Below are 144,179 nucleotides of genomic sequence, written 5' to 3' on the forward strand. Positions count from 1 at the left end.
TTTACTGCTTAATTCATTCTCAAGTATTATGTGTATTGTGACATGATTGCAAATGCAATTTTTTAATACTTTATTTTTTAACTTTTTATAGCTAGTATGTAAAATACAATAGGTCTTTTCTCTTTTTAACTCATTTGTATCTTGCATCACTGTCAAATTTAGTTATTGTTTCTCATATTTTTGTATATTCTTTAGATATCCTATATAACCATAACACCCATGAATTAAAGGCAATTTTATTTCTTTCTATCCAATCTTTATATCTTGAAATTTTTATTTCTTGTTTTACTCCAATGACTGACTTTTAAAGAACATTTAATTCAAATGGTGACTGTGGGTATATTTGCCTTGTTTCTAATATTTGGAAGAAAATATTTAATATTTTACCAATGTGTATATTAGTTGCATATTTTTATGTGTCCTTTATTAGATTAAGGAAATTCTCTTCTATTCCTAATCTGCTCTGAATATTTGTCATAAATGGGTGCTGAATTTTCTCTAATGTTTTCTCTGTATTTATTGAAATGGGTTTCTTTCTTTAATTTGTTAATATAGTTAATAAAATAGATTTTAAATGTTTAGATGGACATTTCTAAGATAAACTCTGCTTACACAAGACTTAATGTACCTTTCATGCTAATATTTCATGCTAATATTTTGTTAGTTATTTTTGTCTTTATATTCACAAGGAATATTTGTCTTTAGTTTCCTTTCCCCCCACCCTTGATCAGACTTTTTATTTGTCTCATCATAATTTTGGAGAAATTTGCCCTCTTTTTCATGAAATGTTTAGTGTAATATTGGGTTATTTTTTATTAATATTTCTTAGAATTTATCAGTGAAACTCTGAATTTATGCAGTTTACTCTGTGATAAAATTTTCTAAAATAACTCAATCTACTTAAGAGATCTAAGGCTATTGTTTATATAAGTCACTGAACTGCTGCACATCTATAAATTTGCATCTTTTATAATTTCAGCCACTATTTCTCCCTCCTCCTCCTTGTTATCCTCTGCCTCCTCCTTCTTCCTGCCATATTTTCTCCTTCCTCTTCTTAGGGATACCAATTACACATACATCAGAACTAATAATATTATTCTATGAGCACCAGAGTCTCTTTTATGTTTTTAAAGTATTTTTCTCTATATTCTTTAGATAATTTCCCTTGACCTACTTCAGCCTCACTGATAATTTTCCTTGACATCTCCATTTTATTATTAAGTGACATTTTAATTAAAGGATATAGTTTTCAGTCCAGAGTTTCTGTTTTTTTTTTCTTTTTAATGTTTTTATCTCTATGCTTTTTAAACTTTTTTAGTCACTGTGAGCATATTTCTGTTTACCTTAATTTGCTTCATTAATTCCTAAAATTCCTTCTGTGCTAATTTCAACATAGCATAGATAATTTTTGATTATCTGGGTATCCGCTAGTTGTTCTTTGTCTTGAGAAAGGGTCCTATTTTCCTAATTTTTCACAAGTTCAGTGATTTGGGGTTACATACTAGACATTAGAAATAATATGCTGTGGATTCTATTACATTCCTGACTAATTAATTGATTGGATTAAAAGTAAAAGTTCTTCAATAGCTCAAATCTCAGCTGAGTTATTTTATCTTTAGCTAAGCCCTGCTCCACACATACATGTTTCAGTGGTTAGCCAGATAATTATGTAGTGCTTATACAGAAAACTCAGGACTATCATTCTCTGGCTCTTCATTTCCAGAATTGCCCCTCACTTTCCAACGGTTAAGGTCATCACTCTGTATATTGGTGTTTCAGACTAGAAAGCCTGTGGTTTTCCATCAGGCTTTCAGTCATTGCAGATGGTTCCTTACTGTGGTCTACTCCTCCCTTCCTAGACACAAAATGCCACTGTTCTAGAGACCTCATCTGCATATGACACTGGCTGGCATAAGAAAAAAGGCATCTCTTTACTTATCAATACTATACCACATGCTCACCCTAAAACCAATCAAAGGCAAAACCAATAGTATATTATGTTTGATTCAGTGAGTTATATGGCCCTGAGGAGGAGGGTGGATTTACCAAATAAATTAGCAACTATGTCACAAAGAGACAAGCTGGCAATAGTTCTTAGATAGGCAGCCAGTAAGTGTCTGCTACATAAATCTCAGCATTGCAAATGAATTGCAAAATATCAGGAGACAATTTTCATATAGACTAACAAAGGAATGATGGGGCCCAGACTTGTGCAATGTGGTGCTAGATTAATTACTAGGTAACTTTATGAAAATGGGATTGGGAAATTCATAATGCAAAAACCAGTTTTGTTTCCAGCTAACTGAAGAACCACTTAAATGAGAGTGAGATTAGTGTTAAGAATTCAACATATGAAACCACTAAGCATGTATATAAAAGAAATAAGGAGACCATTTTAAGGGGGAGTTATAGAGAATAGTATATAATCAAATTGAGAAAATCAATGGATAAAGAAAAATCATTAGACTAAGATTTCATAAAAAGTCTTTAAGTTTTCTCAAATTTAAAAAAGCAAAACTAAAGCATCTTAAAAACCACAAAGTAATGATAAAAGCAAACTTCTATGTTTAAAGAAGTATTCTAAAGGAGACAAGACCTAAACACACAAGGTTGAAATCTAGTTAGTTCAAGAGAGAGAGAGATTAAAACTTAAGTCATTTTTCCACAGATGAAAGTGAAGGCCAAGGATTATTTTTTGGAGGTAAATTCCTAGAAATCATCTGATAAAAGATTATATCATTTTTTCTGCTCACTCATTCTTTCACTGATAATTTCTTGTCAATTAGTTTCTGAGAACTAATTAATTTCATTAGTCATTAATTAATGTTATTAATTTATGAGAATTAATGGCTAAGAACTTTCAACTGTAGATAATTTCAGTGTCATTGAGGATTCTAAAATATTAGAATTATAAATAAGTAACCAAACAGAGTTGTCTTATCCCATCAAGGTAACATACAGTTACTCTTGATTTTTTTATCTTTAATCAAGTATCAAGGACTTGATTGCCAACTCCTTCCCATCCTAAGTAGCTAGATTTATGCTAAAGTATTTTTATAGTAACTTGCATGAGATATTTCTAAAAATCTATTTTGTCAGAGTTTCCCTTTATCTATATTTACTCACTATATTCCTCACTCTATTACATACTATCTTTCTAAAAACATCAATTTTACATTCCATTGCTTCAATAGATGGGTATAAAGAAAAGAATATTGGAACGTTGGGGCACACAGCTTCTACAGGTTCTGTCACTAATTAGCTGGATAATCTTGGGCAAGTAATTTTTCCTTTCTAGACCATAGTTGCCTACTGTGCAACTATAGGGTGATAAATGAAAATAGAGTTTGATATTAATTGGGCCTTGAGTTCTACCATTCCATGATTCCACAAATAATTCAAGTGACAAGGACAGGCTTTCAATGTTAAGAGCTATACGTTCCTCCTAGTGCCATAATGAATTACTGGTTAAATACATGCTTCATTATTCCAGGTCCCACTGTAGGGAATTTTAAAGCTGAAGGGCATCTACTTTTTTGCTTAAATATTAGTCCTAGGCCTCAAAATTATCAGTGTCAGAATTAGAAATATATTCTAGGTTTCCTAACTTCCAGGTCTAGTGCCCTTCCCTCTTTTCTTATTCATCTGCAAATGTAATAATTATAGTGATTGCAATTATAAATATAATAATGTACAAAAGCCTGACAAATATTCTAGATTATTCTTTCCCCTTACATGAATGTTGTAGAAGATACTATTAGCCAAGATAATTAAAACACGGGGCTTCCCAGGTGGTGCAGTGGTAAAGAATCTGCCTGCCAGTGAAGAAGACACAAAAGACATGGGTTTGATCTCTGGGTTGGGGAAATCCCTTGGAGAAGGGAATGGCTACCCACTCCAGTATTCTTGCCCAGAAAACTCCATGGACAGAGAAGCCTGGTGGGGTACTGGCCATGGAATTGCAAAGAGTTGGACAGGACTGAGCACACTCATACACAATTAAAAGAGATTAAAAAGCAATTGCCATTCTACATTTAGCTTCCATCTCGACAGACTTGGGCAGCCTCCAGCAACATGGAAGTCTCAAATGCAAAGGCTGAGAAATTGTATATTTTCCTTCAAGAGACAGTTCCAGGAAATACACCTCTGTGAGAAAATAAACCTCAAATAACATTCAACAGCACATAGCATACACAACATCTGCTGAGGCAAAGACTGATTTGAGTTTCCATACATTGCCCAATTTCAGTCACATTATTCTCTCATTCTATATATATTTAAGACTTTTCTAAATGAAAATTCATTCAAAATGGCCTGGTAAAAGATTCTCTCTCTTTTAAATAAAAGCATGTTACTTTTACTAACTCTAGTAATATCTATACAATAATGCTGAAAGCGAAACACTACAAGAGAAAAATGATCGTTATGTAAGGGATGTTAAAGTGGTTCTCCTTGTCGAAAATGTGCACCAAAGGAGCAGCCACTGCCTGCTGTTGAGCTCCTACCTAAGCTTCCAGCCCCCATCCACTGGAACATCACACACTCTTAGACATGAGAACAGTGCATCCTCAACTTCTGGCCACCAAAGAGGAAAGTGCCAAGGTTCAGGCTTTTGGTTTTGTGGTTGCTTTGATGAAAGGCTGGCATCTGGATCACAGCCCCTTCCATTTGCATGCCAGACAGTCAAGTGGCTGAGCTCTCTCCATCCGCCATCACTGGGCCCCAGTGGTTGGACTCTCAACCCCCCATCACTGGGCCCTAGTAGGGAGCAGCCTGTGTGACAAAATACTTCACCTTCCCCTCATCCCTTCTTTACTTCCAGCTTCTGCTCTTTCCTGGTGGAAGGTGAAGTATATAGAGCTCTCTTTTTCCCCATCAACCAACATGTTAGGCATGGATTTCCAACTTTCCCTAGTAGTCACTGGGCAGAATGGCTTTGGAAAATTTACTTGGTAATAAAGATGATTCAAACAGGGGAAAAAAGAAAAAATAAAGATTCCTTCCAAATGACAAAAGCAAATATTTTTAAGACAAAAAATGATGCAAATGAAACTGGCTCCCCAAACTTTATACAACAATTAATTTCTTCCTAAAACATCTATCTGCTGTCATGTGGATATAGCCTTGTATATTTTCAGTAGGCCTTAAAGGGTAGTGTTTATCAATAAAATGTTCCTACATACCAAAACTAATTATACTTTATATTGCTAAATCTGGAAGTTGCTTTATTTAAGAAAAAAATCTGAGGTTTCTATCTTTACCAAATATGTGGCTTCCTTGCTGTCTGTATTTCATTTCCCTTGCTTATTTACCAAAGGATAAACTAGTCACTTTTCCCCACTGGCTTTGCTTATGGGGAAAGTTATGATTTTTTAACATCATAGTCAACTTCCTTTTGGATTTTGATAATGGGAGATCATGTCCTTAGGTTTTCCATGTTTGTTCTAATTTAAATTTCTACTTAATTTAAAAGTACATTAAAAAAAATTCAACTCAAACAACTCAATTCAAACTCAAAATAAGAAAGTGAAGTTGAAAATGGCAGCTGTTTGTTACCTAAATTCTAACTAAGAAGCAATGAGCAAATAGGGACTTTTTTCCCCTAGGTCTCCCTTCATTCTCTGAAAACATGATTTAGTCTCATGCTGGAGAAGGCAATGGCACCCCACTCCAGTACTCTTGCCTAGAAAATCCCATGGATGGAGGAGCCTGGTAGGCTGCAGCCCATGCGGTCGCTAAGAGTTGGACACGACTGAGCGACTTCACTTTCACTTCACTCAGATCTTCAGCGGTCAGATTGGGGCCTTGTGGTAAGAATCCTCATCTTTGGAAGTTTCAGTTGCTCACTAGGAATGTCCTCAAGTAGCTTGAAAGTTTGATTTTCCGCTAATTATGTAAAATCTACGTGCTGTCACCCAGGCTTAAATTTCTAAGCAAAATAAGCAAATTATTTTTCATCTTGGCATAAAGCCAGCTCAAGAGTCAGATCTCTGCCCCCAAGAGAAAAAGGAGAAGGATGACTCGCCACATAAAGCACAGCCCAAAAGTTAGGGGGAAAAGCTCTCTTTACATTTACTGCTACGATGTCAAGAAGGAAGCCAAAGAGGCAGTTGTGCAGAACGAACATCCACATTGAGAAAAGGAATAAACAGGGCTTTCCTGGTGGCTATGTGGTAAAGAATCCACCTGCCAACACAGAAGACACAGATTCAATACCCGATCTGGGAAGATCCCACACGCCACAGAGCAGCTAAGCCCAGATGCCACAACTGTTCAGTCTGTGCTGCAACTACTGAAGCCTGTGTGCCCTGGAGCCTATGCTTGGCAGTGAGAAACCGCTGCAGTTGAGAAGTCCCCACACTGCAACAAAGAGTAGTCGTGTTCACTGCAACTAGAGAAATGTCTGCCAAGCAAGGAAGATCCAGCACAGTCAAAAATAAATAAATAAATTCAAAAAATGAAAAGGCCTAAAGAAGCAGAGGACATGCTTTCATTTGAGCCTACATTCAGAACCCTGAATTTCTGGAAGAAATAATAAAAGCAGGTATCTAAAAGAAAAAAATACAAAAAGACATACTGCAATGCACCAACATCCTTACCTCTCAGATCTTCCTAACAGATACCCTCAAACTTTGCTAACTGGCATTTCTGAGGTTCAAAGCACTCAGTCTGGGGACTCAGTGCTTTTTTCTATTCACAGGATTGGGTGGGAATCCTGTCATTTGGGCAGGTTTCTCCACCCTCCTGGACTTCAACATACACTTCTAAGATTAATATTCCTTTCTACTTCCTCTGCTGTCTTATTCACTGATGACAAAGAACTCAGTTTGTCTACAGTTTTTATTACTGATATGTTTAACTTTCTTTGATAAACCAAATATTCACAGTTTCTTTCCAATTACAACAGACTACTTTCTCTGCTCCACTAAGCAATTTTTAAACTAGTTTTATTTCTGTCAACCTAGAAATTGTTCTCTAATACACAGAATCTAGTACTAATTCATATAAATAATAATGTTATAGGTAAATACTGAACTACTGCAAAAGTTGTTTATGTACTTGGAAGATGGCAGTCAAAAGGCATAAACTTCTAGTTACAAAATAAATGTTATGTGTAAACACATTGTGATGACTATAGCTAACATTGTATAATACGCAGAAAAGTTAAATTTATACAGAGATGCATGTCAGTTATTTCTCAATAAAACTAAAAGAAAAGAGAAATTAATGAAAATGAGTCACTTTAATTCTTGGTCATCTTCCTAACTCATGCTTTGAGGTTAAAAAATATTTTCTAATCAATTTTAAATGACCTGACAGGTTTTATTTTCCAATAATTCAAAACAATACTAGACAGCTAATAAGAAATACTTAGAGGGGTGTGTGTGTGTGTGTGTGTGTGTGTGTATGTGTGTAAAATGACAGGAATGAGGGAATGACTAATGTAATTTTCCAGAATTAAGCTTCTAATGGAAGAAAATATGGGATTAAAATATTTCTCATATATTTCTCCATTTTTGACCATGGCAAATATAGGTAAAATAGTAAAAACAATACCAGATAAATACATAAAACCAGAAAATGTTGCTACCTAATGCTATAAAGTAGGAAGAGCATAGCTTAATCCATGCCCAAATGAGCTTAATTTTCTCTCTGCCCATAAAATTTAAATATATCAAGCCAAAATATTCAAACTTTCAATGATTCATTGCAGTTCAATTGCTCAGTCATGTCCGATTCTTTGTGACACCATCAACCGCAGCATGCCAGGCCTCTCTGTCCATCACCAACTGCCGGAGTCTACCCAAACCCATGTCCATTGAGTCGGTGATGCCATCCAACCATTTCATCCTCTGTTGTCCCCTTCTCCTCCTGCCCTCAATCCTTCCCAGTGTTAGGGTCTTTTCAAATGAGTCAGCTCTTTGCATTAGGTGGCCAAAGTATTGGAGTTTCAGCTTCAACATCAGTCCTTCCAATGAACACCCAGGACTGAACTCCTTTAAGATGGACTGGTTAGATCTCCTTGCAGTCCAAGGGACTCTCAAGAGTCTTCTCCAACACCACAGCTCAAAAGCATCAATTCTTCAGGGCTCAGCTTTCTTTATAGTCCAACTCTCACCTCTATACATGATTACTGGAGAAACCATAGCCTTGACTAGACAGACCTTTCTTGACAAAGTAATGTCTCTGCTTTTTAATATGCTGTCTAGTTTGGTCATCACTTTCCTTCCAAGGAGTTAGGGTCTTTTAATTTCATGGCTGCAACCACCATCTGCAGTGATTTTGGAGCCCCCCCCCCAAAATAAAGTCAGCCACTGTTTCCATTGTTTCCCCATCTATTTGCCATGACGTGATGGGACCGAATGCCATGATCTTCGTTTTCTGAATGTTGAGCTTTAAGCCAACTTTTTCTTCTCACTCTCCTCTTTCACTTTCATCAAGAGCCTCTTTAGTTCTTCTTCACTTTCTGCCATAAGGGTGGTGTCATCTGCATATCTGAGGTTATTGATATTTTTCCCGGCAATCTTAATTCCAGCTTGTGTTTCCTCCAACCCAGCGTTTCTCATGATGTACTCTGCATATACGTTAAATAAGCAGGGTGACAATATACAGCCTTGACGTTTCTTTTCCCTATTTGGAACCAGTCTGTGGTTCTATGTCCAGTTATAACTGTTGCTTCCTGACCTGCATACAGGTTTCTCAAGAGGCAGGTCAGGTGGTCTGGCATTCCCATCTCTTTCAGAATTTTCCACAGTTTATTGTGATCCACACAGTCAAAGGCTTTGCCATAGTCAATAAAGCAGAAATAGATGTTTTTCTGGAACTCTCTTGCTTTTTAGAAGATCCAGCGCCTGTTGGCAATTTGATTTCTGTTTCCTCTGCCTTTTCTAAAACCAGCTTGAACATCTGGAAGTTCACAGTTCACATATTGCTGAAGCTTGTCTTGGAGAATTTTGAGCATAACTTTACTAGAGTGTGAAATGAGTGCAATTGTGTTGTAGTCTGAGCATTCTTTGGCATTGGCTTCCTTTGGGATTGGAATGAAAACTGACCATTTCCAGTCCTGTGGCCACTGCTGAGTTTTCCAGATTTGCTGGCATATTGAGTGCAGCACTTTCACAGCATCATCTTTCAGGATTTGAAATAGCTCCACTGGAATTCCACCACCTCCACTAGCTTTGTTCGTAGTGATGCTTCCTAAGGCCCACTTGACTTCACATTCCAGCATGTCTGGCTCTAGGTGAGTGTGAGTGATCACACCATCATGATTATCTGGGTCATGAAGATCTTTTTTGTACAGTTCTTCTGTGTATTCTTGCCACTTCCTCTTAATATCTTCTGCTTCTGTTAAGTCCATACCATTTTTCAGTTTATTCAGCCCATCTTTGCATGAAATGTTCCCTTCATATCTCTAATTTTCTTGAAGAGATCTCTAGTCTTTCTCATTTTATTGTTTTCCTCTATTACTTTGCACTGATCACTGGGCAAGTCTTTTTTATCTCCTTGCTCTTCTTTGGAACTCTGCATTCAAATGCATATATCTTTCCTTTTCTCTTTTGCTTTTTGCTTCTCTTCTTTTCACAGCTATTTGTAAGGCCTCCTCAGACAGCCATTTTGCTTTTTTGCATTTCTTTTTTTGGGGATTTGTCTCCTGTACAATGTCACAGACCTCTGTCCATAGTTCATCAGGCACTCTATCTATCAGATCTAGGCCTTTAAATCTATTTCTCACTTCCATAATATAGTCATAAGGGATTTGATACAGGTCATACCTGAATGGTCTAGTGGGTTTCCCTTCTTTCTTCAATATCAGTCTGAATTTGGCAATAAGGAGTTTGTGATCTGAGCCACAGACAGCTTCGGTCTTGTTTTTGCTGACTGTGTAGAGCTTCTCCATCTTTGGCTGCAAAGAATATAATCAATCTGATTTCGGTGTTGACCATCTGGTGATGTCCATGTGTAGAGTCTTCTCTTGTGTTGTTGGAAGAGGGTGTTTGCTATGACCAGTGCGTTCTCTTGGCAGAACTCTGTTAGCCTTTGCCCTGCTTCATTCTGCATTCCAAGGCCAAATTCGCCTGTTACTCCAGGTGTTTCTTGACGTCCTACTTTTGCATTCCAGTCTCCTATAATAAAAAGGACATCTTTTGGGGTGTTAGTTCTAAAAGGTCCTGTAAGTCTTCATATAACCATTCAATTTCAGCTTCTTCAGGATTACTGATTGGGGAATAGACTTGGATTACCGTGACATTAAATGGTTTGCCTTGGAAACAAACAGAGCTCATTCTGTCGTTTTTGAGATTGCATCCAAGTACTGCATTTCAGACTCTTTTGTTGACTATGATGGCTATCCATTTCTTCTACGGGGTTCCTCAATGATTAACTCAATAGAAATATAAAAGCCAGAATGACATAGATGAGAATAAGCCTTTATAGATTCTTAGGCAGAAATTAATTTAAAATGACATAATTTGAAATTCATTCCAACTGTTTATCCCTTAGGTAGGATTTATGTAGAAGCTTTCTTAATTTAGAGGTAACCTCATATGTTCTCAACCACAAGGGCATGCTTTTCTAAAGGCACACGTTGGAATAAAATCTGAGAATTCTCCAAAGGACTTGCTAAATGCCCTGGAGATTCTGAAATGTTCCTTTTCTCCTTCGCCGTTCCACAGCCTCAGCAGGGGCCCTTATTCTTCCTGCAAGGGCATTACACCCGTTAAGGCTGTGAATGCTGAAATTCTTGCAATTTGCTACCTTCAATGTATAACTGTGTGTGTGTGTGTGTGCATGCACACATGCATGCACTCAATTGTGCCAAACACTTTGCAAGTGTAGCCCACCAGGCTCTTTTGTCCATGGAATTCCCCAGACAAGAATACTAGAGGGGGTTACCATTTCCTTCTATAAGGATCTTCTCGGCCCAGGGAGCAAACATATGTACTAGCTTATTACTGTCATCTTGGACAGGTTGCTTCATCATCTCAGGCCTTCTTTTTTCTTCATTTTTTTTTAATCTGTAAGGCAAAGACCTAAAGAAGTTAAAGTCTTTTCCAGCTATAAAGTTTCAAAGTTTTATCATTTGCAGGGTGATAAGGTGAGAGGATAAAAGAGAAATCCTTGAGCTGAGCTCCATAAATCTAGGCTATATTGATTTTTTTAAGAAGTTACACTTCTGTGAAATTTGTGGAATTGTGTAAACAGTGATCAACCCACAAAATTATCTGTATATGTATTTTATATTGGAAGTTTTTTTCCCATACCCAGCTTTTATGCCCAACTGTATCTTTCAAGGTTGCCTATCTCTACTCTTAAAGAATTATCGTTATATAAAAACAAAGTAGGCCAAAAAACAATTATACTAATTTCCCGTCTTTCCTTTCTGTAGTAAACCATAAGCAAAGGTCAGTCAGTACAACAAATTTACTCACAAAAATTAATAATTTAAAAGTTGAGTAAAAATCTGTATTAGAAAACATTCAAATTTTCATAGCAAAACTAAAAAGAAGAAAGTTAATTTTATATAGATCTTTTAATACAGCTTTCCACAGATACATATCATTTACATAATTTATACTTTACTGAATTCCTTTTCTAAAGTTATTTATGTGAAAGTTCCAATACTGAAGCTCCAACATTTTGGCCACCTGATGTGAAGAGCCAACTCATTGGAAAAGACCCTGGTGCTGGGAAAGATTGAAGGCAGGAAGAGAAGGGGACAATGCGGGAGAGATGGTTAGATGGCATCACCTACTCAATGGACATGAATTTGAGCAAACTCCAGGAGATGGTAAAGGATAGGGAGGCCTGGAGTGCTACAGTCCATGGGGTTGCAAAGAATGGGACACGACTAAGGGACTGAACAACAACAATTTTATTGCACACTTGGTAACCAAAACATTCTACTCTTTAATTTTGAACTTCAAAATCATTTACCAAATCAAAAAACTTCTGCAATAATCAACCAAAACTCAATACTAGATGCTACCCTTAAAGGCAGATCACATGTCTCATTACTTTTCATACAGCTCAAGAAATATAGCACATCAAGCAAATGCTTCTCAACATACTTTGTATTAAATTACAGTCCCCTATGGATGTTTGCATATATATAAAACCCACAGTATTCTGCACTGGTTACTTACTACAGAAGATTTATACCATAGTCAGTGTCCTGATTAAGACACAAAATTTACCCTGACTGATCCATATGAACAAAATAGCTAGTTACAGAGGTAATGTGGGATTTCCCAGGTGATTCAATAATAAAGAATCCACCTGTCAACACAGGAAATGCGTGTTTGATCCCTGGGTCAGGAAGATCCCCTGAAAGAGGAAATGGTAACCCACTTCAATGGGTTGCCTGGAAAATCCCATGGGCAGAGGACCTGGCCAGCTACAGTCCATGGGGTCACAAAGAGTCAGACCGACTAACACTTTCACACATTCACTTTTTTTTTTTTCATATTTTAATGTGAGGAACACAAGGTAGCAGATAGAATAGGGAACTCTTATTGGGAAGTAACTAAAATGATGCACTAGAAAGCACAAAATATACAACCAGGAGTTTAAGGACAGAAGGAAAGGAAATTGAGTCGGGTTTAGCTAGTGGAAAGGACTCAGCCAAAATCCCAGAGAGCAGGCGACACTGCGAGGGATTGTGCCAGGACCATAAAACAGCCAAAGATGGAGCCTGGCTCTCCCATCAAGTCGAGAATACAGGTTAGGGTTTCCTTTGGCTCTTCTTTTAAGGAGTAAAACAACCAGAAAGCAATTTCAGGGGCTCTTCTTTCTCTTTTCATTCTCTTCATTTGCTGTCTGAGTCCTAAAATAACCCTGTTTTGTCCACCAGTAAAAAAGTGCCTAAAATCATTCGTTCATCCAATCATTCATTCATGTTCTTCACAAGGTAAGCTGCTCTGTCTAATTTATTGGCAAAATCCTGCAACATGTAGGATGTGTGCCATCCGGCCAGCAAACACTAGGTACCAATAAACATCAGTTGAATAAAAACCAATTAGTGAAAGAATGAAGAAATGAAGATACTATAAATGTCTGTTGTTACAAAACACTGCAGCTTTAAAGAAAACACTATGGCCTGCCAATTGATTCCCAAACATAAATGACTGCAATCAGAATGGTTAAGACTTTGATCTAGGATACAGGACTAAGAAACCTAGAGAGCTTGAAGTGGAAAGAGGCATGGCTCGACAAAAGGACAGCTGAGAACACAGAAAACAAACAGAACTTTGCAGAGACTTCACAGCTTTGTCAAAGGAAGGTTCTGTTTACCATCAGCTGGGAGGAGACAGCAGCGTGGTGGAAATATGTTTGTTGTATTTGCTGCCAAGCTGCAGAGTTCAATTTCCAGGAATTTTGGGAGGTTTAGTATATGATTTAAACATCCTTATATAGAATATTTTTTCCTTCTAAAGATCCTTTTTACCATCTTGGCCATTTTTTTTATTCTCAATAAGAGATCATTAAGTCTATTTGAAAGCTGCTGCTGCTGCTGCTGCTAAGTCGCTTCAGTCACTTCCAACTCTGTGCGACCCCATAGGCGGCAGACTGAGCTAGGGAATAGGAAATCTACCTTAGTTTCAAACTGTAAAAAAATTGTTTAACCCAATACCTATGCTTTGAAATATCATACTGCTTTCTGGAAATTTAATATTAGAATACAGAAAGCAAAATCAAATTATAAATCTACTTTTCTAAAAGATGCTGAAATATTTTGGAAGATAACTTATAGATTTAGATTTTATATTTTAAAATATCCTTGAATATTCTAGAAATATATATGTACATTGCTTTCCATTTGTGTTCATTTCACAGACTTAGATAAAATAGCCCCCTGGCCTATATATATATATATATAGCTATATATATATGAATATTTATTTGACTAAACAACAGGTATTCTTTAATTCAATACTAAACTATTTTATTATTTTTCTCTGGCTAATCTATTATAACAAAGAAATACTGGCTTTTCATAAGTAAAGCCTCCTAGTCCTTCTTATCACTTCCTTGCTGGCATCTCAGAAATTAGAGTGATGAGTGGTCAATGATAAGGAGAAGAAGAACAGAGAGGAGGAAAGAGAAAATAGACAAAACAGGTGTTACCAAAAAATTAGGACAAAGCCCATAACCTAGCACCTGGGCTCCAAACTCTGTTCTACCACTAAGTGACTTGGGCATCAATGTTCATTCACCTATAAAATGAATATCAGAGTCAAACATTGCTAAGAGTCCCACTGGTTCTGCAGTACTATATGACTTTCCATGAGGTAAGGCTTCTTTTCCTTTCACCTGAAATTCCTAGTTAAAAACAACATATCACTATTTTATCTGTCCCCAATATCATGACTATTACACCATCTCTAGCTGCAACCTAGGAGATCACAAGCCCCGTAATACCTTAAACTGGCATCTTCTGTATCCAAAAGAAAAAATGGGCTGGAGCACATACTCATAAGGGCTGCACGGCAGACTTTAGAAATGAGGCCTGCACATGTCTACTCTGTAAAACAGCCTTTCTGACTTTTGACCTGCCTTAGTATTATTTGAAGCAGCTTACTGACATTGCCAATAACATCACACATAATAGAACACACATCTTGTAAGTGAACCACAGATAGTGCCAGGCAACATAAAGAATTCAGGAAATACACACTTAAAATGTAAACTGTGTCAACAGAATAGCTACTGAAGGATCTGGAAGCAAACACACAAGCTGCTTCTCTGAGGTTAAGTAACCACATTTTAGGATTCCTCAATGGCTGCTGCCATAGTCTTGCTTTTAAAAGCCTCCATAATTTCTCAAGACATCATGTTTAACAAAAGGCCACATCTATTTCCCCCAATAAAGATTTAGTTTAACATTACTGGATATTTTTAGGGCACAGAAATAAAGCATGCCTTCCAGAGGTTGGAAAAAAGAGAAAAACAGCCTTTTAGAATTAGTTGGTACCACTATTCTGAAGCTTGTACTGTCCTTTTCAATCCTTGCAGAGAAACAATTAATAAAGGAATCCATTAAGACCTGATTATTGATGCTAAAAAAGGAAGGTAGAATTTCAGTCCTTTGAAGTAACTGAGAATGATTCGGGCCTCATTACAGAGATATAATCTACATTCATACATTTATGTTAGTGATTCAAATCTGTTGGGAGAGATTGAATTCCGTTAAATAGTGCATCTTTCCTGTGGAACTTTTCTCAGGCTTTCTCCAGCTAACCTAAGAGGTGACCTAACAATGCAAAGCAGTGGAGTATTTAGGGATTCGACTGTGCTGTAAAAGAAAGGCTGTACAGAAAAGAGAAAGAAGAATGAGATATAATCTAAAAAGCTATGTCAGCTTTTCCTCTGGGCTGTTTCCTAAATGCCCTTCCTGTCATCACGATGTACAGAAGAGCTGCGAAAGGGCTCTAGAACTTTTAAACACTGCACCTGCTGCAACCAGGTTTTAAGACGGAGTTTTCAAGATGTGTTTTTCCCACTTAAGACAGAATAAAAACACTAAGTTCTAGCTTAAAGGTTTGAACAGCCTCTTCTCCTGGATAAGAAAGTTGAAAGATGTCTGTATGTGTGCTGCCTGTGTGAAAGAGACAGAGAGACACAGAGACTATTTTGAGATTGGAGGTGGGGTGGGGAGAGATGTCTATTGTCAGTTTCAAAAAAAAGGCTCTTAAGCTGGCACCAATATTGTTGATGTCCAGTGTAGAGAAACCTCAAAATAATAACTTCCTGTGTTTTGTAACTTTTCATGGCAGGATCTTTATTGTATGGTTTCATCAAACATAACTGTTAAAAAAGTGTAGTTTTAATTAGTTGTGCATTCAAACATTTGGATTCTGCTGAACAACTGAACTGAAACTCTAGTTCCTCAGCAACATTAGGCTTTTTTTTTTCAGGCATTTTTTTCAGCTCAGGTATAAAACTGTGAACTAGAACATTGAAATTAGTACCATGAGCTTTTTTTTTTTTTTTTTTTTAATATCCAAGCTTTAATGAAAGAACCAGACCTGTTTGATACAGGCTGTTTACTTGCTTAACTCTCTAATTAAGAGCTACAGAAATCAGAGCTAATTATATTAAATATGAAAATCTACTGTGTCAACCACATTGTTAAAGTCTTCTAAATAAGCATTGTAGTGTTTTTTTTTTAAATAATGCAATTAAAATCCTGATTCTAGTATTAAAATGTTGTTTCAAAGACCCTGAATGCACAGGAAAATAGAAGAGCATGTGTGTAAAGTCATTTATCAGGTCACCAAACAATGATTTGCAATATACCTAAATCCCATTTCCAAGGCTAGATTTTTTTTTCCTTTGCATTTGCTCCTGTTCAGTGTAGACCGAGACCAAACGCACATTGTAGGGGCTGTGGTTTGTAGTATATACACAAGCTCGCCTGATTAATTCTCTCCAAATTACAGTTTCAGAAGTCAAACCCCCAAGTTCATCTTGAAGTGATTCTCCCTCTTAAAATAACTGCCTAAAAATTAGTTTGAACCATATGAAATTGCCACTTCTGAAGGTCAAAAACCATAAAATATTGGCAATTTCATGTGTCCAACTGCCTCACATAAATACTTTATATGATTTATCTTCAGTGGCTCCTCCCGGTCAAGCTCTCCCCAGTTTAGAGTCGTTCTTGAAGAGAATCTCCAGGAATTCTCACTCAGATTTGAAAGGATTATCACAGTATCTCCTTCTTTGTGCCTCTTAATCCTTGGCAAAGGCTTCCTAGTCTGGGACTTGATTCCGTCTGTACCTGAGACATGAGCAAGTCTGTCAGCGATGAAGGAGTTGCGGTGGTGAGTGAAAAAAAAAAAAAAAAAGAGGGTGACTGGTGGTGCAGTATTATTGTAAAATAGAGCCTTTTAAACATTAAAATTGAAGCCAGAAGGAAAAAAAAAAAAAATACCCCTTCATGGCAAAGTGCAAAGGAAATTGCCTACCAAAACAGAATATTCTGCCAAATCGTAGGGTTAAATCTTCGCAATCTCAATAAAGGCGAATTCGCTTTGAAGTGCACGCGTTCTTCTGTAAATGACCCTTGTGAGCAATTAGAAATCGGTCATTTCGGTTCCTGATTTCATTTGCGCTGAGAGGGGTGACTTTTAAGGGTGGTGATAAATCTCCCTGAGCTTAAAAGGCAGAGAGGGCCAAAGTGTGAACTTTTTACTTCAGCAACGGAAGCGAGAAATCAGAGATTCATTAAAGCAAGAGACCTCCTTGGAAGCTGGCAGAAGAGGAGGAAAGGAAGCGAATTATGTCTTCCTTTTCTCTGCTTGCCCCACCAGTTTATAATCTGCTGCTTTAAAAGGTTTATCCTCAGCATCTTCTGCTTTCTCCCTCACCCCTCCCCTCCTGGGAGCGAGGGGAAAAAAAAAAGTCAGCCAAGCACCAGGCTCCAGGTGGCTCTCAAGTACTTCACTGCCAAAAGAAAAAAAAAAAAAAATCGTACGGTGGAAAACAAGTGAGAAAGGGGCTCCCCAGAGGAGACTGGTTCAGACTGGAAGGCAGCAACATTCGGAAAGCGCGAGGACACAGCTCACACCGGTCGCCCGCGCGCCGAGCACAGGGACGCTTTCGCTGCAATTAGCCCGAGCTGGAGGCGCTGGCGGAGGCTGCAGGCTGCGGCGGCCCCGGGGGCCGGGCAGGGTCCCGCAGCCCCCAAGCTCCGGGCAAAGGCATCACGCTCGCTTCTCCCGGCTCCCCTGCTCTCCCCCGCTCTCCCAGCCCCTTCCCCCTCCCTCTTCTTGGCGTTCCCAGCAGCCGAGGGTTTCAGATGTCCCACCGCCGTTTGACCCCCTCCCTCCTACCCCCCCCCCACCTCCGCTTCTCCACCCCTGCAAATGAGGTTTGACCAGCGGAGGCAGAGCCCACCTCTGGCTTAGAATCACTGACATTTAGACTCCAGGCTTCAACCTGTTTACAAGCGGGCTTTCCAAAGGAAGGGGGGTGCGGGGGGAGGGAAAGAGGGCCAAACAAAACACCAACCGCCATCCCCCCCGCCACCCCAAACAAGAAGTGACTTTCTGGAGGCTTCAAATCAACAGGCACCACCAAAAAGAGAAAGCAACAGGGAGAAGAAAACAACGGCTGGCTACCCCGGCAGCCGCCTCCGGTTCTGACAACTCCGAGGGACACACTTTCAGAGCTGGCTAGCGAACAGGGGCTGGTGCGGAGAGGGGCTAGACACTGCCAGCCGCGCCGGGGCGCAGATAGCTCCCCCAGCCTCCCACCCCAACCCTTTTGGGTTTTGTTCACCGTGCTGTCATCTGTTTTTCAGACTTTTTTTTCCCCCCTGCATTTAACATGGTGAAGAAAGGAGTGAAGAAGAGAACAAAGTAAACTCCTGGGGGAGTGAGGAGGGAGACTGACCCACACCACCACCACCACCACCAGCTCCTGCTACTGCGGCCACCCACGTCCACATTCACCAGGAGACCCAGGGCGCGCGCGGCGGCGGATCCGAGAAAGGAGCGAGGAGAGGCAGCCGGCCCTTCCGCGGAGTTATGGATGTTGGTGCTTTCACTTCTGGCCAGATCCGAGCCCAGAGGGAGCTAACCAGTGGCCGCCACCTCCAGCTGTCTCCTTGCCTCGCACCAGGTCTTACCCTTCCAGTATGTTCCTTCTGATGAGACAATTTCCAGTGCCGAGAGTTTCAGTACAATGTGGAAATGGATTCTGACACATTGTGCCTCAGCCTTTCCCCACCTGTCCGGCTGCTGCTGCTGCTTCTTGTTGCTCTTCTTGGTGTCTTCCGTCCCTGTCACCTGCCAAGCCCTCGATCAGGACATGGTGTCACCAGGGGCCACCAACTCCTCTTCTTCCTCCTCGTCCTCGTCCTCCTCGTCCGTCTCCTTGCCTTCCAGTGCGGGGAGGCATGTGCGGAGCTACAATCACCTCCAAGGAGATGTCCGCTGGAGAAAGCTGTTCTCTTTCACCAAGTACTTTCTCAAGATTGAGAACGGAAAGGTCAGCGGTACCAAGAAGGAGAACTGCCCGTACAGTAAGTAACAAATGCGTGTTCCCCTCCTTCCAATTATCCACCCCCACCCCACAAGGGGGGTAAAATCTGTTCCAGATGTGGCCAGCTAAATATTTACGTCCCCAACTCCTGTAAAATGATTAAGTGGAATACTTTCACACTAAATCACCCCCCGCCCCGTGTATACATTGTGCTTCGCACGCCCTCCCCACGGCGCGCTCCCTCAACACCCCCACTCTCTTTGCCACCGCATCTGCCCTGTCTCCTTGGCTTGCCACTCGCGGGACCACGCAGGGCGCCCAAGAGTTCCCTCAGTGCATAGATGCCTCTCTCTGCTCCATAGTCCTTCCCCACCTCACCCCAAGGTCTCCTTTCCCTCCCTTCTGGAAATGGCTCAAGTAAACCCATTTTGTTCTTTTCGCTGGCAATCATATTAAGAGTTTCAGGACAGTTTCCTCAAGCTGAAAATAATTATCCGCTGTCAATTGTAGGGACTTTATGGGAACTTTATTTAAGAGAGAAAAGTCAAATTCACTGTCTCCCCACCCCCATCTCTTTACCCCACCACCAGTGTAGACAGGAGGAAAACATTTTTCTGGTTTTGATTTTTTGTTGTTGTCGCTGGTCCCTCTTGTTGGTTTGAGTGATTGCAGTCCATGAAGTTAGCTTTGCAGGCACCACCGCTGCTATTTGTCTTCTGCCTGCCTTCTCTCTTGGTAACATGATGCTCATGTCTGCATTGTCAATAGCATATGCGCTGCGTTGTGGTGTCCTGTTGTACTCGTTTCTTCTGAAACCTCTCATATTGCAGAGGCATAGTACTACAGTGCTATAAACATCTGGGACTGGAGTCGCACAGACCTCACACAAATTTCATTGTCATTCTTTCATTTTCAAAGTAAAAGTCATAAGTCTGTTTCCATGGTTATAGTTTATCCCATAGGATGAGGTTTCCTCCTCGGTACAAAGTATGCCCCCATCCTTTGATTTCTTGCCTTTTTCCTTTCTCCTTCCTTCTTTCTTTCTTTCCTTCCTTAGCTGTTTCTCTTCTTTCTTTCTTGCAGGGATGTGGGCTGGGTAGGGGGAGAAAGAATTAGAAGAGGAGGGGTGGACATTGTGTCTCTTCTTGAATCAGTCGAGCAAAGCCAGATTACACTGTTGGCTTCCTTTCCTGCTTACTTTCAAGTGGTGAGACTTATTCATCCTCTATTGATTGCAATTTGAAAGGGTCTGGAGGCTATGTAATGGCACACTGAAGACAGTAGACAATGACTTTAAACATCTTTAATGACCATTTAGCATTATCTCCATGGTGCTTCCAAGTCACCTTTTCAAGGGACTTTTTTGTGTCAATTGTTTGGGAATTCCAAGCATATATTAATATTTGCTAGCTAACTTAAATATGAGAGTCATAGATTTCAGATTCCTTAGCCCAGAAAGTATCTGGTATTAATGGGAAAGACAGTTAACCAGAACTTAGCATTATCTTTTTAAAATAAAGATTTATAAGAGTAAGACTTAGTTTTCTTATTTGTGGGCTCACATTCAAAATTAACTTATGTTCCTCCTCAGCTGCTACTTCCATGTCCTAAAATTAGCAATATGTTTACAAGTAATAAAAATATTTGTATAAGTGTTTTAAAGTATTCCATCTTATGGTTATCACCAGAGATGAACCTGTACTCCACTACCTAGCTATATTTTTCCTGTTTTTATTCATTAGAAATAACTGAAATAAAGTCAGTTATGATGACACTTTTTGCTATAATTTGTTACAGGAATTTATTAGATATGATATATAGATATTAGGTTATTGGTTTGAATTTTTAGTATTTTTATTCACTTCTAAAACAAAATAGTTATGGTACCATCCAGGTAGGATGATGGGGAAGAAGTGGTCCAACACTTACTGAAGAGTAAGCTGGGACAGGGACTGAAATTTTTCTTTGTATTTTTACTTCATGGAAATAACTCAAATATAATAAAATTTCAGAGTGTTATTCTTGAGCAAAACTTTTTTACAAATAGCAATGTTATTGTTGTATTTTAAGTGTCTTTATAATGTGATGTAAGGACCAATTATAGTAGTTTATTTATGTGTCTTAAATTACTATTTTCTAAAATAATGTACACTGTGTGATTAACCATTTAGTAAGATGGTTTCCAGGGTGCACATTAAAATATATTTTTACAGTAAGAATTATCTGCAAAGAGAAAAGTATATGATTTTTATCACATAAAAACAAGTGGAAATTATTCACCTTGTCTAAAGTACACTAATACATCTTCCATGTGACAAATTATAACTGATAGTCCTTGTTAAAATTATAATATCTTATATAGTAATGCAATCCTAATCAATGGTTGAAATGAAAGGAGGTGGAGCCTGCTCTGTTAATGGCAAACCATAAATAATTTAAGCTTTCCAAGAACATCTGTATCAAGACATAACAAGTGAATAGTAGAGGTTGAAAAAGCTTTAATTTCACATGTGGCTGGGTAATCAGAATGCTGCTACAATTTCCAGCTGGACTGATTCAGCTGAACTACATGGTATCATTAAGATATTGTCTAAATGTTGCATAATTACATGAGACCAAACTTTGCCATGCCTACAGGGTAATCAGCCAGCCAGCCCACCAAATGGTAGCCTGTTAAATATTGGGGTATCTAACCTCTGATGTTCCTTGTCCAAAACCACATTTCAGTAACATTTTCCTAAACAAGTTATTAATTATTCTCAATGTACAAAGCTGTTCTTTTAAGGTTTGCTTATTTGAAGCTTATTATTATTTGAAGCTTAATTTTCTTTGTTACTTTTGACCCTAGTATTATTGCTGCTAAAATACAGTAACAGCTTATCTCACAGGCTACATGTTTGTGATGTCCTGAGTAATTAGATGACTGTTTTACTGGCTTTCTGCCAGCAAAATGCTAACAAAAGAGAAGTAAGGAAATCACCCATTAGCACTGCAAAATCATTTTTAGCTTCTACTTCCAAAGTTGGCTCCCAGAAATTGGATGGTTCTAAAAATAATACATATGCTAGAGAAACTCTTCTCCATTTCAAGTGACTATTATAATTTTTTAGTGGTGGGGTAATTTTTGTTTGCTCCTTTGCCATTATGTGAGAGCAGAATAAAGGGAACAGTGATGAATTATGTTTCTCCTGCTAGAAGTCTGAGAAAGCCTGAATAATTTAGAATAGCTGTGGTGTATCTGTCACTAGATATGCTCAGGCTCATTTAGGTTTGTTTTATCATTCTTTACATCTAGAGCTTTGCCCTTGAAACATTACCACTCAGCTCCAGGTCTGGCCTACTAGAAAGGCTGGATACAGCTGTTAGGTGCCCTTGCAACTGGGACTGACGGTCTTATTTCTGGATGTGAGTAAAACAGCTGTGGGTTACTCCCATGATTGTCACTTATAGACAATAGGAGTCTAGTGAAAAGAAAATGCATCCCTAAACTGGAGACAGTCGAAGATAGATATTTTCAAAATGGAAAGCCATACCACTAATTAGTACTTTCAGGAAAGGAGTATGGAAGATATTAGAGAAATCAGTGTGCACTGAGTATGCAGGCTGTGCCCTGTTTCTTAAATATATACCTCATTTGACACTCATAATCATTCTATGATTTAGATAAATCCTCATTTTTCAAATATGAAAACTAACCCTCAAGAAAAGTAAATTGCCCAAAGCCATTCAACTGGAAACTGACAGAGCCAGATTCAAGCCAAAGTTGATTTGGATTTATGGCATTTCTTCTACCTCTCTACTACTGGCAACCTTGATGTCGATATATCAGAAGTAGATGCCACAGGAAACTCTGAAAAACAAATTATCCATATCCTTAATTGCTTCTTGCCATGTATACCAGTTTTTCATTAGAAGGAAATTGAAAGATATGTAAAATTTCAGTGGAGCAGAATGAACTATGTTAAAGTTATCATTGCAGGTGGCAACATAGTATCAGACAATGGTAGTGCATTCTCTGTGTGAAATATCGCTTTTAATATTATGTTTGAGAATATAATTGCTTAGGGCACACAATATACACATACATCCATCTCACAGAAGGCATTAGAAATACATGACTAAGAAAAATCCATGAATATCATAAATATAGTAATAGTTTACAGCTGAGGACCAAATGTTTCATGGTTTCCACATGTAATAAAACAATGTGATTGTAAATACAAGTGTGAAATTGGGCTGTTGAAGAAACTTCTGATGTATGACTCTAATAGGAGCAAATCTTAGAGACCTAAAGTTTTAAAATGACTACAAATCAAAAGGTACTTCACCGCATAGAAATGATAGATTATTGCCCTATACTCAATCAAGGTTTATGTTATGACTTTTTAATCAGGATTAGAGCTTATTTTGTAGGCTTTCCTAATGGCTCAAACAGTTAAGAATCCGCCTGCAATGCGGGAGACCTGGGTTCGATCCCTGGCTTGGAAAGATCCCCTGGAGAAGGGCATGGCACCCCACTCCAGTGTTCTTGCTTATTTTAGGAAGAAGTTAAATAAGGTAAGGATATCAATTTTGAGGAAAATAAGGACTTGAATATTATCTCCTAATAAATATGTAACAGTTTTCTGGGAAGAAAACATACACAGCTTATGATTTCCACTGCTAACTTATTTAAGTTGTAGTTTTTTTCTAAAATTTGGTTGCATAATTTACAACTGGTGGCATTTAATCGTGAGGATTGAGGATTTATGAAGATGGAAGGCACTATTTAATGTTTACATGACACTGTCCTGTTACCTTTACTGCATTCCTACCATATGGACCCTCCACTTTGATGGATTTATCATAAGCCCATTAAAAATACACAATTACAGAGAGTTTCCTCTTTATAAACCTAATTTATAACCATCTACTAGAAGAAACTCAGGAGAACAGTTGGCAGAAATCACATGCTAATAAAGGAGTTTGAGAATTTAGAGACCTCAATCTCTAGGTTTTTGGGTAGTTTAGTAATCTAGTACCAAAAAAGTATGTATCATTCTTTAAAAATAAGTCTTTTCAATGTATTGTTTAAGCACAGAACTTAAAAGAAGAATTGTGTTTTATACAGTGAAAGAAACCCTACTGCACGCATTTTTCCTCTGCACTTTTTACTCAATTTAGAGAGAAAAGCATCAATCCAGGTGATTTCTTCATTTTTAATAAATTTATGGTAGAGCCTGAATGGGCATTTTAAATTCCTATACAATTACCTTAATGTTCAGAGGCAAACCCCATTTATTATTCAAATGTCTGACTTTCCACAAGCCAAAATGTTGGAAAAAAGTTGATGGCTCATTTGAAATGGAGCTAATATTCCTCACGTTCATGAGCTGTGTATGAATATCTCCATCTCTCCTAAGCCTTAAATGTCTGTATGCTTATCCAAAATTGAGTACAAATGATATTTCTTTATTATGCTTCAGAAGGAAGAGTCATACATGTGTATTAGTTCAAAGTGATTTTAATCTATCTTAATATTAATTCTACGAACTTAGCAATGAAGAGTAATTCAGATGACATTTTTAGTACTACTATTCCAACATTTGTCAGGATTCATTGTTGATGTTTGCTTAATGTAAGTAAAATATTAGCATTTCCCTCCCAGAAATTAAAGTTCTCCTTTAATTTTCCAGTAAAATTGGGCATACAATTTATGTTACTGTAATTTTAACACTGTTTTATTACAATCTAGAAAAGTAATGAACCTCATTTTGTCTTAAGTTGTTTTATGCAGAAGTATCTTAATTTTTCATGTATATTGCAAAGTATTAAGATCATTTACATTTGCCATTTGAAAAATGGTGCTTGTTGCTTGGCTTTGCATACCAAAAGCACTTGCTTTTCATAATCGGCACTCTTTTTTGTCAGTGCCTGTTACTTCTACCTGTGCTAGTCAATCAGTTATAACAAATGATAACCTAGAAACGTGCCTTTAAAATCAGTGTAAGAATATATACCAGCATCTTGGGAAGCCACCAGTGACACTCTGATACCCAATTAATAAACAAAAAGTGTTGATGTTTTACAGAACTAGTTTAAAACCAAGTATTGATTTAGTCAGATTTTGCACAAGTAGAATGTTCCCGGATATCTAAATGGGAGCTGGGTCACCCACAAAATAATGGCTTTAAAGGTCCCCTTCCTTTTAAATCAGGTCAGTTGTGTTCTTTTCTTTGAACGCTATGTTCTAATTGGGACAATAAATCAAACACGACACTCAGAGTAGATTCCCATGTAAGGTGGACAACTGGACAGTGAGTTTTTACTGCTGCTAACACGTGCATCCAATTACCATTTGATAGATTCATGGTGCTGGCAGTAAAGCATTGCCTCATTTTATAATTCACCTAATAATTCTTCAACCTAGACCTGTCTACCTTTACCTATATCTAATCTGTCACTACGTGTGTTATCATTAATGAGGAATTTTCAAATGTTTAGCATGCTTCCTACAATGAACGACGACATTAAGATATTAATGAATCATTTAACTAACCATAATAGATGAGGTAAAGTATTGATTAAGTCAATATATCCCCAACTTCAAGTAACTGTCAACTAAATATAACCTAATAATTTCGCTACAACTTAATTATGAATAGTGTGGGCTAACTGGAACTTAATTCTAAATAGCAAAATTTAAGAACTTTAAAAATGAATTCTAATTAAATAATGATAATGGCAAACCTAAGAATTTTTTAACAGGTATTTTTCTATGATCATTATTATTTTCTTTCAAGAACCTTATGTTGACATGTTTTCTAATCAACATGTATTAATATGTTAATAAATGTATGTTAGTTCATCCTTAACTTGTTTTTGAGGCACTGCCCTTGTTTGAAGATAACTTGACATTTTCATAGAGTCTACAATTCAAGGCCCATCAACTGCTTTCTAATGTTTCTATATTGAGGCAGTTATATATCTGAAATATCAGTAGTGTGAATCCTTGATGCATTATCATCCTTTCACTACTTCACTATTTTCTCCTCCTTCTTTAGTTTTCTTTTTTCCCCCTTTTTCCCTGGTTTCTAAACCCCTTATTTTTCACTGAAGCAAGAGAAAGTCATCCATCGTCATTCCCTAGCATCCTGTGTTATGTTTAGAGCCAGTGGCCTAGTCATTTTTGGATGTATAACATCCAAAACATGTAGTTTATATTCTATGCATTAAAGTCTTCAGCAATGCAAACTCCACATACTCTAGCAGGTGCCTCTCCTCACTGAATCTCCAATAAACTCTCCATTATCCCAGCATGCAGGCCAGTTTCTTATAGCTTTGCCATTAGTGAAGTGAGCAAACCACTTCTGAGAATGGATGGTAATTGTCTGGTTACTAAGTCATCAATCTGCATTTTCCCTTCAGGTTAAATATTCTGTTCCAGTAACACTCCCTACATGTTCATTTTACCTATCTTCTGAAAATTGTCTTAGTATATGCAACATTTACTAAATACTTTGTCAATTTTGTGAACTTTTTCCTTTTGTCTGGACTTCTATAAGAGAAAATAAAGATGATTTAGGAAATCAAATATTACTTATATTTTAATCATCATTTACTTCAAAAAGTTGAATGCTGTTTTGGAGGTCTTTATGTGTATACATGCGTACTAAATTGCTTCAGTAGTATCTGACTCTGTGACCCTATTAACTGTAGCCCGCCAGGCTCCTCTTTTCTACGGATTCTCCAGGCCAGAGTACTGTAATGGGTTGCCATGCTTTCCCTCCAGGAGATCTTTCCGACCCAGGGATTGAACTTGCATCTCTGGCATCTCCTGCATTGACAAATCAGTTCGTTATCATTAGCGTCATCTGGAAAGCCCCTTGGGGATGTCTTCAATATTTCCAAATTCCAGAATTTTACTTAAATTATAAAGTGCCTCTGTATAACCCTGCCAATTGTAGCTCTCTAAAATGAAACCCATGTTCTCATTTTAATACTAGTTATCAAAGAAGAAAAATGTAAAATGTATGTGCATTTGTATTTCGGGTTGACCAAATGTAGAAATGCACATAGCTCTATTAGAAAGATACTGAGAAACTGATAGGAGCTAAAATTTAAATTCATAGCATATGTGTACTCAAATACTTCTCTCAAGAAAGAACTTTTGGCACTGATTGCTGAATTAGATTTATTTTTATTATATGCAGAATCTGACTATTTACATATGTTAGATTTATTTGTTACTATGATAATAATTAAAAGCCAAGCTTCTTTCTACAATTAGTTTCAAGTTATATAGATAGGCAGCTGTAGATAGATGGATTCCCAAAGCCCAAATAGATTTGATTTACTGATAGAATTATTAAAAGACAAATTAATATTCTGCAACATGAGGAAACATGACACTAATTTATATACTATTTATGTTTTGAAGTGAGATATATTTACAGTGTGATTAATAACAGTAATTAACAAGGTTGTTGTTCAGTCGCTAAGTCGTGTCCAACTCTTTGGGTCCCCATCAACTGCAGCATGCCAGATTACCAGATTTCTAGGGCACTTTTTGGAATGTCTCTGTAGAAGGATGTGATTCCTCAAATATGAAATATGAAAAGAAAAAGTGCTAGGGATATTAATCCCTAAGATTAAGAAGTTGACGAATGAAACTACATAAGAAGTTGGTGAATGACACTACATAAATGCTTTAAAGCTGAATCAAGAGGGATGGTAAAGAACATAAAATTAGAATGTTAGAAGCCAGAGGAAAAGCAGACAGTCCATAGAGCATTTAGACACAGACTGTGAAAGGAAGAGGAGATGGTTTGCTGGAGTGATGAAGACAAGGGTTTTGAACTCTCAGGAAGGAGATCAAGCTAATGAGTAGCGCTGCAAAAGGGCTGACATGACAAGAAAGGTGTGAGGGAAATATAACCCAATCCCTGGCATTCGACTGGATGTTAAATTAACTGAAATGAGAACCTGCGATCTAAAAGGAATCCCACAGAAGTAATCGCAGCCATGATATCAGAGTAAGGAAGGCTAAATCTGAGTTCCTGTTAAAGAGGCAAAAGAGTAGAGGGGTTAAAAGTGTGGGCTTTGATTAAAAATGATTACAGCTATGGGCCTGGATCAAAAGTAAGCTTTGTAGACACAGAAGTGGGTGCATTTGAGGCTCCAAACTGCCAGACAATAGTGTATCACTTGGGCAAGTTGTTATCAGTAGAACAAGGGTAGTAACAATACCTACCTCTTTTCTGCATAGTAAAGATGAAATGCGATCACTCATTCATTCAACAGAAATGTCTTAAGTGCCTGCATTGTGTCAGATACTATCGGACACTTAAATACATGCTGAACAAAGATAGTTTTGCTCTTGCAGAGCTTCACTTTACAGACAGTATCAAAAAAAAAGAAAAAAAGAAAAAACAGATATATGGTGAAAAATTGGGGTAATTGTATGGAAAGCATGCCACTCTAACAGAAAACAGTTGGTAACTATTCCAGGCTAGAGAAGCCGAAGCCTGTTGAAGGTGAGAGGTAGGAAGATGGGTAAAGCATGGAGAGAGTTTGGTGCCTCCTTCAAGAAGTACAGAAAATGCACACTGAGCCCAGGATTTAGTGAGAAGATTGGAAAAGCTGGTATTTGTAAGAGCTTAATGGTGCCCTCATCAAATGAGTACTATGTAAAGAAAAAGTATGATGAATCCTCTTATTGCAAGGGTAAGTATCAGGAAAGCAACAAGCAGATTATTTGATGAAATGAGAGCTAAATAATAGAATAGAAGAAAGAAGAAGGGATGAGGGATGCACTTGGAATTTTTTAAAAGCAGAAATGTTAGAACATCTGAAGTAATTTAAGATTTGGAATTGTAGTATCCATAATTTTCTGAAGGTTGGGGAAAAGCCTCGAAGTCTGGTTCATTAAGAGACTAGGCACATTAAGAGACCAACAGACATTTGAAAATTGAAGAGGGCTCTAGGAGTCCAGTGGTTAAGAATCCATCTGCCAATGCAAGAACATGGGTTCTATCCCTGGTCCAGGAAGATTTCACTTGCCCCAGGGCTACTAAGTCTGTGAGTCCAAGTTCTAGAGCCTGTGAGCTACAACTACTGAGCCTACTCTCTGCAACTTGAGAAAAAAGGCCCAGTGCAGACAAAAATAAAATAAATAGATAAAATTTAAAAATAAAATTGAAGATAACTTGAGAGGAGAGTGAAGAGCTAAAAATAAAGCGTAAAGAAGGTAACAGTTGTGTTCAAGGACACAACAATAAAAGAGAACAAACAAAAGGAAACCAACAGCAAAGACAGTAGGGACAAAACAGGTAACCATAAAGATTAGAAGAAGACAGATGGCTGCATTAAATGGAAAAGTAAGTGACTCAGTTCTTAAATATTTCACAATAAGTCTTGTATTTTAAGTTATGATGTGGTTTTGAATCAGGATAATCCCAGATGCTCAGCTCTCAGGAAATTCTGTAGTTAGGTTTCTATTTCTTATCCCATGCCTGTGACCTTTTTGACCCATACCCTCAAAGGGTTTGCAATCTAGAGGGGGAAACAGGAGATCTTCGCAGACAGTTAGAAGGTAACACAAGGCAGCTTACACTAAATTCCAAAGAAGCAGGGTGGAACTTAAGTAAACAGTAGCCTGTAACTAGGGAAGGATGAATGGCAAGGGGAGTGTCACACTGAGAAAAAGGAACTCCAGATAGACTAGATAAGAAAACCAGAGTAAGAAATATCCTAAAAGAAGGCATGGAACCATGTGGTCACAGAACCTGACATGAGACTTTTAGAAAATAACAGGCAGGTAGGTCAATGGGGTGGAGCAGAATCTGCAAATCAGTGGGTATCTTATGATATACAAGCAAAATATGCCAGAGTGTACCATCATGGGAGAGGGAAATATGTAGATATCCTTAGATTTGAGAACTAGGTTTTCTGCTGAAATATTACATTTACATAGTTTGCATTTAAACTTGGCCTTCTCTATTTTATATTTGTTTTATTTTTTGAGGTAAAGAAAAAAAACAGAAAGCAGAGATATATGAAAAGAGTATGAATTATAGTACAATTGACACAACCTAAAAATATTAAAACAGTAAGTTAATCTGCCAAAAAAAAAAAAAAAAAAAAAGAAAGCTCTGAACTACTTTCGTACTGCTGCTGCTGCTGCTAAGTCGCTTCAGTCGTGTCCAACTCTATGCGACCCCATAGAGGGCAGCCCACCAGGTTCCCCCATCCCTGGGATTCTCCAGGAAAGAACTTTTGTACTAGGTACAGGAAAAAGTCCCTGGAGGAAGGCATGGCAACCCACTCCAGTAATCTTGCCTGGAGAATCCCATGGACAGAGGAGCCAAGTGGGCTGCAGTCCATGGGTTCGGGAAGAGTTGGACACTGAAGCGACTTAGCATGCACTAACGCACACGAAAAAGCAGTTCTTATCTACACCGAATGGCATCATCTTTAGCATTCCTGATTTGCTAAATGATCGCTACTTAAAAATTCAAAATAGCTTCTCCTGCAGAACTTCTTGACTTATACCCACCCCTGGAAAGAGATTTTTGCAATTTCACAGCAGATTCCCAAAGGGAACCACTGAACCCTCAATTTTGCTCTAAGGTAAGGTAAGGTGAAGTCGTACAGTCGTGTCCGACTCTTTGCGACCACACACACTTAACCAGCCTCCTCTGTCCATGGGATTTTCCAGACGAGTACTGGAGTGGGTTGCCATTTCCTTCTCCAGAGGATCTTCCCCACTCAGGGTTCAAACCCAGGTCTCCTGCATTGTAGGCAGATGCCTTACTGTCTGAGCCACCAGGGAAGTCCTTAGTCCTTAGTCCAAAGGGAACTACTGAACCCTCAATGTTACTTGCTCTACCTGTATATTTTTTCTCGTTGCTGTTCTAAATTGTCTTAGAGTTACTTGGTTTGGGCGTTAGGAAGAAAAATAAAATTGACTACAGCTCTTTTTCTTGCAGAAGAGTAAACTTAAATATTTCTAAAGGAGCAGGATACTGACAGCATATATGCAACTGCACCTACTATTAAGATCATGAGCTTTGCAGACAAACTTATTGATGCAGAATCTGGGTTCTGAAACTGTGAAGCTTCACCCATGGCCTTGACAAAGAACTCCAAGGAGGGACTTGATCTGTGCAACTGTTAAGTGACAATAATCATATCACCTACCTCATCATTGTTGGAAGGATAAGTCTGTAAATTTACATATGAGACTATAAACGTAAACTCGACACAGGATCAGTATATTTTAAGAGCTCAAAAATGTTAGCTCCTATTACTATTTTATGCTATGACTACTGTGCTGCTTTTAATTATCCTATTTTCTGGAAAGATCTCTAAGTCATAGGATAATAAAAAATTAAACAGAAAAGCTGTATCATACCACCTTACTTCAGGTTTCCCAGGTGGCTCAGATGGTAAAGCATCTGCCTGCAGTGAAGGAGACCTGGGTTCTATCCCTGGGTCAGGAAGATCCCCTGGAGAAGGAAATGGCAACCCACTCAAGTATTCTTGCCTGAGTTCCATGGACAGAGGAGCTATAATCCATGGGGTCGAAAAGAGTCAGACATGACTGAGTGACTTCACTTTCACATTCACTTTTCACCACCTTACTTCACTTTATACAGAATTTTAATGTTTTCATTAAAAGATGATTCTCAGAAAAATTCTGTGAAATGGGTCACTGTTACCCCCATACTATCTTTTTTGTTATTGTTTAGTTGCTAAGTTGTGTCTGACTCTTTCATGACCCCATGGACTAGATAGCCCGCCAGGATCCTCTGTCCATGGGATTTCCTAGGCAAGAATACTGGAGTGGGTTGCTCTTTCCTTCTCCAGGAGATCTTCCTGACCCAGGGATCGAACCTGCGACTCCTGTATTGGCAGGAGGATTCTTTACCACTGAACCACCTGGGAAGGTCTTTTTTTTTTTTTCTAATTACAGGACTTTATTAATAAAGTATATCATCATTATAATTTGGGGGAAAAAACTTAAAAATCTTCAACCTTCAAGTTAATGTAGGTTAGGCCACCCAAAGACAAAGCAAAGATAACATAAAAGTCATGGTTCAATAGATAAATAAATATTTATTTATTTTTAGTGTTAGTCACTCAGTCGTGTCTGAATCTTTGTGACCCCATGGACTGTAGCCCACCAGGCTCCTCCATCCATGGAATTCTCCAGGCAAGAATACTGGGGTGGGTTGCCATTTTCTTCTCCAGGGGATCTTCCCAACCCAGAGATCAAACCTGGGTCTTCCTCATTGCGGGCAGACTCTTTACCAACTGAGCCACCTTAGTATCTTTAAATGACAGACTTCAGTCTAAAAGTTATGGTGCCAGACCGAAGTTATATTGTTAGAAGAAGTGAGTCAGGGTTTAAACATAGGACAGTCTTGGAAGTGACCTTCCATCCTGATTGGCCTGGCCCAGTCTCAGTATGTGCCTCTTGTTCTGGCATGTCATTAACAGCACTCTTGTTCGCTCTCAAAGTACTTCATTACAAAGTCACCCTAGTCTTAGCCATTCTGGTTTGTGTAAAGCACAAATCTACACAAGCCATTTCCCTCTCAAATACTTCCACTTGTTCACAGTGTTCTCAGAATCATATCTTAATTTCTTTGCATGGCATTTTAGGCCTTCAAGATTGTTGCCCATGGAGCCCCCCAGCCCCACCTCATTTCTTAATACATGCCCCATTATAGACATACTGAGTTGATTTTAGTTCCAGAACATGCCTTATTCTTCACATGAAGCCTTTGCACACACTCCTAGGTCTGATTGGAGTGGTGTTCCTGCCCTAGTCCCCTTTCTTTCAGGTCCCAGTTAGATGTCAGCTCTAGGAAACCTTTCTGACCACTCTATTGTTTCCGCAAAACCTGCACTCCCAAACACCCTGTATTTAGTATTTTAACACAATCTCATACTTGATTAATTTACCCATCTAGTTTCCTTATACACAGAAAACTTGCTGAGGGTGAGCACTGTAGGCCTCACACTGACCTTTGCATACAAACCCTTAATATACTGTCTAGCATATAATGGGTCTTCCCATTAACATTTATTAGATAAAATTATTTTTCTAACTGCATGTCCTTGAGTCAGTATACTTAAGCCTTTCTTTGGTTTCATCACCTGGTCTGGAAAGCATGATTAACATATTACCTACTTGAAAAATATAGTTGAAGTCAATTATCTTCTAAATTCCATAGGGTTCTAAGTTCTGCGATTCTGAGAACTTAGACACTAAATGAGGCATCATTACTTAACTAAGTGTTAAGTGCATACATTCATACAAACTTCTGAATGCAAGTTTGTGTAATCCTTGAAATTGGTTGCTTCCCATCTTTTTCCAATTTGCCTGTTTACTATTGACTATGTTCAGTGGATATGTATGATAAATTTACGCTCTTAAAACTGATGCTGACTGTGGGATAGTTATTAATGGCTTCAGAGTTGTATTTGTGTTCTGGGGTAATTTGGTGACAAGAAATGAGCAATTCTTGGTAATTCATTTAGAGAAGAAGAATGTACTGCAAAAGAATGGGAGTAAAGGGATATGGTTCATAGTCTTGGCTATGTCAAAACATTTGCTGTGCAATCTTAGGCACATCATTTACTTTATCTTGGCCTCAGAAACTTAATCTGTGAAATGAGGGTATTAAACCAAATACAATTATTAAAATATTTTTGTCTGACCATTTCCTAGATTAAGGACCAGATGCTAAGAGCATATTTATTTTAGGAGAGATAATAAATACAGTATGCTGAATAACAGCCACCCAAAGATATTAGGTCCTAATCCATGGAGTATGTGAATGTTACATTTATATGATAAAATGTTGCGGATGTAATAAAGTTAAGGATCTTGAGACGAGGAAATTATCCTGCATTATCAAAGTTGGTCCTAAATGCTATCACTTGTTATTGTACAAGGAGACAGGGAGATTAGACGCATATAGACAGCAGAAGGCACTTTGATGATGGAAGCACAGAAAGAGATATTTAAAGATACAGTGCTCTGGCTGTGAAGACAGATGAAGGAGCCAAGAGCCAAGGGATGTGGCTATAGAGCTGGAAGAGGAGAAAAACAGATTTCTCCTCTAAAGCGCATGGAAGGAGCTTGACCCCACTAATACTTTGACTTAGCTCCAGTGAAACTAATATTAGGCTTCTAGCCTCCAGAACTATGAAAGAGTAAATTTCTATTAAGACACCAAATTTACAGCAGCTACTTGTTATAGCAGCTTGTTATAGCAGCTACAAGAAATCAACACAAATTTTGATATTGCAGAGTAGGGTGCTGCTGTAACAAAAACCTAAAATTGTGCAAAAGACTTTGAAATTGGGTAATGAGTATGAACTGGAAGAGTTTTGAGTCATGTGATAGAAAAAGCCTTGATTGCTTTAAATATAGCATTGGTAGAAATATAGATATTAAAAGCCCTTTGGTGAGACTCCAAAGCAAGTGAAGAGCACAGTAGAGAAAGCTTGTATCATCTTAGAGAATATATGTATCTTCACAGAATGTTGGTAGAAATATAAATATTAAAACTGCTTCTGGTGAGAGATAGAGGAAATAGGGAGTATGTTATTGGGAACCAGAGGAAAGACAATTCATGTCATATAGTGGCAGATACTTAACATAAACTGTGTCTTAGGGTTGTGTGGAAAGCTGTAAGTGGTGAACTTGGAAATATAAATGAGAAAGTTTCTAACAAAAGTGTTGAAGGTGCCATCTGGTTTCTTCTTGTGGCTTACAGTAAAATGTGAGAGGAGAGAGATAAACTGAAGAAAGAACTATTAAGTGAAATGGAACCAATCAGTCTATCCAGATGGCAAAAGATGCTAAATTAAAGGATTCAGTATTGGTGGCTCAGAGGTTAAAGTGTCTGCCTGGAATGCAGGAGACTAGGGTCCGATCCCTGGGTCAGGAAGATCCCCTGGAGAAGGAAATGGCAACCCACTCCAGTACTCTTGCCTGGAGAATCCCATGGAGGGAGGAGCCTGGTGGGCTACAGTCCATGGGCTCGCAAAGAGTCAGACACGACTGAGCGACTTCACTATTTGAAAAATAGAGGAGGGAGGGGGGTTCAGGATGGGGAACACGTGTATACCTGTGGCGGATTCATGTTGATGTATGGCAAAACCAATACAATATTGTAGAGTAATTAACCTCCAATTAGAATAAATACATTTATATTAAAAAAGAAAGGAAAAGTAGTTTAAGAAAAGGCTAATGGTGTGACTGAACAGCCTTATGCTAGTGCCTGTGACTTGAGTTCCCTTAGCCATCATAACAGAAGCCAGGAATAGAGGATTTCAAAGATCTGGGGAGGACCCTTTTGTTTATTTACATGAATGCCTTGACAAATACACAGGAGACCCACAAAGTTTTTGAGAATGTTATGTCAGCAGAAACACTGCCTGCTTGGACTGAAAAAACTGAAATAAGACCAAATGAAGGGAAGCTGTCAGACTCCTCAGATTCTACAAGCAGGCTGGTAAAACCATTCAGCTACAAACACATACTAGCTTTCAAGAAAGGAGGGATCATGGTGAGGGCAGAGCCTTGGGCTTAGAAGGCAGAATCACAAGTACAGACGCAGAACCTTCAAGCCACAAGGGACTAATCCCAAGTCTTGAAACCTAATGGAATTTGCCCTGCTGAATTTTGAAATTAGCAAAATTCTTGACCCTTTTCTTCATTCCATTTTTACCTTTCCCTTTTTACGTAATCAGAATGACTATAACACTAGTGCTATGCCTGTCCCACTATTGTATTTTGGGCATAGATTTTTTATTTTCTAGATTTCAGGATCATGCCTAGAGTCTCATGGATACTTAATTTAGATTAGTTAGGTAATGAGATGTGGGATTTTTAAGCTCATCATATTTAAATGAGATTTCAGACTAAAATTCATGCTGTGATATGTGGAAGTTGGGGAGGTGTTGGGGTAGAGTGAGTATACTTTGCATGTGAAATGGATGTAAATTTGGACTGTCTAGAAGGTGTTATAGTATGCTGAATAATGACCAATGCAAATATCAGGACCTAATCACTGAAACCTGTGAATTTTGTAAATTTTTAAAAATGTGATTAGATGAAAAATCTTGAGATGAGGAGACTGAAATTATCCTAGGTTATCCAAGTAGGTCCTAAATACCATCACGAATGTCTTTATGAGATAGAATCATAGGGAGATTACATACACACAGAATGTAGAGGGTGATTTGATAATGGAAGCAGAGAGAGATCTGAAGATACTGTACTGTTGCCTTTAAGATAGAGGAAAGGCCGTGAGCCAAGAAATAGGCCTCAAGAAGCTTAAACAGGTAAGGATGGTTTCTGTCTGGAGAGCCTTCAGAGGGAATATGATTCCACTAACATCTTGATTTCAGTCTAGTGAAATTGATAATGGACTTCTGGCTCCCAGAACTGTGAGAGAATAATTTTTGTTGTTTTAAGTCACCAACTTTGTGCTGACTTATTCCAGCAGCCCTGGGAAAATCGTATAGTAAACTCTGACAGATTTATGTGGCCCAAATTAATGGTGATTTGACAAAAAGAGTATTTTATAATAGAAAGCACTAAGAGTAAATAGAAAGCATCTATTTACTCAAGTAGATGTAAAGTACAACATTTCATCCACCACTTACTAGCTGTGTGACTGAAATATGTTTCCAAGAATCTCATGATTCAACTGATCAATGAAGATTAAAATAATTTATGTAAATTATTTATGTAATAATTATGTAAATTATTATATCAAGCAAAGTATTAGGCTTATAATGGAACTCCAAATTTTAGTTGAATTTAAATTGATGACAAGTTTAAATGACTATATATCTATAAAACATTGTTTTAAAAATAGAGTTTATTTGCATCTAGTATTTTGACTGCTGGGAACTACCAAAGGCAAAGAAGAGCTTTGAATGTTTGATGCAGAACTAGGCTATACTAGTGGCCTGTTTTTCCATTGGGTTATAAATTCAATCTGGATTAAAGAATGTTTTCCTCCTCCTCACTGGTCCAAGATGATGCTCCTCACTGTCCTGAAGATGCTTGCTAAACCCATGAGAACCTTCCCAGCTTATGGTTAAGGATAATAGAAGATCTGTTTTATAAATGGATCAGTTCAGTTCAGTTCAGTAGCTCAGTTGTGTCCAACTCTTTGCGACCCCATGGACTGCAGCATTCCAGGCCTCCTTGTCCATCACCAACTCCCGGAGTTTACTCAAACTCCTGTCCATTGAGTCAGTGATGCCATCCAACCATCTCATGTAATTAACATGTAAGCAAGTGGTACTTTATGAAATATTTCAATGTCTCAATATGGTGAACACACTAAACTTGTGTTCTCCTTGAAACTATACCCTGCATCATCTATCCTCTTTCACTGTGGATAGAATTCATATAACAGCCCACGTTTAAGCCTCTCACATCTCAAAATGTTTCCATAATAGTATAACTCTAAATTTATTATCATGATTGTTTCTATATCTTGAAATTTTAAGGCCTGGGAACATATGATGCCAAAATTGACATTTCATCTTCCAGAAAATTAATTTCTGTCACAATAATAGAAGCTATGAAATGATATTTAGTCCACTCAGTTGTGTCCAACTCTTTGGACCCCATGATTATACAGTCCGTGGAATTCTGCAGGCCAGAATACTGGAGTGGGTAGCCTTTCCCTTTCCAGGGGATCTTCCCAACACAGGGATCAAACCCAGATCTCCTGCATTGTGGGTGGATTCTTTACCAGCTGAGCCACAAGGAAGCCCTGTGAAGTGGTAGACAATAGATAAATGTTTTATTGTCAACATTCAAAACACGAAGGTCATGGCATCCGGTCTCATCACTTCGTGGCAAATAGACAGAGAGACAAATGGAAACAGTGACAAGACTTTATTTTCTTGGGCTCCAAAATCACTGCAGATGGCATCTGTAGCCATGAAATTAAAAGATGCTTGCTCCTTGGAAGAAAAGTTATGACCAACCTAGAAAGCATATTAAAAAGCAGAGACATTACTTTGCCAACAAATGTCTGTCTAGTCTAAGCTATGGTTTTCCAGTAGTCATGTATGGAAGTGAGAGATGGACTATAAAGAAAGCTGAGCACTGAAGAATTGATGCTTTTGAGCTGTGGTGTTGGAGAAGACTCTTGAAAGTCCCTTGGATTGCAAGAAGATCCAACCAGTCAATCATAAAGGAAATCAGTCCTGAATATTCATTGCAAGGACTGATGCTGAAGCTCCAATACTTTGGCCACATGATGTGAATAACTGACTCATTTGAAAAGACCCTGATGGTGGGAAAGATTGAAGGCAGGAGGAGAAGGCGATGACAGAGGATGAGATGGTTTGAGGGTAATTCTGACTTAATAGACTGAATTTGAGCAAGCTGTGGGATTTGGTGATGGACAAGGAAACCTGTTGTGCTGCAGTCCATGGGGTCACAAAGAGTCAGACATGACTGAGCGACTGAATCAAATTGATTGATTAGGATAATGGGACTTTTTCCAAGTGGAAGCTGACAGTGGCATCTCCTAATTTAGAGGTTATGGAGCTTACTCCTTTTTATCCTTAGTACTCATTGCTAACTGAATACATGAATAAGTGTTAGTCGCTCAGTCGTGTCTGACTCTTTGTGACTCCATGGACCGTAGTCAGCCAGGCTCCTCTGTCTACAGGATTTCCCAGGCAAGAATATTGGAGTGAGTAGCTATTCCCTGCTCCAGAGGATCTTCCTGATCCAGGGATTGAATGTGGGTCTCCTGCATTGCAGGCAGATTCTTTACCATCTGAGCCACCAGGGAAGCATTGTTAACTGGGGTTACGGTAATTTGAGAAGAGAGGTAATAATGGTGAAATGGAAATGGTGCGTACAGTTAGGAATAGGGCACTAGTGCATGAAAACTGGGGATAAGATCTGACCCAGGACTTTCTTGAGCACAGTGAGAATGCTAAAGGGGAGCATCAATCCCATTAGCCTTGGCAGCAAAGATTTTTACTTGTAGTCTCTGAAACCAAGCAAATAATACAGATCCATATAAATCGACAACAGTCTTCTTAAGCTTTGGTAGCAATAGAATGGGCACAGAGACAGTTGTGAGTTATGATTTGAAATCCATTCTCTACCCAATTCTCTTAATGAAAATAAGATACCTTTTAATAAATCCTTAGAAAAGAGGTTTGAAGCAAAAAGTGAGGCCCAGTTTCAAACAGCTAATAACAATAGACAATGCTACATATTTTTCAAAGCTGGGCCTATGGACCACATGATGAGAATGAACCAGATGTTTGCTCAAAAGACAATTTATGAGTCTTATTCCAGAAATACTGCACAAGAGAAGAGGGGATGGATAAGAGAAGATACCAGGAATTTGAACTTTAATAAACATCCCCGAGCAATTCTTAATGTCAATGAACCTCTAAGAAACAAAAGAATTACGTGTGACATCATGCCTAGTGTAGAGGTGAGGAATGAAAGGTCAAGGTGTTTTGAGTTTTGGATAATCTGAAAATTTTGCCAGAATGAATTTCATGGGCATACTCCATGTCTGCATGTTTCCCATTTTTGCACATCTTCTCAGAAAGAAGAAAGCGATAATGTATTCTGTAAAAAGAAAGTATTTTCAAAGTTAAGACATATGTTAATGTTAAATCCCCCTTGGTTGGTAGATTTTCTGATAGATCTGAAGTTAGTCAGTTTTCAGTTCACTACAGGAAGTGTATGAGCTCTGTGTATGCGACATGTGGGGTGAGGGAAGAGAAGACACCGTACCCACGTAAAGCTGTCTGTGTTCGCACCATGCAGAATGCTCTGCCACTACTATTTATGAGGGAGAGCTGGGGAGGCTATACCAAATGACAGTTGAGTAAACAAACTTTTAGAGATTCAGGGCTCCTTCTCACTTGTTTTTTTTTTTTTTTTTTTAAGCCACAGGAATTTGTTCACAAGCACCTTTAATCCTAAGAGTCTTGGCAGAAAACTAGCCCCCAAAGTAATCATTTGAGTTTGTAGCACAGCTTCCAAAGCTGAAACGTGAAAAGGGAATATTGATGGGATTCTGTGGTTTCCTCAGGAATGATCATTCAAACGTACATAGCTCCTTAAAGTCTTCTGTGTTACTGAGAGGAACTTCTCTCTTTATCGGGAGGAAATTTTTCTTCCAGCTGTGGAAAGCACATTTATATCAGTTCCTGTATATGACCCTCTCTTCGTATATCTAAGACTGGCACTACAGTAAAAGAGACTGTGCCCACTTGGGATGTTCCAGAGTACGCAAACTTTAGGTTTCCTCCAGGCGTCAGTTACACTTCTTTATATCATAAAAGACCCCTTGGACCAGATTTCCAGTCCATATAGAATGTAAATTGAATGTCTTCCGCTAAGTCACAGAGAATATGAATCTGGAATTGTCAATAAAGAGTGAGAATACCAAGCACACCCATCAACACATCTTTTTTTTCCTCCATTATTTTTTCCCTTTTTTGGTATTTTTTCTTTGTACTGGAGGCTTCAAAGTCATTTAATAAGATTAATCAGAATATGTTCAGCCAAGCTTAACAGTGTATAACTACTGACACTGACCACAATTTATTGGTTTGAGATGGCCATTGTTCTGAGCAACCTAAACTAGTGTGGTTGGGCTTTTCACAATCCAAAAAGACTTCCTGGGGTTTGAAATTATTTGTTATATCCTGTTGTGCTATATGAAGCAATTGGCCCAAGGCATTTTTGCCGTAATGTTTTGTGCTCAAAAGAAGGCATCAAATTATTTAAACTATTAAAGAATCTGAAATTGAGCACTGCTGATTTTATTCACCATCAATTGTCATATTATTTTCTTTTATGGTGACAGTGATTATAGAGTAAAGGCACATTTTCTAGAGCTCCTTACCATTTCATGTCTTTATTCAGTGACTAACATTTTAATCAAACTAATGATGTTTTTAACTAGTAACAGTGAATTTTTTTGATGGAGCAGAGCTGAATACTAGAAAGAGAAAAATTAGAACTTAAGTTTCATTAATTTCATTCTTATTTTTCATTAAAAATAAATGAAGCATTCAGTAATATTTTAAAAATCTGACTACATAAAAATCTTTATTTTTCTATTTGATGATGGAAAATGTTGTGAGGCAGTTCAGTTTTGATTAACATATGGTTTCATCGTGCTTTTTTACAAATCATATTGGACATCAGCAGAATCCACTGAAAAAACAGGTAAAGGGTTTTTTTTTTTTTAAATGTAACAGGGATTTTATTAGGCAGCATTGAATGATTGATACAAACTGGGTGAATATCCTCAACTATTGATATCAAGCTCCCTGGTTTTAGATATCATTTCAGCTTTGTTATTAGAATGAGATAAAATCATAATAGCAGGTAATGATACTGAATACCTAGTCTTAAGTACTCCACATCAGTTCAGTTCAGTCGCTGAGTCGTGTCTGACTCTTTGCGACCCCTTGAATCTCAGCACGCCAGGCCTCCCTGTCCATCACCAACTCCCGGAGTTCACTCAGACTCACATCCATTGAGTCAGGGATGCCATCCAGCCATCTCATCTTCCATCGTCCCCTTCTCCTCCTGCCCCCAATCCCTCCCAGCATCAGAGTCTTTTCCAATGAGTCAACTCTTCACATGAAGTGGCCAAAGTACTGGAGTTTCAGCTTTAGCATCATTCCTTCCAAAGAAATCCCAGGGCTGATCTCCTTCAGAATGGATTGGTTGGATCTCCTTGCAGTCCAAGGGACTCTCAAGAGTCTTCTCCAACACCACAGTTCAAAAGCATCAATTCTTCGGCGCTCTGCCTTCTTCACAGTCCAACTCTCACATCCATACATGACCACAAGAAAAACCATAGCCTTGACTAGACAGACTCTAGTTGGCAAAGTAATGTCTCTGCTTTTGAATATGCTATCTAGGTTGGTCATAACTTTCCTTACAAGGAGTAAGTGTCTTTTAATTTCATGGCTGCAGTCACCATCTGCAGTGATTTTGAAGCCCAAAGAAATAAAGTCTGACACTGTTTCCACTGTTTCCCCATCTATTTCCCATGAAGTGATGGGACCGGATGCCATGATCTTCGTTTTCTGAATGTTGAGCTTTAAGCCAACTTTTTCACTCTCCTCTTTCACTTCCATCAAGAGGCTTTTTAGTTCCTCTTCACTTTCTGCCATAAGGTTGTTGTCATCTGCATATCTGAGGTTATTGATATTTCTCCACGTGTACTCATTTAATCTTCAAACAACCATAAGATGTGGATACTAGTGTTATCCCAATTTACAGGTGAAAAAATCTGAAGCTACTAAGAGACTGAGTAACATCACTGAAGTATTATGGTTAATAAGTGGTGGAACTAGGCTTTGAACCCTAGTAGAGTGGCTGTCATGCACATATATTCAATCATTATAACATTGTACTCTTCAATAAGATATAAACTATAACTAGTCCCATTTGAAATCCTTTAATCAAGCAGAGGTGAACAACATTGTGTGACATCAGCAAATCAAATTTTATAGCTGCAAAAGCCTTATATAGTATTTTATGCTCCTTGACAACTTTGTCTGCACTAAGACCAAAAAATATCTCCTCTGGCCAAATTTGTACCTGCAGCTGCAAAAATCTGACCTGTGATCACTTTTGTCTTTACAATGACTAAAATAAGAAATAGATCAAAAAATATATGAACTTTTCTAGGAGTAACATTTTTAAAGAATGATAAACTGGAAATGTTTCAAAAATAAAGTTTTGTACTATGAGTTCATTTTTTTTTCTATCAATTCTCTCAGCTTAAAATTCTTTATATCATTCATTTAATATCAAAGATGATACTTTTGATCTCTCACATATGAAAATAAAATATTTATTCTGTTTTCTTGCAGTTTCAGAAATATTTGTCTCAATGCCAAACTGCCTGAAGACATTCTCTTTCACTGAGAAATCAAAATGTTAAGAGAGGAGAACTTTAAAATGATCCAAATATTGAGTCAAATAAAATATTTATTTTCTCATCTTATAAAATGTCTTTCCTAATGAATTTCAACCAAACCAACCTAGAATCAGCTTTTGACATACTTCATGCTAATGGTAGATTTGCTTTCTGCTTTTGAAGACGAATTGATACTCACAAATCATATGTCACAAGCCACTAAAAGTGTCAGAATCCCACAGCAAGCCCTTGGTAGCTTGTTAATCTCTCCTGTTTAAAGGAAACAGACTAATTCACTTAAATATAATGAAAGCCATGCCTTCCCTAGACCAGTCCCTCAAAGAGTGTCAGTTCATGAAAGTCCTGCCTTCTTTCTTCACCTCCTTCTTTCCTGGCTCTGACAATTAAACATGAAACTAAGAAGCAGTGATTTCCTTAATGTTGCCGTGTCTGAGTCATTTCAGATGTCACAAATGTACAAAATGTAGAATCCTTTTTTTGACATTGAAAATATGTGCAAGGAGGTATTTCTGCCCACCTCTCTCCATTGTTCTCAACAAAGCATAAAAGATAAACCAAGATGTTAATTGAAGGGGGACAGATGTATATATAACCTTTTGCCCTCATTGTCCTGATTGGTTTCCATTATGGGAGGAAGGAAAAACTAAAGCAGGACAAAATAGGAAATAATTGTTACAGAGGTGCCAGAGTGAACTGTTACAGTTAGCAAAATCTGGAAATATTATGGTCAGAGTGATAGAAGAGCAGTTTTCAAAAGGATCAAATCAAAGATGATTGCTATAATAGTAATAGGAGGAAGGGGAAGACTCTACATTGATTCTGCACTTCCAAAAATCCGACTGGGCAATTATGCCCAAGCTATATTACTTTTAACATTTCTCATTTATTTCTGTGATTTTGAGGGAGCATCAAATGTTATCTCTTATTGTCCAGATATATACAGGCCACACAGTTTTGGTTAGTTATATCTGTAGTTAGTTTCCTCCTTCTAATCTTGTGTATTTTCCCCTTTTAATAGCATTATCTGTTTGTGGTTCTCCATGCTGAAACTATCTGCAATATTTAGTAAAGTTAGATATTCCTATCAAGTGCCTTAATGACAAAGGAAGGAACCTAGGAATGGGATGAAAACTTCCTAGGATGAAATGGATTTTTACTTTTAACATATGTCTTAATCAAGGCTTAGAGTCATAAAATAAAAATCTGGAGTTAGGACATTTGGGGGAAAAAACCAATTTTCATTGCAGGCATACTGTACATGTTAGTCATGGCTCAGTGCAGTAGGAATTTTATGGAGCAAGAAGGGGGAGGTGCAAGAAGAAGGTTTTGAGTTTCCTTCCAAATGTATTTTTAAAAGAACATTACTGAATCAGGATTTAGGAAGAAAGTAACAAAAAGAAAGCTTTTTATTTTGGCCAATTATTTGAGAATTAGATTGACCACCAGGAAAGGAGCACAAGAGGCAAAAGAGAGTCAATTGATTGAAGAGCTTCCTGATGTGGCAGTGTCTGGAATCCTACAAGACAATCAGCCAGAGCCTGTTGACAGCTTATCTTGGGTTATAAAGTCTGAGTGGAGGTTGGAGGTATGGAAGAAGCTTTCTGAGGTCATTTATGTCATCTCCAGTCTCACTCTACAAAACACATTCTATGTCATTTTAGACATCTCACTCCTACACTGGTATTTAACAATAATTACCTTAATTAGAGAATCTACAACACTCATTAATAGCCAGTTCTATTGTTTGGATATAATATCTGAACATATATTGACGTTTTATCTTAAAGTTCTGGTTCTTTAGCTCATTTTGTCTCGGTTTCTTATTGATCATGAGAGAGAACTTAGTAACCTACTTAATATCTTTACAATGACCTACTTAAAATCCTTACATTTGTCATTTATTTGTGTCTTCAACTCTTTCATTAATGTTCTATCATTTTCAGTCCTCTCCTTGGTTAAATTTATTCTTAAATGTTTTATTGTTTTTGGTACTATTTTTATTGGAATCATTTTATTTTTCAGATAGTCAGTTGATAGTGTATAGAAATTCATCTAATTTTTTAAAATCTATTTATTTTTAATTGAAGGAAAATTGCTTTGCAGTGTTGTTTTGGTTTCTGCCAAGCATCAATCATAAGTATACATTTGTCCCCTCCTGCAACTGACTTTTTTATGTTGGTTTCATATCCTGCAACTTTACATTTTCAATTTGAAAGCCTTTCACGAAGATTATTTTGCCAGGTTTCTATCTTGATTTCCTTGAATCAAAAGGATTCACTCATATTGTGGCTGAATTCATTCAAATACTTTATTTGTTTTATAGGATATATATGTGTGTGTGTGTATATGTATATATATGATCTTATTTGGTTTTCAGAAGACCTTTTGGAATTAGGCAGGGTAGGTGGTAATCTTTGTTATATATGTGAAAAAACTAACCATATTGTACTTATGCTAGGATTCTCTTCCTGTGGTTACTAATTGATAATATTTCCACTGCATTATTATATTTCTGCTGGAGTAGGGTTTCCTAGCCACAGCACTACTGACATTTTGGGTTGGGTTAAGTCTTTGCTGTGGGAGGCAGCCCAGTGAGATGTAGGATGCTCAGCAGCATCCGTGAGCTCTTCCCACTAGATACCAGTAATACTCCTCTCCCAGTTGTGACAATCAAAAATTGTCATTGTCATAGTCCATGGGCTAGGAGACTGACAGCCTGATCCTATCTTGAGAATGACTGCATTTAATTACTGTTAGGTATCCTGAAATTCCCTAGATGTGTATCTTTCTATTACTGTTGATAGGATTGTTGAGTTGTCATCTTTTGATGATGAGTACCTGTCCATTCTGGAGAAGGAAATGGCAGCCCACCCCAGCGTTCTTGCCTGGAGAATCCCAGGGATGGGGGAGCCTGGTGGGCTGTCGTCTCTGGGGTCACACAGAGGCAGACATGACTGAAGTGACTTAGCCACCACCACCACCACCTATCCATTCACAGAGGATATAATCCTGTACCTTCCTTTAATATTTCTAAAGGCTTTAGCTTCCCATCTGAAAATATTTTTCCATCTTTTACTTTAGAAAGAGTCACAGTAAGCTTCTTTTTTCTTCAAACGGTTTTTCTTAAAAGTTTAAACAACAAAAAAAGAAGATGTAACTCAGATGAACTTAGAAAGTCTCCAAAACCAAGATTTGAGCCAAGATCTGAGCCCTGAAGTGTTCTTTCCATTTTGCAGTACTCTCTGAAACTATTGGTTTCCCGGTGGCACTAGTTGTAAAGAACCTATCAGCCAGTGCGGGAGACACAAGAGACATGGGTTTGATCCCTGGTTCAGGAAGATCTCTGGAGAAAGGCATGGCAACCCACTCCAGTGGGTTGAAGAAGAGAATCCCATGGACAGAGGAGACTGGTGAGATACAGTCCAAATTGTCGCAAAGAGTAAGACGTGACTGAAGTGACTTAGCATGCACAAAGGCACTGAAGCTATCAGTTGCTGACATATTAATATACAGTGAATTCTACAATTCAATTCAAACAAAAGTAAGTTGGGTTTATTCAGTTCAGTTCAGTCGCTCAGTCGTGTCCGACTCTTTGCGACCCCATGAATTGCAGCACACCAGGCCTCCCTGTCCATCACCAACTCCCGGAGTTCACTCAGATTCACGTCCATCGAGTCAGTAATGCCATCCAGCCACCTCATCCTCTGTCGTCCCCTTCTCCTCCTGCCCCTAATCCCTCCCAGCGTCAAAATCTTCTCCAATGGGTCAACTCTTCACATGAGGTGGCCAAAGTACTGGAATTTCAGCTTTAGCATCATTCCTTCCAAAGAAATCCCAGGGCTGATCTCCTTCAGAATGGACTGGTTGGATCTCCTTGCAGTCCAAGGGACTCTCAAGACTCTTCTCCAACACCACAGTTCAAAAGCATCAATTCTTTGGTGCTCAGCCTTCTTCACAGTCCAACTCTCACATCCATACATGACTACTGGGAAAACCATAGCCTTGACTAGATGGACCTTAGTCGGCAAAGTAATGTCTCTGCTTTTTAATATGCTGTCTAGGTTGGTCATAACTTTTCTTCCAAGGAGTAAGTGTCTTTTAATTTCATGGCTGCAGTCACCATCTGCAGTCCAGTTGCTAATTTTTGCCTCATTACTATGTGATCCAGGGCTATCTTACTTGTGTAAGTAGGTATATGAAAGAGCTGAAGAGACAAACTGTGAAGGAAAAATTTATCTAGGGTGACCTAGAAAATAACTAACAAAAGCGCAAAGAATAAAGATTGCCTATAGACTGCAAGTGTAGATACGTTTGAGTGATTTCAAGTAAATATGTAGTCAGTGATGCTCTATCTTTTGAGATAATAATAAATTTTCTAATAACATAGACAAATATTAGATTGCCAAAAATTACTTCCTTCACATGGTAAAGAGGTCTGATGAATCAGTAAAGAAATACAGTGTCAATGACCTCTTTGGAAAATCACATTTAAAGTGGACAAACCTTTTACATTCATTTTTTACTTTTCACCAAACATCTTTTTTGGTGCTCCTTGAGTGTGTAAGATAATTGGTGTGAAATTCCAAACTCTGTGAAACTTGCTTTGCCCCAAGTTCTCACACAAAATTTAGAGCAGTCAAGCTTTATTTGAGATGTCTTTAAAAGCTTCCAATCTATATTTTAAAATTTGCTGTTGATTTAGAGAATGGCTACTGGCTAAATCTTGCTGGTTCACTGAAAGTACTAATTTTATATCCTTGAGACAGCAAAAGACAGGGAAGCCTGGCATGCTGCAGTCCATAGAGGCTCAAAGAGTCAGACATGACGGAGTGACTGAACAACAAGACAGGCTAAATACCCATTTCATCATTTCTACTTATCTAAGTGTCCTGGTGACATTCACAACTAGCTATTAAATATGAATTATGTTTAATTGAGATATACCAGTTATTTAATGAAAGTTTTCACTTGAAGAGCCATTATCTTTTGTATTACAAGTTGAAAACTGTATTAATAGTGCATTAAATGATGGGCATTTAGAGATCTGAGGCAAGTGAAACAAAAATTTTTATAACATTAATTTTTAGGCACATTATATTTATCTATTGATTTTCCCCAAAATGAAGTCCAGAAAAATTGATATTGTCATGGAAAATTGGAAGAGTCACAGAGCATACGTATTCACAGAGCACACTTATTCGGGAATACGTTCATTATTCAACAAATATTTAGTGAGTACCTATTATTCCAAACCCTGTGAAATATTTTGGGGACAACAAAATTAGGCTTTATTCTCTGTCCCACATGGAACTCACAGTCTAGAACCAGAAACAGACACATAAACACATAAACACATAATCATATAATATAGTCAGTGAAAAGAACAGTGCAGTGGAGGCGGAAAAAAAAAAAAAAAAAAAGAGGGAATAGTTAACACGGCCTGAGAGCTTTTTGGGTGGGAACATTTGAAAATGAGTAATGTTAATTCCATTTTCTTGAGGGGGTATCTCTTTAGCAGAGGATGATAGCATTAGTGGTAAAGTACCTGCCGGCCAGTGCAGGAGACATAAGAGACCCAGGTTCGATCCCTGGGTGGGGAAGATCCCCTGAAGGAGGAAATGGCAACCACTCCAGTATTTTTGCCTGGAGAATCCCATGGACAGAGGAGTATGGTGGGCTACAATCCATAAGATTGCAAAGAGTCAAACACGACTCAAGCAACTGAGCACACAAGTACAAAGCTTATATAGAATATCTCCAACATTTTAGAGGCATTATAAATAAAGGGAGAATAGCTCACATAAGGGAAGACAGCATTGAAACAATTTGTCATATCTAGGAAAATTAAAAATGCCTTTGTATTTATCCTCTAGCACATAGTATTCATTGATATGCTGATATCTCTACCTACAATAGAGAATATAACAAAACATTTACAAGATGGGCTGCTAAATAGTATCAGTATTATCAAATATGAGGAAATATAAGAATAGCTACTATGTTGTATTCTGGGTTTACAGGAACTTTATGTATATCTAGGTTAATTCTATCAAAAACATGGAAGAGTTGATATTTTCCCATTTTTCAGAAGAATTAAAGGATCACTGGTGAGATGAGGGCAGTGAGTAGCAGAGCCATGATGTCAAACTTGATCTGTACAAATCTAACCATTATGGAAAATTATCCTTTCTCTATATGTATTACCTGAGATACTAAGGTATTTTAGAGATTGTAGTCTTCTCAAGGGACCTGAAGGGAATGGAAGCAGAAGGCAAAGGCATACAAGCTTGGGATTTGTTTGAACAAAATAAATACAGATCGCCTGTCTAGTAAAGGGGGCAACTGAGAGAGTGATAGGAGGTGGCTTTGTGTGTATATATTATTTATGTATATTTGAGGAACTTTTTGAAAATTCACATGAAGGGAATGAGAAATAGTATCTAGGTGCTTAGGAAGTGGAAATTACAAAAATGCTGAGCAGACAAACCAAAATTAGTAAAATTTCAAGTAAACTTACAGAAAATATCAAATGCAGATTTATTAAGTGCAACATAATAATGAGTTTGTAAGGCACAAAGAATCTGTAGAAGCCCAACATTTCTAAGGCTTGCCAGACTATGTAAGACAGACTTCTCTCTCCTCCCTGGCTCAGCTCCTAAACAGAGCTATTATCTGGAGAGATAATTCCGGATGCTTTGACCCTTTCCAAATTCTTACTTGATGAACAGTCATCTGAAGTGGAACTCTTACTCTCAATCGGATTTTCAGGGTGATGCACCAAGCTTTACTCTCCTAATTAACACTATGGGTCATCTCCATGCACCCAGTAGTTCTTGGAGACTGTCAGATTCTCAGATCTATGACACTGCCCCTGGGGAGGAGAGGGATGGGTGGACCCTTTGAGTGGCCTTCGAATGCCTCAGTATTAAAATAGAAGTCTCTCGTGAGTGTCTGAAAAATCTCAGCTGTTATTGCTCCAACTTAAAAAAAAAAATTGAACTCAGAAAGCAATAAACTACAAGCTAAAAAGGCCCATAGAGCTTCTGTGGGACAGAAGAAGCTGTTTTTAGCTGAACTAGCAAACTCTGATTGTCATCATTCCAGTCAAGATTTCAACACTGAAGAATAATCTTGACACAGAGTTGCCTCTGCAAGGCAGTCCTTTCCATTTAAAATTTTTATTATTGCTTGTAAGTCCATGAAGTACCTTTTAATATAGACATTTCAGGGCATTCTGTATTGGACCAATGAGATAACTAAGAGGTCATTTATTCAGAAAAAGTTGGAAGAAGAATTAGGAATGCACCTATCTTTTCATCAGCAGCAGATCTCTTTAGAAGATCTAAATCATTAAGACAGAATATTTTCTAAAGAAAGTCATAGCTTTAATATTCTTTGACAATCTGTCGATTGGTAATGGAGTTGCTAGAGGTGTCTTGCTACTTTTAGGGGCAGTGATAATAATGATTGAAGGTGTAATGTAAAGAAGCATAATATTCCAGCCCCCATGCTAAAGAGTCTTCCATCTAGTTTAGAAGACAAGGTTTGTAATGCAATCAGTACCTATAAAAATTCCTAATTACTAAGTACAAATGGAATGGTATCTAAAATCAACAGAGAGGCAGGCACGAAGGAGCCAGAGAGGCAGACACTCAAAAGGTGCTCTTTCTTTGAAGGAAATATCCAATCTAGACAAGTGTCTGCGATGGCATGGGCCTTAAGGTATTGGCCGTGGCCTCAAGAAGAAATGTGGCCAGGATGATCAGGGATCAAGGACAGATGTTTATTGGAGAATGAGCAGTTGCCATGGGGAAAGGAGTGTGGGAGGTTGCAGGAAAAGCTGGACGAGCATATCAAGAGGCATCAGGAAAACTCAAATATTAAGCTAAGTAGGAAAGTTCAATCAACACACTAAATGTCTTACCCTTCAAAACCACTTTTCTTGATGGAGTATTTTAAACAATTAAATGGAATCTGTTTTCATTAAAGATGATCTTCATAGGATGAAGATAATGTCATTTTATATAGTGGCAGAAAATGGAGAACTAAAGAATCTCTTGATGAAAGTGAAAGAGGAGAGTGAAAATGTTGGCTTAAAACTCAACATTCAGAAAGCTAAGATCATAGCATCTGGTCCCATCACTTCATGGAGATAGATGGGGAAACAGTGGAAACAGTGACAGACTTTATTTTCTTGGGCTCCAAAATCACTGCAGATAGTGACTGCAGCCATGAAGTTAAAAGACACTTGCTCCTTGGAAGAAAAGTTATGACCAACCTAGACAGCATTACAAGGGTCCGTCTAGTCAAAGCTATGGTGTTTTTAGTAGTCATGTATGGATGTGAGAGTTGGACTATAAAGAAAGCTGAGCACCAAAGAACTGATGCTTTTGAATCGTGGTGTTGGAGAAGACTCTTGAGAGGCCTTTGGACTGCAAGGTGATCCAACTAGTGAATCCTAAAGGAAATCAGTCCTGAATATTCATTGGAAGAACTGATGCTGAAGCTGAAATTCCAGTACTTTGGCCACCTGATGCGAAGAACTGACTCGTTGGAAAAGACCCTGATGCTGGGAAAGATTGAAGACAGGAGGAGAAGGGGATGACAGAGGATGAGATTGGCATCACTGACTCAATGGACATGAGCTTGAGTAAACTCTGAGAGTTGGCGATGGACAGGGAGGCCTGGCGTGCTGCAGTCCATGGGGTCGCAAAGAGTGGGACACAACTGAGTGACTGAACTGAACTGACAGTGGAATAATGAATTGTAACATTTGGACTTCAAAATTCTCCACATGTGTCTTTGAGAAACATCCTCCCATGAAGTCACGATATGTCACTATAATCCAAACAACCAAATGAATGCTAGTCATCGTAAGCCTTTTTATTGTTTTCAGGATTGTGAGGATGGGAATAATTTGAAGAGGGAAACACCTAGGGTTCATAAAAGCATCCAGGTATTCCAAGAAGGGGATTCAGTCCAGGAAGGTGGCACTTTCTAAAAAATCACAGGCTTAAATGTAGATCACAGGTTTTCAAGATGGAATTAGATTTTCCAGTCCAGTCAAATTAGATCACCACTGCTTATCCAACGCAAGATACCTTGGGAAATAAGGGGTAAAGTAACCAACCATTAAAGAGTAACTGTGTCCGTATGCAAATGATTATGTGTGCCGTTGGATAGGTCTCTACATAAAAGTCCAGTGAACAACACTCTCCCTCTGATTCAGTCTGTAGGACTGGCCCAAAAGGGCCTTGTCTTATTAGACTTACATAGACTTCCCATCTCCCAGACAATGTGGAAGATTTTGTGATTTCCTTGGAAAGCTATACAATGCCACATAGAATAATTAAGGATTATTTTCCTTAGGAGATCCAGAATATCATATGTCAGTGTCTTTGAGTATGCATCTAATCTTTGCAATGCTATCTTGCCAGTGTGTTTCAATATAATTTTTCATCACAAGATCCTTTATGTAAAAATGTGCATGTTCCGAGCATACTTGGACTTCACAGGTGGCAAGTATTAAAGAATCTACCTGTCAATGCAGGAGACACAAGAGACACAGGTTTGATCCCTGGATCAGGCAGATCTCCTAGAGAAAGAAATGGCAATCCACTCCAGTATCTTGCCTGAAAAATTCCAAGGACAGAGGAGTCTGGTGGGCTACAGTCCATGGAGTCTCAAAGAGTTGGACATGACTGAGAGACTGAGCAGGAGCAATAGCAGGAAGAAGATCTTAAGATTCTACTAGCACATAAAATATACATAAACACTTTGCAAGTTACTGCGGATGGTTCAAAAGCAGTGTAAGATAGTACCCTGACCTTTACAAGATTTCAAATCTTAGTAGGAGGCTCTCATTGGGGTATAATAAAATTGCACATAATCAACCAGTGGAAGCCTTGAGCCTTTGTGCATACTGAGGTTCGGAGGTTTGGGCTGTATGCGTTGTATCACATGGAAAACAAATGTATGCAAAAGCAGTCTTTCTTGAAGAACATCAGCCTGAAATTTTGTATTTTTTGAGAGCTACTCCTATTAATTATATAACTTCCATTTTTCATGGCTTTAAAAATAGATATATCAATTTAAGATAAAATGTACTAACTTTTAGTGTTGTCATGGGGAGAGCATGCACCATTAAAATTGATGTGTGGAGATAATATACACCACATGGTTTCTTACTGTCTATATGTCTGGCTTTAATCACAAAGTCTTCATGAAATGTTGCAATCCTGGGGTGAGTTAACTGTGAGATTCTTCTGGGGGTACAGACTGGGATGTGGATTATAGGTGAAACTGCCTTATGAGGCTACTGAGGTTAATTACATCTGAAAGTTTCCAGGACAATTTACATCAGTTGACACTCTGTGCTCACTAGATAAACAATCTGGAGGGATCCTTTATTAGCAGAGCAAGAAGGCAGCTAGCTGTCTGTGTTCAATAATGTCCTTTTGTTTTTTAGAGCTTCTGACTCAAATAGCCTTCCTGTTTGCTTAATATATGCTTTATTGAGCCAAATAATGAAGAGCCAAGGGGATCAAAATCTTGAATAGAAAGTCTCCATCTCAAGGAACAGTTCTTAATTTAAGATTATGTGCCCCAGGACACTGCACACAGGGAAAGCATCCCAGTGATTACCAAAACTTGAAAGTTTATAGTATAGTGCTGAGAGCCTTTCTAAATTGCAGAAGTTTTATAAAGAAATTAGCCAACAAGCATAGGTTAAAGATCATCTCCCTTGAGTATGTTCTGCCTTATCTATTGGAACTTCTGCCATATAAAAGCCTCCTAATTCTCAGTGAGTCACAATCCGCTTATCTGTAACACTCTTTGAGGTCTTAAACAAAGGAAGGGTAAGGAAAAAAAAAAACAAAACCCCATCAGTGAGGGCCCAGTAGTCTAAGCTGACCTGGAAATACCTTTGTCTTCCACCAAGCCTCCTGTTTTTGAAGTCATTCAGCCTCTGGCATACACCAGTTCCATTTTTCCTCATATGGTCTCCATTTCATTATCTTATAATTTGGTGGGTATGATAAGTTCTGAAGTCAATGGAGGGAAATATATAATTACTACAGGTCTTCCTAAGAACCTCCATGGCAGAAAAAATTTAGGAGGCTTTAGGGTCCTGATAACTTTATAAGGAAAAAAGTGCTGTACTTAGCTATAAAGAGAAACCTATATCCACCAAGATGTTGAGCAAGCAGGAAAATTTTGCCTTTAATTGACATCTTTGTCATTGAGCTACTTAAGCACCTTATAAGAGAGGTGAAATACCATATGATTAAGAGCAAGGACACTGGCTTTGATGATGAGCTCGAATCCTGGTTTCACCTTAATGAGATACGTGACCTTGGGCATATCACTGAACCTCAGTGCTGTGCTCTGTTGCTCTGTCCTGTCTGACTGTTTGTGACCCCATGGACTGCAGCCTGCCAGGCTCCTCTGTCCATGGGATTTACCAAGTAGGAATACTCAAACAGGTTGCCATTTCCTACTCCAGGGAATCTTCCCGACCCAGGAATCAAACCCGCATCTCTTGTGTATCCTGCATTAGCAGGTGGATTCTTTACCACTGTGCCATTATTGAACCTCAGGTGCCTGTTAACTCAGTAAAGTAGGATACTAAGTGGGCTGTTAGATGGTTAAATGACTTGATCTATGTTATACAGTTTTGTTTTAAGCATAATTGCAACTGGAAATTTTTAATTTCACCCACTTCCCTGATATCAAGTTCACTGTTTCAGTTCACATATATATCAATACTTTTATGTCTGTAAACTAGTGAGAAAAGGAACAGACACAGATGACGAGATATTATAGCTTCTGCCCTATCCCAGTACTTGCGAGCTGTGTGAAGATGCAATTACTTGATCTTTGGGGGTTTGGGTTTCCTCAGCTGTAAAATGAGGAGGTTGAAATAGATTATGTCTATGGCCCCTTTCAGGTCTAATGTCCAGTTACTCCAACTTGAGAGACTGTTGTTGTCCAGCCAAAGTAACTCATCATGTTTCCAAGTTACATTAGAATGTTTGTTTTTTTCATAAAATCTTAGGAAATTACAGGTAAGTGTTAGTGATCTAAATGGCACCCCTCACCTACCCACACATGATGTTTTATTTTGCTTTGTAACAGTCTTCTTTTTTAAAGTTTTTGGCAGTTGAAGCAGGAAGAAGTGAAACATTAGATTTGCGAAAGCAAAGTATATTGCAGGGACAGGGTTATAAGGTCACCTGGTTAGTCTGAAGTGTGTAATTCTTTTCTCTCTCACCTCATTCTTGCTTCTTCAGAGTAGCAGTTGAGTGATATTGCATGAGTTTGATAAGGCTCACTTGCCCTTCCTAACAACTAAAACCATCCTGGACACCTTTTCATGGACACTCCCTCCATTAAAGTATCAGAGAACTTTAGAACTGCTTTTAAAAATAGCAGATAAATTAATGATTTTCTTGAGAAACTCTTTTCACTAGAAAAGTCTGACTGAGAAACAGTTGATAATGCCATATAAGATCTCCTTAGTGAATAAAGACATGGAACATTTCTGTCTCCAGAAACATGCGCAGAAAATATCCCTGAGACATTGATATTAGAAAAGGAACAGACACAAACTCCACTGAACTTGGCTGCTAGTAAAGAGCTCATTTTGTTTACATTATTACTCTCCAAGGGAGACAAGATGAGATTGTCATTATCCAAATGTTGTCCAGTGGTTTCCAACTCAGTTCTTGAGCTAAAGTAAGAGATTGCCAAAAATCATGTTTACAACATTGAATGTATTGTGTAATAAAGTGTTAGGTAGATCAGCTAATAAAATTACTTTAGACTTAAATCTAAGTTGAATTTGGGTCTAATTCTCTCCCCCAAAGGGGCCAAAGAGAGTTGATTTTTTGATAAGCTGAAACATACTCAACTTTTCCTGATAATAGAGGGTGAGATCTCTTATCTAGATGTTGCCCATGAGAAAAACTCCTTTTTAGTGGGAGTAGTTGGCCAAGCTCAACTGAATTGCTGATGGTCATCTACCTAATTGATTTTGATTCTCAAATTTGTTAAAATGAAGTTGGCAAAGAATATTCTTTATTGTTCTTGTTGGCCGACCTCTGGACTCTGAGCCACAATGGAGTTGGTGAAAGTTTAGGAATGGAGATGAAATTAAATCTTTAGATTCCAATCATTGATTTCCTAGGGGAGATTGTAATAGTTTTACCTCCCACCCTTTTATGACACTGAGAGTTGTGTGATTAGCATTCCCTTGTTAAAGCATTAGTGGTACAAGCCTCTTGGGGAAAGCAGTGATGTGCATTGAATATTTGGCTCAAAAGTACCACATAAGATAATTTATCTCAATTTATCCTACTATAAAATTCAGATTAGGAGAGCAGAATCATGATGTTTTAAGTATAAACACACTCTAATCTCAAAATAGGCACGTTGATTCACATATAAGATTTCTCTTCTCTGCTATGTTGTACTTACTGTTTTCATGTTACTGTTGTAAACGAATTACAGAAAAATATGGGCCATTGGGCTCTCCTTGTTTTTCTGCTACCTTTGTGCACTAATACCTGATAAGTCACTCTGTTTTTGAATTCAGGAATCTTAGATGCTTGTTAATTCCCTACTTTCTTGGTAAATGGTACCATTTTAATGTATCATTAGATTGTAACTGTATACCAGAATATCCCACACTTTTGAGTCCTCAGCAAATTTTCTGTTCTACTTGGTTGTGTTTATATCAGATCCTTGTAAGTTGTTTCCTCTTTCTGTTAAATCTTTTATTATGTCTACAACAAAGACATTTTTATCCCATGTAGAAAAGGAATATACTTTGATTTTTCTATAAATATATCCCTTTTAGATCATTTTCAATGTTAGATTGGGGCCACATATATCAGAGTCTTTTGGTAACATGAGGCTTTGCACATCCTGAGGAGTCTAACAGACAATAGCTATGCTTCTTGAATCAATTGTCTCCTACCCTCCATGGTTCCAATTCTAAATACAAGTGAAGTAAATGTTCTTATAAGTCCTGTCTTCCTGTTCATGCCATTGAAACAATAGTTCTGCACTATATAGACACATAATTTGGAGACCGGGTACATGCAAAGAGGATGAAGTCATTGCCTTTTTAAGGTTTGAGCTTACATCAACACTGCCTAGCCAGATAGAAAGCTTAATGAATGGAAAAGGGAACTAGTCTTACAACAGTAGTGAATCATGAAAGCTAATAAAACCAAGATCCGACCAAAGCTGCATCTGGGAGTGAGGTTTTAAGGAGCAGTCAGGAATGCGCACTAATTATCAGACTGTTAATGTCTTACATGTGTTTTGGAGAGGAGATAGTGTGACTCAGGGCAGGCAGTAGCCGAACCAGTAGCCCTGGGTTTTATCCATCACAGATTTAGTATTAAAATGCCAGCTGCATTATAACTTTTCTAATGCAACAAATTTCCATACAGAATCTGGTGCTACAACCAAACATACTACCACTATTAGAGATTTTAATATTATATGAAGACCAGAGTCTGTTTGGACACCTTCTAAACTGGATGAAAAGTTTAGATTCATCCATTAGGTGATGTTTACAGCTCTGCAATAACAATGAGCAAAATTTGAGAGTTTCTAACCCACTCCAGTACTCTTGCTTGGAGAATCCCATGGACGGAGGAGCCTGGTGGGCTGCAGTCCATGGGGTCGATGAGGGTCGGACATGACTAAGCGACTTCACTTTCAGTTTTCACTTTCATGCATTGGAGAAGGAAATGGCAACCCACTCCAGTACTCTTGCCTGGAGAATCCCAGGGACAGGGGAGCCTGGTGGGCTGCCGTCTATGGGGTCGCAGAGAGTCGGACACGACTGAAGCGACTTAGCAGCAGCAGCAGCAAGGTCTTCAGATACAATTAGACTTAAGAACAAATTAATTGTAACTCCCTTTAGTATGAGGTAGTTGGAGTCAGGGAAGATATTTTAAGCATAATATAGTACAGATTATATTTAATTTATATTTCATAAGCATTTCTAATTAAGAATGTACCTTCCTTAGCCATTCTGAGAAATGCCATTCATAACAATATTTAGGTAACATGTATGCTAAAGAAAAATATATAACATCTGAGAACATAGACATTTAACATGTCACCTACTAAGAATTTTACTTGAAAAGATTTAAATGTTACTGGAGATGCAGTTTAAGAATCTTGTATGTTTTTTGTTAAGCAGTCTGTTTCTTTTCTTTTTTTTTTTTTTTGTATTCTTCTAAGAAAAAGGAAACTCTAACATTAAATAAGAAAGGAAATTCAACATACTCTAATCCATCTAAACTAAGAAAAGAATCCCAGAGAGCTATAGCTTGTTATTCACCATTTTATCCTGTTCTTTATTTTATTACTTGGTCTTATTGCTCCAGTATGAGAGACAAAGATAGAGGGGGAAATCCTCAAATTATTTATGGAATAAGTGCATTTGTTACAATTTCATTTTATTTCATAAATGGAAACATACGAGCTAGCTGGGTAAACTAGAAGTACCCCTTTCAAGTTCAGCTGCATTCTAACAACAAAAATAAGAGCTTTTTTCTTCATGATACATTACTGTTTTCTCCCCCAGTGATGGTTTAGTAGACAGTTCGCTTATTCCTAAAGCTAATAGGAAGAGATTGTAGAGCCTCCACAAAGTTCCCACTCCCCAACTTCTTCTGCTAGAGAAAAATTTTCCAGATACATCCAATTTTATGAACAGAATCTTCCAATTTAGAAGGTATCTGAGAAGCTCTCATTATATTTGGAAAGTACCCTCAGGATTTTTTTTTTATTATTTCTACCTAATTACCAAAGGATTTGAGGTAATTTAAAATAAAATACAAATGCAAAACAAAACCACTAAAATAAGGAAATAAAAATATATAGGAATTATATAATAAGGGCTTAGTTGCTATTGTTTTATTAGAAACTGTGCTTGGGCTTGCTATTGAATGTAACGTTTCACTCTAAGCCTATTAAAATATAAAGAAAAAAGAAAAAATGTATAAAGCATATAGCTCTCAACAAAAAAACAAAGTGAAACAAACAGAACAGAAACAAACAGAACAGAAACTAACAACCACCACCACAACATCAATAACAGAGAGGTCATCTGGACAGTAAGTATACCTCTTGGTTTTGGATTCTTTTGTGAATACTGTAGAGAGAGGATAGATTACAGGTATGGAAACTGTTGATAAGTGATAAGAGAGCATTGACTAGACCTAGATACTTTAGCTGAATAATCTAATTTATAATCATCACAAGATCTCTATGAGGTGAGTAGTAGTATTTTCATACGAAAAATGAAATCACTAAGGTTAAGTGGTTTCATTCTACCTACACATGGCACTATGTCATATTAGAAATTTTTTTCTTAAATCCAAAACATTTTTTTCTAAGAAAGTCTCTATTATCCAGTTTTGTAAAAAGCCTAAGTAAGAAGTCTGAAAGTTTTATTTTTAATAGTAACAAAATAACATGCATTTCTTTAGCACATACTATATATGTTAACTCAATTAAACCTTAGAAAAATCTTTACATTAAGTACTATCAATATCCCTACTTTAACGGTGACAAAAAGGAGTCACAGAGAGATCATCTGGCCCAGGTTCCCATAATTGCAGAACCTAAAAATTTACTGGGCTAGGTCCAAATCGTATACTCCTGTTGATCTGGATTATTGCAGTAGTGGGTCTTTGGGACTTTAGACTACTGATTTCAAAAATCAGTTATCTCAGTCGAAGTTCAGTTAGGAGCTCAGTAAGAGGCAGGTAAAGTTCTTGAAATGCACAGTTGATATTTTGTTTCCAAAACTGAAGAACCTAGCTTGTACCTCAGCCCAGGAAAGAGTTATGCCACCTTCGTGTGGGTGTTGAATGGAGGCATAAAGTGTCAGTCATGAGTTTCCTCTGTGGCAACTTTTACATTGTAAACAAGTAGTTCTTTCATTGAACCTGTGAGTTCTGACAATAGATTCCAGCACACTGAGCACTTCTGCATCAGAAACTTCAGAAAATCTACTTAAAGCCAAAGCCCTCATCCTGCTAAATGGGTCACTAGCATGGTGTCCTCTTTGTTATCAAGCCCAATGTTGTAACCAGTGCAGAATAACACCTATGTACCACACGTCAGTGTATCATAGTGCACTCTTCTTACATGGACTATAAAAATTTTGGCTCTGCTTAGACTGAGAAGGAATCACTATTAATAAACTAATTGATTCTACAAACACTCACTAGCTTCTAAATTTTTATAACTGAATTAGTACTAAAGCATGGTTTGGAAAATTCACGTTTAAAGTAAAAAGACTTAAATTATACACCCTAAAGGTAAAAAACAAAAAGACAAATCAATAAATATTTAGCTCTAGATTATGTATCCACATGAATGATGTGTGCTGAAAGAAGGAATATACCCATTGTGCATCTTTTGGTACACATTATTAGGTTAAATCTTTTTGGCAAACAGATGGGGAAACAATGGAAACAGTGACAGACTTTATTTACTTGGGCTCCAAAATCACTGCAGATGGTGACTGCAGTCATGAAACTAAAAGATGCTTGCTCTTTGGGAAAAAAAAACAAACTATAACCAACCTAGACAGCATATTAAAAACCAGAGACATTACTTTGCTGACAAGGTCTGTCTGGTCAAAGCTATGGTTTTTCCAGTAGTCATGCATGGATGTGAAAGTTGAGCCATAAAGAAAGCTGAGCACCGAAGAATTGATGCTTTTGAGCTGTGGTGTTGTAGAAAACTCTTGAGAATCCCTTGGACTGCAAGAAGATCAAACCAGTCAATCCTAAAGGAAATCTGTCCTGAACATTCATTGACTGATGCTAAAGTTGAAGTTCCAATACTTCGGCCACCTGATGTAAAAAAAAGATCCTGATGATGGAAAAGATTGAAGACAGGAGGAGAAGGGTATGAAGAATGAGATGGTTGGAAGGCATCACTGACTCAATGGACTTGAGTTTGAGCAAGCTCTGGGAGTTGGTGATGCACAGGGAAGCCTGGTGTGCTGCAGTTCATGGGATCACAGAGTTGGATGTGACTGAGTGACTGAACTAAACTGATTTGGTTGAATAATAGATTATTGACTTTATTCCTCCAATTCTTATGCACAAAAAATGGAAATTTACATTATTCAGTCAGAGTGTTAGTTGCTAAGTCATGTCTGACTCTTGGCAACCTCGTGGTCTATAGCTGCCAGTCTCTTCTGTCCATGGAATTCTCCAGGCAAGAATACTGGAGTGGGTAGCTGTTTCCTTCTCCAGGGGATCTTCCCAGCCCAGGGATTGAACCTAGTTTTCCTGCATTGCAGGCAAAGTCTTTACTGTCTGAGCCACCAGGGAAGCCCTTATTTAGCCTAGTACCTCCAAAATACCAAACTATTAGTAATAGCAAAATATCAATAGAAATGGCATAGAAATTTAGCCATTGGTAACTTGGAAGACTTCCTGCTTAGAGAAGATAAGATTCCAATGATAACCTAGCCTAGAATTTACATATTTGTTTTCAGAAGGGAAGCACTCATTTCAGCATATAACTCTGTTTAATTAAGTACACACAGTATTTGTGATTCTCTAATTCAAGTTTTAATTATAATTCTCAATTCTTCAAATATTTTTGTTTTAAATACTTCAGAAACCATCTAGCTTTAAAAACAAGTTTAGATCATATCAATTGAAATAAATCAGAGACTATATCTCATTGGGCATAGTCTCTAAGCATTCAAATATAAGAACAAATCACTGACTCATCTGTTATCCATCTATGTATCACACTCTAATCTATTAGTGGATGATAAACTAAGCTACTGTTTTATGTAAGAATATTGTTATAAATTGTCACATCTTTAAAGCATGCCTTGTTCAGCTATCTTTTTGCCTTTTCATACATGGGGTTAAGAGATAGGACACTGAATGATAAACTCCCCAGGCCAGTAGTTGCCCAATATGCTACTGGAGAAATAGTGTAGAAATAGGATACTGGAGAAATAACTCCAGAAAAAATGAAGAATGAAGAGATGGAGCCAAAGCAAAAACAAAACCAAGTTGTGGATGTGACTGGTGATAGAAGCAAAGTCCGATGTTGTAAAGAGCAATATTGTATAGAAACCTGGAATGTTAGGTCCATGAATCAAGACAAATTGGAAGTGGTCAAACAGGAGATGGCAAGAATGAACGTTGACATTTTAGGAATCAGTGAACTAAAATGGACTGGAATGAGTGAATTTAACTCAAATGACCATTATATCTACTACTGTAGGCAAGGAACCCTTAGAAGAAATGGAGTAGCCATCACAATCAACAAAAGATTCCGAAAGCAGTACTTGGATGCAGTCTCAAAAATGACAGAATGATCTCTGTTCATTTCCAAGGCAAACCATTCAATATCACAATAATCCAAGTCTATTCCAGATCAGTAATGCTGAAGAAACTGAAGTTGAACGATTCTATGAAGACCTACAAGACCTTTTATAACTAACACCCCAAAAAGATGTCCTTTTCTTTATAGGGACTGGAATGCAAAAGTAGAAAGTCAAGAAACACCTGGAGTAACAGGCAAATTTGGCCTTGGAGTACAGAATGAAGCAGAGCAAAGGCTAACAGAATTTTGCCAAGAGAATGCACTGGTCATAGCAAACACCCTCTTCCAACAACACAAGAGAAGACTCTACACAGGGACAATCACCAGATAGTCAACACCGATAGATTGATTATATTCTTTGCAGCCAAAGATGGAAAAACACTATACAGTCAGCAAAACAAGACCAGGAGCTGACTGTGGCTCAGATCATGAACTCCTTATTGCCAAATTCAGACTGAAATTGAAGAAAGTAGGGAAAACCACTAGACCATTCAGTTATGACCTAAATCAAATCCTTTATGATTATATAGTGGAAGTGAGAAATAGATTCAAGAGATTAGATCTGATAGACAGAGTGCCTGATGAACTATGAATGGAGGTTTGTGACATTGTACAGGAGTCAGGGATCATTGTACAGGATCATCAGTGCCTGATGAACTATGGTTGGAGGTTCGTAACCTTGTATAGGAGTAAGGGATCATTGTACAGGTGTCAGACATTGTACGATCTCCAATAAAAAAGAAATGCAAAAAGCAAAATGGCTGTCTGAGGGTGCCTTACAAATAGCTGTGGAAAGAAGAGAAGCAAAAACCAAAGGAGAAAAGGAAAGATATACTCATTTGAATGCAGAGTTCCAAAGAATAGCAAGGAGAGACAAGGAAGCCTTCCTCAGTGATCAGTGCAAAGAAATAGAGGGAAAAAAAGGAATGGGAAAGACGAGAGATCACTTAAGAAAATTAGAGATACCAAAGAAACATTTCATGCAAAGATGGGCTCAATAAAGAACAGAAATATTATGGACCTAACAGAAGCAGAAAATATTAAAAAGAGGTGGCAAGAATATACAGAAGTATACAAAAAAGATCTTCACAACCCGGATAATCATGATGGTATGATCACTCACCTAGAGCCAGACATGCTGGAAGGCGAAGTCAAGTGGGCCTTAGGAAGCATCACTACGAACAAGGCTAGTGGAGGTGATGGAATTCCAGCTGAGCTGTTTCAAATCCTGAAAGATGATGCTATTAAAGTGCTGCACTCAATATGCCAGCAAATTTGGAAAACTCAGCAGTGGCCACAGGACTGAAAAAGGTCAGTTTTCATTCCAGTTCCAAAGAAAGACAATGCCAAAAATGCTCAAACTACTGCACAATTGCATTCATCTCACACACTAGTAAAGTGATGCTTAAAATTCTCCAAGCCAGGCTTCAGCAATACATGAACCGTGAACTTCCAGATGTTCAAGCTGATTTTAGAAAAGGCAGAGGAACCAGAGATCAAATTGCCAACATCCGTAGGATCATGGAAAAAGCAAGAGAGTTCCAGAAAAACATCTATTTCTGCTTTATTGACTATGCCAAAGCCTTTGACTGTGTGGATCACAATAACTGTGGAAAATTCTGAGAGAGATGGGAATACCAGACCACCTGACCTGCCTCTTGAGAAACTTGTGTGCAGGTCAGGAAGCAACAGTTAGAACTGGACATGGAACAACAGACTGGTTCCAAATAGGAAAAGGAGTACATCAAGGTTGTATATCGTCACCCTGCTTATTTATCTTATATGCAGAGGACATCATGAGAAACGCTGAGCTGGATGAAACACATGCTGGAATCAAGGTTGCCAGGAGAAATATTAATAATTTCAGATATGCAGATGACACCACCCTCATAGTAGAAAGTGAAGAAGAACTAAAGAGCTTCTTGATGAAAGTGAAAGAGGAGAGTGAAAAAGTTGGCTTAAAGCTCAACATTCAGAAAACTAAGATCATGGCATCTAGTCCCATCATTTCATGGCAAATAGATCAGGAAACAGTGGAAATAGTGGCTGACTTTATTTTTCTGGGCTCCAAAATCACTGCAGATGGTGATTGCTGCCATGAAACTAAAAGACGCTTACTCCCTGGAAGGATAGTTATGATCAACCTAGATAGGATATTCAAAAGCAGAGACATCACTTTGCTGACTAAGGTCCGTCTAGTCAAGGCTATGGTTTTTCCAGTGGTCATGTATGGATGTGAGAGTTGGACTGTGAAGAAAGCTGAGTGCCCAAGAATTGATGCTTTTAAACTGTGGTGTTGGAGAAGACTCTTGAGAGTCCCTTGGACTGCAAGGAGTCCCACCAGTCCATCCTAAACGAGATCAGCCCTGGGTGTTCATTGGAAGGACTGATGTTGAAGCTGAAACTCGGATACGCTGGCCACCTGATACAAAGAGCTGACTCATTTGAAAAGACCCTGATGCTGGGAAAGATTGAGGGCAGGAGAACAAGGGGACGACAAAGGATGAGATGGCTGGATGGCATCACCGACTCAACGAACATGGGTTTTGGTGAAGTCCAGGAGTTGTTGATGGACCTGGAGGCCTGGCGTGCTACAGTTCATGGCGTCACAAAGAGTTGGACACGACTGAGTGACTGAACTGAACTGAATGATAGGTTATTATCTTAAGATAAAGAGAATAAAATATTTAAAATCAAAGAGAATTCAAGTTTCAGCATGGGCTAAATTGAAGTACCTTATTTTTTTTAGTAATGTAACAACCGGAGTAAGCAATTTGACCTGAGAAGATTAATTTCAACAAATGGATATTTACTTAAATACTTTTAAATTCTTGGAGTTATATTGTACATACAACAGTTTTCATTTAGCATTATTTTCTAAGCTACTTAATGGTGCAAATGTAAACAGGTTTTCTTAGCATATAAATTAGTAAAAACATCCTTGCAAAAAAAAATAAAAACAAAAAACTTCACTCCCATCTAAAGCATGAATCAAACTCATAAATCACTATGGTTATTATTAAATAATTAAATTATTAAATAACTTATTAAAGTTCTTATAGTGTCTAAACAAATATATGACTTTTTTCATGTAATGAACCATGGAAAAATTTAAAATAATCTTCTTTCAAAAATCTCTATTAATGATTTTAAACTGAATGTATTTCTTATATATAATTTAAGAGCATGTATATATTATGTATCCTCACTTTTGCATTACATATATGTGTGTTATTCATGTTTATATATACACTTGATTTTCTTATTGCTAATATATATATGATTTTCTTATTGCTAATGTTATTGCATGTACATCTTTATAAATATCAAAGAAGGTATTAAAATAATGATCACTTATAATTTCACAATCCAGAGGTGACTGCTGTTTGGTTTTGGTTAGCTTTTTCTCATTCCTTTCTCTGTATCTATGATTACGTAATTCTATATTATGTGATATCCCTAATGGATATCATACTGTACATAGTATATTTTATCCTGGTTATAACTTTGTCTTTTTATGGATACTTTTTCATATCATTAAAAATATTCATGAATATTAAGACTCCTACAAGATTCTGACTTATACATATACCATAGCCACAAAAAAGTAGTCTGTAAAGTGATTGTGAAAAAGATAAGATGGTGAAATCACATTGCATGTGAACTTAATAGAAATCACTACTGGGCTGCATAGCAAGACAGGAGAGAAGGTTTCAGAAATCAAAGAGGAGGTGAAACAACAGAGGAAACAAAAGACTATAGAGACAAGTGGTTAGTGAGCAACCAGTCATAGTGGAACGTAGGAGACGGATAGAGAGTGTGGTTAAAATATTCTGAAGAATAAATACATCTTTTATTTAATCTTAAAGTATTTACACTAAGATCTGTATCCTCTCCCTAGCTGCAAATGCAAATGTTAAGTGAAGCCTGTAGTATACACAAATGCGTTGAATGAGTTCAGAGGAACATTATAGAAATGAAGTTCTGTTTCACAGTGTGAAACAGCTTACATGAGTGATACGAGCATAGAGAAGACTCGTGGAAGGTGTGGTTAGACTTTTAGTGGGCGCATACAATTGAGAGTTTAGTGCAAACAAGAATTTAGGGCCATAGGTCATGGAGAATACAATTCACCACCACCCAGCCTCCTCCCCAGGCAAGGCTGTCAGATTAAATAAGAACTCCCAATTAAATATGGGTTTTAGACAGACAGTGAGTGGTTTGTTTTTTAGTATAAATGTGCCTTAAATATTGCACAGGATGTGTATACAGTAAAAAAATGTCATTCGTTGTTTATCTGAAATTCAGATTTAATTGAATATTCCATGTTTTTATTAACTAAATCCACAACCTACTCCTAATAACTTCCAGAGATAAAAGCAAGGATAACAGGTTCCACCTTATCTGGGACAGGAATGATAGAAATTTGTGCTGAATTTTCTCTACAATTCAGAGGATAGGTCAAACACAAATATGCATAGTTAGTGTCAAAACTAGTGAGGTACAGATCCCATGTTAAGTGCTTGCTATGATCTGAATGTATCCCCTCAAAATTCATATATTGAAACCCTAAGCCCCTAAGGTGATGGCATTAGTAGGCAAGGCCTTTGGGAGGTGATGGGGTCATCAGGGTGGTACCCTCATAAATGTGATTAGTGCTCTTATAAAGGATCATAAGATATTCCCTAGCTTATGTTAGGAAATGAGAAGTTTGTAACTTGGAAAGAGGGCCCTCATCCAACCACACTAGCATCACCCTGATCTCAGATTTCGAGCTGCCAATACTGAGAGCAACAAATTTCTTGTTTATATGCCATCCAGAGCTGTAATGTTTTGTTAGCAGCCTGACCAGAGTAAGACAGTGTCCTTTTTTCTGTCTCTAAATCTCCTTTCACTGTGGCAGGATTATTCCAATAGTACATTTTATTAGCATTAGTTTTGTTTAATACTCACAGAATATTTCATCCTTCTATCACCAGTGATTGCATATAAGAAAATTATATTTTTAATAGTTAACTGCTGACCCACCTTTGGAATAGTTCACACATTTTCTTAAAGAAATGTTGCAAGACTATCCGTGCCTTACTAACCACTTCATCCATGGTACAGCTACAAGGTAGGTAGACTTCTGTCAACTATCCTCATATTTGTAAAATATTTTCACTTTGACAGATTCTATATACATTTTATACCAAAATCTGACAGTCTTGAGAAAAAATGGCATACTGCAGAGTGGTTGTATGGAAGACTCCTATATTTACCTTCTACATTCAATAAAAATATGATACAGCCCTAACATACATAAAATCATGTTGTTCTATATAATAAAAATGGAATGAAAGAAATTACTTTTCTGTGGGAATAACAAAAGCCTAGAGTCAGAGCCACTGAGTCCCACCCATCAGTACAATGGAATCCTACTGTAAAGACATCAGCTGAATTTAATTAACAACCATCAGTGGAGCACTTACTAAGTGCTACAGCTAGAATTTTGCTCTGTGCTAGGGCTATAAAAGTAAACCACAGTCCCTAACCAAGCACCGTATATTCATGTAGCCATAAAAGTATGAGTGAAGTCGCTCAGTCGTGTCTGACTCTTTGAGATCCCATGGACTGTAGCCTACCAGGCTTCTCCATCCGTGGGATTTTCCAGGCAAGAATACTGGAGTGCATTGCCATTTCCTTCTCCAGGAAATCTTCCCAACCCAGGGATTGAACCCAGGTCTCCTGCACTGTAGGCAGACGCTTTTACAGCCTGAGCCACCAATAAGGTATTAAATATAGATACACACACAGACACACAAGAGCTGTTCTCAGCAAGAGAAGGAAGATTTGCCATGGGTAAATCAACATGTATCGTGGGCAAATCATCACCCAAATTGAAACATTTCTTTGGGTTTTTGAAGGATACATGAGGATTTGCCAAACATGAAAAGGAATGGTTGTTTACAGCAGGGCTTCCCTGGTGGCTCAGAGGTTAAAGCATCTGCCTGGAATGCTGGAGACCCGGGTTCGATCCCCGGGTCGGGAAGATCCCCTGGAGAGGGAAATGGCAACCCACTCCAGTATTCTTGCCTGGAGAATCCCATGGAGGGAGGAGCCTGGTATGCTACAGTCCGTGGGGTCGCAAAGAGTCGGACACGACTGAGCAACTTCCCTTCACTTCAAGATGTGTGAAAACTGCTAGTTCCTCAGTGTTGCTTGAGTGTTAGATGAGAGGCAGGGAGAGCCTTGTATGTAGAAGCCACCGTATCATTAAGGGATGCTCATGATAGTGACCTGCACCAGAAAGAACTTCCAGGAGGGCATCGCTTGATCACAGAAGTAATTCAAAGTGATCACTTAGTGACATGAAGGAGAGATTCAAGTTGGGGTAGAAGTAGAATGACGGTGCCAGGGAGGACGCTACTACCAATAGTCTGAACTAAAGATACTATACCACAGGCCTAACTTCAACCAGCAACAGAGGAGATGGGTTCATCCATTCATTCATTTATGTTTTCTAGAAACACTTATTGAGTACTTACTATGTGCTTGGCCCTCTTCCGGGCTTTGAGTACAGAGGAGCAAACAGACTCAATTGTTCCAGCTCTGTGAAGCTTACACTGCATAGAAGGAAAAAATTTTCTCAAAAGTATATCAATAAGTTTAAAAATAATACTATGATATGAAATTGTATGTTAAAACATAGAGCAAAGTTCTTGCTAGAACTGCACTATTCAATACAGTAGTTGCTAGCCACAAGTAGCTATCTTAATTAGATTAATTAATGAAAATTGTATTATTCCATTTCTGAATATCACTAGCCCCATGTTAAGCGCTCACTTATATTAATATGTTGGACAATATAGATTATCAAATGTTTCTGTCACTGCAAAAAGTTCAGGATGGAGCTACCTCAAGGCAGTTTCTTTATATAAAAGTATTTATCTATGATTTGTACAGAAACATGAATGATGGGATCAAGTCAGCCATGTCAAAATCAGGGGAAATAAAGCCTCAGGCAGAGGATGCAAGTGCAACAGTCCTGAAGAACTAAATCAATATTTTCAAGAAAGAGAGCCAGTAGGACTGGAGGATGGTGTGTGAAGGAGAGAGTGGTGGGAAAAGTTTAAAAAGTAGACTGTGGTTCCCAAGGACCATACTGGGAAGCCTGACAATTATTCTAACTTAGGAGGAAGCCCATGAAGGAATTAATATACATTATGACATGATGGGTTTATGATTATTTTAATCACTTTATTTTGGGGACAAGAAAAGTTGGAGGGAAATGGAAGCATTATGTTGATGGAAAAAAATGTTAGTGCCTTGGATTGCACTAACAACAGAGCTGTGGAGAAGTAGTAGGATCCAGACACAATTTGGAGGAAGAACAAACAATTCTTTGTGCTTGACAGTAAATGGGGGTGGAAGGTGAAGAGATGAGAGAGAGTGATTGGTATTGCTTTGTACTGAGATGAAGAAATCTGTGGGGGCAAGGAACAGCTTTGGGTGGAAAAATTGTTTGTTTAATTTTGGAGATATTAAGATCACTATTAAAATTTAAGAGCAGCTGGCAAGTAGTTAGAGGTTTATGAGCTTAGGAAAGAAGTCAGCACTGGAGAAGTATGTTTGGGCATCATCACATGTATGGAACTTAAAGTCATGAAGCTGAGAGATCCCCAAGGAGATGGCATAGAATACCTGGCTGGGTCTGAGTCCAAAGTCAACCCAGTTATCTCCATATTCTGTAAAGCAAGGGGAGAAACTACAAGAATGACTTAGAAAGAGTGCCAAAAAGATAGAAGAAAAATCCAGGAGTGAATTCTTGGAAGACAAGTGTGAAAGTGTGGAACAGTTATTTCAAATGCAGATGAGGGGTGAGCCTAGAAGAGACCACTGGGATTTAGCAGCATGGAATCTAGGGTTTCCCTGGTGGCTCAGAGGTGACCTGCATTTGATCCCTGGGTTGGGAAGATCCCCTGAAGAAGGAAATGGCAACCCACTCCAGTATTCTTGCCTGGAGAATCCCATGGAGGGAGGAGCCTGGTAGGCTACAGTCCACAGGGTCGCAAAGAGTCTGACACGACTGAGCGACTTCACTTTCACTTTCAATCTGTTGGTACCTGATGAAAGCATGTCAAGTAGAAATCCAGTTTTACTGAGCTGAGAAAGAGAATGAAAAGTGGAAAAATGGGTATATAGAGACAGATTATGTTTTGCTGAGAAGGAAAAAAAATGAAAAGAAATTGGAGAAAAGCTTGAAGTCAAAGGACTATTTGAAGATTAAGAATTCCCAAACACACTATAGACAATGATCCTGTACTGAGGCAGAAATTTTGGATGATGATAATGGTTATTCACTTTAGTTACCATGAATAGAAGTTCAGTGATAATGCAAAATTTTAATGTATTAATATTCTTATAAACAGAAGGCTTCCCTGGTGGCTAAGCAGTAAAGAATCTGCCACCAATGCAGGAGACGTGGGTTCCACCCCTGCGTCAGGAAGATCCCCTGGAGAAGGAAATGGCAACCCACTCCAGTATTCTTGCCTGGAGAATCCCATGGACGGAGAAGCCTGGCGGGCTACAGCCCATGGGGTTGCAAAACAGTTGGGCTTGACTTAGTGACTATACAACAGCAAACAAACAAACAGAAAAATCTGGTTGAAATCTAATGTTCTCAGACAATTTAATCCTAGTTCATTTTAACTTTGCTTATTTTCTCCAAAATATCTTCAAATCAAATTTTCTCATTTTATCATTAATTATTTTTCAATAATCAAATAATATATTGTAATTCACAACCTTTTATCATTTGCAGACTATGTTTAAGGGTACTATATTTTTAGACTCCCACATGAAATCTTATAACTACCTAATGATAGAAAGCTAGTAGGTATGCTTTAAAATAAATTTTTACCACTGCAAAATACTCACAAGTATTTGAAGAATAGTGTATATCCATTCGATATAAGGCTTTTTCAAGTTACAGATAATGTGTTATGTGATCATTGACCATGAAAACTGAAATTCTTTAGGCACACTGATTGGAGGGAAATTAGGACTTCCCAAGTGGCTTAGTGGTAAAGAATCTGCCTGCCAACACAGGAGACACAGGAGATGTGGGTTCTATCCCTGGGTGAAGATCCCCTGGAGAAGGAAACAACTCACTCCAGTATTCTTGCCTGGAAAATCCCATGCTCAGAGGAACCTGGTGGGCTACAGTCCATGGGGTCGCAAAAGATTTGGACATGACTTAGCAACTAAACAGACAAAACTATATACAGTATGAAAAGAAGTCAATAAATAATTATATATACTGCTGTAGCCTGAATCAGGGAAGTTGCTAGGAATATGTAAGTGCTTTTATCCAAATTCAAAAAGTTATTTTTCAAATGAAATCCTTTCAAAGTCCAAAAACTTCCTTTCCTTTACTGACCCTTAGAAACCACTGACCCAGCACATACCATAAAATCAGAACAATGCTGAAACTTACTGTTATTATTAGCAAATGTTTCAAAGAAAAGCTTAGAGGAAAACTTGTAATCTCTCAATCCTAAGTACTGAAAATACAAAATATTTGTCCCTAGAAGCAGAAGTCGGTCAGGAATGGGAGTCACTTAAAAAAAGAAAACCTATAAAACTCCAATTTTGTTAAAAAGAAAAAAAAAATGAACTTTTACCCAAATTATCACTCAACTTAAATCTGTCATTTTTACTGTTTTATTAAGAAATAAAAACCATTCATGTAATATTTTTAAGTTTTTCCAATCATATATCCGGTAGTTTTATAGCAAATCTAGTGTGAAGTACAGTTGTTCCAAATGCTGTTCTGTTAATGGTTTGTCTTAAACCGGACATGTTGTCATATCTGCCTGAATTTATCACAATGCAGGGATGAAGTTTGGTTAAGCCTCAAAGCTGGACTATGACAATGGAATGTATTGACGTACTTAGGCTGAGAAAGCCACTTGCCTGAGCCTCGGAACTTCCCTGTGTTTTCATGCTCACCTCTCTCATTGTTCTCTTTGGCTGTCCCTTTGCTCTCTGTCAGATTTCTGACCACCCAACTTAGCTCATCCTGTTTGTCCCTATGTCTGGATTTGTATCTTTCCACCTCTGATTCCTTGATCATAGTCTTGCCTTGATTTGTCTGCACAGAGCAGCAATTTTACTCTTAGAAAATAAAAAGTGATGTCATTAAATTTGCAGACATCATTGAACTCCTCTAAGAAACATTCCCTAACCTAAAATCCTTGAAATATCTAGAAGTATATAATTGATATTTGAAAAAATGTAGATGAACTTTAACCTGTGTGAAGTGGTAAAGAATTTCATAATATTTTCATTTCCTTTACCACAGGAGTCTTTTGCCTCCCTCCTTCTGCCTGTGTTTTGCAAGAATGTTTGACCTAAAGCTGGCAGTCAGTAAATACTCTGAGTAATGGATTCTGTTTTTCCCATAAAACATTCTGTAAGATTCCTAAATCCAAAATCCTCATTCTCTTGAACTCCTAGTGAAGTTTTTGCTTATGCGATTTAGTTAGCATCCTATATATTACTTCCTGATAACCCAGCTGGTAAAGAATCTGCCTGCAGTGCGGGAAACCTGGGTTGATCCCTGGGTTGGGAAGATCCCCTGGAGAAGGGAAAGGCTACCCACGCCAGTATTCTGGCCTGGAGAATTCCATGGGCTCTATAGTCCATGGGGTCACAAAGAGTTGGACATGACTGAATGACTTTCACTATACATAACAGATGGACATCTATATCTAATATTTATGAACTTTTCACAAATTCTTTTGCCCTTTCCCAGAATGTGCCCAATACAATGTTCAGTGAATTAGAGTAGTGAATTAAAAGATCTATGTGCTAGAATATGACTTCCATTTCTTTGTATCCTGTAGTAAATAATACTTATGTGTTACTTCACAGGTGGTCATTGATTTATCTGTGCTGCTTATGAATGTAAATTTTAAGTCTAAAATAATATAACTTTATAGAGGAGACAATTAAAGAATAACTAAAGGTAGTATCAACTGAAGGTATAAGTTCACTAACTTTGAAATAGAACGAAATTCACACATATGAAGATATAATAGGATTATTAAGGAATACATCCATTCAGTCACACAGTCTTTCTGAGTCTTTGCTACCGAGTGGACTGCAGCACTTCAGGCTTCCCTGTCCATCACCAACTCCCACAGCTTCCTGAACTCATGTCCATCGAGTCAGTAATGCTATCCAACCGTCTCATCCTCTGTCATCCCCTTCTCCTGCTGCCTTCAATCTTTCCCAGCACCAGGGTCTTTTCTAATGAGTCAGCACTTGCCATCAGGTAGCAAAAGTATTGGAGCTTCAGCTTCAGTATCAATCCTTGCAATGGATATTCAGGACTGATTTCCTTTAGGATGGACTGGTTTGACCTTCCTGCAGTCCAAGGGACTCTCAAGAGTCTTCTCCAACACCACAGTTCAAAAGCATCAATTCATCGGCACTCAGCTGTCTTCATGGTCCAACTCTCACATCCATACACGACTACTAGAAAAACCATTGTCTTTGACTATGTGGACCTTTGTCAGAAAAGTAATGTCTCTGCTTTTGAATGTGCTGTTTGGGTTGGTCATAGTTTTTCTTCCAAGAGCAAGCGTCTTTTAATTTCACAGCTGCAGTCACCATCTGCAGTGATTTTGGAACCCAAGAAAATAAAATCTGTCACTGTTTCCATTGGTTCCCCATCTGTTTGCCATGAAGTGATGGGAGTGGATGCCACAATCTTCGTTTTTTGAATGTTGAGTTTTTTAAGCCAACATTTTCACTCTCCTCTTTTACTTTCATCAAGAGACTCTTTAGTTCCTCTTTGCTTTCTGCCATATAAGGGTGCTGTCAAATCTGCATATCTGAGATTATTGGTATTTCTCCCAGCAGTTTTGATTCCAGCTTGTGCTTCATCCAGGCCAGTGTTTCTCATGATATACTCTGCATAGAAGCTAAATAAGCAGGGTGACAATATACAGCTTTGATCTACTCCTTTCCCAATTTGGAACCAGTCCTTGTTCCATGTCTGGTTCTAACGGTTGCTTCTTGACCTGCATGCAGTTTTCTCAGGTGGCAGGTAAGGTGGTCTAATATTTCTGTTTCTTTCAGAAGTTTCCACAGTGTGTTGTGATCTACACAGTCAAAGGCTTTAGCGTAATCAATGAAGCAGAAGTAAATGTTTTTCTGGAATACTCTTGCTTTTTTGATAATCCAGTGGATGTTGACAATTTGATTTCTGGTTCCTCTGTCTTTTTTAAATCCAGCTTGAACATCTGGAAGTTCATGGTTTAGGTACTATTGAAGCCTAGCTTTGAGAATTTATGACATTACTTTGCTAGTGTGTGAGATGAGTGCCATTGTGTTGTAGTTTGAACACTGCTTGGCATTGCCTTTCTTTGGGACTGGAATGAAAACTGACCTTTTCCAGTCCTGTAGCCACTGCTGAGTTTTCCAGATTTGCTGACATGTTGAGTGTAGCACTTTCACAGTATCATCTTTTAGTATTTGAAAAATCTCAGCTGGATTCCATCACCTCCACTAGCTTTGTTTGTAAAGAATCTACCTTCAATGTAGGAGACCTGTGTTAATTTCTTGGGTTGAGAAGATCCCCTGGAGAAGAGAACAGTTACCCACTCCAATATTCTGGTCTGGAGAATTCCATGGACTGTATAGTCCATGGGATCACAAAGAGTCAGACATGACTGAGCAACTTTCATTTTCAAGAAATACAAACCTAGCTTTTAAAGTCTATGTTAGACCATGCTGCCTTCCCAGATCTGCCTTTGTCATCACCAAATAGTAGTTTTGCAATACTGAATCAGTTTCCCCATTGGCTCAGATGGTAAATAATCTGCCTGCAGTGCAGGAGACCTGGATCTGATCCCTAGGTTGGGAAGATCCCCTGGAGAAGAGACTGTCTACCCACTCCAGTATTCCTGCCTGAAGAATCCCATGGACAGAGGAGCCTGGTGGGCTACAGTCCCTGGGGTTGCAAAGAGTGGGACACAACTGAGCGACTAACACTTTCACTTTCACCGGATCAGTTAGAATATTGAAATAATATCCATTATTTGTTGAACACTTTGAACACATTAAATACTTTAATCTGTTCTGTACGCCCTGTGAAGCAGGGTTGTTTAATATCACCCAAAATAATAAAAAGCAGACAGGTCTATCTGATTTTAATTTCTGTGTTCAATCCCCTATCCCATGATTTCCCCCCAGTCACTACAGGTCATATTCACACTTGTTTCTATTCTTCTTTTGGGGTCCTGTAATGAATGGCAGGACAATCAGCTCCAACTGTCAGGGCCAACTATGGGACTTGAGCATCTGCTGATTTCAGCATCCACAATGGCTCCTATAACTAGCCCTCCAACATACAGACTGTACTGAGCAATACCAAGAGTTCCCTCATCAATTTAGGTCTTCTAATAATGGTATGAAATCTCTTCCAAGATTATTCTCTTATAGTAGAGTTGGTCTGTAATGTGGACATCATAGAGCTTTCATTGTTTTGTCCAAAATCTTAAGTTTTAAAATAATTCACTTAGTTATAAACTCTGCTAAATGGTGTGTTATCAATTCATATACCTGCCCGGATATGTAAAATAATGAACTATGTTGTTGATCTTTCATTTATTTGGTAAATCATATCCATAACCTAATGAAGTAGAATTGAGTGACATAGTTTTTTTTTTCTTAATTTTTGCTTCTTTCTAAGAATTCCTTAAAAGCTAAATCCAATCAATTTTAATCTAGCCTAATATTACATATATTAAATTTCTAAGAACACATGTTCAGTGAATCTGTATAATATAAATAGAAAAAAGTATTGATACCTTCCATTATAAAGCATTACTTAATAGTTATGATATTAATAAGGGCTTCCCGGCAGCTCAGTGGTAAAGAGTCCACCTACCAATGCAGAAGAAACAAGTTTGATCCCTGGGTCAGGAAGATCCCTGGAGTAGGAAATATCAACCCACTCCAGTATTCTTGCCTGGGAAGTCCCATGGACCTAGGAGCCTGGCAGTCCATGGGGTTGCAAAAGAGTCAGACACAACTTAGCAACTAAACAACAACAAAAACAATCATATTAATAAACATTTATTGCCATTTATTTCACCTAGAACTTAGGTACAGACTTTTGCTCTGGAACCTTAGAGATCACACAGAACCCAGAGATGCTGAAAAATAAGAGCAAAGGAAGAACTGTTTAGAATAAAATTTTCTCATGTTAGATGGACAATATATTTCAGATCTTCATATAAACCCATTTGGATGATTCTCATATTAACTTCTAGGATTTATATACAGAAGTACATTTTCTTCTTCCTGGGCTGATCCTGCCTTTGCCTTCCAAATTTTCTTTTCCCTTTCCAGTAAGGGAGAATACTAAATTTGTTTAGTATTCTAATTCTGTTTTCTTTTCTGTTCTTTTGAATTTACTCAAGATGGTAGATCCCAAATCCTAGAAATAGGACAGCTATTCCATTGGAGCCTAAATGAATTTCATGTTTATGATACTCTCCAGTCATAAAGTAAATTCTATAAGCTAGCAGTCAATATGTTAATATTGCTAGAATAATTAAAAGAAAAACTATCACATTGACAAAGTTAATACCTATAGCCAGTGTGATAAAGAAACTGTGTCCTGGGGTTAACAGTCCATGTCTTAATGCCTGAATATGATATGTTCTTAAACTTTCAAAATTTTATTGTTTCATAATATTTTGATAATAGGTGAATGAAGCATGTTTTTTTTAAAGAGTTAAAGGAGATTACCAACCTAAAAGATGAGTACTGTATGGATAGAGAGTAGACCTCAAAGGTTAATAACACTTACTCAAGTGTATAACCCTCAGGTAATCCTTGATGAAATTGGAAAAGAAACAGATCTAAGGTATATCTTTCCTGTTCTTTGGATCACTCTCATGTCACCTTCCAATTCTGTGTTCATGCATACTTCTTCTTTTTCCTGCCACCTACTCTTGCTGCAATTCATGGGGTCACAAAGAGTCGGACACGACTGAGCGACTAAACTGAACTGAACTATTTTGGTCTCGAACTGCTACTGCCATTTTTAAGATATCCTTCTCATAATAGCAAATGAAGCAACTGACAAACAACTAATCTCAAAAATATACAAGCAACTTATGCAGCTCAATTCCAGAAAAATAAACGACCCAATCAAAAAATGGGCCAAAGAACTAAATAGACATTTCTCCAAAGAAGACATACAGATGACTAACAAACACATGAAAAGATGCTCAACATCACTCATTATCAGAGAAATGCAAATCAAAACCACAATGAGGTACCATTTCACACCAGTCAGAATGGCAGCAATCCAAATGTCTACAAGCAATAATTGCTGGAGAGGGTGTAGAGAAAAGGGAACCCTCTTCCACTGTTGGTGGGAATGCAAACTAGTACAGCCACTATGGAGAACAGTGTGGAGATTCCTTTAAAAATTGCAAATAGAATTGCCTTATGACCCAGCAATCCCACTGCTGGGCATACACACTGGGGAAACCAGAACGGAAAGAGACACGTGTACCCCAATATTCATCACAGCACTGTTTATAATAGCCAGGACATGGAAGCAACCTAGATGTCCATCAGCAGATGAATGGATAAGTAAGCTGGGGTACATATACACAATGGAGTATTACTCAGCCATTAAAAAGAATACATTTGAATCAGTTCTAATGAGATGGATGAAACTGGAGCCTATTATACAGAGCAAAGTAAGCCAGAAAGAAAAATACCAATATAGTATACTAACACATATATATGGAATTTAGAAAGATGGTAATGATACCCCTATATGTGAGACAGCAAAAGAGACACAGATGTATAGAACAGTCTTTTGGACTCTGTGGGAGAGGGAAAGGGTGGGATGATTTGGGAGAATGGCATTGAAACATGTATACTATCGTGTAAGAAACGAATAGCCAGTCTATGTTCGATACAGGATACAGGATGCCTGGGGCTGATGCACGGGGATGATCCAGAGAGATGATATGGAGTGGGAGGTGGGAGGGGGGTTCAGGATTGGGAACTCATGTACACTCGTGGCTGATTCATGTCAATGTATGGCAAAACCAATACAGTATTGTAAAGCAAAATAAAGTAAAAATAAAAATGTTAAAAAAGAAAAAAAAAGATATCCTTCTCATTTTTATTGCCACTCTTCCTTAATTGTGTGAACTGGTGAAAGTGAAAGTTGCTCAGTCGTGTCCAACTGTTTGTGACCCCGTGGACTGTACAGTCCGTGGAATTCTCCAGGCCAGAATACTGGAGTGGATAGCCCTTCCCTTCTCCAGGGGATCTTCCCAACCTGGGGGTTGAACCCAAGTCTCCTGTATTGCAGGTGAATTCTTTACCAGCTGAGCCACAAGGAATATGTGTGAAATGGAAAATTTTATGATTACTTTGACAAGACTAGCATTTGGACTGGGGCAAAGGCCTGACTACTGTCTAAAACTTCTTACTCCCAGTTTCCCATGAATTCTGATTTCTTAACCATTTTCTGTCTTATCAACCAAATACTGGAGAAAGACATGTAAAGTTAAGGGAAATGAAAAAATTTTACCTTATTTTAAAGAGTGTGGAAGAATGGAGACCTAAGTCTTCAGAGGCAAAGATAGGTGTTGATAGGAGAGTAGAAAGAATAGGAGCAGATGGCTTGGAGTAAAGTAGAATCTTTTGTTCAAAATAATAAGTAGTATGTAAGAGGGGGAGAATGCAGTCAAAGTGAGAAAGTGGGATGCTGAAGAGCAAAGAGCAGAAAATAAGGTATTAAAGATAGGGGTCAAATGATGAGAGGAGATCTTTCAGATAAGAGGCCACCTTTCAGTGAATTTCAAAGTGTAAAAGGAAGAAATAAGTGGAATTTCTCAGCATGGGCCTAATAAGTTACAGTTTCACATGTAGAGTGTTGATAGGTTATCACTGCATTTTAGATTATTTGCAAATACACAACATGGAAAATTCTTTTGCTACAGCATAGCACGAGCCATTCATATAAAAAAGAGATACTAATAGAATGCCTTATACTAAAGTTTTATTTTGTGTTTTGTTTTTCTATTTTCCCCAACCTCACATTTATTTAATATATTTTAAGGACAGAATGATTTGTACTTTAAGTTAAACACTACTCAGATTATGTGTGATATATTTGAAGGGTGGGCCAATCTACATTTACTTGTATTACTAAATTCTAAAATGATTTATCTGTTTTGATCATCACTTTGCAATATGTAGATTCTTAGATGTACAAGCTTCAGATAAAAATAATTAATTTTTTTAAATGTTCTATGTGCTTGGATTTTAATCTCAGTTTTGAGACTTAAGATATTTTGGGAATTTTCAAAAATACCCTATTTAAATCATATTTATTGTTTTCTTGGGTCACTTTTTGAAAGAAAAATAGTAAACAGAAAGAGGCTTTTTAAAGTTAAATATACTTGGTCCTAAAAAACAGGAAATTAGATTCATTAATTTGGCTTTACGTGAACATCTATCCAAATTCTAACTGACGTTTTTAACATGCTTTATTATTAAGTAGCTGGTTAGATAATCTCAACCTAAATATAGCTTTCATTTCTACATTAATTCTCTATGTTATCTTCTTGCATTCCTCCCTGAAGAACAATAAAATGTCTCTATTATTTGTCTTTGATACTTGAAACAGAACACATAAATTACAAGTGGTTAATGAAAATTAATAGAGTGCTCTAACTCAGCTGTTGGGGCATTTCTGATAAATAAAGTTATGGATAAACTTTACATTGTAATTCAAAGCTAGAGAGAGGTTTTGTTGCAATGTAGCCTCTTCATAACAAATGTTTCTTTGAACTTGTGCTATAGTGAGGGAAAGCGAAGGGGAAGCTCTGCTGATCTTTTAAACATGTCGAAGCCTTAGGAAGCTAAGCATAGTGGACCATACTGACTGACTTTTGTCAGCCTGTACGGTGTCTGTACCCTGTCTTCCTATGAAGATCCGTATCTCCTCTAAAGGCAGACAGGAGCTCCTGTCACTGTAGGAACTCTACAGGGTCTACATGGAACTTCATGATTTCTGTTTCTTTCAATATCTCTCTACTTTATTAAGTCATCTTTTCTGAAAGTTGATTTTATGCTTGGGAAAAAAGTTTTAAATACTGGTTGTAGAAAATACAGGTTTTAAAGAAAAATAAAAATCACCAATAAGGCCATCACTCAGAAATAATCAGTTATTTTAGCTTATCTTCCTCCTTTCTGATGTATACTGTATGTTATATGCCAAATTACCATTTTTATAGAACTGTGATCTTGCAGTACCATATTTAAAGAGTACATTATTAGCAGTTCCTCAAATCAATAAGTATTGGTATCTCTAACAGTTTTCTGACATTTTCATGATTGCCAGTGGAAATAAAACACATCCTTTTAAGTTAGAAGAATGACTTAATGAACACTTTTAGTTGGACATTTGGATTGTTTTCAGTTTGTCAGTGTTATATAATAATTTCAATGTGTATTTAACACATAAATCTGATTTTGGCAACTATAACCGTTACTTCTGGAGAAGGCAATGGCACCCCACTCCAGTACTCTTGTCTGGAAAATCCCATGGACAGAGGAGCCTGGTGGGCTGCAGTCCATGGGGTCGCAACTGAGCAACTTCACTTTCAGTTTTCACTTTCATGCATTGGAGAAGGAAATGGCAACCCACCCCAGTGTTCTTGCCTGGAGAATCCCAGGGACGGCGGAGCCTGGTGGGCTGCCGTCTGTGGGGTCGCACAGAGTCGGACACGACTGAAGCAACTTAGCAGCAGCAGCAGCAATAGCAACCATTACTTCAGCATAGATTTCTAAAACTAAAATTATTTGGTTAAAGGCAAAGGTTAAAGGTTATTCTAGTAAGCTGCTTGTTTTAAAAATGTTCCAGTTTACAGGCATGGCAACCCACTCCTGTATTCTTGCCTGGAGAATCCCCATGGACAGAAGAGCCTGGCGGGTACAGTCCGTGGGGTCTCAGAGTTGGACACGACTGAACAACTGAGCGCGCACACACACACACATACACACACACACACACACACAGGCCTATCAGCAGTTTCACCAAATCCACATCAATACTGGCTATCATCATGCTCTTTTAATGTTAGCTCATTTGATAAGCAAAGTATTTTATCTTGTTTTAATTTGGATTTATTTCATTAACTGTTGTTGTTTAGTCCTTAAATTGTGTCTGACTCTTTTGCGACCCCATGAACTGTAGCCAACCAGGGTCCTGTGTCCATGGGATTTTCCAGGCAAGAATACTGGAGTGGGTTGCCATTTACTTCTCCAGGGGATCTTTCCAACCCAGGGATTGAATTCACATTTCCTGCTTTACAGGTGGCTTCTTTACCACCAAACCTCCTGGGAAGCCCACTGCCTAAAACCTGTGTTTTTCTTCAAGTTGTATTTTTATGTCATTTGCTCAGTTTTCTGTTGTTTTAGTTTATTATTTTTTCACCAATTTTTGTGAGTGCTTAAAAGACTTAGGTTACTTCCCTTGTCAAATCTGTGGTAGAAAATGTTGTATTTTTAAACATCTTTTATTTTTATTATGTATTTTGATATAGAGTATCATTAATTTTTAATATTCAAATTCAGAACTTTCAATTTGAGAGTTTGTCCATGTGTTTTATGTTTCTTACAACCTAAGATCAGACTATTTTCCTATAATTTTACTTCTGATTATGATACTGTTCTTCATAGGTAATATTTCATTAACTTGGAGTTTATTATTGATTTAAGATAAAGAGATCCAATCATTCATCTTTTTGCCCAAATCAGTAATTACCAAATTGGTAATTATCTAATTATCCATTAGAAATGTAATGAGCCCATTTCTAATTTACATACTATCTTAATTGCAAACTATATTTGATATACTGTTATTTTTCTTTATACTGTGTCATTTCAAATTATTTACAAAGAAATATAAAAGGTTAAAAAATGTCAAAAAGAATAAGTAAAATGAAGCAAAGAAAAAAAATGAAATCGTAGATAGAGTCAAGAATCAGTTCAGTTCAGTGCTCAGTCATGTCCGACTCTTTGAGACCTCATGGACTGCAGCACACCAGGCCTCCCTGTCCATCACCAACTCCCGGAGTTTACTCAAACTCATCTCCATTGAGTTGGTGATGCCATCCAGCCATCTCATCCTCTGTGGTCCCCTTCTCCTCCTGTCTTCAATTTTTCCCAGCAGCAGGATCTTTTCAAATGAGTCAGCTCTTTGCATCAGGTAGCCAGCTTAATGGAATTTCAGCTTCAACATCAGTTCTTCCAATGAACACTCAGGACCGATCTCTAGGATTCAAGAATGAGTTAACACAAATTTTCTGCCTTCAGATGTTATACCTATGCAAAGAGTAGACCATAAATAGTGCCCCTTAGATTTTCAAGTTAGTGAGACAAGCTTAATGCATTATGGAAATCAGAATTCACAGATATTAAAAAAACTAATTACCTTAAACATCACAAATTTTTTTTTTTTTACTTACTGTTTGTACTTTATTTATTTATTTTTTACATTTTCTGTTTTTTTTTTTAATTTTTTAAATTTTAAAATCTTTAATTCTTACATGCGTTCCCAAACATGAACCCCCCTCCCACCTCCCTCCTCACAACATCTCTCTGGGTCATCCCCATGCACCAGCCCCAAGCATGCTGCACCCTGCGTCAGACATAGACTGGCGATTCAATTCTTACATGATAGTATATATGTTAGAATTCCCATTCTCCCAAATCATCCCACCCTCTCCCTCTCCCTCTGAGTCCAAAAGTCCGTTATACACATCTGTGTCTTTTTTGCTGTCTTGCATACAGGGTTGTCATTGCCATCTTCCTAAATTCCATATATATGTGTTAGTATACTGTATTGGCATTTTTCTTTCTGGCTTACTTCACTCTGTATAATTGGCTCCAGTTTCATCCATCTCATCAGAACTGATTCAAATGAATTCTTTTTAACGGCTGATTTTAAAAAATGACAAATTATCCACCCAATGAAACCAATAAGAAGAATATTGTGTACTATGCTGAAATACATTTTTGCTATATCTTTATAACAAACAGAACAATACTCAAAAAGAAATTTGTTGTATTAACTTGCTAATTTCAAGCCAATGGCTTTTGATTAATTCAAGTATAGTTTTAAAAATGTTTCTAAGAATGTATTCCATATCCCTCATAATCACTGATACTCTTATACAAGCTTTTGGCAGATATTGAGTTGCCATAATTCAAGAGTATTCAGCCTCGGTAGGAGGGCAGGGGGCAACACTAGTGAATCCATCTAGTTGAGGGCAGAAGAAGAATTAACAATTTGAAGAGTTAGGAAAACTGACATCTTCTTGAGGACATAGAAGAGTGTTAAAGGGTCCTGCCGAGTTTCTGAATGGAAGTCCATGTCTCCTCTTCTTAGAGGGAAATTTTTATACGTACAGAAGTTAGTGTCTGAGCCATTTATTCCATCTATCAATTTCATTGTACCACTTACATTTTGAAAATTATTGTATCTGTAAAATATATTTTATTTTAAAATAAAATTTTCTCCTCAAAATTTTATATTTAAAGGTAAAATTTGACTATTAATTATTTATTTTTCTTAATGAATCATAAGACCACTTTGCTAAATTAAAACATTGAAATTGTGGTTAAATTGTATAAAATTTAAAAACATAATAAATGAAAAACTGAAACGTTTACAATATTTCTATCTTTGATACTCATCTTTCCTTTATACCTCTCAAAATTTTGTTTTTTCTTATAGCTTCTGTATATGTCTCTTATGATTATTTCTTGTTTTTTATTTCTTATGACTTTACAAAGGGATTATTTTCATTTTCTTTTCAAATAGTAGCTGGAATATTTAAAAACTATTAATTTTAAATATTTTATAATGATCTAGATTAAAGAACTATGAAGATTTTCAGTAGGTTTTGTTGTTTAAGTTAGCTAATCCTATTGTTCAAAAGTAGTGATGATATTGCTTACTCTTTTCAATATATATCCTTCTAATCTTTGTTTAATTTTTCTGTGTTGCATTGACCTGAACTTCTCAGTTAATGGTAAATACTAGTTCTGTCAACAGGTTTAGTTTCAGTTCAGTTCAGTCACTCAGTCATGTCCAACTCTTTGTAACCCCATGAACCACGGCATGCCAGGCCTCCCTGTCCATCATCAGCTCCTGGAGTTTACCCAAATTCATGTCCATTGAGTCGGTGATGCCATCCAATCATCTCATCCTCTGTCTTCCCCTTCTCCTCCTGCCCTCAATCTTTCCCAGCATCAGGGTCTTTTCAAATGAGTCAGCTCTTCGCATCAGGTGGCCAGAGTATTGGAGTTTCAGCTTTAGCATCAGTCCTTCCAATGAACACCCAGGACTAATCACCCAGGTTGAATCTCCTTGCAGTCCAAGGGACTCTCAAGAGTCTTCTCCAACACCACGGTTCAAAAGCATCAATTCTTCGGCACTCAGCTTTCTTTATAGTCCAACTCTCACGTCCATACATGACTACTGGAAAAACCATAGCCTTGACTAGATGGACCTTTGTTGGCAAAGTAATGTCTCTGCTTTTTAATATCCTGTTTAGGTTGGTCATAACTTTTCTTCCAAGGAGTAAGCATCTTTTAATTTCATGGCTGTAGTCACCATCTGCAGTGATTCTGGAGGCCAAAAAAATAAATCCAGCCACTGTTTCCACTGTTTCTTCATCTATTTTCCATGAAGTGAGGGAACCAGATGCCATGAACTTTGTTTTCTGAATCTTGAGCTTTAAGCCAACTTTTTCACTCTGCTTTTTCACTTTCATCAAGAGGCTCTTTAGTTCTTCTTCACTTTCTGCATAAGGGTGGTGTCATCTGCATATCTGAGGTTATTGATATTTCTCCAATATAAATCTGAATTTGGCAATAAGAGGTTCATGATCTGAGCCATAGTCATCTTCCGGTCTTGTTTTTGCTGACTGTATAGAGCTTCTCCATCTTTGGCTGCAAAGAATATAATCAGTCTGATTTTGGTGTTGGCCATCTGGTGATGTCCATGTGTAGAGTCTTCTCCTGTGTTGTTGGAAGACAGTGTTTGCTATGACCAATGTGTTCTCTTGGCAAAACTCTGTTAATCTTTGCCCTGCTTCATTCTGTACTCCAAGGCCAAATTTGCCTGTTACTCAGGCAGGTTTAGTTTACCTAATATCAAACTTTATTTGAATTGCTAAATAACTCTCACTTGATCGTAATGGCATCTTCTTGTACTATACTATTGAAATCAGCTAATTAGTAGTTTATTTACGATTCAATTGTAGTTTTATGTTTCTTCATCATATTTTGGCATCAGAGATATATTCTTTTTGCAAAATAAATTTAAATTATTAATACAAAATTGGTTAACATGTTTAGAATATTTAACAACTTTCACAAGTATAACCGGCAGAAATTAGAGCCATTTTTAGGATTGGAGAAATTGTTTTACAGTAGTAGTGGTAGTAATGGTAGTATTTTATTAAAAATAGACCCTCTCCTCAGTTTGACTCAGGTGATGAATAATATAGGTCCTAAGGACATTTGAGGGTCATTTTTAGTGTTGAAGTCTTTCATCACTATTAACATTCATTATACTCTGACAGTATTCAAGAGTGTGAACAGTTATATGAGTTCCTAAGTTGGTATGCATAAGTAATATAGAATATTCTATAGTGTTTATTTACAGAATTTTTTCCATTTTCTCAATATGTGCTTTTCCAATATGCAAATAGGGAAGAAAACAGTAAATTAAAGCTAAACATACAGGCAAAGTATAAACATGTAACTTAACTGCAATGTAAATTTGTATAGAGGATTTATTTTACATGCTTAGCTTGTGTTATGCAATGAATTAAAATAGTGACCTAAATAGAACTTCATTGATTCCTATTAATGATGTTCAAGATGTAGATCACTGAATAAATTTAGTATGCCAAAAGTTATATTTAGCCTGTAGCTCTGGGATCATAAAATCTGAATGTTTCTTCACAGTAAAATTCCCAAGGCCTTTGTTTAAATTTTATTTTGATAAAGTATCCTTAATATAAAAAGAGAGTTTTTATTATGTGCTAAGATATATACTAAGGAGAATACTAGCTAGGAACAGGATTGGCAATGCAGCCAAATGGAGGCTTTACAATTATTAACATTTTTAACACTTTTTGATCCATAAAGAAATCTGGAAACTCTTCGAGTGGGATAGCACTTACTTAAAGAGAAATAGAGTAGGCCATTTCCTCTTATAATTAAGATGCATAAGTATCTCTGGTGAGCAACCATTGTTGTGAATAATTCTTGTCATGCTGCGATCTACATGGTCCCACCTATATAAGAATAGGTATATTCTTATAACTTTGTAAGAAAAATAAAATCTATTTCAATCTTTAACTTATCCCTTTGCTATTCATTATTCTTTATGTTGAAGTTAAATTCTGAGTCTGGAACTATGTGGAAGAGATTAAATTAAACCAAATACAATATTATATGATAAAAATTTTCTCCTGTTAACAGGGGGGAGTGTTGAAGTGAGAATGATTCAAGTGAGGAAAGGTCCTCTTTGCTATAGTAATTTTTCTCACAGACAGTTGTTTACCCCCAGTATTTATGATCAATTTCCACTGAGCTTTCTCTGGTTTGTTTATGACTGCATCTTTATTTTCTAATCAACTAAGCAATACCAGCCATTAGCACTCCTGTTTGCCTGGCATTGCCGCTTCAGATGGTAGCTACCCTGCAGAGCACCTTTGTTTTCTAAAGCTGGTGATAAGAATTTTAGCTGGATTGAAAAAAAATCTGCATTGGAATTTCAGTTGTGCTAACCATCAGTTGTGTAAAGTCAGATAATTCATTTAACTATTATGTCATTCTTTGTAATCCAAATTATTAAATTCTTTAATATGACCTCTAATAACATGTCTATTGATAAGCACATTACTGAATTCAGTTCATTTTGTATGAAATGACCACATTCCTCTTTGTAGTTGGGGTGAGGCAGTGACAAGCATTCCTTTTTAATGAATTGGGAGAAAACGTCTGTTCTTGCTGGATTTCAAGAAATTTTTATAGAGGTGGCCTAGGAATATTCCAAACACACTTGAAGAAAGGCCAGTGGAAGCAGTATCTTTCAAATGGATTCTCACTCTAGAATGCAAGGATAACAAGTTAAAGTGGGTGAAGATGGAAAGACTGAAGTTGTAGACATAACAATAAGGCATTTATGTCTTCATTCAGAAAAATGGTTTAGAGCATCACAAAGTTTCGAGCAACTGAGGTTTACTAAAGCAAAATACTGGTAAAAAAAAAAAAAAACCTTGAAGTAACATTTACTATTATTGAAAGGAAATAGTCCCCTTTTGGTATTTAGCTTTAATGGAGTTTACCATCTGCTTTGGGCTGCATTCCCTAGTTGAAAGAGCAAGGGATGAGAATCACCTTTTGTACTAGTTGACCATTAGTTTCTGGAAAAAAAGTGAGACCGAGAAGAATTACTGTAAGAAGGAAAGCTCTGATGGAGTGGGAAACCAGAGCTGAAACACAGATGAGAGTGTCAGGCTGTGCCTTCCCTCCTCCTGCCAGCTCCTCCCTCTTCCAACAATAACACACCCCACACATAGAACACAAACATAGAGATAGTGGAATCCAACACACATCTTTTATTATTCAAACTGGCAGCCTCAGCATTATCTCCTTCCATTGCTAAAAGAGTAAGGAGGCAGCTGTTGACAATATGGATATCAAATCACACAGAGGGAGTCTGTTAGTTAACATTTTGAAAACCAATAAAATGCAACATCACTTAGTGCTTACGAGCCTGCATATTTGATGTCATATAAGAGTTTGCACCTTGATGCTAAGCTATTTCAATGTTAGCTTCCTCTTGTGTACAACAGGATATATAATGGAGCCATAAATGTTTATGACCACAGTGTTCTAAACATAGGGTCCAGCACAAGGGGATACACTATAAGTTGGAGTTTATCATAGTTACATATTCATTTTTCTTTCTTCCTCTCTATGAAATGAACTTTTGGACAAAACACCACTGTTGTCTCTCTTATTCAGATCTGTACTCTTAGTACCTAGCACTGTGCTTTGAACATAAGTAGTTTTTTGCTGCTAAACTTAGACCACTCTACTTTCTGGAAAGAAATCCCACTCTGTAAGAGTTTAGTTCATCTGCCATATGTATTCATTGTTCCATCAATGCAGCTTACTTCTGTAATAAATTACATAAATATGGTGACTATTTTCTGTCTAGACTGACTTTAATGTGTGTTTTCACATAATTATAGAATTGAAAATCCTGACTTAAGTTCCACTAGTTTTAGTTTTTTTTAATAGGTCTATCTGCTGACTTCACTTTCTGCTAATTAACCTAAATACAATAAAATATTAGGAGGGAGACTATGTAAACCCACATGCATATACTATCATATTAAGACTGAGAAACTCTCTAGAGATGGCCAGATCAAGAGCAGTGTGGCTTTGCCACATGAGACCTTTCAGTCTGGTGGACTGATTTCATCCTTTTTTTCTTATCTTCCTGCCCTTCTCTTTCTTCCTCCTTTTCCTTGTCCTTCTTTCTCAACATACTTCCTTTCTTACTTCAACCAAGTATGTGTCAAAGAACACTAATCACTTAAACTCTTGCTACTCAGAGTGTGGTTCTAGGACTGGCAGCATTGAAATCACTTGGGAGTTTGTAATGCAGAAGTTGGCACCCAGCCTCAGGTGATTTACATAAAGCTTGAACTCTTTCTTTAGCCTATCTTGTGGGTAGCCGAGGGAAGATATGGTTTCACCCACTAGAGGGCAGTAAGACATGCACACCACTAGGCACCACATGTATTTCCCCAAGTATGATTAACAGTTTAACTACCTGCAGTTGCCAAAGGGGTAGTATGCCTAGTTCCTTTAAAGGAAAAACAACCAAGTCAAACCAGATTACATAGAGAAGTTCAACATGTGAGATCAATGAAATAAGCAGTTCTATGACACTAGCTAGTATAAAATCAGGTGCCAAATCCGAAATTGTAATGTTGGCTCTCTTTCATAGATTATAGGACTATAAAGCTGGAAAAGGCTTTGATAACCACCTCTGGGGCAACCTCTTTACTTTACAGATGAGGAAGGATACTCCAAGAGGTTAACTGCTTCTTTCAAATTCATACAGCTCGCAATTTGCCAAGCCAAATCTGGAACTACTACCAACAGACTCCCTACCAAGAGTAAAACAAGATTTTAACGAGACGCAAAACATATCTCTGTAGTATTCCATGGTAAAATGAAGTTCATACTTGTACTTTACACAGATGATGGGTTTAATATTGCTGTTGTTTTCTTTAGAGGGAGGGGATAGCAGTGGAGGCACTTGTCTTTTTTTCTTCTTCAGTTATTTATATTCAGTTGTACTACCATCAGAACACAACATAGATGTCTCCAGCTGCAGTTCTATAAGTGTCCACATGTAAATATCAACCACTCACTAAGTACTGAGTAACTATAATATTCATGGCACAGTTTCACATTCCTTTTAATGTGATGCTAGCATCATTTCTACTCTTGGTGGTCTTTAGTTATGTATGTTATTATAGCTTAGCTGGTAACTGTTTTTAATTCTCAATCCCATATGTTTTTTGCATGCAAAATAGGGTCAACAACATTATGTCAGACCCAAAGATACAGAAGGTGATGAAAACTGAGCTGGTGGATCTTCATTCATTTAATAAACTGGAAAGGCTTTACAGAAAGAGGAACCCTAATTGCACATACAACACCCTCAGCCTCACATGTCTTCAAAATGACCTTTAAAAGAATGCTTTAAATGTCATAACTTTTTTAGAAAACATTGAGCCAAACATGGAAATTGCATGAGAAGAGTTTCTGAATCTCCAATTAAAGGCACAAAGAGCCACATTTTCAATTCCCTCTTCCTTTTTTCTTTCTCTAACGTGTCGATGCAATTATTTAATAAAAACCAACATCACATTAAAATAATTAGGCATAAGCAGTTGAATGTTGATGGATATAATACAAGCAGTTTCTTAGACAGAGGTTAAGGTTTTGAGCAAAGTTCCAGGATAAAAAACGTGGTGAAGCAGAGTTTCAGTGGAGCAATTAAAGTGCTCCAAAAATAACAGCATACATTTTTTAAGGAATGTCCAGTCTTATTCAATTTCAGCCTTGTCAAAGAAATTTAAATCTAGCTCCCAAATAAATGTTTAAGAATCCTGACTTACTCATCTCTTCTCTTACTTTTAGCAACAGTATATAAATGATGTCCTAATCAACTGTTAGAACTTTGTCATGATTGTTTATAATGAGAGTTACCCACAAGCTCACTTAAATTATCCAGAATATGACTCCAAAACATAGCTGCTAAGATTGGAGCAGATTCTGAAGTAAACGGCCTATGTAGGTTTTGTTCTTCCTATTCTAAACTGAAAAGGAAATAATCTTAGCAAAAGAATGATGATGTCTGATCAAGTGAGCTAGTATCCATAATCTGTAATTTAAACAACTTAAATTGTAATATTGATTTTCCTAAGGGATAAACAAATTATATACTATTTGTATAGGATATGTATTTTATCCACCATTAATAGTACAAAAACCATAAATAAAATCAGTAGCATTTAATAGACTATATTTTAGTATTCATATTAAAATATATATGCAATTATTTTAGGAGGTTAGTATTACCATTTGCACTTACTTTACCTATTTTATCTGAGAATATAAATATATAATAAACATTATAATAAAATAATAGCCTTCAATTAGTCGCAGTAATATTAGTGGCATACTAATGTTTACATCTCAAATATGCTTTTAATTTTCTGAAGCAGAGACAAATTGCTGGTGATATCTTAATGTTTTGAGGTACTTAATGCCAAAAGGCTTGGACCTGATCTTTAACTGAATATTTCCCAGATGTGTAGTAGGGTGAAAGGTGGAACAACGAACAGAAACCAACTTCCTATCCATGTTAGACTTACTTAGGTGAATTTTAAGTAAGGATTAATTAGACAGTGAGACCTTATAAGCAGTCAACTTCACAGCTCCCAGAGATAAAAGCTGGGAACATGTTCAGTTGTAACATAAGCCATATGTTGAGAAAGAGAAGTATCAACTACCAGTGTCTGCTTTCACCTTGTTTATAATGCTTTTTTAGCCAACTTTCTTTTGAAAATCTAATATTCTGGGAAATGTTGAAAAGTTGTTTACTAAAGGGTGAAGCACCTTACATTTTTGAATAAGTATCAGATAAATATTGAAGGAGCAAAAAATGTGAAACATTTAACTCCTATGGATGAGCTCATGAATTAAAAAAATAACTTAAGAATGACAAGAGGAAACTGCTGTTAATGTGGCTTATCCTGGACTAGCTTTGTACTGACAGTTACCCTGGGGACACTAATGCTCTGAAACTCTATGTCTCCGTGGGAAGCCAGGCTGTCCAGTTTAGGAAGAGGAATTTGGCACAAATTTACAGTTGTTTGTCCAGATTCAGAAGAGACTAAAGATGAATTGGAACAAGATCTTGCCAATTATTCATTCTTAGGGATTGGGTGCTTTAACTTGACAAGATTTGCCACCTAAAACAGCTGTTTTGTGTTGGAGACTACTAGATGGTAAGTTTGCCAGAACTACTTAGAACATCTGAGCCATAAATGTCAAAGCAAACGTTTCTTGATATTGGGTACATGCCCCTTTTGTGATGTTTTTCATTTGAATCATCATTGGTTATGGGTATTGGTTTAGATTGGTAGTATCAAAGTGGAAGACTGATATCAAGCTAAAAGCCAATGATCAAAATGTGTCAGTCATTTAGGAAGAGACCTGCTTCAACAAACAATGAAAATTAGATATGGTCCAAATCGTATAAGAAATCAATCCAGTGCACTTATTTGCCAACAGTGAGAACAAAATCTTCAATAATATCAGTTCCTCAGATATGTCAAGTTATTATGGATAAAAATCTACTGGAAATAATTTTCCTTATGTTTTTTTTTCCTTTTTAGACTTTTAAAAATTATTTATTAGCATAGATGAAATTTTCAGGTTGTAGTAAGAAATAAATGAAATGTAAAGAATCTGTCTGAAAAAATATCTTGCAAAGCAAATAACTGGTATATATATATATTATATATTTTTTCTGCCTATAATAAATTTGCCAGAAAATCTTGTCTACCAAAAAAGTTAGTGTGTCGATATTTTGCTTCAATTTAAAGGTCAAAAATATTTCTGACTTTTCATGCGATTACCTTACATGCTACCTTGCTACCTCAATTGCTAGCAAGGGCAATTGAAAAAGAGAAAACTATCATATTCCAAAGAATAGTACACTGCTCTCTCTACAGGGTTGCCAGTATTTTTGGAGGGGTTGAATGAAGGTGAAAGAAAAAAACCATGAAAATGATTTTCAAGCATAGCCATTTAACATCATAGTGTGTATATCCCTTGAAGTTTGTGAATGGGAAGACAGCAAAGAAAATGTCTCTGAAACTCTCATTTTGAAAATCAAGTTTGTGTAACAGGACAAGACATGTGGTACAAGTCTATGAAATTAGATCACATAGCCTAGTACCACAAACGTAATTATTAGCGGCTGTTTTTGTCAACTGGCAGGTTACAGAAACAATAAAAAGAGGAGCTGATGATGATGAAAGAGGAAGGGCATGAAATGGTTGTACTCTTCTCAGTAGCTTTTAACTCTCAACTTGAAGATTTTGTCAAACTCTCCAGACTTCAAGTGTTGACTGAGAAGCAAAGAGGGATGAGATGGCTTTTTGTTGGCTGGAAGAATAAAGATAGGATCTCCTATCACACCAGCCAGAAGGCTGTTAAGCACTCAAGATGAAAACACTCCGGGTTTTAGAGTCAGCAAGCAATTGTTTATGTTTGGACATTTGCAGCAGACCTCATTACCTTAACATCCTTGACCAAGTTTTTGAGGTAAAAAAAAATCCAGATTATCGACTGAGATATTGGACTTTGTGTTAAAGGGATTCTTTTTTCTTTTTTTTTTTTTAACTTTTAAATAGGTTCCCATGATTGTACACCTGTGAAGGGAAAGAAAACAGAGAAATCTTTGGTTTTGCTGCAAATAAAAATTGCAACAAGTAAAAGCAAATTGAAGCAAATAAAATTTATTATGAAAAGATGGAGCAGAACAATTTAGGCTTCGATTCCACTTTACTCTTGACAGTGGTTCTTTATGTTCAGTAGATGGCTTTCATACACAGAAAACATCAAATACTTGTTGATGTGATTTTCATAGGATTACATTTGGTAATTAGTCCCTCAAGGTACCTGTGCCTTACTTTGTTGATTGTGCATCCAAAAATAATGTGAGGAATCAGTCTCCAGGATAAAGACCATGCTGAGGTTAGAAGACAAATTGGGGCAGGATGTTGGGGTGCAGAGGGTGGTGTGTTTCTCTGTATTCCTGCCATGGAAGGTGAAGATGAACTGGCTTGTGATTTTACCCTGCTGTGTAACCTATGGAGAGTTGGCATGCTCAAAGAGAGAATACTTGCCAATGGAGAAGAGCTTTCTTTTCCTCTTTCCAGAGAAAAATAAGTTTGCCAAAGTTGAAATTGGTACTTTGCACATGAGTTCCTTCAGATAAATTACTAATTTGTTCCGTGATTATATGTTGGATACCTGTTATGGGCTAGGTGCTGGCAGTACAGATGTGGCCCATTTGGAGAAATAGAAGAGTCATGCTTTCAAAAAATTAAAGGCAAGCTAAAGCTCTTCCTACCTCCAGCTAAAGGCATTATAGTTCTTTCTTCACCATAGTTCTTATCTGCATACTGAACTTCGCCTTGACATGCCTAGTCCTTGTATCAAAATGCATAAAGAAATAAGTCCAGTTCCATGGTGACTGTAACCTATCCATATGTGAAAATTTCCTAAGAGAGTTCTAATCCTGAGTTCCATGTCCATATTCTGCCATAGTTTAATCAAAATTTTCAAGCTTTTCAGGGCATGGCTAGTTTTTAGCTTTCTGAAATTTAAAAAATTGTTTTTCTAACTGGTTTATTTATATAAGATAGATATATGTTTCTTTTCATTTATCTGTTAAATAACAGTTACTATGAAATATATATCATCTCATGGCACTTGAATTTCTGAGTCTGTTTTGGTAAAATATAGAAGCATCAAATATATGCCCTCATAAATCATGACTCTGAATTTGACATCTATTTGGACATGATTTATAAAAATTCTTATATGAAAACAAATAAACAAGGTTTACTTTGAATTTTTCCCAAGAATAATATACAGTGAAATATTTCAGGGTTTGTACTAAATCAAATTATATTACAATCATGTTATTTTTTTCTGACCTTCTTAAATTAGTGGGAGAAGAAACATTTACAATAGAATTTGAATGGTATGAAAATGTTGAATGTTGATCATTCTTTATAGATGTTTCCAGTAATTTATTAACCTGTCTTGCTTAAATAACAATCAACCACTTTACCTAAATGTGTTTTGCCAATCTGATGACAATTTGACTAATTATTTTCAAATTTGTATTGTCTTTTTAAACTTCTGTTTTTCTCTACCTATATCCATGCACTGAAATTTTACTCACCACAAATTTTAAAAATTATTTTATTTCTGTTGAATTTAATAATTATTTGACAAAACAAGCTAGTCAGAATTGAGCAAATCCATTCAAATGCTTCCTTGAAATTTAGTATATGAGTTAAGTAATATCATGAGTCTTCATTTTGGGGGAAATGTTTTCAGATTTCAACAGATAAACATCAAGTAGAAACAGTTCTTCAAACTATAATATATGGAATTTTATCTAGCTGAACTGAAGGATACTATGAAGAAGGTTTTTTTTTTTTTTTTTTAATGTATCTGTTATTTATTTTTTTCAAGTTTTGGCCACACCTTGTAGCATGTGGAATTTTAGTTCCCTGACCAGAGATCGAACTCATGCCCCCTGCATTGGCAATGCAGAGTCTTAACCATTGGACCACTGGGAAGTCCCTACAAAGAAGTTTAAATTAACTTTTATTTGAATGTTTTTTCCAATTTTTTAAAGATTTTAACAATTTGGGATAAAATTTAATTGAATAAAATGAGCTACTTGCAATTAGCATGGTTTAGATATGTATTTTAATGCAAAATATACAAAATCAAGTCAGTACAGTAATTTTAATTCAGTGGTTTTTCTCTATTAACTTTTAGTTTTGATTTTATCTCTTTTTTTGTCCCCTGTAATTTGGATACAAGAAAGCATATCTTATATGCATGAAAACTTAAGTACATAGTAGTTATAAGCTATCATCTGCACTTAAATACTGAACATTCAGTGTGCTTCATTCAGAATGGTTTACTAAGACTTGCATCAATATGGCTATGGAACAACACTTGTCTGAAAAGCATATATATTATACATATACACATTGTATATTAGTCTACTTATTTGCCTCTCGACATTTTTTAAAACTCTCTTACAAGGTCCTGCTGATTATTTGGGACCAGCACCTACATTTAATGTTCTCTTAACTGACAGTTTTCACTTTCAAACTTGGATCAGATAGTGTTTTCATTTAAAGGGTGTGTGTTCCTTCTCAAAAGTATACTATTTTAAACCAATTTAAGCATTGGTTTTAAAATAAGATGTATATTAAGATAATCCCTGGTCTTTGTCAACCATGGGAAAACATAAATCATGTGTCAGGTAAAATTTATCCTGTCTAGTAATACCTTTATAGATAGTCTGTTAACTTAAGACAGTGAAACAATAAAAGCAGAGTTTAAAAACCCTTACATAATATTTTATCTTACATGTATAAATACAAAGAATAAGAGAGGATATATGTTGGGTTCTAATATCAATGATCAGATGCATCTCACTAAAGGAGTAATAATCTACTCCTCAACATGGTGAAGGTATATCTGTTCTTAAAACATCTCTTCCTAGTCCAATGTTGCTTTTCCCATGTTCTGTCTGACTTTTATGCTCATTTTTATGTTTATACTGTCTCAAAATACTCTTTTTAAGTACCAAGGAAATCCCTTATATTGATTTCTATGAAAGTATTCCTTCCAATGTACTCTGCAAAATACTGGCTGTGTGCATTACTAGTGACTAGTAATGAGTGTGTGACGCTGTCTTCCTCTATTTCCAACCTGAGAGAAACCTGTTTTCTTTGTCAGTTGTGTGGAAAATAACAGGGCATTTTCATGAACTTTGGAGATAAAATCAACCTTAGTACATGGAGAAGGAATTAGCAAACCACTCCAGTATTCTTGCCTGGAGAACCCCAGGGACAGAGGAGCCTGGCAGGGTACAGTCCATGGGGTCGCAAGAGTCGCACACGACTTGGCGACTACACCACCACCACTACCACCTTAGAATATGACCAAAATAAATCAGTCCTTTTGGTCAAAACCCACAGAACCATGACCTTCCCTGAGTATCTTGATTAAACTTTCCCTTTTCAGCAGAAGCCAGAATTCTTTATTGCAATATGATGAATTACAGATATGCATAATTTTATATATGACAAATGAATCAATGTTTTAATTTGACAAGTATATATAAATAGGTAAATTTTTTGCATAATCAAATAAAAATCTACATACTAAATAGTCATGTTTGTATTTCTTAGTATTATAACTATCCACTATCTAAGTAACTATGGGAGGAATCTTTGAAAGAATAAAGAATCATTATATACTATTCCATATCATGCAAAAGCTTTATTAATTTACAAAATACATGTTCAAAGTGATGCATGAGCTTGAACTCTAAAAATTCTTTTACAGTAAGTAGCTTAAGTTACTCAGGGCTGTTTTAGCTAACTTGTGAACACTTCAATGCATCAAGTGAGACTATTTCTTACTAGAAATCCAACATTAAGATGTGCTCTACTAACCCATTTTATTCTTTTTGTTAAATTGAGGAAAAAAGATATTTAGATATTATATTTAGTTGTATTAAAGAAAATTATTAAATTTAGTAAATGTGATAGGCATTTTATAAGAATAACTTTAGAGTAATTATCTATATTGACATGGTGATCATTTAGCAAAATATGTCATGGAACAATTCCTCTAATCCTTTATGTTGGCTTTTAAATTTTTTCTTACTTTATAAATAAAATGCAGTGGTCAAGCTCAACTAGAATGAATTGTTTCTGTATAATGAGTAAGATAAATTAGTCTATAAAACATTAAGTAGATAGAAAACTTTTGCCTGGCTGCCAACAGTTTTTAAATGTTTATAGAGCTTCATGTTGTAGTAGAAAGAACTTGTACTAACTATTTATTTCAGGCTCTAAGTAATCTTTTAGAGGTGCTTGGGTAAGTCCCTGTATATCCCTAGGTCCCCTGGTGTCATCTATTACAGAAGGGAAAGAGATAAACCAGACAATCTCTAGATTTCATCAAGCTCTTCTCTGACTACAATTTACTAAGACCTAGCTTTTCCTTAAGCCTTAAAGGACCTGAACTTTCCTCACAGAAACAAATGACATGAAGCTTTCTTGTTTAGTAATTTTAGCCAATTTTGAGGCTTTAAAAGCTTTAAACTAATCAGAAGTTTTGTTTGAACCAAAAATATTTCTCAAAATAATCTATGATGCTTCATCTGTGAGAGGTGAGAGAAGGGAATATCACATTTGATACGCTTACCAAAGCGTCCTTATTGTAATAGATCTAATTTAGGGAGTTGGCTGGCCTTTTCTAGTGCATAACATGTTTCTAGTATTATTTTGCATTGTCTGTAGATTTATCCAGCAGCAGTAAGATTGCAGTGATTGTCCTTTATTTTCATATGGTTGGTATTTAGACCACCATTTCTATAGAATGACAGACTTTCCTTCCCTCCAATGCTCAGTGAAGAGACATAAACAACATGAGGTTTCCCTCAGGCTTTTCCCCAAAATGTGAAATGTAGGAGACATGATAGAGTAGGGCCAAAGTAGGATGTGATTGGATGCCCAGGCAAGAAATCAGGAATTCTAACACTTTAGAATTTTTTTTAAAGAATTAATTTACTAAAGGAAGTGGGGAAAAAAGAAAAAATAAATAAATAGCTTTATAAACTTTATATATATTTTCTGACAGAGAAATAAAGTTTACCTTTCAAGAAGAAATATTTTCCATATTTACTGTTTGCCTTATTATGGCCGTATTACCTACCAATCAAATGAATCGTGCTGGATTTTTCTGAGAGTATCTTCAGTCTCCCTTTCTAAACTCTTTCTGTTTTATGCTATTTCCCACCGTTTATTCCATTGTAAAATGGGATCCAGTGTCAATTATCTTGGGTCACAGCAAATGACTCAAACATGTAAATATTTCCAGTGTTCTTTTTCCAGGATTACTGGCAGTTGGGAGTAGAGCAAGGGGCACACAAGCTTTTCTAGGTATTTATTTAATGCAAAATTAGGCTTACTAGGCTTAGTATTTTTCCTCGTATTGCAAATTAGTTTAATTTATATCAGTACTTGCTATGGACAATACTCAGGAATTTCAAATAAATTCTTATCCTTAGAAACATGTAATTTATCTCATTATCGATCTATCCTAAGAACACAGAAGGTAATATCTGAAAACACAAAATATTAATAATTATCTATGTCCTGATACAGTTCAATAAAGTCAAAAGAACGGCCAAAAAACCTCTGATAGTGAGGAAAAAACTTAGAAAATATTAAGTTTACTAAACCTATTGATCTAGCACAGTGTCATGAAGAGCCACGTTAGATGGTCATCTGCAAATATTTATTGACTTATGATCAATATGGAAAACTTCAGAGTCATGTTTCATTTGTAGTAAAAATACCATAATGAGATGAATTTTTAGCACACTTTAACATTTATTTATAACTAGGGAATAAAGTGTCTAGATTGTATTATTTCTGATACTTTTTTGATGTTAGGTCAGTGACAGTGATTAAATTACAGCATAAGTCAATTAAAATATAGCTTTAAATAGAGAAATGTTTTAGAATTTCCACCATACTCATCAATCAGACCAAGCTAGTCAGAGTTTAGCCTCTGACTTGAAGTACCAGGTGAGAATGTAAAAGGTCATTGTGTGTTGTAGCAAATTGGCAAAAGTATATCTCATTATATTACATAGGGGTGGTAAGGATTTTCTGCTAATGTAGGTCCTGTTTCTGTCTGCAATTCTAAAAGAATGTCAAGGGTATTTGAAAGAACTGTGGCTGATAGAGAAACTAAATATCTCTTTTGCATTATGCTGAAAAGGCAGCCAGAGTCTATAATAGGACAAGGTGGACCAGCTTTAGATCAATGAGCAGCCCACTCTGGTATCATCCCTTTAAAGGTAGTGAGATTATTCTAGAGGGTGGGAGATCAAGGGGATCCCTACAGATCTGTAACAATTTCATGGCCATCAGCACAATTTTAAGGGAACAATACAATCATTTAATTCTTAGAGTGTCCAATGTCAACACAATTACCCTATGAAAATGCCTATAAAATACTTCTTTAGGAATAGTTTAAGGCACTTAAGTTTCCACCAGCATTCCATACCCTTATTGAGGAGAAGAAAATAAAGATTCTGCTAATAATGTTGTTATAAGTCAAAAAACTGGCCACAGACAACAGTATACTATATTTGTTTGTAAACTCTAAATCCACATTATCTCACTTATGCAGACATTGAATCCCACACCTATCAAAAACAAGCAAAAGAAAAACCCAGTACTTCTTTCCACATTCTTTAACAATTTGCTTTGATGTTAAGTTGTTACCATTATTTTGCAATTTTATTTCTCTGCATGTGTTTCTATCAGTGCTTTATATATATATATATATATATATATATATATATATATATATATATATATATATATATATATATATATATATATATATATATATCAGAGTCCTGCTCTGTCTCTGAATGTGAACACTGTGTGATCCTGGGACCAGCAAAATCAGCACTGCCTGGGAAATTGCTAGAAATTTAAATTTTCTGGTCCTACCCCCGATCTTGGAGAAGGCAATGGCACCTCACTCCAGTACTCTTGCCTGGAAAATCCCATGGACGGAGGAGCCTGGTGGGCTGCCGTCTCTGGGGTCGCACGGAGTCAGACACAACTGAAGTGACTTAGCAGCAGCAACCCCAGATCTACCAAATAAAAAATCCAAAACATCTGTGTTTAAACAAGACTTCCAAATGATTCTGGTGCAAATGCTCAAGTTTTAGAACTACAGATGTAGTTCTGAAAAACTAGTTAACTTGGCACCATTCAGACTCAGCAGACAGTAAATATCTATCCAGTGTTCACTGCCTGGCATGGCGCTAGTGCTAAAGAACCTGCCTGCCAATGCAGGAGACATAAGAGATGCAGGTTCAATCCCTGGGTCAGAAAGATCCCCTGGAGAAGGGCATGGCAACCCACTCCAATATTCTTGCCTGGAGAATCTCATGGAAGAGGAGCCTGGCAGGCTACAGTCCACGGGGTCTCAAAGAATCAGACAAGACTGAGCACGCACGCATACACACACACACACACACACACACAATCTCCATATATGAAGAAGGAAATGATAGAACATGAAGATATAGGGGCCAAGTTTTTTTTTTTTATAAAGTTATAAAAGAAACTTTAGTTATCAAGAAAATTATTCTATATGGAAGTGAATCCCTTTGTGCAGACTAAATGGTATGCTTGTCTAAAATACTTTTGAAATCTAATAATCAAGTGTTTGCTAGAATATGGAGAAAAGTATCTAAATAGATATAACAACTTTTATTGTTGAGTTTGTTATAATTTGCCTAAAAGTAATATTAAACGTTTATATTTTATAATTCACCAACTTTTCCTTTGAAGCATACATTTTGGCACATCATCTAACTTTTATTTTCATTTTATTTGGATATGGAATTACTAATTCATCTCAAGATTTTACAAAGATTACTGTCAAACAAAAAATATATTTAATACATATCCAGATTTTATCTACTCAGCCAGTACTGGACTAACCACTTATGATTTATTTGTTCATTCAATAAATACATATTGAACACACATTATGAACTATATACTTTTCTAATAATTTTTTTAAAAAAGATCACTATGACTGCTATGATTCTTTGAGTAAGATACACAGTTAAGGAGATAGACCCAGAGTGATCCTAAACTGAATACCATATTTGAAGCCAGTTAAGCTGAGGCCCATGCTATTGGGTACGGCCCATAATCTCAGAGATATGCAGTATAAATGTGATAACAAGCCAAGGAGGTCAATAGGTTTTTCTGTAGTAGGATATAATAGATCTGTCTGGGCCACTGAACAATTCATGGGAAAGAAAGAGACAGATTCAGTTTAGAGAGGATGGGATTTGTGTAACATACTAATCATGACATGTTTCAGCACACTGACTAAAGCTATCAAACTGCATATACAGCATTATGATCTATTTTGTGTTAAAATGTTTAGAAAAAAATTATACATGACTAATTCTGAATTTATAAGTCTCTGACATTTATTGAGCTGCTTCCATGTTTCACAAATCATATTTTGAAAAGTCCATTCCTCATCCAGGAGAGCATCACTTCTACTCAAGCAGAACCCTTACATGTACTGAGTGTCCCCCACAAAGTGCAATCAGTGGGGAGACCCCACAGCAGCTCAGGTACGCACCGAGCTCTTTCCGCTCCTCCATGCCTTTCATCACTCATTCACTTTTCTCCCCCTAAAATATTCCCCTCAACTTCTCAGTTCCCACCTATTAAAATCCTACCCCTTGAAAGATTCATTTCAAATACCAACCATCTTCTTCAGGATGACTTCTTTACTAAAAACCATGGCAGCATATTTTATCTCTAATAGAGCACTTAACATATGTACTTTGTGTTGTAATTACTTAAATTTTTCCTATCTTATCCTAACCAGTTTTAAAACTCCTTGCAGGTCAAGATTGTGTCTCATCTGCCTTTTCATCCTCCATAGTGACAGCTCTCACAAGCCCTGCACATGGGTGCTTAGTACATTGCTAGCAGAGGATAAGATGGTTGGATGGCATCACCAACTCAATGGACATGAGTCTGAGCAAGCTCCAGGAGTTAGTGATGGACAGGGAAGCCTGGTGTGATACAGTCCACGGGATGCAAAGAGTCGGACAGGACTGAGAGACTGAACTGAACTGAATATTCTAGCAGAGTTAATTTACTCAAATAATCTCCAGGATTGATTTATATATGCAAGCTCTGTTTAGCCAGGAGACGATAATCAGATTTTGCATCCATTTTTTTGCATTTCACTGCCCCCTTGTATATATCCATTCTGTTATTAATAAATCACTTTTACTTTCCTTTTCCTGTTATACCCATGAAAAGTTATTTAAGGAGAGAGTTACCATCTAGACCAATAGCTTGTGTATTATCATGGACCAAAAAGAGTAGTCTTGGTCCAGTGTAATTGCTGGAGAAAAAACAGGTTAGATGCTTCTTTTCTGGAGATGGATGAGAGACAGAAGCTGGGAATAATGTTTTGGATTGGCTGCATCCTGAGACTGACAACTCAGTGATTCATCAAAATATAACTCTTGCCCTAAAGTTAAAAAAAAAAAAACCTGATTTACATGAAAATTATGATGTCCAGATTATTTCCATTTGGAGTTCATCAGTTTTCAAAGTCCTCCCCATTACTACAGTGATGCTGCACCATTAGGTAGAATTTGCCAATTAATAGGAGCTAATATTTTTGTCACAATAACTCTTCTTAGATTATCAAACTTGATTAAGATTTCACATATCACTCAAAATAAACCATATGTTGCTATTATTTACTTGAAGGAATTTTTGCTTTAAAATTAGCTTTTTCTATTGATGCTTTTGAACTGTGGTGTTGGAGAAGACTGTTGAGAGTCCCTTGGACTGCAAGGAGATCCAACCAGTCCATTCTGAGGGAGATCAGCCCTGGGATTTCTTTGGAAGGAATGATGCTAAAGCTGAAATTCCAGTACTTTGGCCACCTCATGAGAAGAGTTGACTCATTGGAAAAGACTCTGATGCTGGGAGGGATTGGGGGCAGGTGGAGAAGGGAACAACAGAGGATGAGATGGCTGGATGGCATCACTGACTCGAAGGATGTGAGTCTGGGTGAACTCCGGGAGTTGGTGATGGACAGGGAGGCCTGGCGTGCTGCGATTCATGGGGTTGCAAAGACTCGGACACGACTGAGCGACTGAACTGAACTGAATATGTTCTTTAAACTGTTACATATTTTTAGATAAAATATTTCCTATTTGCCAGAATCCTTAGAGTCAGTAGAAGATGGTTGATACCTTGACTCTGACAACTCCCCACCCTTACTTCTTACAGCTTCCTGCCTGTTTCTCACTTTCCCCTAGGAGGCTGTTGAATTGGCATTCAATTTTGCATTAAAACATATACCTGTAGAAAAAGTTATTAATGCAACAACTCTGAAACATACTTTCCAAAAATATTTTGTAGGCAAACTTGATCATCCTTAACAAAGAACAGAGAACATGGGAGAGATTCTTTCTTAAAAAATAACAAGTCCTTTAGACTTGAAAGTTTAGAAAGTCCCTTGCACATTCAAAGAAATTCATAACGAGTCATTGTCCTTTAAGCACAAGCTGGAATCAAGATTGCTTGGAGAAATATCAATAACCTAGATATGCAGATGACATCACCCTTATGGCAGAAAGTGAAGAAGAGCTAAAGAGCCTCTTGATGAAAGTGAAAGAGAGTGAAAAAGTTGACTTAAAGCTCAACATTCACAAAACTAAGATCATGGCATCTAGTCCCATCACTTCATGGCAAATAGATGGGGAAACAATGACAGACTTTATTTTCTGGGACTCCAGATTTACTGCAGATGGTGACTGCAGCCATGAAATTAAAATATGTTTGCTCCTTGGAAGAAAAGTAATGATCAACCTAGACAGCATATTAAAAAGCAGAGACATTACTTTGCCAACAAAGGTCCTTCTAGTCAAAGCTATGGTTTTTCCAGTGGTCATGTATGGATGTGAAAGTAGGACTATAAAGAAAGCTGAGTGCCGAAGAATTAATGCTTTTGAGCTGTGGTGTTGGAGAAGACTCTTGAGAGTCCTTTGGACTGCAAGGAGATCCAACCAGTCCATCCTAAAGGAGATCAGTCTTGAATATTCATTGGAAGGACTGATGCTGAAGCTGAAGCTCCAATACTTTGGCCACCTGATGCGAAGAACTGACTTGTTTGAAAAGACCCTGATGCTGGGAGAGTTTGAAGGTGGGAGGAGAAGGGGACGACAGAGGATGAGATGATTGGATGGCATCACCGACTCAATAGACATGAGTTTGTGCTGGGAATTGATGATGGACAGGGAAGCTTGGTGTGCTGCAGTCCATGGGGTCACAAAGTGTTGAACACAACTGAGCAACTGAACTGAACTGAACTGTCCTTTACCCACAAAATTATCGAATTCTGACTTACTGATATATGATATATCCAAAAGTTTATTTTCAGAACTCAAAAGAACTTAAATCATCCAGGTCTTCCTCTTTGTATTTTGAAGCATACTGAAGCTTTTCAAGCTCGCCCTAACTGATTATAGAGTAAGAAAAAAGGTTAACTGATTGATGAATTCTTTGAATATTGTGTTCCTATTTTGTGCAAAACAGAAAGAAACCCAAGAGTTTCTGAGCATAAATACAATCTACCATGTGCAGTGCACTCTCAGAAATAATCAGTCAAGGATTTGCCAATATTTATTTCACGAGAACATTTTTGCTTCTGCCAACTCAGTCTGTTACTAGAGCTTAATTCTACTTGTTCTCATTTAAAAACTTTAATTCTTTGCTGAAATCAACCTTTTTCATTCTAACAATTTCCAGTTAAAAAGCCAACAAAGGGCTTATCATGTAATTTACTGATAGTACTTACTTGCCTTTTTTGGCAGGTAAAACAAATAGCAGCCTAAATATTTGTCCCAGATTCCTATCATTGCCTTGTTCTATATCCTCTGCTTGTGACATAAATAAAGCATATTAGATTTCCTTCCCTGAGACTCAGACATCATCGTCCATGGCATGCCAAATCATTGGGAGGAAAAGCACATTATTAAGTTGTTAAAGACTGTTATCTTGACGAGTCATTTTGTCAGTTGTTTTTCCAGCAGAATTCCCTTGTGGAAACAGGAAAGAAGCAAGAAATCTGATGGAGAGGCAACACAGTCAGAGGCAGAGACAAAAACAATCTGAAAGTGAGAGGACATAGGTATTGGGTCCCTCATAACTGACCTATGTCACTTTCTCACCTTGTGTGTAAGTTATAAAACTTCAGTATCATCATCCAGTTTTTCATCTGTAATTGAGAATAATCCAACCTCTTAGACGACCATTATGAAAATTAAAGAAATAAAGTAAAAAAAAGTACTTTTTAACATGTGCAAATAAATGTATGTGTTTGTCCCTTGAGGACAACTACTAGCATAAGGAATGGGATATCAAAAATACAGATACTGATTTAATATCTTGTAATAACCTATAATGGAAAAGAAACTGAAAAACACACATGTACATGTGTAGTTATTTCCTTCTCCAGGGGATCTTCCCAAACCCGCGTCTCCTGCATTGCAGGCAGATTCTTTACTGTCTGAGCTACTAGGGAAGCCCAAAATAACCTATAATGGAAAAGAATCTGAAACACACACACACACACACACACACACACACACACATATATATGCATATATATTGTTGTTGTTCAGTTGCTAAGTCGTATCTGACTCTTTGCAACACCATATTTATATGAATTGCTTTGCTGAATACTTGAAAATAATGTGACATTGTAAAATCAACTACACTTCAATAAAGCAAAACAGAACAAAAGTACAGATAGTGTCTCCCTCACTCTTCACACTCTTTCCTTGTTTGAGCTTGCGAAAAGAAATCTGTCTTGCTCTATTAATAAGGAGGTGTGCTGTGTTAGGTCACAGGCTTCCTATAGGATATAAGAACAGAATGGTCTACGGCATGTAGTCTGGCGCAAGTCTCTCTAGTGATGTCAGCTTTGCTCTGGGGCATGAAAGCCCTTCTACTGGCCATAACATGGCTTGTCAGCATATGAAGAAAGAAAAACAGGTGTCCGTGTCTAAAGGACATTTTTTGTTTTGGGGAAAAGTATAAGCACACAATATGCTGACCACATTTAGGATGGTGTTTCTAATGATAGGAAGTACAGGATAAATGCTAACATATCAGCTTTATGATTTTATAGGCTAAGCCAGTGGGAATTTGTGTGTCTTATTCAGGATTTACCTAGCCTGTTGAAGAAGAAGTTGCAAACTCTGTGACTGTTAGAGGAAAACTTTCCTATCATAATAATTAAGAAAGCACTGAGCTCTAGGCAATTTCTAATTGTTTTATATGTACTCTCATTTAATCCTCATAAAACTAGAAAGGCGGGACTAATATGCTGCTCATTTTACAAGTGGAATTGAGACACAGGCAGTTCAGTGACTTCTCCTGTGGCCATTCACTAAGTGCAAAGCCAGCTTTCAAATGCCGTCTGGATTCAGAGGCCTTTGCTAATCGCAGTGTACTTCTCTTCCCTGAGACAGCTTTCCCAAGAGTTCAAAAATAAGAAGCAGGTATAGTACCTGGGGTCTCTTTGCCTAAGCTAGTGCGGCATTTTAAGTAGATAGTTTACCTGCCAGCTTTTCAGAGGAAATTATCTTTAGATGCACTAACCAAAACTTGTGTATTAGGAGAAAAGATCTCTTATCTATCAGTTCCCAGTTCCCTTAGTTTTTCATTCTTTCTAAGAAAAAAAGAAACTAAATCTTTCAAAAGTACTGATGGATTCTCTCCCAACCCAGACTACTAATTCTGCTATTTTAAAGACAATGTGGACATTGGGATTAGTCTCTCTGTATTTTAGAATGTCAACACATTTGTGAAAAATAAATTTATCAGTTAAATACAGCCAAGAGATTTAGTTTATCTGAGTCCTACAAAGAAGAAATAGTTTACCAGTGTTTTTACAGATTGAAGTAAATCTGACATATTATTGACATATGTTATAGATTTAGTTTAATACCATAGTACAGATGTGTGCTCTGATAATTTTTTTGTGAAATCTAGGCTAAGATGAGTAGAGTTGTTTCAATATTTATAGGGTTGAAAATGCAGAGTTAGCAAAGGAAGTATTTTAATTGAAACAATATTTTCCCCTATATGCTCAGAGTAAAATGCAGGGGAATTCATTTAGACTATTTTTTTTTTTTTCCCATATAGTGACTGTGTTTTTAGGCACAGTGAAAAAGGTGTGTTTCCTGCCCCTCCCCCCATCTTTTTGATTTTGGAACCATTAAAAATGAACAATAGCTTCTTCTGACCTTTATTTCTTTCAATTAAGTATATGTGACTCTTTAAGTTCAGCCTTTTTAAATTGTATGTTTTAGGTATCCTGGAGATAACTTCAGTGGAAATCGGAGTTGTTGCTGTGAAAGCTATTAACAGCAACTATTATTTAGCCATGAACAAGAAGGGGAAACTCTATGGCTCGGTAAGTATTCTGCTTTTAATTGAAAAATCCAGTTCAGTAAATTATTACCATAGTTTTGCAATGTTTCCCTAGACATTAAATAGCTTTGTTATCATTCTGTTGCTAGTAAATAGAACCACAAAGGGCTGGTCACCAAGAGTTTCAAGGGCTGGCAAGGCAGCTCTTCCAACTCTATAATCCCCTCTGTTGTTCACTCATTAGTCTACCACACAGGCTGGCACTCAAATCAGTCAAAGTTTTGAATGCTAATATTCTGAATGTTCTGAGCTAACCAGTCAGACTCTCACGGAAGCATTTGGCCAAATTGCCATGGTTGCTGCAGACAACTTGAAGAATCATTGAAAATAAAGATCTTGGATTGAGCAGAAAACCACATGCTATGTATGTTTGTGTGTTATAGCAAGAGATAAAACAGGGGCATAAGTGTTTTGTATTCTGTTAAAATCTGAAATGGAGAGACAAGTCAAGAAATTCATAATTTTCTGTGCTGTTCAGTTGACTTCAGAATTTTATTTATCTGAACAATAATTATTAATTCACTGATGGAGCTGTTACCCAGCCAGTGCTTTGGGTACATACACCCCTGTGGTCCATAGCAAGTATCAGGGAATATTACTTTAAAATGTGTAAATAAACTTATTTTGTTGATTAGTATAAGGATGACTGCAGTGCCTGCCTAGGGCCAGCAGCTCTCAAACTTGAGTGTCAGAATCACCTGGTGAATTTGTTAAAACACATTCCCAGATTTTCTGATTCAGTTAAGTCTCTAAGACTTTGCATTTCTAACAAGTTTCCAGGTTTTACTGATTGGTACCCCCAATTTGAGAATCACTGGAAATTGGTCCTGTCATTGGTCTGGATATACAATAGCTTTGTATTTCATTCCTGTAAAACCCACTTATAATTGGAGAATCAGGCATATTTTGGGTCAGTTTCTTTGATTAGAGTAAATGCTCTGTGGGTGAATGGGTCAGAAAAATTTTAGTTAAAGTTTTTCATTGTCTGTAGCTCTGCTACTGAACCTAGAAAACTAATGGACCATTTAAAAATGAGGCTCCATTTGGGGGTTCAGAGCATAACCACTTCGGAGATATTCTTGTTTTTCTTTTCAATAAACCTGTAGAGGTCCCTTCCCTCCTTAATCTACTATATATATCAGAATTACTGAGCAAGAGGTCCAGGTGTATATTCTTTGAAGACATACTAATACACAGTCAAAACCAATGCTTTAAAGTAAAACCTCATAAAAATTTAGATTGAGAGCAAGTGTAAAATTTTTAATTACAATAAAAGATTAAAATGATTTTTAATTGATAAAGTATGCTTCTTTTAAAAAGTGACATCAAGGAAAAATGGATAACTGTAAAATGTCCTAAAAATATTTAATACTTTTCCTTCCATTCCCCCACTTTTTCTTCTGTTCCAACACAGCTCATGCCCTGAGTCTATGCCTCTTCTTGAGCTCTAAGGCCTGTGACTTATTTCATTCTCTACTTCTAACGTAGATGCCCAGTTGCTTTCTATCACATCATACCATTTTAATGATCTCCAATGGCATTTATCAGATAGTTCTCTCAATAATGTGCTTGTTGTTGACTGTCTTCTCAGAGTAGATTGTGAAATTTGAAAGGAGAAGGTTTGCCTTGTCCCACATGATTTTTTCAGCACTTGGAACCGTACAATAAACAGATAGTACAATGCATAAACCTAACTACCTCTCCAAGTAGTTTAACTCATCATAGCTAATACACTCCACTTTTAGCCTGTCTCAGAAATGAGCTCTTTCTCGAACCACTGTGCACTGTTTGTTTCTATTTTGCATTACCACTAAGAAGAGTAAAAAAGTATGCTTTTTCAAAACTAAATTAAAAATCTACTAAAATTCAATGTCTTATTCAGGGTAGACTAGGACTAGGAGCTACCAAAATTATTCATGAGTACATGTTCTATATAATTCTGTATGGACAGAAGAGCCTGGCAGGCGACAGTCCCTAAGGTTGCAAAGAGTCAGACATGACTGAGCAACTAATTTTCATTTTCACTTTTCATCAGGTAACAACTCTTGTAATCCCTCTGTATTTTTTCCAGACAATTTCCACTGATTCCATAGCCTTCTTGAAAACAGCAATTTGGTAAAAGCCCAAAGTGATTGATTAAACCAACTCTATAAATTCTATTCTCTTAAATACTTTCCTTGATTCCCTTTTGGGAAACATATATCTCCCTTATATTTTCATTATTTGCCTTCTGATCAATGTGTCTATTATATTATATTGCATATCAAGTTTTCTCCTGACTGATGGACTTAAGTAAATACTAATAGTTTATAAAACTGAATTATATAGAATAAGTGCTTATAGGGCATGGTTTAAAAACTGAAGAAATTTCCCAGGTAATCCTGAGAAAATCTAAAAATCTTTTTTTAAACTATCAAAACTCTACTTTTGAGATCTTGCTTTAGCCTAGATTTTTTAAAAAACCTTTAATATTTATTATTTACCTAAATGCTGTAAACAACTATAGATTCCTAGGTCTGCTCCAGAGATTCTGATAGAACAATTTAACCAATGGTCTAAATATTCAGTGGTCTAAACACCAGAGATGAGGAGTCTGATACAAGTATAATTCACTTTCAGAAACATTTCTCAATAAATTAATTTTTAAGGAAAAATAAATTTAGCATCCCTTCATACTTTTTTTATATATAGCTCCATTTCAAATATAAATTCTTCCATAGTCTCTAACTATACCTTCTTTATTGAAAAATTATAATTGCTCATGTAAAAAATCCTCTTTGCTTTTAAATCCATATAGTTTCAGACAGACTAGGATGAATTGAGAGAAAAAACAAACTCAAATTAAGAATTCAGATCATCTCTAATGCATAATATTTTGTTATGTTAAAATCATTACCTTTAACAATTTACCTTTTCTTCTTACTTTCAGCCAAATAAGTCATCACTTGAACATTACATTTAAATATTCTTTATAGAGGAGAAGCATAGAGGATAGATTCCAGAAAACAAAGCTTAAGCTGATAACATTAAACTATACCTACTCATTATGGTTCTGATGATGTTCAAAATTAGGATCTACTCTACAGAAAACTTGAATTATTTAAATATACACATAGTCAAAATTTCCAAAAGTCCTGAAGTGAGAAATACTGAACTGCAGTAGAGGTTTCAACTGAAAGATGCCTATAGTCTCCATATATATATAGATATAGATGCCCTTGGTTTCCATAGAGAAGATAGATCCAGAAGGAAAAAAGCCCCAGTTCGTTTTTAACTGCTTTAGATTGGGTATAAAGGAAAAGGAATATTTCTAAAGTCAGAGTTTTGAAATTAGTAAGGTTTCTCCTTTTTGCTATTCCCTCCTGAGAGAAAATCTGGATTTCTGCAATCCAGATTTCTAAAATGAATGAGATATCAATCTTTGTCACAAAAGATCCCCTTAAAAAAACTTTGCCATTTGAAATGAAGCCAAATTCCAAAGTGGAATTTCTCAGGGTTCAAGTCTTCAGACTTATACTATATAAGCTGTTCTAGTTACCAGATTTGTAGTTTCTCTGACACAGGAATTCATAAAGCAAGGTTGTCTCATGTCCTACTGTTCAACTATTCCTAAACCTCAGAATAAAATTGGTCAAAATTCCAAGTTATGGAAAATTGTGAATAATTTACAAAATTGAGAAATCTGGTATTTGGAAAAGAAAAGGATATCCCCCACTCCCAGGGTCTCTTGTTTATCTAGAGCTATTGTGGTTTTAAGATCTGCTTTCTTAGCAATGTATGTATATTTATTGTGGATTTATAGGTAAATAAAATTTGAAAACTTGATAAGCCCACCTTTTCCCTGTAATTCCGTTTTTCCCATGGAACCTCAATTATTACTCTGAAAAAAAAAAGGATGATAATAGCATTCTTTATTATTCATTCATCATAAACATTGTTACTAGAATGCTTGTTTCTTAATACTCATTCTAGGCACTTAAACATGTCATACTCAAAGCACATCAGCTCCTTAAAAGGGCCCCAAATGTGGTTATGATGATCAATTAAAGTAAATCATGTGCCTTCTAATGTAGAATGTTTTGTCCTTTTGTTTTACTCTTCTGTTGTTGATGTTTTGTATAAGCACACAACTTATGTACAGATGACAAAAGCAAATAAAACCCAGAAAGTGGAGTTTTCTGGATGGTTTGTGTAAAATGGAACCAAGTGTCATCGCCACAGAAATAAAAGATTTTCTTTTTCCCTTACAGAAAGAATTTAATAATGACTGTAAGCTGAAGGAGAGGATAGAGGAAAACGGATACAATACCTATGCATCTTTTAACTGGCAGCACAATGGGAGGCAAATGTATGTGGCATTGAATGGAAAAGGAGCTCCTAGAAGAGGACAGAAAACACGAAGGAAAAACACCTCAGCTCATTTTCTTCCAATGGTGGTACACTCATAGAAGAAGGCAGTGTTTGCAGATGCAGTATAACCAAAGGCTCTTTATGAGGCATAGTTGATATTCTTTATGAAGACAGTACTTCACAAGGCAAAGACACACTGCAAATGTCTGCTTGCTTGAAAGAAAGGAGGCCTTTGAAGGTTTTTGTACTCTCTACTGACATATGATGTTCTCTTAATTAGTTCTGTGTCCTGCCTTGTGATCACAATATAAACAGATCAAATGGATGGAATTTATTCCCAAGTGAACAATATTGTGGCTGAGTTTAGGGGTTAAGTTTTTGTTTATGTTTTTGTTTTTATCCTCTGAGATAGAACTTAAAGGACAAGGAACAATCTGTTGAATGATCTTTGGGAAAGTTATTTATGGAATACGAACTCATTTCAAAGACTTTCATTGCTCATTCAAGCCTAATGATTCAATGAGCAGTAAGACATGCAAGCATTTACTGGAAAGCACTTGGGTCATATCATATGCACAACCAAAGGAGCTTTGTGTGTGACGTCATGGAAGAATCAGATAGGATTAAAAAAATATAAACATGGTAGTGTAAAACTGTTCTAACCAAACAAATAGTAATGGTATGCTTGTGCATTCTGCCTTCATCCTTTTCTATTTCCTTCTAAGTTATTTATTTAATAGGATGTTAAATATCTTTTGGGGTTTTAAAGAGTATCCTCAGCAGCTGCTCTCTGTTTTACCTTTTCTATTTCTTTAGCACACCACATGCATATTCATGACAAAGTGTTTTTAAAACTTGGCAAACACTTCAAGAATAGGAAATAAAATTGGGGAAAGAGTGTGAGTGCCCCATGCGCTGTCTGTTGAATTCATCTGCACTTCTGCCGTAAGAACCATCCACAATAAACATGACAATACTACGACATGGCCTGAGTGAGAGATATTTGCCATCATTTTAAAACGTACCTCACTCCTAAGGCTTCCTTTCCTAAGCAATAGACCAAAAAACCAAATTCTTCTCTTTTAATAAATCAGTGGGCCTCCAAAAGTACAGTAAAAGAAAGAAAATTAATTGTCAAATATGTTTTAGTAGCATAGGCTCATTACTTACTAATGATTTTTTGCCATATGTCCCAGTGGTAAATGATGAAGAGGCTGTCTGCCTATATAAGAACACTTTGCAAGTCTCACATAGTGTATCTCCCCCACAGGAACTATCAAGGAATTTGGTATGAAGTGCAACCCCCCTCCCCCACAGGGGCTTAAACTGAGCAAATATATCCTGGTATATGTGTAACTATATGCTGAAATTTGTTCAAATGGTATGATCTAGTCTTTGCAAAACCAAATAAAACTTATTTTCTGTAAATTTTAAGAGCTTTGGAAGGTTCCATAATGTAACCTTATTGAAATTCATTTTGTTAGAGCAGGTATAGAAAACAGTACAGAAAAGCATACCAGTCATCATCACATTGTATTCCACTAAATAAATACTTAAACCTTATTTGCAGTGTCTGTAGTGATTTTTAAAAGTGTAGAAAAATACTATCTGTTCTAAATACTTTAAGTGATAACTATAAGATTATACTGATACTGCAGTTTTATCTTAATATTTCTTGTTTTGAAAAGGTCTGTTTATTTTTATTATTTGACACAGTATTTTGGTACAAAGGAAAGACTTACTAAATGTGTCTTTTTACTAAAGTTTAAGCTCTAGAAAGTCTGGTGTTTTATCATCTTCTCTAATAACTTAATTGTGTCGATGCTTAACCAACACTTCCAGTTAATCTGTTATTGAAAAATTAGCTTTATTAAGAAACTTTCCCATAAAGTAATTCCATTAAAGATCATATTTTTTTCATTCCTTAAACAAGTTGGGATTTCAAAGGAAATGCATTTGAGGCAGAATGTTTTGGCTTATGATAAACTTGCATTTTATGGTACTTGGCTTCCAACTTGCTTTTTGACAAATGGGATTCTAAAAATGTTTAATTTTGTGGTTGGAATCTGTGTGTTAAAATTTAATTGGTAACTGAGTCTGAAAGCTATACTGTAATGCATTCCTATGAGAACTAGATTATCTTTGTTGTTTTATTTTAAAATAATAATTGCACCTGACACATGAACATGGACCACCCGCAACCAAAATTAAATGTTTGGTGAGACAAATATAGTATTAGATGACCATGGTAACAGCAAATAGGGCACAAACTGGATTCGTATTTCACATAGCCATTTAGATTACCAAGAGACTATGTGTAAACAGTCATCATCTTAGTACTCAAAACACTAAAACAGCTTCTAGCAAAATATATCAAAGCTTGCAGAAGCCAAAAATAGAAAACATCTCCTATACCTCTCCCCTGTCTCACCCCCAGAATAAACACATGGACAGAAAAAAAGATAGAAACAGTTTGGTAAAGAGTAGTGAGATTCTCCTGCATTTAAAATGGCATATTTGCTTGATGTGGAGATAGAATTCTGGTCCCCTTGCAGCTGGATTGTGCTACTGAAGGAAAAGCGGCTCCAGTCCTGAATTTTTTTTTTTTTTTTAATCATGAGGTTGGTAGTTCTGCCTCTGTAGGAAGTGTGAGCCCTGACTACAATGTCAAGGTGCATCAGCCACAAATGTGTATCCATCTGAGTGTTGATTTCAAGGAGACTCCTCATAAAGATATAGATTCCCTCCCTCCTCCTACCTCCCAAAAGGCTGAACAGTGTATAGTATGTTACATTTAAATAAATCAATAAAAATACTGGGTAAAGAAAATAAAAATATTGTCCTTGTTTGTTTTATTAGCCTAAAACTATACCTGGTAATTAAGAGAGACGCTCACGTGTTGTGTGCTTGGCAGGATGTGGTTAAATGCCCCACAGCCCCAAACAACAACAGAAAAAAAAGTCACTTAAACATTTGTAAGGTTTCTTTAATGCTTTACATGTGTGAGTCAGCTATCCTTACTCTAATAACAACCAAATGCTTTTCGATTTTTTCTAAGTATTCAGGTCCACCTAGTTTACACAGTGGATAAAGAAGGATGAATTGAAAACAAGGATGGCTTGTGAAACAATGAAAGACTTTTGGAGGAAAGCCAGGAGCCTGCAAAATCTGATTTCAAGGGGATGGAGTAAGCCAATGAGTTTGATTTGAAAAGTAGAGAGAAAAAAATACATAATATTGCAAGTTGGGGCCAGGATCCAAGCAAGGTTGTATGTGTGTGTGCACGCATGCCGCGTGTGTGTTAGTCTCTCAGTTGTGTGACTTTTTGTGACTCCATGGACTGTAGCCCACCAGACTCCTCTGTCCATGAAATTCTCCTGGCAAGAATACTGGAGTGGGTTGCCTTTCTCTTTTTCAGGATATCCTTCTGATCTGGGAATTGAACCCTGATCTCCCACATTGCAGGCAAATTCTTTACCATTTGAAAGAAGCTCCAAGCAAGGTTATGGACACCATTTAAATATATCATCACTAATATACACAGTTTATAATTTGGATGTTTCCTAATTCAGGTTTTATGATCATTCAACAAAAATTAAAATTCCCTTTGCCTTATCAGCAAAGATTTTAGCTTATCTAAGCTTTGTTTAAATAAAGTTATTTGTAGAAGTCATGAAATATTTTAAGAGGAGATACCTAGAGTATTAGAAGTAGTAACACAGTTACATGAGAACAAGTGTCCTGTTGATTAAGGATTCTTGTCAGTTTCATTAGACAAGACTCTTTTTAACTTAAAGTAAGATTTAAGGAGGAAACGGGGGTATTTTGGAAAGATACTGGAAACAAAAGGGCAATTTTGTTCTGCCAGAACTGAGAGATGAAGCAACTAAAGTCCTCTTCCTCCTAGGCACTCATTTCCTCTTACCTCTGATTGGCTTTATTTGCTTGACTACTGCCTGTATCCATTTTATGGCTTTCTAATTGTAAAGGCCCCAAATCCCAAATCTCTTTTTCTCGGGATTCCAAAATGGGAGCATCCAAGGTATGCCAAGTTTGGGTGAGGTACTAACCTTTAGAGCAATCAGTAGGACAAAGCATATGGGCACTATGATTGATCAAGCTTTAGTCACGTGTCCCACAGTTCCATGGTATGGATTTTGGCAGCCCATTCTACTGGAACTGGCGAAAAACGATGTACCAAAAGAGGGTGGTGCTGGGCATATACAAAATAAGAAACAATTCTTAGCTAGTTCAGTTCAGTCGCTCAGTAATGTCCGACTTTTTGCGACCCCATGAATCGCAGCATGCCCTGCAGGCATCCCTGTCATCTATCTAAATGAGACTACTGACTTAATCTTGCATTATTTGCTAAGGCTAACTAGGCTTCATCCTTTCCTTCAAAAAAAGAGAGATCTCAAGATTTTTAAAGGCATTTTTTTAAAGAGAGAAATAACATTCTTTCTTTCTTTCTTTTTTTTTTTTTTGGTATCAAAGCCAAGAATAGGGTCCTGAATTCAGGCATGCTCACCATAATTCTGCAACTGGTTACTGAGATAAACGCAAGTTTCAGTTCAGTTCAGTTCAGTTTAGTCACTCAGTCGTGTCCGACTCTTTGCAACCCCATGAATCGCAGGACGCCAGGCCTCCCTGTCCATCACCAACTCCTGGAATTCACTCAAACTCAAGTCCATTGAGTTGGTGATGCCATCCAGCCATCTCATCCTCTGTCATCCCCTTCTCCTCCTGTCCCGAATCCCTTCCAGCATCAGAGTCTTTCCCAATGAGTCAACTCTTTGCATGAGGTGGCCAAAGTACTGGAGTTTCAGTGTTAGCATCATTCCTTCCAAGGAACACCCAGGGCTGATCTTCAGAATGCACTGGTTGGAACTCCTTGCAGTCCAAGGGACTCTCAGTCTTCCCCAACAACACACTTCAAAAGTATCAATTCTTCAGCACCCAGCATTCTTCACAGTCCAACTCTCACATCCATACATGACCACTGGGAAAACCATAGCCTTGACTAGAAAGACCTTTGTTGGCAAAGTAATGTCTCTGCTTTTCAATATGCTACCTAGGTTGGTCATAACTTTTCTTCCAAGGAGTAAGCCTCTTTTAATTTCATGGCTGCAATCACCATCTGCAGTGATTTTGGAGCCCAGAAAAATAAAGTCTGACCCTGTTTCCACTGTTTCCCCATCTATTTCCCATGAAGTAATGAGACCAGATGCCATGATCTTCGTTTTCTGAATGTTGAGCTTTAAGCCAACTTTTTCACTCTCCTCTTTCACTTTTGCAAGTTTGCACTAAGTCAAAACATAGCTCTCATACTAAGTATCAGTCTATATTACAACAACATGACATTATAAATATTTCTTTATATTTATCCCAAGAGTACGTACTAGTATTTTCAAATATATCAATGTGAAGAGGAAAATCTGAAACTCAAATGTCATTCAATTTTCAAAAATTGTAGAATAAAAAAGGACAAAAGTAAAAACCTTCTCTATATCTCTCATTAGGCTTTATGTATATTCAATATAAGAGAAAAGAAAGCTTTATAACATGAATTTCTCTTTTCTGTTGCTAATTAGAAAATAATAAAACACAAAATGCACTTGCAAGTGCACAATCTACTGGAAACACCTTTACAAACACCACATTAAAATGGAATAATCATGATCAAACTAATGAGATCAGAGGAGCTGGTCTCATTCCTAAGTGCCTAATACTGAATATTTCCATGTGGCTGTTCCATGATAGTGGCTGTTCTATGATAAGAGCAACAATTTCATACACAAAGAGAAAAGCCTTATACCAACCGTCTATGCATGTGGCCTGTATTATCTTACACATTTTTATTGTACTCCACAAAAGAGCCTGTGTTCATTATTTAATATAGGCAACTGTATCCTCTAGAGAGGAGAACAGCAAATGAAGAATCAAAACATCCCATGTTCTTCATTACAACTGTAAATTGAACATATGCCTTTGTACAACTTAAGCAGTGACCCTAGTTGTAGAATAACCAACCACGGTATGGTCTTAACCCTCCTAAAGTTTAGTTTTAATTACCTTATACACATCATAAATGCACAGATAATCTTACAATTTTTGAAATTATTTAATGATCATTTCTGGGTCAATTTAAGATGCTGACAATGAAAATATTCATGGAGAGGTCTTTCAAGGAACAGAAAATTAAAATCAGTATTTCATAAGATGTTATAAATCAAAAAAGACTATTTTTTATGGCTACAGGAGGCATTTAGGTTAGGGGTCACTTATCAACTCAACATCATAAATATTTTAACATCTGGTATTTAAACAGTAGACTTTTTTTTTAGTCAAGTATCTTTATTTTTAAATTTAAATTAAAAAACTGAAGGACAAAAGCAGTAAAAATTACCCTTTAAGTGAATAAAAGGTGAAAGTGAAGTCACTCAGCTGTGTCTGACTCTTTGCAACCCCATGGACTGTAGCCTACCAGGCTTCTCCCTCCATGGGATTTTCCAGGCAAGAGTACTGGAGTAGGTTGCCATTTCCTTCTCCAAAACACTAGACTTTTCAACCACCTTTTTTTTTTTTTTCAGAGACATGATCAATAAATATGTTAGACAATGATATTTAGCCAATATCTATAAAAATGATATAAAAATGTCTGTTTATTTGGGAGATTTCCAACTAGGAAAAATGAAAGAGAAACACTGACAAATCTTATTGCAAATAAATATTCAAACATCTTACTTGCTTTTCTGATAAATTGAAAATTTGAAATAAAATGCATTTTACAATGCAAGCTTACTGTCTTAAAGAAAACAAATGAAAATAAGTATTATTATTATTTTTTAAATACTAGTATTTTAAAGTCAGTATCTGCCATCCTTCCTCCGCATCCTACCCTAGGAAAGTTCTGCATTCCACCCTCAAGGATCTCCTAAAAAAACAGTCAAATCACAACATTTCAACTGCAGAAGTTTATGACTTACAAAGTACGGACTTTAAACTAATACCTACTTCAACTGTATCAAATGAGTATAGACTCTACAGTAAAATTAGTAGAGATTATTGGAGGCAATTGAGTACTTGAAATTATTGTTATATTCCTCTATGTTTTTTAAGTTACATTTCTTCCATGCTTATAAATATTCCCTAGTGAAAACTTAATAGTTCTGAGAAATCTGAGTTGTTCATTCCTACCACTGGGAAAAAAATTAAAATTTAAACATAGGCCCTAGGAAGGGTTGAAGTCCCTGTATCTTAGAATGTGGCTTTATTAGGAAGTAGAGTCCTTGCAGATATGATTAGTTGAGATGAAGTCAAACTAGACTAGGGTGGCCACCTACCCAATATGACTGATATCCTAATAAAAACAGGAAACTTGAACACACACACATAGGGAGAACACGATATGAACATGAAGGCAGAGACTGGGGTGATGAGTCTACAAGTCAAGAAATACCAAATTTTGCCAAGAGGTCATAGAAGCTATTCTCTCTCATGGTCTTCAGAAGGAATCAACTCTGCCAGTACCTGATTTCAGACTTCTAGTCTTCAGCACAGTGAGACAATAAATTTCTGTTGTTTAATACACCAAGACAGTGGTACTTTGTTATTGTAGCCAGAGGAAACTAATATAGTCTGAACTTAAGACCCATAGAACTCAAGTTTAGGAGGTGCTCAGGCACATGTGGGAATCATAACAATACAACAGAATTGTTGACTCTAACCTTCACATCACACAATCACAACAAACTCCTAAGTCATATCACCACAAAATCCAATATACAGTTTTTCTTAGTAAATCTTTACTTAACCCATAGATTTTTGCAATAGCCCCAGATTCATGTCACATTTTTCTCCAAAAATGTATTTTATTGTTTGCTCAATGACCCCAAATATGACAGAAATCAAATAACTATATCTAGGTCTCGATATGCAATTTAGATGAGTTTCAGTTCAGTTCAGTTCAGTCGCTCAGTTGTGTCCGACTCTTTGTGCAACCCCATGAATTGCGGCACGCGAGGCTTTCCTGTCCATCACCAGCTCCCGGAGGTCATTCATACTCACGTCCATCGAGTTGGTGATGCCATCCAGCCATCTCATACTCAGTCGTCCCCTTCTCCTCCTGCCCCCAATCCCTCCCAGCATCAGGATCTTTTCCAGTGAGTCAACTTTTTGCACGAGGTGGCCAAAGTACTGGAGTTTCAGCTCTGGCATCATAACTTCCAAAGAACACCCAGGGCTGTTCACCTATAGAATGGACTGGTTGGATCTCCTTGCAGTCCAAGGGACTCTTAAGAGTCTTCTCCAACACCACAGTTCAAAAGCAACAATTTTGTGGTGCTCAGCTTTCTTCACAGTCCAACTCTCACATCCATACATGACCACTGGAAAAACCATAGCCTTGACTAGACGGACCTTTGTTGGCAAAGTAATGTCTCTGCTTTTCAATATGCTATCTAGGTTGGTCATAACTTTCCTTCCAAGGAGTAAGTGTCTTTTAATCTCATGGCTGCAATCACCATCTGCACTGATTTTGGAGTGCAAAAAATAAAGTCTGACACTGTTTCTACTGTTTCCCCATCTATTTCCCATGAAGTGATGGGACCAGATGCCATGATCTTCGTTTTCTGAATGTTGAGCTTTAAGCCAACTTTTTCACTCTCCTCTTTCACTTTCATCAAGAGGCTTTTTAGTTCCTCTTCACTTTCTGCCATAAGGGTGGTGTCATCTGCATATCTGAGGTTATTGATATTTCTCCCAGCAAGCTTGATTCTAGCTTGTGCTTCTTCCAGCCCAGTGTTTCTCATGATGTACTCTGCATCTAAGTTAAATAAGCATGGTGAGAGTATACAGCCTTGATGTACTCCTTTTCCTATTTGGAACCAGTCTGTTGTTCCATGTTCAGTTCTAACTGTTGCTTCCTGACCTGCATATAGGTTTCTCAAGAGGCAGGTCAGGTGGTCTGGTATTCCCATCTCTTGATGTAGGCCAAAACTATAATGATGAATAGATATTCTACCGGGAGTTCTTATTATTTAAATCGACACCTTATAACTAAAGGGACAATAAAAAACTAGTACATACAAATATAAACCTATTTATGCTAGCCTCCATTAATTACTGATAATTTATAACAAATTTTATGAGTTAACAACTACATATTTATTTCAAAAAAATTGGAATTAAACAATAAAGGAGATATGACTATTAAATAATGGAATTGGCTAATATATCAAAATTTATATTTAAAAGGAATATTGCTCACCTCAGAATAGAACATTAGGAGACTATATTTACATTACTGATATTATTCACCTTAGACATCAGCTGTTCTCTTATCCAGATCCTACCTCCTTCCAGGGCATGTTTTGATCCAAGTGACTTTCTGTTTCATGCTATCCTAGCAGTTTGCACCAGAGGTTGTTACCTAGACGCATTCTAATTTATAATCTTAGCTTCCATTTTTAAATCTTAATCTTTCCAGTAGAACTGCAGAATCAACTTTTGAATCCAAATCCATGACTGAGTTTGTTCTTGTCATCCTACTTGTATGCAACTACAAGATTGATGGGTATAAAGGGTCCCATTTCCAAAAATTTTAGTAAATCCATCTCTAGAACCAATGATGTATAAAACAATGGACTACTTGTGTTATGCACCAAAAAACAACAAGGATGTTTTGTAACTACAGTCACATTTGCCAACCCTTTCATTTGTTTATCCTCCCTTCTCTGCTCTCTTACCAGTGAAGCCAATAATATCCAGGATTTCTACAGAGCTCAGGATTTTACCCTGCTTCCTTTACCATCTGAACTTCCGTCTTCTTTTGTACAACTAATAAATAAACAAGCAAGGAGCTAACAGCCTTCAACAAAATAGACATCTGCTGCAGAGATAAAATCACTCTGGGATAACCCAGTGCTAACCCAGTGATTCATGTAACCACAGAAGTACTTAACATTCAAAACATCACAGATGGGTTCTGGGACACACCATAGCTCTGATTTGCTCAAGCTTTGTGAAGGGATTGACTGTAGTAACTTAGTTTAAATTCTACATTTACATACTACTTTTACATCCTAATTTTATAAGTGAGAAAGTCGAAGTTAATTTTCTTTCCCAGAGCTTACTGCCAGGAAATGAATGCAGGTCTCCTGATTCCAAAATTACTCTTATTGTGCTCAGTCACTTCAGTCGCGTCTGACTCTGTAACCCCATGGCCTGAAGCCCACCAGGCTCCTCTGACCATGGGGATTCTCCAAGGAAAGATACTGTAGTGGGCTGCCATTTCCTACTCCAGGGCTTCCCTCTATTACATTGGCACGTTACCAAAATTAAAAAAAAAATTAAAATCAGAACCACACCATTTACAGCCCAATATTATTTTTCAATTATTTTCAGAAATGAAATTCTAAGATGTTTTATTTTAAATGACACATCTCTCTTCATAGATACTTTTTGGGGAGAAATAGCATGTACTTTTGAATCAAAGAGATCATGTTTTAATCCTGGCTCTGCCACTTTCTAGCAATGTAAATGTACAAAATTTACCTCATTTAAGATAAAAATGAATGAACAAAACATGTGGATAATTATTCATATACTTGGGACAGTAGTAAGAATTGAATGCTACTATATTAGTTAATTGTTTTGTATAATGACTGGCAAGTCATAAGTACTCAGTATATGTTGATTTTCTACCCTCTTATTGGTCAATTGTGAACATTTGTAAAAAATTTCCTTGTGTCTGTAAATAATGTCTGTGTCACCTTGAAAATCTCTATGTTTACTCAAGAGATTACTTCACTACATGGACTTCAGACTCGGTTTGAGTATTATTTTTTTCTTCCCAGAAAATCGTTTTCTGACCATTGACTAGACCATCAATGTACACCAAAATCATGCTTCTCTCAGCACCATGGATTACCAGGCCCTGGGCAAGCTCATGAGGAGGTAGTTTGGTTTTAAACCACAATTTTCTCCTCTGGAAAGATGGGCTATCTGAGGAATCAGAACAAAGGAGGCCAAGATAACTAAAGCATGGACATAGCTGTCTTACTTCAGTTTTGGAGATTACACTGTCTGTGGGAAGTTTGGTTTAAGAATCAAGAGGGATTGATGTATTAAAATATTCATTTGGAAGTAAGGATACACACTGTGAGCATAAGTGTCTAGAAAAGTTAGATATGTCTTCGCATAGCAATGTTGTTGTTTAGTTTGTGTCTGACTCCTTGTGACCTCGTGGACTGCAGCACGCTAGGCTTCCCTGTGCTTCACCATCTCCCAGAACTTGCTCAAACTCATGTCCATTGAGTCGGTGATGCCATCCAGCCATCTCGTCCTCTGTCACCCCTTTCTCCTCCTGCCTTCAATCTTTCCCAGCATCAGGGTTTTTTCCAATGAGTCGGCTCTTCACATCAGGTGGCCAAAGCAATAGCTTAGCAATATTTCAGCTTTTTTCCCCCTATCAAAGCCTCATTTTCTTAGAAAATGAAAGTGATAGCTCTTAAATGTATAGGGAACACGGCATGCACACACACACACACACACACACACACATAAGAATATCATACATATTCTGCGCTGTGTAGTCACTTATCTTCTGATAAATTCTTAATACTTTTGTAAATGGGAAATGAGGGAAAATACGTCTATCATCTTTGTTTCCAAGACAATTCAGCTTTTAGAACCCTGCATAGTGAATGAGTGGAGCACTGCCATGATCCCTTTCTCAATACCTAGGCACTCATTCCCCGGCTGCTGAAAGCAAGTTGCATGCCCCTACTGTGGCAGCCACATTCAGTGACAGCTCAATGCAAGTATAAAAGTCTTGTCCTGTTGCTCAATTTGGAATAATTCAGTGGGGTCATCAGCTGAAACATTTGTTGTGACTTTATCTCAGATTTACTTTTTTCCCCTCTGGCTAACTTTGTTTCCTTCACCTCTCGAAGATGGCCCATGAACACTCCCCAATGAACTCCCTACATGCAAATCTCCATCACAGAGTCTATTTTCTCTTCAACTAGATCTAAAACACCTGTCAGTGCATTTTGTTTGTTTTCAAGGTGTAGGCTATTTGACAAAACTATCAACAAACCAGCTACCCCTTCTTCTGAAGTATGGTTGCATCAGTTTAACTTAAATAACACGTGAGTCTAGTAAGTCCAATAGTGAAGGACTCAACACTTACAAGGAACAAAATGAGGAGGAAAGCAGCAATATTTAGGACCAGCTTGAGTCAACGGCATAGGAGCATAAGAACAGGTTTCTCATCAAGCCCAGGATATGAACTAGAGGCACATGGGCAGTAAGCTAATTGCCAAAACTGAGAAGAGGCAAAATGGGAATTTGTCTAAAGTCTTTTTATTTTATGAAAGAACCAGCAGAAAGAAAGGATGATAGACACGATTCTGTTGTGGAAAACCTAAAGCTTAGAAAAATATACCCAAACACTTCAAAAAGAATATTTCTAAATGTTTCCTTACAGGAAAAAAAAAAGTCCATATAAAGGGTAAATGAGAGATATGTAGGTATATGAACCTCACCATAAGACAGTTCATTTCTATTTACTATGAGTTCAAAGAGCCAAGGATTATAGCCTCAGGACTAAGAAAATTTTCAGAGCAGCCCCTCCAAACAGTTTCTGGAACCTGTGTAAGTATTTGTATCTTTGTAAAGAAAATCACTGATAACAATTTACTATTATTTTTTCCAATGTGCTATGTTGAAATTCCATTACTGGTAACCTCAAACATCATTACCCAGGACAATTCCCTATTATTATGTTGGAAATGAAACTTAATTTTAGGTTTCCAGTTCCAAGTCCCAAGTGGGAACTAAATGTCACAGAACAAAATGTCATGCAATGAGATCGGATACTAAAATATGTGACAGTAACCAGATGTTTCCGTAACAATTACCACACAGCAAATCCAGTCAAAGAAATGAGGTACAGCGCTTCTCACAAGTCAAAGGGCACTCCACACTGTTATTTAGCATGTTGGTATTTGTCAGTTTATATTTATATTCTGATGAGCACACCCTGCATGCCTCTGAAGAAATACAGAACATGCAGAGTCTGGTTATGGCTATGGGAGACATGTTTAAAGAAATTATTCAAATTGGTCTCAAAAAGAACCATTCATAGTATCAGCAATATAATCCAATTCTCATTGAAATATGAAGTATTTCAATGAGAATTGAGTGAAATAGGCCCTTAATTATTCTACTAAAAACCTCATCACCATCATCCCTGCCCCAAGGCCCTCCCATTAACTCTACCACTCGACCATCTCTGGGGCAGGAAAAGAGGTCAAAGGAGGAATAAGGGGACACGTGACACAGATATTCAGCTCAGAGATGAAGAAGCAAAATGAGAACTGACAAAGAACAAGACTACCACTCCCCTTCACCTTAGATACTGACCCAGATCCTTGAGTTTTAGTCCTTGGATTGGTTCCTCAAATTCAAATTGCCAATTTCAGGAAGCAAATGCTTCAGGACTGAAATTCCTTTAGGCAGTTTTAACACTGAGGTAAACTTACAGCGGCCTGTAGTGAAACCAAAGATGAAAAATCGAAAGACTCCTCAAGCCCAGTGGAAATACACAACCCTCCATGAGACCAAGGGTAAATATTAGTTTAATGGATTTATTCATTTAATGGATTAGAGGAAATATTTCAATAAGCAAAAGCCAGAAATAGACATAGGGATTACAAAGCCTTTTGATGTAAAAATAAACTTAGATTAAAACGAGTCTTAGATGTAGTCACATGGTACAACTCACAGTTTGATCCAAGAAAACTTAGTATATATTTAACTCACCTTATATGTGCAATGTTTCTTTTATGAGGGCTCTAAAATACTTTATGAACTACTATATTTTAATACTGCTTAATGAGTTCAACATAGAATAAGCTAGCAATTTTGGCAATGTTTTAAGTTCTAATATGTGCCCTTGAATTTTTTGAAGACCTCACTCTTTGTTATGTCTAAGATATCCCTGGGTGGCTAAAATACTACATGCTATAGACAGAGTTTTTTTCTTAATTCTGAGTTTGCTAATAGATTTTTTTTTTAAATTTTAAAATCTTTAATTCTTACATGCGTTCCCAAACATGAACCCCCCTCCCACCTCCCTCCCCATAACATCTCTCTGGGTCATCCCCATACACCAGCTCCAAGCATGCTGTATCCTGCATCAGACATAGACTGGCGATTCAATTCTTACATGATAGTATACATGTTAGAATGCTAATAGATTTTTAAATATAAAAATATACAATGTCCCTTTTTTCTCACTTTCACAAAAATAATGTTTGATGAGATGTGCATTTGTCTTCAGCAACCTTGGGATGCAGATGTATTAACAGAAACAAGTGACCAAGTCAATTTCAAAAGGCAGATATCCCCCTCCTATACAATTTTGTGCAAAGTTTTATTTGGTATATTATTTGTTTTATTTGCTATATGGCATTCCATTTTATGAAAATACCACAACATATTTATCCATCCTCAAACTGTTGCCATACATATCCCTTAGAGCACAAAGTCAAAAGATCTCTTCATTGTGTATCTGGAGGTGGGTATGAGCATCTCTGAACTTCTACACACATTGTCAAGTTGCTCTCTAAATTTCTTCAGAAGAATTTTTTTTTTATTTTAATGTGATTTGTAGTTTCATGTCATTTTAAAGAAATTTGTCCCTCTCGTAATACTGTGAAGATTTTCTCATAATTATTTCTAATAACTGTGAAGATTTCTTTCATATTTAGATTTTCAGTTCATACGGAATACATTTCTAGTGTCAAATATGGATAAAATTTTTTCTCTTTAATATGGATAGACAATGATATCTCTATTTACTTCTAGGTCCACCTATCTTACTTACATAGGATGACTTTATATATTTTTCATCCAAACCAAAAAGTGTTTGAAATTGAAAAGGACATTATTAACAATTATACTTGGACCATAGGCATAAGTCTCAGGAATAGTCCCAGGCAAACTGAGACATACCCTCATTTTAATCATAAATAAAATTTAAATATGTGTGTGTCTATTATTTTTTTACTACCTTCTCTGTTAAAACTTTTGTTTATTCCTAACACTGCAGCACAATCGTAATGACTAAAAGTTTAGAATTTCTGATAGTTTCAGGCAAGTTTTAACAACATTTTAAGCAAGGTAAAATGTGAAGCATAGAAACTATTTCACATAATCTCAACTTTTCAGATGGAGAAACGTGCAGCACATAGCATTGAGAGGTTTAGTATGCAGAATATATAAAAAAAACTCCTAAGATATTCTATGAAAATAAAACAAAAAAAGACCACTTCACACCCATCAAATTAGGAAAAATTAGAAATTCTGATAACACAAAGTGTTAGAGAAGAGTTGGTGTAATGGACAATCTCATTTGCTTCTGGTCTTTTGGCAGACAGAGGAAGGAAACAGAGATCTGTTTAAGTTCTTCATCAAAAATGTTTCAAGGTACCTTATGGCCCTTTTCTATTCTATATAAATTTTCAGATTATCTTGTTCCTCTAAAAACTATTTTGGTTCTTCTGATGTTTTTTCTACTCTCAAATAGGTACATCACAACTTGCTTACCTAGGAGAGTACCAGTGAATTTAAATCACGGATAATATTGCTTTATTGCATTTAGGAATAAACATGCATAGAATATTTGGTGTCAGGACAGCCTTAACAGGAAGATGCTAGAGGAAGAGTGTCAGTTGTTCCCTAGCATCATAATGCTCATTATTTAAAATTTTTAAACTTTATTTTCAGAGACATGTAGATTCACTTGAATGTTGTAGAAAATGTAATACAGACATAATCTGTATCTCTTTACTGAATTGTCCTGAGCGGGGTGTCTTGCAAAACTGTAGTACAAAATATAACGACTATGATACTGGAATTAAGAGTCACTGTGAGAGAACATCTCATTACCACATGCATCCCTCTTCTTGCCCTTTTAGAACCACACTCACTTTCCTCATCTATATCCTTTCCTTCTCTATAATTCTGTCATTTCAAGGATGCTATATAATGAAATCATACAGTATGTATCTTTTGGAAGGGGAGGAAATGGAAAGTGAGGAGAGGTAAAGAGGAAGGGATGTTAGGGAAGGAAACAGAAAGAGAAGAGGAATTAGAAGCATCATTTTGGAATTTTGATTGAACTGTTCAAAATATATAGCTTAATTAAGCTGGAATTAATTTTTCCCAATTGTCTTCTCCTCTTGTTTAAACAAGTTGTCTACCTCTTTCTGTGTGTTTCAGTTCCCTCTTTTTAAACTACATTCCTGCCAATTGTCCTGACAAATTTGATGAAGAGAAGACTGAAGTTCTAAACTCAAGTAGCAGATCCCTTTCAACTGTGCTCCTAAATCATAGTAGAATACTAAAACTTTCAGTCAATGTGCTGGTTACTACTATCCTGTATATGCATGTACTGTAGACTCAAAATTGAGTATCTTTTTCTTGCTCACACCCTGACCATGTCTTTTATCACTCTGCTTTATGCTCACTCCTACCCAGCACACTGTTCTCAAGGCTTCTTAAACCCATTCAGTTCAGTTCAGTCACTCAGTTGTGTCCAACTCTTTGAATCCCATGAATTGCAGCATGCCAGGCCTCCCTGTCCATCACCAATTCCCAGAGTTCACCCAAACTCATATGCATCGAGTCGGTGATGCCATCCAGCCATCTCATCCTCTGTCATCCCCTTCTCCTCCTGCCCCCATCCCTCCCAGCATCAGGGTCTTTTCAAATGAGTCAGCTCTTCGCATGAAGTGACCAAAGTATTGGAGTTTCAGCCTCAGCATCAGTCCTTCCAATGAACACCCAGGACTGGTCTCCTTTAGAATGGACTGGTTGGATCTCCTTGCAGTTCAAAGGACTCTCAAGATTCTTCTCCAACACCACAGTTCAAAATCATCAATTCCTTGGTGCTCAGCTTTCTTTATAGTCCAACTCTCACATCCATACATGACCACTGGAAAAACCATAGCCTTGACTAGACAGACCTTTGTTGGCAAAGCAATATTTCTGCTTTTTAATATGCTATCTAGGTTGATCATAACTTTCCTTCCAAGGAGTAAGCGTCTTTTAATTTCATGGCTGTAGTCACCATCTGCAGTGATTTTGGAGCCCCCCAAAATAAAGTCTGACACTGTTTCCACTGTTTCCCTATCTATTTATTTCCAATAAGTGATGGGACCGGATGCCATGATCTTCATTTTCTGAAGGTTGAGCTTTAAGCCAGCTTTTTCACTCTCCTCTTTCACTTTCATCAAGAAGCTTTTTAGTTCCTCTTCACTTTCTGCCATAAGGGTGGTGTCCTCTGCATATTTGAGGTTATTGATATTTCTCCCAGCAAGCTTGATTCCAGCTTGTGCTTCTTCCAGCCCAGCATTTCTCATGATGTCGTCTGCATATAAGTTAAATAAGCAGGGTGACAGTATACAGCCTTGACGTAGTCCTTATCCTATTTGGAACCAGTCTGTTGTTTTATGTCCAGTTCTAACTGTTGCTTCCTGACCTGCATATACTTTTTTCATTCCATCAGCAAATATTTGCTTGCAATCTACATTCCAAGAGCTAGTCTAAGTTCTGGGTATATAATAGGGAAAAGAAGAAAATAATCTGTGCTCATGTACCTTAAATTCCAATGGAAATCAAAGAACTAAATATATGATGTGTTAGATTGTATTGAGTGCCATGTGGAAAAATAAATCTACATACAGAAATATTTTATACAGAGTGGTTAGGATAGACCTTTTTGAAAAGTGACCTACCTTTAAGCAGAAACATGATGGAAATAAGTGGTTGAGCCACACATATACCCTAGGGGAAGCTTCCCACAACATAGGATCAGAAAGTCCAAAATTCCTCCTTGGTAATGGGTTTAATTCAAAACCCAAAATTCAAAAACTCAAAATTCTCCAAGCCAGGCTTCAGCAATACATGAACCGTGAACTTCCAGATGTTCAAGCTGGTTTTAGAAAAGGCAGAGGAACTAGAGATCAAATTGCCAACATCTTCTGGATCATGGAAAAAGCAAGAGAGTTCCAGAAAAATCTCTATTTCTACTTTATTGACTATGCCAAAGCCTTTGACTGTGTGGATAACAATCAACTGTAGAAAATTCTGAAAGAAATGGGAATACCAGATCACTTGACCTGCCTCTTGAGAAACCTATATGGAGCAAGAGACTGGTTCCAAATAGGAAAAGGAGTACGTCAAGGCTGTATATTGTCACCTTGCTTATTTAACTTATACTCAGAGGACATCATGAGAAATGCTGGGCTGGAAGAAACACAAGCTGGAATCAAGATTGCTGGGAGAAATATCAATAATCAGATATGCAGATGACACCACCCTTATGGCAGAAAGTGAAGAGGAACTAAAGAGCCTCTTGACGAAAGTGAAAGAGGAGAGTGAAAAAGTTGGCTTGAAGCTCAACATTCAAAAAACGAAGATCATGGCATCCGGTCCCATCACTTTATGGGAAATAGATGGGGAAACAGTGGAAACAGTGTCAGACTTTATTTTGGGGGGCTCCAAAATCACTGCAGATGGTGATTACACCCATGAAATTAAAAGACACTTACTCCTTAGAAGGAAAGTTATGACCAACCGAGATAGCATATTGAAAAGCAGAGACATTACTTTGCCAACAAAGGTCCGTCTAGTCAAGGCTATGGTTTTTCCAGTGGTCATGTATGGATGTGAGATTTGGACTCTGAAGAAAGCTGAGTGCCAAAGAATTGATGCTTTGGAACTGTGGTGTTGGAGAAGACTCTTGAGAGTCCCTTGGACTGCAAGGAGATCCAACCAGTCCATTCTAAAGGAGATCAGTCCTGGGTGTTCTTTGGGAGAAATGATGCTAAAGCTGAAACTCAGTACTTTGGCCACCTCATGCAAAGAGTTGACTCATTTGAAAAGACCCTGATGCTGGGAGGCATTGAGGGCAGTAGGAGAAGGGGACTGCAGACGATGAGATGGCTGGAGGCCATCACCGACCGATGGACGTGAGTTTGAGTGAACTCCAGGAGTTGGTGATGGACAGGGAGGCCTGGCATGCTGCGATTCATGGGGTTGCAAAGAGTCGGACACGACTGACTGACCGAACTGAACTGAACTGAAAATTTTTGTATGTCCTTAATGATTGAGCATGAAGAGATCTCACTGCTTTGTATTTTTAAGTTGGGGCAATTCAGAGGAAAAGTTTGAAAACGATAGCAGAATTAATGTTAAACAGAGCAGAGAACCCAAGCTTTAAGTTCTAAAGCTTAAACTGCACCCTTCACCCTCATGGAGCTTCTGACAATTTCCTACTTTTGCATTATTACTGAAATTTTGTTTTATTATTTGCAATTTCTGCATTTTTTCAACCCCTGGAAATTTCAGAGTTTTTTAACATAAAGTTTATAACAAAAGTTGACTTCCTCAAGCCAGGTCTAATCTACCCCAAGAACAAGCCTTCCCCATAGAATTTTGGCATTTCCCCTCCTAGCTCCAGTCAGATTCCAGAAGCCAAAAGGTGTTTCAAAGTGAAAAGTAACAGGAAGGAAAAATTAACAAAAACTTCTGAATCCTCCAAAACAATTGGTTTCAAGTTATATTTGCATTTTGGTATGGATTAGTCATGAGAGGTGAAGGGAAAGGTTATTATTTTATTCAGTCTAAGAATTCAGATTTGAGATATTTCTCTGTTAAGCTTTCCTTAGAATTCCTTTGTTTAAGTCCCTTCTGTTTCTTGCTGGGAATTCATTTTTAACAAAGTTGCTTTTTTTTTTTTTTTCCTTAATGGGGGCCAGAACACATTTAACATAATCAGGATGGATATAATTAAATAGGGGACAGATGCCTATCTTTCCATAATACATGGAAATCATGTAAGATTTCTTTTTAATTGAGCATGAAATATGCAACAGATTTGTTGCCACCTATGTAGAATTACAGATTCAAAAATAAGTACATATGAGAGTATACACACATATACAATAGTTTACAAAGATATAGGAAAATAAAAACACCTGTAGGAAATATTTTTCACATTACTTGTCATGCAGGTCAGCCTAAAACCAAACTTAGTAGCCAAGTTTGAGAAAGAACTATCTTTCATTCATTTCAGTAATATAATTTTATACTGTATAGTGATGAAAATAATTACCATTTTTTGCATCTTCTCATTATTCCCCCCCTAACACACACACCCAAAATAAAGAAAGAGAATACAGTTTTTCATTATCTATTTTACAGTCCTGTTAAAGAACTTTCCAGGTGGTGCAATGGTAAAGAACCCACTTACCAATGCAGGAGATCAAAGAGACTCAGGTTTAATCCATAAACCTGAGAAGATCCCTTGGAATACTGGCCATCCACTCCAGTTTCTTGCCTAGGAACTTCCATGGATAGAGAAGCCTGGTAGGCTATAATCCATGCAGTTGCAAAGAGTCAGACACAACTGACCACATACACATAATTAAAGAACTAGCCTCAACAATCTCAAAGTAGTAGAGAGAATATAAACATTAGAGTCTGCCATACCTATAGTCAAATCCCTGCTCAGTCATTTATTAGCTGAATTCAATATCAAGATGAAAAACATCTACTTCTGCTTTACTGACTATGCCAAAGCCTTTGCCTGTGTGGATCATAACAAATTGTGGAAAATTCTTCAAGTGATGGGAATACCAGATCACTTTACCTGCCTCCTAAGAAATCTGTATGAAGGTCAAGAAGCAACATTTAGAGCCAGACATGGAACGACAAACTAGTTCCAAATTGGGAAAGGAGTACTTCAAGACTGCATATTGTCACCCTGCTTATTTAACTTATATGCAGAGTACATCATGTGAAATGCTGGGCTGGATGAAGCACAAGCTGGAATCAAGAGTGCTGGGAGAAATATCAATAACCTCAGATGTAGATGACACCACCTTTATTTCAGAAAGTGAAGAAGAACTAAAGAGCCTCTTGATGAAAGTGAAAGAGGAGAGTGAAAAAGTTGGCTTAAAGCTCAACATTCAGAAAACTAAGATCATGGCATCTGGCCTCATCACTTCATGGCAAATAAATGGGGAAACAATGGAAACAGTGACAGACTTCTTCGGGGGGGCTCCAAAATCACTGCAGATGGTGACTGCAGCCATGAAATTAAAAGATGCTTGCTCCTTGGAAGAACAGCTATGACCAACCTAGACAGCATATTAAAAAGCAGAGACATTACTTTGCCAACAGATGTCCATCTAGTCAAAGATATGGTTTTTCATGTGTGGATGTGAGAGTTGGACTATAAAGAAAGCTGAGCACCCAAGAATTGATGCTTTTGAACTGTGGTATTGGAGAAGACTCTTGAGAGTCCCTTGGACTGCAAGAAGATCCAATCAGTCCATCCTAAAGGAAATCAGTCCTGAATATTCATTGGAAGGACTAATTCTAAAGCTAAAAGTCCTATACTTTGGCCACTTAATGCAAAGAACTGACTCATTTGAAAAGACCCTGATGCTGGGAAAGATTGAGGGTGTGAAGAGAAGGAGATGACGGAGGATGGGATGGTTGTCTGGCATCACTGACTCCATGGAAATGAGTTTAAGTAAGCTCTAGGAGTTGGTGATGGACAGGGAAGCCTGGTGTGCTGCAGTCCACGGGGTCGCAGAGAGTTGGACATGACTGAGTAACTGAACTGAACTGAATGTCAACTAGCTTATAATAAAAGAGGGGTTGTAATTGCGTTCTTGAACATTATTATAAAGATTGGAAATAACACATGCAAACTCCTAGCTCAATAAATACAAAATCAAAAGAATTCTGAGAACATCTACAAGTTTTTTTGTTTTTTGACCAGTGTTTGTTTCAAATGAAAATTTGGGCCCCTAAATTTTTCAGACACATACAACTTACTGTGATGTTAACACTTGAATACATTAAACATCAACTACTTCAACTCATTTGTTTTAGTAGAATGAAACAGAGGCTCTGAGAAATTAAGTAATGCAGGGGATCAGATGTTGGCAGCCTGGCTTTATAGTTATAATGAAAAGTTCATAATAGACAAAATCCATAATTCTATGACATAGCACTTTCATTTTTTGATATTATTTTTCCCAAGTCTTTTCACGTGGATATTTCTTCTCATGTATTGGAATTATAGACTACATATAATTTTGCAAGATTTTTTCAAAAGTCTGTAATTTAATAAGTGAGAGAAGAAGAAATGGAATTGAAGGAATACAGAAAAAGTATATTCTTTTGGGGGAATTATTGTATTTTATAATCTTCAGTTCTAGATGGATAATTGTCTTTACATTAATGGAGCTTTCTTTTTCTCTGTATATGAGTAAAAGACCATTACAATATACTACCACAATTCTCACCAAGGGTAGTGGTAGGGTATGTGCATGTCAACTGTAAACATTTTTCTTGGGTAATTCCTCCTCTCCCCATCCTCCACTGACAATCACTAGATTAATTCAAAAGTTCTCAAAAGTGGGCATACAAGCCACAAAATTATCTGTGTGGTATATCTTTTAAATGAAAAAGTAAAACAGAAACTGAGTTTCCTAATATCTAACAGACCCTGTCAACCTTCCCCAGTGCCCTTTGTCCATTGGTCATAAGCATTTACATTGTGAGGTGCCCTCAGAGAAAGAAGATGGACAGTGAAGCCTTGAAAATGTATTTGCTTTTAAAATATTAGCATACTGTAGAATTTACAAGTGGCCAATTAGGTAGAATTACAGGTTATATTATCTAGTTTTAATTTAACTCTAAGATGGATACATGGTTTTAAATGATTTTTATAAATATTTAAGGATAAAGACAACACATGCCAAATTTCTTTACTTAGTTCTAACAAGTCATGCCCACATGCATAGACACACACTGTGAATGCTTTTTCTTAATTCCATCTTCACTATTTTAACTTTCATACCTTTAGCTCTGATATAATTCTCTTTATATTTTAAATTTTGAAGACACACAACAAAGAATTCTTCCCACTTGTAAATTCATTATGAGACTTTCTTTAAGGGTTTTATAATTTTATACGTGACTTTCAGTCAAAATATAATTCAATAAAAATGTATCAGCATTTGTGTATATTCTCTATCCTTTGCTGAAGGCTCTGAGGCAATCAAAATTAAGGCCTTATGATCTCTGTCTTTGAGAAATTAGCAATAAAAATAAATAAATAAACCATAGGCAACAAGATAATCTTGCAACAGTTGTAATGTGATAAATAATTGTATAAAGACTTATTACAGAAAAGTCTGGATAGATTCTGGAATATGGTGAAAGGATATTAAAAAAAAGTAAGATTTGAACAGGCTATTATTAGAAGAAAAGAAAGAGGAAAGGCAAAAAGAATAATAGTACCACCAAAGGAAGGAAGAGAAAAAACCTAAGAGAAAGGAATGTTGGGGTAATCAGGGCCTCATTTTTCCCAATAGTTTCACCACATATAAATGTATCTCCAAGCAACTTATCGTGTAGTTAAGCTTACTTTTGATGTATGAAAGGAACCAAATTGTATGTACTTTTTTACTTTTTCCCCCAAATTTCAGTTTGAGATTCATCCATGTTGATAAATTGGCCACAATTAATTCATATCCATTGTTGTATAGTTCTATGAAGATATCACTATTTAGTTATTTATTCTAGTAGTAAAGGACTTTGTTTTATTTGTTTGTTTATTTCAGTCTTTGGCTCCTGTAAACATATCTTCTACTATACACACACCTAAGAGCAGAATTGCTTGGAAATGAACATTTACTCCTTAATTGGTTTTCACACTATGGTAATAACTACATTTCCATAGTGTTCTCATCACAGCATACCCTCACCAACACTTCGTATTTGCAGAACGTTAAAAAAATATTTTAACAACCCATCTGTGTCTTGGTAACTAATTGTTAGCATTTATGGTAATGCACTGTTACCATTAATAATCATGGAAAATTATTTATCAAATTATTTCCACAATTATTAATACAGATCAGCACTTCCTATGTATATAGGTCATTCATGACATAAGGTCTGTCCTCAACAACTATTTCTTACACTAGTGAATAAATGCATGAACACCAAAGAACTGATGCTTTCAAACTGTGACGTTGGAGAAGACTTTTGAGAGTCCCCTGGACTGCAAGGAAATCAACCCAGTCAATCCTAAAGGAAATCAGTCCTGAATATTCATTGGAAGGACTGATGCTGAAGCTCAAACACCAAAACTCTGGGCACCTGATGTGAATAGTTAACTTATTGGAAAAGGCCCTGGTGCTGGTAAAGATTAAAGGCAGGAGGAGGAGGGGATGGCGGAGGGTGAGATAATTGGATGGCATCACTGACTCAATGGATATGCGGCTGCTACTGCTAAGTCACTTCAGTCAAACAGCATTATGTGAATTCTACCAAAGAGTGAATAGTGTTACAGCAAAATCTATTTTTCTGAGGGAACCAAGAATTTTGAAAGCCAAACTAATGTTATTTGGAAAATGTTGCTATGAATTTTTTAAGGTTGTATTAATAAATGATTCAGTAGAAACAAAGTAGAATATGTTTCTTATTTAATTTCAGTTTTCCTTATTATTTATATTGGATCTATAAAAATATTTGTTTCTAACTAGAAAAATGCCCAGGTAACATGAGATTACCCTTAAACTTCTTAAATTTTGATAAGCAATTTAAGATTAATTTATTAATTGTTATTTAAGAAAAATGTAGTTTGTAATCACACAAATATTTACAAATCATATATATAAAACAGTCATAATATTCTGCTCTATATCCACATGGAATCATCCTTAATATCCTGTTAAATCAAACATAGGTCCTAGCCACAATGAGCTTATTCAGGTTTCTGAAGGTGCCCCTTGGAGTACAAAATGAAGCAGGCCAAACTTGCCTGTTATACCAGGTTCAAAATTGGGAAAAGAGTACATTAAGGCTGTATATTGTCACTCTGCTTATTTAACTTATACGCAGAGTACATCATGTGAAATGCCAGGCTGGATGAAGCACAAGCTAGAGCTAAGATTGCTGGGAAAAATGTCAATAATCTCAGATATGGACATGACACCACCCTGATGATAGAAGGGCTTCCCTGGTGGCTCAGATGGTAAAGTGTCTGCCTGCAATGTGGGAGACCTGGGTTTGATTCCTGCGTTGGGAAGATCCCATGGAGAAGGAAATAGCAACCGACTCCAGTACTCTTGCCTGGAAAATCCCATGGATGGAAGAGCCTGGTAGGCTACCATCCATGGGGTCTGAAAGAGTCAGACACGACTGAGTGACTCACTTAATGGCAGAAAGCAAAGAGGAACTAAAGATCCTCTTGATGGAGGTGAAAGAGTGAAAAAGCTGGCTTAAAATTCAACATCCAAAAAACTAAAATCATGGTATCTTGTTCCATCACTTCATGGCAAATAAACAGGGAAACAATGGAAATAGTGATAGATTTTATTTTCTTGGGCTCCAAAATCAATGAGGACAGTAACTGCAGCTATGAAATTAAAAGACATTTGCTCTTTTAATTGGAAGAAAAGCAATGACAAACGTAGACAGCACCTTAAAACCAGAGACGTTACTCTGTCAACAAACATCCATATAGTCAGAGCTATAGTTTTTCCAGTCATCATGTATTAATGTGAGAGTTGGAACATAAAGAAGGCTGAACACCAAAGAACTGATGCTTTCAAACTGTGGCGTTGGAGAAGACTTTTGAGAGTCCCCTGGACTGCAAGGAAATCAACCCAGTCAATCCTAAAGGAAATCAGTCCTGAATATTCATTGGAAGGACTGATGCTGAAGCTCAAACACCAAAACTCTGGGCACCTGATGTGAATAGTTAACTTATTGGAAAAGGCCCTGGTGCTGGTAAAGATTAAAGGCAGGAGGAGGAGGGGATGGCGGAGGGTGAGATAATTGGATGGCATCACTGACTCAATGGATATGCGGCTGCTACTGCTAAGTCACTTCAGCCGTGTCCGACTCTGTGTGACGACATAGACGGCAGCCCACCAGGCTCCCCCATCCCTGGGATTCTCCAGGCAAGAAGACTGGAGTGGGTTGCCATTTCCTTCTCCAATGCATGAAAGTGAAAAGTGAAAGCGAAGTCGCTCAGTCGTGTCCGACTCTTAGCGACCCCGTGGACTGCAGCCTACTAGGCTCCTCCGCCCATGGGATTTTCCAGGCAAGAGTACTGGAGTGGGGTGCCATTGCCTTCTCCACAATGGATGTGAGCTTAGGCAAACTCTGGGAGATGGTGAAGGACAGGGAAGCCTGGCATCCTTCAGTCCATGGAGTCGCAAACAGCTGGATACGTCTGAGTGACTGAACAACAATCTAAAGGAGCCATGAATATTGTCGCCTCCACGTCTTCAAATATGCAGTACTTTCTATTATTAATTCCTCCACCACTACCCATTTTTCATGTTCTGGGTCCATTTAAACTACATACCAAAAAATTATTTTAAAAATATTTACATTAAATCCCTGTGGTAGATCCTTGCAATCATGTCTTCCTTCCCTTTTTCATGCAATCATATTATAGTATATTACCTTTCCTCACTATTGTTTGATTAATTAAAAATTGTGTAGAATGCTGATATTTTGAATTTACATTTTGAAGATAATCTTCAGGTGTTTTAACATACACAAAGTCCGAGAAGCCAATAGATATTATATATTCACCATTTGAATAGGTCCCGTTTGTATTTTTTAATTGTATTTAATATACATGATTTAAATAAAAAAGGAAATGTATTTAACTCACCATTTCAATTAAAGTAGTGAAAATAAATAGTAATTCCTAGGGGAAAAGAAATAATTGAGTCAGTAGAAATGCTGCCACCAATTTAAATATTTTTCAGGTATGATCGCATCATTCCTTACATACAAATTAGCTGCCCTCATTAAGTCAAGGCAATTTACTTGGTGAGCCATTCCCCTCCATAAGCCAGAGTGTAAGTGCTTCTTAAAGCTTGCCATTTGTTTTGGTTTTTGCTTGCTTTCCCTTTAAAATAGTGTGAGCCACTATTATACACCTGCATTAATACAATTTAATATTAAAAATATGTAATTTGAAAGTGTTATTTATATACATCATTTCAATTTCATCCTCTACACATTTTTTTTGACATGAAGGATCGTTTCCATACACTGGAAGCAGAAATATGTTTCACCTAAATTCTCCTTCTCCTCGAATTCAAATTTTCCCCTAAACCATAAGAAGAGTTGGGAAACCTCTTAGTACTTCATCTCCTGTCTACTCTTGCAGATGACATTTCCTGTAACTTCAAGTAATTATTTTGGTTGCCTTCACAGATGCTAGTCTTTTATACAAGGAGTCAAAACTAGAGTTTCAATTTTGTTCCAGGAATTCCAATGTTCAGCTTCAACCTCTAGAGTTTCTTCCATGGTGAATAATTTATTTTGAAAACAGTGTATTATCCCATGATTAAAGGGGCAATGAAAGGAAACAGAATAAAAAAAATCTATAGCTCTCTCTTGCCCTGAGTAATTAATGTGAGGTGCTGATGTGTTTCTTCAAATTGACCATCCTCACAACCTCTTTTCAAAATACTAACCCATCTGATATCTGTCTTATGTTTAATTTAGTAAAGCAGTCTTTTTAGTCTGTTTCCAGCATCCTGTAAGAGAAGTCATTTTTTCAAAATTTTGAGTATTTTGTATTTCAACCCAAATTATTAAACATTACCAGTTAAAACTAGATATGGAATTAATTATTGAATTTCTTTCCCATCTGATGATATGAGCATACATATTAAAGAAGTAATAATATCCTTTGTACTTTTACATATTATATCAAAACATCTTATTATAGAAAGTGTTTAATTATGTCATTTGCTATTCCTTTGTATGAATTATAGCAATTTAAACACAAACACACATAAACCGCAAGGAAGCAAATCTTATTGGCTGAGCAAAACCTAATCTATGGGGGTGTTGTAATTTCCACTGAAGTAATATAAGTACTCTTAAATATTTCTTGGATTTTTAAGATTACATTATACTTCTGTTTTTTTCAAATTGAATGTTATTTACTTATTTATAGCCACAATGGCATGTGGGACCTTAGTGCCCCCACCAGGGACAGAACCTGTGCCACTTGCAGTGGAAGCATGGAGTCCTAACCACTGGACCACCAGGGAATTCCTTGCTTCCGTGTTTTAAGTCTGTCAGGAATCTTATGAATTTTAGGATTTAAAATTACCAAGTAACTTTAGTGATTATCAAATAATTTTGTGTTTTTGGTTTTGTTTTTACATTGTAAAACATTCTTACCATAAATGAGTAGCCTATAAAATTAAAAATCTCTAGACCATGAGTCATTCCATCATAATTTGAGTTTAGCTGTATCTCAATAGCTTGTAGAATAGTTAGGACCACTTTAGATCTTGGAATTTCACTGGATCAATTCATTCACTAGTTAGAACTCAAAAATACCATTTTTCTTGTAACCTCTCTCACAGTGTGATATGAGGTGAATGCAGTACAGTCCACCAGTAATTAAGACAACCCATTATTTTGGGAGAAGTATTAATTGAACACCTACTGTCTATTTGGCACTAAGTAATTTTGTCTGATTTTTAATGATTTCTCTCTTAACAATTTCTCCAACCATCCCTGTTTAAGAATATGCCTAAATAACTCATTTCTATTTCTTGCAATTGATCTATGCAGGTGACACAGTGATGGGACAGAGAACAGTGAATTTAAAACAGACTGTTTTACCCAACTACTAGTTTTTCTTCTGCTTTTACACGTGTTCCTGTTGTTCAGTCAACAAGTCATGTTCCTAGCAAGTGTTAGTGTTATGGAAGAAGTATATGACAATTTTCTATTTTCGTGGAACTGTTAGTCTTTTTGGGAAGAGAAAGAATGGAGACAAGATCTAGACAAGTCAAACAGAGAACAAAAGGTGAATCAGGTCTCCATCTGATGTTAGGACCCCATCTGAAATGTAAGTGACATGGCAACAGGGACCTTAGCTGTCTTATTCACCTCTCTGCCTGGGGGCTAGGACTGCCTGGTACATAATGGAAGCAAACTCTGCGTTCTGGAGAGTCCCTGGTGGTGACCTTGTTTGCTAATGCGGCAGCATGGGAAAGAAGGAAAGTCAGTGTGACATACAGTGCCTACAAAGGTTTTTTGGAGCAAGGATCCATGCAGTTAAGCACATCTTTGATTCTTCAGTTCAGTTGCTCAGTCATGTCCTATTCTTCATGACCCCATGGACTGTAACACACCAGGTCTCCCTGTCCATAGCCAACTCCTGGGGTCTTACTCAAACTCATGTCCATCGCACCAGTGATGTTATCCAACCATCTCATATACTCTGTCATCCCCTTCTCCTCCTGCCTTCAATCTTTCCCAGCATCAGGATCTTTTCCAATGAGTCGGTTCTTCATATCAGGTGGCCAAATTATTGGAGTTTCAGCTTCAGCATCAGTCCTTCCAATGAATATGGTTGAATCATTTACTTTCATGGTCTTGCTGTACACAATTCTGTATTTACAGAGGCAGAATATCTTCCCAAAGCAAGAACTGGTATTCCCGGGACCCACATTTCATGGTCAACACTTACGTTGTGTTTGTCAAAATGTTCATTAGAATTTTTCCATAAGTTACTATGGAGAAACTCGAACCAACTTTTTGGCCAGTCCAACATTACAACATATAATTATGGAACCCAAATGCCATCATGCTAATTATCCCATATTATACTGCCTCTTCCATCAGTCTCTTTGTTGTCCCTCCTCCTCTTATCTCCTGGCATATCCTCTGGCATAGTGTAAAAGAACTACCTGAGCTTAGATATTCTTTGATGTTCTTAACTTACTAAAATTTCTTCTCATGATCAATGTATGTGTGAGTGCTAAGTCACTTCAGTTGTGTCCAAATCTTTGAGATGCTATGGACTGTAGTCTGCCAGGCTCCTTTGTCCATGGGATTCTCTAGGCAAGAATACTGGAGTGCGTTGCCATTTCCTCTTTCAGGGAATCTTCCCAACTCAGGGACTGAACACGCAGCTCTTATGTCTCCTGCGCTGGCAGGTGGGTTCTTTATCATTAACGCTAACTGGAACGCTTCATGGTTAATGATACGATATAATTTGATATGATTAACCTCATATTTTGTGTTTTGACAAATTAAGAATCATCATGTTACAGGAGATCTAAGGCACAACTTAAGCTGATTCAAATTCTGTTTCATTGAAGCTAAAATTAACAATAAGAATATTTTCCCTTAGCCATTACAAGATTTCTGGAAATTTAAATACATCCATTAGGCCACATAAGACCCCTTAGTCTGAAGAAATAATGTCAAAGTGATGTCCTTTTCCTTCATATCTGCTAAGATGGTTCAAATACTTAAACAGTAATATTCTGTTAGAATTTCCATATGTTTTTATTGATTTTTATCTGAATCAAGAGAACCAGATTGTAGCTTGTTAGTACTGCACTCCTCTAACAAGACTTCCAAACTTAAAGTGTGAGTTCAAAACAACCTTGTAAAAACTAATAGATGCCATTTATGTGCACTAAGTCTTGCCTCTGATTTTATAAAATCCTTTTTCCAATGGCATCATTCATATAAAGAAACATGAAACTTTTTTCTTCTCCTTTCCACATCTGCAGCAACAATTTACTTTTAGTTATTAATATTACAATACAGAAAGTATACTTCTCCAAACAATGGAGTGGCTACTGTGGGCAGAAAAACATGAGAATTTGCTCACAAAGAATTAGCCACCAAAGCAAATAAACGCTTTGAACTATAAAAGCTGCCCACAAAAACTTGCTGGGCTTTTTGACCTTGTTTTCCTTTGGGTAAACAGAATTCAAGGACATGAATACAAACTATTGCTGACATAAAGTTCTTAGACTTTACTTTCTGAATCTTTTCTTTCTATTTCTGAGCTGATCCTACCACTCCAGCGGATAAGTAATAATCTGATACAAACCTTCAAGGTCACTTTCTTCCAGCTCAAATACATTACCTTTAGGTTATTTTGACAGACCAGCAGGAGGCTACATATTCTTTTACCTTTACGGCAAAATTTTATATTTTAAGCGGTTTATATATGTAATTTTTTATTCTTTGAAACAAAGAACTGGGGAGTAAAGTTAGCCATGGAATTCAAAATCTTGGAATAGTTATGGTTTTAGACTATGTGACAAAAGCCTTTTATATAGATTCTCTCCCAGATAGATGACAGGAGGGAAAGGAAACCTTGGTTATAGCTATAAAGAACTAATCTGAATTTTCATTGTTTCTGGGTTTGAAGACCTCATTGCCTCTGGATTGACTAGTTCTTATAAATAATTCCATACAACTTTGTTTTGCTTTACAGTACTTCCTACACAATTATTTCTGTATCTTGATTCAGTACTCACATCTTTGAAGAATGAATGAACAAATGAAAAAATGTATATAGGGGAATATTTGAGAAAAATCACAACCATATCAATATAGAATATGTAATGGCATTTGAAAATAACTATTTAATCAGCAAATAGGTAGGTCTTACTGTTATTACCTCTCTGTTTTAATAGTGGATGTAGAAGTACCAGATGTTTTTTATTTAGGTCACTGTGGTGGCCTGACAATAATTACTTCCTCTGTTGAGGGCCTTAAAGACCTGTGGCCAAGAAGAAAATTTCAGTCCCTCATATGACTAGTGGAAACACATTTAATGGTACATGTGTCAACATTGTAACTTAAGAGAAACACCAGCTTAGCAGGTGACAAACATGACAATGCCATATTGTGTGATGCA

At 37.0% G+C, this 144,179-nt stretch overlaps 1 protein-coding gene and 1 non-coding gene across 2 annotated transcripts; both read left to right on the forward strand.

Moving 5' to 3' along the window:
* Nucleotides 17,306-115,180, forward strand: FGF10 (fibroblast growth factor 10). The gene is made up of 3 exons (XM_005694730.3): nt 17,306-19,024; nt 107,887-107,990; nt 112,258-115,180. The coding sequence occupies exons 1-3, from the start codon at nt 18,685-18,687 to the stop codon at nt 112,453-112,455; spliced, it is 642 nt and encodes a 213-aa protein (XP_005694787.1). The 5' UTR covers nt 17,306-18,684; the 3' UTR covers nt 112,456-115,180.
* Nucleotides 68,320-68,391, forward strand: TRNAS-GGA. Its single transcript has one exon. It is a non-coding gene; the product is annotated as a tRNA-Ser (tRNA).

Source organism: Capra hircus, chromosome 20 (assembly GCF_001704415.2).
Source record: "Capra hircus breed San Clemente chromosome 20, ASM170441v1, whole genome shotgun sequence".
NCBI lineage: Eukaryota > Metazoa > Chordata > Mammalia > Artiodactyla > Bovidae > Capra > Capra hircus.

Bases quoted from the DNA above. Each gene is read 5' to 3' on its own strand.
- FGF10 (XM_005694730.3), top strand. From the start codon at position 18,685: ATGTGGAAATGGATTCTGACACATTGTGCCTCAGCCTTTCCCCACCTG. The intron at 19,025-107,886 runs GTAAGTAACAAA...TGTATGTTTTAG, and splicing joins GAAGGAGAACTGCCCGTACA to GTATCCTGGAGATAACTTCA. The intron at 107,991-112,257 runs GTAAGTATTCTG...TTTCCCTTACAG, and splicing joins AGGGGAAACTCTATGGCTCG to AAAGAATTTAATAATGACTG.